The 143,040-nt window shown below is 43.5% G+C and overlaps 8 protein-coding genes and 4 long non-coding RNA genes across 22 annotated transcripts in view; 6 read left to right on the top strand and 6 right to left on the bottom strand.

Moving 5' to 3' along the window:
- znf385a (zinc finger protein 385A) overlaps positions 1-6,239 on the bottom strand; it is a 59,514-nt gene extending 53,275 nt beyond the window's left edge. Inside the window, 1 exon segment of the mRNA XM_030360320.1 lies at positions 5,832-6,239. Coding sequence (XP_030216180.1) covers positions 5,832-5,841 — 10 coding nt within the window. The 5' untranslated portion in view covers positions 5,842-6,239.
- A 24,332-nt stretch (positions 6,240-30,571) lies between these two features.
- Positions 30,572-32,235, top strand: LOC115550499 (uncharacterized). The gene is made up of 2 exons (XR_003977899.1): positions 30,572-31,357; positions 31,883-32,235. It is a non-coding gene; the product is annotated as an uncharacterized LOC115550499 (long non-coding RNA).
- LOC115550493 (uncharacterized) lies at positions 31,279-35,669 on the bottom strand. Its single transcript, XM_030365586.1, has 7 exons — positions 35,173-35,669; positions 34,523-34,579; positions 33,943-34,264; positions 33,575-33,864; positions 33,086-33,314; positions 32,683-32,829; positions 31,279-32,578 (listed from the first exon to the last, which is right to left on the bottom strand). The coding sequence occupies exons 1-7, from the start codon at positions 35,461-35,463 to the stop codon at positions 32,319-32,321; spliced, it is 1,596 nt and encodes a 531-aa protein (XP_030221446.1). The 5' UTR covers positions 35,464-35,669; the 3' UTR covers positions 31,279-32,318.
- Positions 35,670-36,653: 984 nt separating this feature from the next.
- On the bottom strand, positions 36,654-38,389 carry LOC115546506 (uncharacterized). Its single transcript, XR_003977231.1, has 3 exons — positions 37,952-38,389; positions 37,641-37,845; positions 36,654-37,472 (listed from the first exon to the last, which is right to left on the bottom strand). It is a non-coding gene; the product is annotated as an uncharacterized LOC115546506 (long non-coding RNA).
- An 820-nt stretch (positions 38,390-39,209) lies between these two features.
- Positions 39,210-46,514, bottom strand: LOC115552157 (uncharacterized). Its single transcript, XR_003978281.1, has 7 exons — positions 46,172-46,514; positions 45,642-46,077; positions 44,055-45,498; positions 43,744-43,948; positions 42,626-43,575; positions 40,026-40,106; positions 39,210-39,260 (listed from the first exon to the last, which is right to left on the bottom strand). It is a non-coding gene; the product is annotated as an uncharacterized LOC115552157 (long non-coding RNA).
- A 1,452-nt stretch (positions 46,515-47,966) lies between these two features.
- Positions 47,967-82,918, bottom strand: LOC115545225 (uncharacterized). Of its 7 annotated transcripts, none has more exons than XM_030358219.1 (15): positions 82,794-82,918; positions 82,541-82,644; positions 82,171-82,443; positions 81,980-82,073; positions 81,758-81,825; positions 81,419-81,652; positions 81,265-81,336; positions 80,986-81,132; positions 80,782-80,817; positions 80,523-80,639; positions 80,290-80,364; positions 79,921-80,067; positions 79,496-79,561; positions 79,224-79,286; positions 47,967-48,215 (listed from the first exon to the last, which is right to left on the bottom strand). In XM_030358219.1, exons 1-15 carry the CDS (start codon positions 82,885-82,887, stop codon positions 47,982-47,984), a joined length of 1,824 nt encoding a protein of 607 aa, XP_030214079.1. In that variant the 5' UTR covers positions 82,888-82,918; the 3' UTR covers positions 47,967-47,981. The 7 variants fall into 7 exon arrangements, with proteins under 7 accessions (XP_030214079.1, XP_030214088.1, XP_030214036.1 ...); XM_030358228.1 differs by having other exon boundaries at positions 79,224-79,283; XM_030358176.1 differs by lacking the exon at positions 47,967-48,215 and adding an exon at positions 77,565-78,799 and having other exon boundaries at positions 82,794-82,916.
- LOC115545261 (zinc finger BED domain-containing protein 4) lies at positions 53,353-57,382 on the top strand. Its single transcript, XM_030358241.1, has 3 exons — positions 53,353-53,899; positions 54,890-55,554; positions 55,656-57,382. The coding sequence occupies exons 2-3, from the start codon at positions 55,445-55,447 to the stop codon at positions 56,728-56,730; spliced, it is 1,185 nt and encodes a 394-aa protein (XP_030214101.1). The 5' UTR covers positions 53,353-53,899; positions 54,890-55,444; the 3' UTR covers positions 56,731-57,382.
- A 2,276-nt stretch (positions 82,919-85,194) lies between the features above and the next one.
- Positions 85,195-92,817, top strand: LOC115547316 (uncharacterized). Of its 5 annotated transcripts, none has more exons than XM_030361478.1 (16): positions 85,195-85,380; positions 86,853-86,946; positions 87,096-87,199; positions 87,297-87,569; positions 87,663-87,756; positions 87,911-87,978; positions 88,084-88,317; positions 88,400-88,471; positions 88,604-88,750; positions 88,919-88,954; positions 89,097-89,213; positions 89,372-89,437; positions 89,662-89,808; positions 90,162-90,227; positions 90,437-90,499; positions 90,924-92,817. In XM_030361478.1, exons 2-16 carry the CDS (start codon positions 86,853-86,855, stop codon positions 92,058-92,060), a joined length of 2,718 nt encoding a protein of 905 aa, XP_030217338.1. In that variant the 5' UTR covers positions 85,195-85,380; the 3' UTR covers positions 92,061-92,817. The 5 variants fall into 5 exon arrangements, with proteins under 5 accessions (XP_030217338.1, XP_030217331.1, XP_030217322.1 ...); XM_030361471.1 differs by having other exon boundaries at positions 89,372-89,446; positions 90,440-90,499; positions 90,924-92,816; XM_030361462.1 differs by having other exon boundaries at positions 89,372-89,446; positions 90,924-92,816.
- A 10,920-nt stretch (positions 92,818-103,737) lies between these two features.
- LOC115550482 (zinc finger BED domain-containing protein 4-like) lies at positions 103,738-107,771 on the bottom strand. The gene is made up of 3 exons (XM_030365558.1): positions 107,229-107,771; positions 105,574-106,238; positions 103,738-105,472 (listed from the first exon to the last, which is right to left on the bottom strand). The coding sequence occupies exons 1-3, from the start codon at positions 107,550-107,552 to the stop codon at positions 104,869-104,871; spliced, it is 1,593 nt and encodes a 530-aa protein (XP_030221418.1). The 5' UTR covers positions 107,553-107,771; the 3' UTR covers positions 103,738-104,868.
- Positions 107,772-114,540: 6,769 nt separating this feature from the next.
- LOC115552261 (putative nuclease HARBI1) lies at positions 114,541-116,461 on the top strand. The gene is made up of 3 exons (XM_030368185.1): positions 114,541-114,893; positions 115,161-115,213; positions 115,438-116,461. Exons 1-3 carry the CDS (start codon positions 114,649-114,651, stop codon positions 115,800-115,802), a joined length of 663 nt encoding a protein of 220 aa, XP_030224045.1. The 5' UTR covers positions 114,541-114,648; the 3' UTR covers positions 115,803-116,461.
- Positions 116,462-133,789: 17,328 nt separating this feature from the next.
- Positions 133,790-135,513, top strand: LOC115547204 (uncharacterized). The gene is made up of 3 exons (XR_003977338.1): positions 133,790-133,956; positions 135,207-135,275; positions 135,378-135,513. It is a non-coding gene; the product is annotated as an uncharacterized LOC115547204 (long non-coding RNA).
- Positions 135,514-141,843: 6,330 nt separating this feature from the next.
- Positions 141,844-143,040, top strand: part of LOC115537087 (putative nuclease HARBI1) — a 1,885-nt gene continuing 688 nt past the window's right edge. Inside the window, exons 1-4 of the mRNA XM_030349122.1 lie at positions 141,844-142,276; positions 142,482-142,597; positions 142,717-142,828; positions 142,907-143,040. The exon at positions 142,907-143,040 is cut by the window's right edge and continues 688 nt beyond it. Of these exons, the coding sequence (XP_030204982.1) occupies positions 141,844-142,276; positions 142,482-142,597; positions 142,717-142,828; positions 142,907-143,040 (795 nt within the window). The remainder of the gene's footprint in view (positions 142,277-142,481; positions 142,598-142,716; positions 142,829-142,906) is intronic.

Here is a 143,040-nt window from a genome sequence, read left to right as displayed (position 1 = left end):
AAGCTTTGCTCAACCTTTTAATGCTTGGCCGACGTTTAGGGAAATTGATATTCATGAACCCTTCAGTTGCGTTGAATTAAAAAATGTTGTTGTTCAGTGGAGCACTTAGCTCTTTTACATTTGATGGGGAGAAATTATAAGAGAAACTATCAAAATTGAATGCTTTATTTAAACCCAAAATGCCTATCAATGTTTAACGTTATCAATAATAATTTCATAATGTATACATTTTAATAATTTTCCATTCCATTAAAGATTGTGTCCGAAACACAGAATAATATGCATTCAGTGTACACAGCAGAATATAATTAGTCCACACATTTCATTCACAGTGTCAATATTAATTGTAATGAGTGCAAAATGAAGCAACCACATCCCAGGGTCAACACAGTACCAGGGAGGTATATTATAAGAATCTCTCTCTCTCTCTCTCTCTCTCTCTCTCTCTCTCTCTCTCTCTCTCTCTCTCTCTCATTTTATCCCTCTTAATATCTGTAAATATCTGCCTCATAAATTACGTACAATTGTGGAATACTCAATACAAAAACAATACAAAACTAAATGGGAAAATGTGCAATGAATCAATATCAGAATGGGGTTGAAGTGGGTCTCCATGCGCTTCCCCTCCCAGCTGTGGCCCCATGAGAGGAGCCATTAATGTGACACCAACGTTGCACCGTAACCAGGCACAGGTGCTGCCGCATTCCTCATGGAGCTGCGGCAGCAGGCTGCTGGTGGTGGTGTTGGATGCAGGTGTTTGTCTTAAAGGGAAAAAGCATTCTTCAGGTTCGGCGGGTTGCACTGATGACGAGTGCTACTTGATGCCGTTTCTATAAACTCAACGCTGATGGCAGCGCACATACACACAACCGGGGCACTTACACGCATACAGATATGTAGACAGTCACATGCACACATGCTCACACACACGTAGGCAAGTGCAAGTGTGTGCACACAGGCACACACACATACGCAGACGCACGCACACACACATATGTAGTAACATTAACACACACATGCATGCACATGTGACTCACACACCCTAACGTTGACACAGATACACACACCTACACACACACACTCCATACACAGATGACGTGTTGCCCTCCCACCAGTCCAGTAACAGGCCTATTCATTAGAGTCACTTACAGACAGTATTGACAACCTGCTGACACAAACACTCCAGCATAAACAAATGGAGCAATAGAACGAAAACAGCACCATTCAGATCCCTCTGATGTCCTCACTATAAATTATGGTAAGGGTCAGGGTAAGAATGAGAGAGTGTGATAGAGAGAGAGAGAGAGAGAGAGAGAGAGAGAGAGAGAGAGAGAGAGAGAGAGAGAGAGAGAGAGAGAGAGAGAGAGAGATGGAGAGAATCCAAATGAAAAGGTATCTGCTGCTGTCTTCCACACATACAAACACACACACACACACACACACACACACACACACACACACACACACAAACACAAACACACACACACACACACACACACACACACACACACACACACAGACTGAAAGACACACAGCAATGCACACTTGCAGCCTCTTTTGATATGAAGTCGTGACATCAAATCCCAGAGATATGTGGCCTGTTTGTCTTAACATTACAGGCTTATGTCTTCTCTGTTTGGAGCTAAGGCCTCACTGAGGAGGCCGTTCAGAGGAGCGGTTGATTGCACAACCTCACCCTCACCACGCTGCCTCCACACACCCTAACATACCATATATTTGCCAAGATCTGATATGGCCTTGTCGTGTTTGACACAACAACTGGTTTCACAATATCAAGGATATTGTGTGTCATATCTGTGAAGCACTGTCCAATAATCTTTGGATAAGGTTCCACAGATATTCCGAATATTCTGATATTTGGAAGCAGAAATGTGTGCATATGGAATGTCAAACTGAGTTAATAATCGCGGATATCATGTTGCGTCGCCGTCCATCTTAACGAACCCAAATGAATGAAATGTGTCGCAAACAAATCAATACTATTTTATGGTATGGTTCATATTCAATATTCAACTAAATAAATAAAATTGTTTTGTGTCAGCGAGAAAAGAAAGGACGCCATCAATTAAATACACATCTTCAAGAGGGAAGCCCGGTTGTAATGGAAATCCCAGCCGTGCTGGTCTGCCCAGCCAGGCCAAACCGGGCCGAACCGGGCTGTGGATTAAACGCCAGTAGTTTAGAAACCTTTTTGTGCTGCACTTGATTTTGTCCATCTATCATTTATTAACATTAGTTAATGCAGTAATAACCTTAGTTCACATGAAAACCATTTGTAAATTATAACTGGAACTTAAGTTAACTGTAAATGAACTGTTAGTGGATCAATAGTTAATACATATGTAATGGTCAATTATTGTACCCATTTTGTAAAGTGTAACCAGTTATTTTGATTGTTCTAAGCCTCCCTTGCAAAACGAGTGATTGTAAATAAAGTTGGGAAATCCAACCCAAAACACAATTGCATTGACAACTAGTTTATTGCCCAGTTCACTTCTCTGTGTTCGGCTGAACAGAGGAACTCCAGTTAGAGGTTGGAGTAGGAGGAGTTGAAGCCTTAGAGACTGCGTGGCGCATACCAAGTACAAGGAGCATAAAAGACGTTTGCTAATTACCGTGTCAGTCGGCCTCGGAGATGGAAGGGCACTCATGTAGAAAATCGCTGATCAGGCTCAAAGTAATACAGAAAGCTTTGGCTTTGAGCTGAATTCTGGCTGCAGGTGAAGGCGTTCGGGAGGGTAGGAGGGGTAGATAAGATGAAGGGGAAGGGGTAGGGTGAGTAGTCAATGCAAGGCAATGAACAGCAGCCATGTGGTCGTACTGACAGAAAAGGACGGATACTTCATGTCTACAGATGAGGCTGAGATAGACACACAAAGAGACAGGTGGACTGAAGGAGGCCCCTAGGCCCCGGGCAGGCGAGACATGACTCAGCAACCCAACAGGGGCTCAGCTGTACTATACTCAACAGTACCATAGACATCTTAAAGGCTGAGGAATTGGGATTCTGCAATCAGACATTTATTTAATCTAATGATCATGTTTTGTGCGGTTAAACGGCCCAAAAATTCAAGAGTCAGGAAAAGGAAAAGGAGTTCTGACCAAACAACTCCCAGGGGAATAGGGAGAAGCTGGTCCCCCGCCTGGAGATCATGTCTCTCTGCCTTGTTCTTTGTTCTCTGTCCTGCTGCATTGGTGCAGAGCCCATGGCAGAAGGCGGGGAGCTAAGCCGACTGCCTGCATCTGTCGATGGAGCACACAGACGATCACAACCGCTATCCACCGGCACCATCAACATCACAGGCCAGGGGGAGCTCTGCCAGGGCCCAGTACCCGCTCCAGAGCCACGTATACACCCCCCTGGAGCTGAACGCGGGGCGCATGGCAAAGAAGGTGGAAGGTTATTGGCTCAAGGTCATCTGGACCAAAGGGGGAGGAAATGGGCTCATAGCAACACAGGCTAACTGTTTGTGTTTCTGATTTAGACATGGGTGTCTACACCGTTCTTCAACGGATCTGGTGGTTTTATTTGGGAAAATATGACAAAAATCAGCCTTGCAACATGATGCGTTATCAGTGTCTTGCAGAATGATATCAGATCGCTGAATCAGGAAATCGGAAAGGAAGTCAATCTGTCTTTGCCTCAAAATGGTGAAGGTCGTTTGATTGACGTTCCCCCTTTGCGAGGGAAATGTCAAAACGCTCAGGAGCCAAATCATCACCCGACCAAGATAGAAGGTAGAAGTGGGGGGAGCAGGGGGGGGGGGGGGGGGGGCAGGGATCTGCATCTCTATTTGCATAAGAATGAATGAAGATACACACATACATACATCTTCAGATATACATGCATCTTTAGATATCAAATATATATCTTCAGATATATGTACACATATATCTGAAGATATGCATGCATATCTATCTTCAGTTGTTCATAAACCTATATCTTCACTTATACATACATCTATATCTTCGTATATATACATATATATATTGAGTTACATATACATACTGTATATCCGGTTATACATATAAACACATATATCTTCAGTTATCCATACAAATAAAAATATATATCTTCAGTTTTACATGTCTTCAGACATACAAACATAAATATATCTTCAGTTATACAAAGGCCTAGATGTACATCATCAGATATACATACATAAACATCTCCAGTCATATTTAGGCCGACTTATATGTCTTCAGTTATAAATACATTTAAATGTCCAGTTATACATACATATATATATATCTCCAGATATACATACATATATGGGGGGGGGGGGGGGGGGCAAGAAAAGATTTTGCTTCTTTCACAAATGACCACAATACCTAGATTCTCTCTCAGAAAGGGTTCCTCTGAGGATTAACACAACTCCTCTGTCACTGTTCCTCTTCTCTGTTCCTTCCTTTACAACTGTGTGTAGACAGACTATAATCCCAGGGAAGATGTGAAACGTTAAGAGGACCATATGTATTTGGACCTCCATGATGTGCTATGTAGGGGTTAATAGCACCATTCACATGCCACAAAAACATCATCTGCCTTCCAAACATATCTAGTGTGCTGGTTTGATCAAGTTGTCTATATATATATATATATGTATATATCCCTCTCACTCGCGTTCTTTCAGTGATATAAGCTTCAGTGATTGGCAGAGAGCCCCCTAAACACTACTTGGAGCCATCAAACAAGCACACCTCAGACTACACCGCTCCCTATAATCATTACGGCGGTCTCCTCTAAAGCATGCCTGCCGGGGGCGGGGGGGGGGGAACGCAGCGCAGCAATGTCTGAATCAGCTCAGGCATGCGTTAAAACAATGTGGCGGTCAGGGCACGCAGAAACGCACACACATCACCCAGACACACACACACACACACACAAACACACTCACTCACACACAAACATGCACGAGGCAGATCAATGTTCTTCGTCACCGGGTGAAAACACTTCCCACATGAAAACATGAAGAAATGAACGCATGGAGCCATTAACGCGTATGGGCTCCTGATCCTATGTTCCTTCTATTTAACATTAACACACACACACACACACACACACCCCATAGACAAACGAAACACAAACTAACATGTATGTTGTACACAAACACACACACTTGTAAAACAATTGTAGGATTGTGCTATCTATTTACACAGTGCACACACACACACACACACACACACACACAAAGGTTTCAGGGGACTTACAGAAGCGGTAAGGGAGAGCTCACATCTCTGCAGCGGTCACAGCACTCTGTACTGATCCCAGCGGTTCTTCTGTCAGACTGGACGCTATAGCAGCAGAATACTAAAGACCAAAGCCCCGCTGTCTCAGAACAGTGCAATCCACTGGCCTGAATGTCGCTGGCCAACTATTATACACACTGCCATTACGATTGGAACAAGCGTGTCTTTAATATATTCCATGTGTTAAGAATATAACGCATTGGATGTCAGAGAGTGGAGGAACAGAGGTTCAGGTTTATGAAAGTCAAGGTGGAATCTAGTGGTTCACCTTCTAAGCCCTTTGCTGGATGGGGAGATACATTGCTGGGCTGAGGTCATGTGACCACAGAGTGCCATAATCATATGGTCCAAACAATGTTGACCTTCCCTGTAATTGCTCGAATGCACGTCATATTAACGTCGCAGCGTTATCATTCTAACTGCATTCACCACGCGTGATGCATACATTCATACCCAAATTTGCCATCTCTGCTCGTGATGCAGGGACTCATACCCGGCATGATGGACGGTCGAATTGAGATAAACAACTAAAAAAGAAAGCATCTCACGCAACAACTCACCCAAAATCATGATGCGTGCTGCCTCCACTCTTCCACGGTCGGAAAGGCACAGGGTCCCTAGTTCTCCTCTGCTATGGTGAGGAGATTTGCCCTCCTTCTTCTTCTTCTTCTTCTCCTTCTGATGTCCGTCCTTCTTGCACGTGACAACGGCTCCGGGTTCTCTGTCTTCACCGGAGAGCAGCGGCGTCAGAGGCGAGGTAGAGTCGCCGAATGAGAGACGCTGGTGTTGTCCATGCCTGCCTCCCCAGGTGAAATACACAGCGTGGGAACAGTTTGTGTGTGAGTCTGTGAGTGAGTGTGCGTGTGGTTGAGGTGGAAGAGGAGGAGGAGGAGGAGTTGAGTTGTTTTGTCGGTCTCAGGTGAGCCTGAGGACAGAGTAAGGCGTGGGAGGGAGTACGGAGGCTGGGGGTGGGCGGGGGGGCTGAAGAGGGACAGAAGGAGAAGAGAGAGGGAAATGAGATGTGAGAGTGACAGCCAATCAGAGGAAGGGAAGCTGCCGAGCCCAGATCATCTCCACAGCAGCCAGGAGATCTTCAGCAAAACGCTGACAAGCCGCTTTCCCCAACAGGAATATTTAAAAGGGAAGGGTTTCTGTGAGGTCTCCTCTCTCTCCTTGACCGTGTGTGTGTGTGTGTGTGTGTGTGTGTGTGTGTGTGTGTGTGTGTGTGTGTGTGTGTGTGTGTGTGTGTGTGTGTGTGTGTGTGTGTGTGTGTGCTGTGCGGTCTCCTGTCTCTCCTTGACCGCGCGTCTGTGTGTGTGTGCTGTGGGGTCTCCTCTCTTTGCCTTGTCTGTGTGTGGGTGTGTGCTGTGGGGTCTTGCCTTGCCTGCGAGTGTGTGTGTGTGTGTCTCTCTCTCTCTCTCCTGCTTCTTTTTTTTTGGGGCTGGGTAGAACCTAAAGGCACCTTACATGCCTTTGCTGTGATTGGTTGTTGCCTTGGCCAATGAGAGTAGCAGCAGACACTTGTCATCATGCAGAGTTGAAGCCATGAAGGGGGCGACGGAGCAGGACCGCTCGCTCTCTCTCGTTCTTTTATCAGCCAGTCTCTTTCTCTCTCTCTTCTCCCTTGCAAGCCGGTCACATGGGTCATCTGTTGAACTGATTGGTGTATGGCGTGTGCTCGCTGCCCTCCCAGACCCTGTCCCAGTGCCCTCCCCTCCTCTCTGCTCCATGTGTATGTGGACTCGTCAAAGGATTAACCTCTCCCTCGGTTGGCTTCACTTGCTTTCTCCTATTCAACTCTAGACCTGCCTGGGCAGAGCTACACCTCTTACCAGCCATCTGGGATTCTGTCTCGAAACTGAACTATTCCAATCAGGAGAGGGAGAGAGAGCGTGAGAGAGAGAGAGAGAGCGAGAGAGAGAGTAAAAGAGAGAGATGGAGAGAGAGGCAAGCCAAAAGGAGAACGAGATTATATAGAGAGTGACAGAGCAGAGGAATGGGCAGAGGGGGGGTGCGAGATTAAGCTAAATTCAAACTGACAGTGCGATGAGGAGATGCGGTGACAAGTGTAGATGACCGGGAGGATAGAACAGAGAGAGAGAGAGAGCGAGAGCGAGAGCGAGAGAAAGAGAGGGAGGGAGAGAGAGATGGATAGAGCGTGGGTGATGAATGAAAGTGTGGTGCATAGCAATGTGGCCGACAATCCCCTCTAATTGAAGGATAGCGTCACAGCCAGCTTCGTATGGTTCACTTCCCTACGACCAGAAAGCCACACTGATTGCAGACTGTTACAGATTATTATCCACTCTGCCCAAGCACTGCTTCACTCTCTTTCACAGAGAGAGCGTGCTCACCCTCTAAAGCTCCGTCAAATACGATACAATTGAGTAGCTTGATGCTTGTGAGAAGGATTACCAAACTGTCATAAATTAATCCCCCTGAAGCAGGAATGCTTTGCTTGCAAAGGCACAGATACAAACATGTGAGCCTGGGGCCATTGGAAACGCTGTCTGGATGCTGTTCGCAGCGCCTCCACTGGTTCTGTCTTGTTCTTTCTATTGCTCTGTTTTCTTCTTTGCTGTACCTTCCCAATTCTCTCTCCCTCTCCCTCTCTCTCTCTCTCTCTCTCTCTCTCTCTCTCTCTCTCTCTCTCTCTCTCTCTCTCTCTCTAGAACTGTGAGTCACAGTGTGTTGGACTGAATACCAAAAAGGGCCTCCTGACACTTCTAATAGCTCAGCAGCACACCCACTACACACATGTATGCCATTGTGTGTGTGTGCCTGTGTGTGGGCGTCAAGTATGTGTTTGTGTGTGCGTTTATGTGCAAATGCTGACAAATTTAAAGTCAGAATCACGCTGTTTTACCTGGGGACCTTCTGTCCTCCAGAAGAAGGTTCCACTTAATCAGAATCTTTAGCGTGGTACATTTCACTACCAAAACAGTTGTTGTCACACACACATAGGCTATAACACACACACACACACACACACACACACACACACACACACACACACACACACACACACACACACACACACACACACACACACACACACACAATGTTGCTACAGAAACTAGACATACTTTGGCTTTTTAGATATTTAACATTGGCACATTCGACAATAGTGGCTGACAATATTTCCCCCCTGTGTGTGTGTGTGTGTGTGTGTGTGTGTGTGTGTGTGTGTGTGTGTGTGTGTGTGTGTGTGTGTGTGTGTGTGTGTGTGTCTGTGTGTGTGTCTGTGTGTGTGTGTGTGTGTGTGTGTGTGTGTGTGTGTGTGTGTGTCTACGTCTATGTGTGTGACAGTAAAGGATAAGGTTTCCTCATTAGTTGTGTTGGTATCAATAATTGAGGAGCGGTCCTTGTTGCCGCTCAACGGTCCGAGGGCTAATGTGCTGTCGGGGCCAGAGGGGCCCGGGGCCCGGGGCCAAGCAGCGCTTTAATGGATGTCATGATGAGAGGGGGAAATCCGAGCCCCCAGATCCTCTGTCTTTCAATGGTGTTGGGGGTATTCGAGATAGGGGTGGTATAGGTGAGGGGGGTGGAGGTGGTGGTGGTGTTCCAAGTGCGTGTGTTTGTTTGTATGTGTGTGTGTGTGAGTGCATTAGTGTGCCTATTTGTGTGTGTGTTTTTTTTTTTATTATTGTTTTGGACTACTTTACTAACTACTTTAGTATGTGAGTATTGCACAGCAATGGACAAAATAAACTTCTAATATATAAAAATGTATAGTTTCAATATTGTAAACCTAAGTCACTTAGATATTTATAGTGCCATATTCTTTCATTTATGTTTATTTGAGAGAGAGAGAGAGAGAGAGAGAGAGAGAGAGAGAGAGAGAGAGAGAGAGAGAGAGAGAGAGAGAGAGAGAGAGAGAGAGAGAGAGAGAAAAAACACATTAGAGAGACAGAGAGAAACAGAAAAATCGAAATAGAAACAGTGAGACAGAGAGAAAATAGAGCGAGACAGAGCAAGAGAGACAAATAAAATCAGAGATAAACATGGCGCAAGAGACAGACAGAGAAACAGAGAAACAGAGAGAGGAAGCTAGAATGGAATGTAAACCTCTAAAAATCTCAGAATGTTGGGGGGAGACTTTGAAAAAATGAGCCTTCTTATTCCACACATTCAACAGATATTGCCGGTACTTGTATGCATGGTCTCCATATTGGAAGAGGGATTAAATAATGTTTTAACTATCACACTATTAGATCACCGAAGATGAAAGACCTCTCGAAAAATTGGAAGTAGAAAGTGTTTTCAGTTACCGGTAAGCAATTTTAAACCGTCAAGCGCCAGTCTCCAATAAAAAATAAAAACAGCTCCAGCCATTTTAATCCATTTCTAAATCCTGTGGTACAAGGGTAAGTCTACTGATCCATAGTGATATAGAAAAAGCTTTTTAATGACTATACCACCTTGTCCAATGATATTATGAACCATTAAACATGCACACCCTTGTCCAGAACTTCATATTTCATATACTGTAGATAAAGCACAGTCTTTATTGGCAAGCGCTGCTAAATACTCAATACTGCTGAACAAATTGGCAGATGATTGTTATTAAATTACCACACAGACGACACAACTACAATAAGGGTGGTGTTAGTTATGGTAGTGTGTGTCTGTGTGTATGTTCTTTCACGAATGTGCATTTGTGTGTTTGTGCATTTGCACAATGTGTGAATGGCAGCTCAAGTACCTTATGATAATTTTTCAAGGAAATAGCCAATTGATGTGTCATCTACCAACTGGATGATATGCACAGACACACACACACACACACGCAGAAAATTCAACCACACATCGTCACACCACATCCGTCTAGATACATGAACCATAATGCAAATATGTGGCTCATGCAGTGGACAAAAGCCCAACTTCAAACTTGTAGATGCTATTCTTTGTGTATTCGCTCAGATCAGCACTTTAAGTTACCAGACACCGTGGTAACTTGAGTCTACACTGCCTCCTACTTGCTGGTCCTTGTAAATGCAGGAGGAGGATATGGATCAGGGACACAGGGATAAACAAAGGCATGTCTGGGTCAATATTTATGGTCTCTTAAATGCATACTGCATCATATAAATACATGATTAATAGAAGCACCTGACACAATTCTATTGATGGACGGTGAATTATCAGTAGTTGTGAATAGCAGGGACTATCGCCGATCAATTGAATTCCTTCCCTTACTGGTAATGGATGGCCGATTGGCCCATCGGTGCCAGTAAGGGAAAGATCACAGTTGATATTGAACACAGATGCTATTTGCCAGGCAAACTCCAACTCAGTTCCTGAAAACAATTGCAAAGTCAAAATTGTTTGTCCCCTGGAGCCGCTCCCCGATCATTATTACTGGCACTACAATAGTAGCATGTGCCCAGAGTTGAAAATAATTCATTCATTTATTAATAAATTGAACATCGAGCATCTACAATTCATTTTCATTCCTCTATCTGAGGGTTTTGGGTATGGGGGAGGTTTCGTCCGGTTGCTCTATTCTGAACTGAGGTTGTGATCATGCGTTGGGTTGGGTTTAGTTCTCCTAGCACTGTGGTGGTGAATTTAGAGCCAGCTTACAAAGAGTTCAACGGAGAGGAGGCCAGGCAACAGGCAACACGATGCTCACACATCCACTCCATATGTCACACAGCCCTGACCGGAACCACACAGTAACACGCATGGATTCCACCATGCTTTCTTAGACCCAATCTCGAAAACTGACAACGAGGACAATAGGCGATGTTTCTGGGGTTCCGGTGTATCCCGATTTCAGATAACTGATCAGGCCAGACCAGGTCTTGCGCTTCATTGCGTCATTTTGTTCATAATTCTTTTTTCGAGATTTCTCAGGTCCAGACAGCGTTTCCAATAATCTCTATAAACCGATATCAAAGCTAATAATGAGCAAAAACAATAAACAATGTTGTCATAGAAGCTTGTGGCTCTCCGGATGGGTTGTTTAGCTGCATAAAACCAAAGCCTCGGACTACAAACAGACTACACACAGGAACCAGAACGCTTCGGATGCCAACATCTTGTCCCGTTGGCTACAGACTCTGCATTCATATGCAGATATCTGTTTGTAGAGATTGCCTCAGACCTAACCTAACCCTAACATTTAGTGACCAAGGCTCACCATGACCCCAACCAGAAACTCAAGGGACGAAGAAGCAGAATCGTATTATTGTTTTTGCACAAGTAAAACAAAATGAGTTCTCTACATTTGACCCTTGCAGTAGAACTCAGTCAGTAGCGAAGGTCCTCTAAAGTCCCTTTAAGCCAGTGCTGCTCTGTCCGTTTAAATTCTGACCAATAAGCATATCGCTTTTCAGCTGGAGGGAAGTATTGATCAGGAATATGCAGGAGAAATGCAAGCTGTATGTACGTGTATGTGTGTCATACAAATGTAGAACTGAGCTTAAAGGAGCCAAGCAGATTATCTGTATTTGTTTATTTTAGATGTGTCCTGATCTGCAGTCGATGAGTGTGTGTGTGTGTGTGTGTGTGTGTTTGAGTGTGGTTCTTGATGACAAGTATGTGCATGCACTCAGGCCAGTGTGTATAAACAGGTGTGTGTGTGTGTGTGTGTGTGTGTGTGTGTGTGTGTGTGTGTGTGTGTGTGTGTGTGTGTGTTTGTGTGTGTGCGTGCGTGCGTGCGTGTGTGTGTGTGTTCGCTTGTGTGAGAGTGTGTGTGTGTGTGTGTGTGTGTGTGTGTGTGCTTGCACGTCTTTGTGTGTGTGTGTGTGTGTGTGCTGCCCATACCACTGCTCTGGGCCAGTAGAATGTGGATGTTGACCGTGACGCTGTGGCACAGCCCTGTCACTTTCACACCAGTTAACAGAGCGTTCTTCTCTCTATGCCACCACATAAGACGGCCAGGTTGGGCTGTCCTTAACAGAGCCCCTCTGCATCTTCAATAACAGACTCTTCTATCGATCTATCCTGTCAACCAAACCCTTCTGCAGTGTTGGGCAGTAGTAGCAACTAACTACAATTCTCAGTAGCTTAACTCTTTTATTGATCAAGTAGCGTGGTAACGACCACATAAGCTATTTTGTACATGGCTTAACACATGGAGAAGCAATTTGTAGTCTAGAAAATAGACTACAGATTTGATAAACAAAGAAATTGAAACTTTACAGAATTTAATCAAAAAGATAACATCTCCCCCTCACTGCTTTGGGAGACACTGAAGGCTGTGATCAGAGGTATGATTATATCATATTCACAATCAATAAGATGCGAAGACTTATTGAAAATCTCCTTCTACCATCTCAAAAACATCGCCAAGCTCCGCCCCACTTTAACCCTGCAAGATGCTGAGAAGCTCGTCCACGCCTTCATCTCCTCAAGACTGGACTACTGCAATTCACTGTTCACTGGGATCACTGGCAGGAACATCCAAAAGCTGCAGTACATCCAGAACAGCGCTGCCAGGATCCTGATGAGAGTCAGGAAATACAACCACATAACCCCCATTTTACACTCACTGCACTGGCTCCCTGTCTCATCCCGCGTCAACTACAAAGTCCTCCTACTCACCTACCAATGCAGAAACGGTCATCCCCCCCCTTACCTGCAAGAACTCATCACTCCCCAAACATCAACCCGCCCCCTCAGATCCAATAACAGTCTGTCCCTGCAGATCCCAAACACCAGGCTACGCACCATGGGCGACCGGGCCTTCGCCGCTGCAGCCCCTCGACTGTGGAACAGCCTCCCGGACCACTTAAGGGCAACACCAACACTAGCCTGTTTTAAGACTGGCCTAAAAACCTTTTTATTCATAAAGGCATTTCCTACTTTTTAAAAATTGTATACTAGCACTCTGAGATTCTGCTAGAATGAAGAGTGCTCAACAAATAAAACGAATTATTATTATTATTACTTGAACAAGACCAGCTTATTAAATCAATAAACACAGTAGATTTGCAGTACTCTACGTCTTCGTCCCCCGAACTCTATAAAAAAAAGCTTCACCTCCAAACTCAATAAAACTTGTCATCTGGTGAGACAGAAAAAATGCTGTTAAAATCACGTGGATATGCCCATGAACACGAAGAAAAGGCTGGCCGCCTTTAAGCACACCAACTTAAGTCTCAATCTGTTGCTCAACAAATTTCACAAATAGCGAAACCAAACGGCAAACAAACGCCAAACTACTGACCTGGGAGAAATTAATGAAACATTGTACTCATTTTATTCTGTCAGAAGTGACCAGTGATAAAACTGATATGGAACATTTCTTTTGCAATTTTGGGGCTCCTACCATAAATGAAACGCATTAGACAAAGGCCGAACTCCCATTACAGTTGCCTGAACTTATCAACGCGTTAATGGCAATGCAAAGTGGTAAGACACCTGGCCCCGACGGCTACCAAATAGAATTCTTTAAAACTTTTTCTAAGAAATTATCCCCAATTCCACTTGAAATGTTTATGGATTCACTCCCCTGCGTCCAGTGAGGTACCCGGGTGGTCATCTCGCTGGACGCATCGAAAGCTTTTGATAGGGTTGAGTGGGAATATCTATTCACGTGTTTAAAGAAATTTGGTTACGGTCCAAATTTTATTTCATGGATTCAATTCCCTTATAGCTCACCCAAGGCCTCTGTGGTTACAAACGGTAGGCCATCACAGTATTTCACTCTATCAATGGGACCCGTCAGGGATGTCCAATCAGTCCACTGTTATTTGCCCTGGCCATAGAGCCCTTATCCATCACACTCAAATCATTGCCATCAATAAGTGGACTTTTTAGAGGAGGAGAAGAACATAGACTAAGCCTATATGCTGATGATTTATTATTATTAGTTTCTGACCCTACTCTCAGTGTACCTCATATCACCCATGCTTTATTAAGATTTGGTACATTTTTTGGATATAAACTGAACTTTAGTAAAAGTGAATGCTACCCTGTTAATAATTCGGCTCTTCAAATCCAGGATAATGTTTTACTGTTTAAAATGTCTAGAAACGGCTTTAAATGTTTGGGCATCAACATCACAAGAGATATTAAAAACCTTTACCAGGAAATTTTTGCACCTCTACTAGTTAAAGTAAAATTTGATCTAAAGAAATGGAGATCACTTCCACTTGTCCTTGGAAGGAAAAGTGAATGTCATTATGATGGGTGTGCTCCCTAAATTCCTCTACCTGTTCCAATGTATCCCACTTTTCCTTCCTAGATCTTTCTTTAAATGTATTGATAGTGCTTTTATTTATTTTATATGGAATGGTAAGAATCCTAGGGTACGTATAGATCTCCTACAGAGACCTAAATTACAGGGAGGCTTAGCTCTTCCTAATCTTTTCTATTACTATGTGGCTGCAAATGTTCAGAAAATAATGTTTTGGCTTCATACACCAGATAAAGACTGGTGCCACTACGAAGCTACTTCGTACATCTCAACATCTCTCACGGCTCTGGTCACTTCCAGTCTCCCCGTATCTTTTTCCCAGTTCACAAACAACCCAATTGTCATTAATACCCTGAAGATCTGGTTTAAAATGAGACGGTACTTTGGTTTTAAACATTCTTAGCTTAATAATAATAATAATAATAATAATAATAATAATGAATTTTATTTGTAATGCACTTTATATTGAGCAAACAATCTCAAAGTGCTACATAAGAAAAAAAAAAAGAAAAGTAAAAGTTAAATTTGGAGATAGAACTTCTCTCCAAAGGAAACAACTACCGTAATGAAAGACTTTTTTAAAAAGTGTCCAGGGTCAGTGGTGCTCTCAGGTGGTCAGGGAGAGCATTCCAAAGACAGGGAGCGGCGTGACAGAAATCTCTGTCTCCCATGGTTGGAGTTTGGTCCTTGGGATCTGCAGGAGGTTTGCCTGACCGGAGCGGAGGTGTCGTGAAGTGGGCTGAGGGCTGATTAGCTCCTTCAGGTAAATAGGAGCATTACCATGGAGGCACTGGTGGGTCAGTAGGGAAACCTTGTATTAAATCCTGAATGGGACAGGGAGCCAGTGGAGGGATTTGAGAATTGGTGTGATGTGGTCAAATTTTCGTGTCCTTGTAAGGATCCGGGCAGCACAGTTTTGAATGTATTGGAGTTTTTGGATGTTTTTGTTGGAGATCCCGGCAAGAAGAGCATTACAGTAGCTCAGCTTAAGTCCTATATGCAATAACCACCTCTTCCTCACAGCTAAATTGGATACTACATTCTCACTTTGGCGTAGACTAGACATTTCTAAGTTTAAAGATATGTACATAAACCGTGTATTCGCAAGCTTTGACATCTTATCACACAAATTAGGCCTTTCCCGATCTAGCTTATTTAGATATTTTGAAGCACGCCATTTCCTTATGTGTCATGACCCCAACTTTCCAAATGACTCCTCAGTGCCAGGCTTAGATGAAATGCTAGAGTCTGCTTTTAATTCAAAAAGGCTCATTTCTAGAATACATGATTGTATAGCTTCTCTTGAAAACATATCCATCACGAAGATAAGGGCGGACTGGGCGGATGACTTGTTGGAAGACATGGATGACATGTGGAACTGTACTGTACAAAGAGTGAATGATGTGCAAAACTAAGTATAATACAATTTAAGGTTTTACACCGGGTTCACTATTCCAAAGCAAGATTAGCTCAAATATACCCTAATTCAGATGCCAGTTGTGCCAGGTGACACCAACAACTTAAAGTTTCCATGGCATGGCACCAGGTGTGGTGTGATTAGCCGGTACAAGCTGTTTTGGAAATTATTATCTGAGGCGCTCAATATTGATTTCCAATCCAATGCAGTAGCAGCCATATTTGAGTCAGAATCAGAATCAGAATCACTTTTATTACATCTTATTGTACAGTACACAAGAGTAAAAATCTTAGGCTTGGTTCCTCAACATTCACAACATTCACATAGCAGCAAAAGTACAAGATAAAATAAATAAAGATAAGAAACCATATGAAAAGAAACAAAGTAAAAAAATATAAAATAAGCATAAAAATATTTGGCATCACAGACCGAAAACATTCTATACTAAGGAAAACCTATAAAAACATACTGGCCTTTGTGACACTGCTTGCACACAGAAGAATATGATTACATTGGAAATCAAAAAACCCTCCCAAAGTGTCTTTGTGGCTGAGCGACCTGATGCAATTTATACAAATAGAGAAAATAAAATATTCACTTAGAGCAGGGGTCGGCAACTAAGTTTGGCCTCGGGCCAATTTTTTTTCCAGCCAGTAGGTGGCGGGCCAGAACATTATCAAAGGCTAGTTCAAGGAATGGATTGATGAAAGTGCATCTGGTCAGCTGGCTTAGTCATACGCCTACCAAGCACTGGATGACTCTTAAAAGACGTACTTATAAATCACGTAAATGTCATGCCTGATCACGTTGGGTAGAGGTGTTGCTGCACTGTCTCCACAGAGACAATGCAGCGATATCATCATGAGCAGTTCTAACTGGAGAGAAAGTGAAATCCGCGAGCTGCTGATCATGTTAGAGAAGGTGATGCAGTCGTATTAAACAAAGACGTTGAAAGATGGTGCGATCTACGAGAGAGACGCAGAGGAACTGTCCTTACGAGGCTTTCGTCTGGATAATAAACCCTAACCCGTCCCTAACCCAAAAGTGGTCAGCAAAATAAAGAATACGTTTTTGCACTTGTAAATAGTTAATTGCGTTTGTAGCCTACACTCAGACGTGAACTCATTCTTGCATGCGGGTCTCTTCATTAATAAAATCTCAAATGAAATTATATGCATGCGGGTCTCTTCATTCCCAAATCTCAAAATGAATCAAAATGAATCCCCTCGAACCATTGGCCAGGAATCCTGGCCAATGGTTCGAGGGGATCCATTTTGAGATTTTCTGGCTTTTTAGTGCAAACCATTGGCCAATAGGCTATTACGAAAGTAACTACTTGAGCGCTAGTTAAAGCCCAAACTACACAAAAATAACTTATTGAGTTGAAATCATTTGCTGACAGCTTGGTCCTCCCCAGTTCAAAAATCACGTCTGCGCCCCTGTGTGTGTGTGTGTGTGTGTGTGTGTGTAGGCGTTATTCGATAGCCTGGTAATGTGTATAGGCCTACGTACGGTAGGAATATTCATACTGGTTTAAATAATAAAAGTTATAGTATTTCCCATCTTTGCTGAGCAAGAGCTTGTTCGAAAATTCAGTGATTGAAACAAATAAAAGCCTGGGCTATCGAAGTTTTACAGTAATCCTACCACTGTCAAGCACCTATCCGATGTCAAGTGGACCAAGTTGAATTCACCGCGGGTCTCTCTTCTTATATCCATCTTACCAAATATATTTTATTACTGTCCTTCTCACCACTCTCTGATCTCACTAAAAGGCTAGCAGAACGAAATCAAGGGATATTAAGAATCGGAAAAAAATTGCGATTAATCGCAAGTTAACAAGGACATTAATTTGCTTAAATATTTTAATCACTTGACAGCACTAATATATATGCATATATATTTATTTATTTTTTACTTTTTATTATTGTATCTCTTTATTTTTGTTATTCTAGCTGTGTGTACTACATACTCAAGCGGGTGGGGCGGGTGGGATGAATTAGTTGTCTGTATGTATATGTGCAACAAAAAAAAATAAAAGATGGAAATGTTAGTTAAAATGTATGCTCAGTGCATTCTGTGCTCTTCAACATTTCCAAATAAAAAAATACTAATCAAGAAAATAAATTGCATTATCCACAATTTAAGCACTCAAGATTGTTTGGAACAGGGACACCCAACAATTCCTTTCTCCTCCATGTCGCAGTTCAATCTGGACTTCGGTGAATAAAAGCCAAAGTTTCTTTCCCCCCAATTCCTTCTCCACCATGGCTGAGATAACCCCCACTATGTCTTTATTTATTGTTGAAGTACCAGAGAGTCTGAGAACCAGACGCATTCTTTAAGATTCATAATATAAGAGAATATCTCGTCAGTTCAGTCCCAGCGCAATGAATGAATAAAGATTATAAACACAGAGGAAAAAACTATTATTTTGACAGATTTGCCCGAAGTTACTACTTCACAACCTCGTTGATGAGCAACATGTAGAAAAACATGTACTTTTAATTCAGCCTTGGGTGAAATTGAAGCGTAATGTGTACTTCAACCTGCACTGAATGCATGCTTGCTCCCGCAGACAATTATTATAGGGGGTATGCATTCTCTCTATCTCTCTAATCCCAAACATTGTAACTTTTGAGTGGTCCTTGGGAATTATGGAGCACATTGGCACATCTTCTCTCAGGGGATGGGTATGTTGATGAAACAGGGATATTTTTTAAAGTCAAACTACTGGATAGTTTGACTTCTGTCATTTTTTTTGTTAAGCCTATTACCCCAGGCATTATCCTTCACTGGCATGAAGATTCTAATACAGAGATGGAATCCTAGCAATCTTTGTTCTTTGATTTAATTAATTATGGTGACTGTGGCATGTATCTAGCCTGGCTCCGCCCGCCTAAGTACTTCCGCTCAATCTGAATTTCCCTTCAGTACTAGGTCTGGACCTGCTGTATGTAATTTGGTTTTCTGGGGCCGCCACAGCGGCGCCCAATCAGCAAACAGAGGGCGTGTCTGAGAACAATGACGATAAAGTCGTGCGCCACTTTGAGTTGTTGTTGTAGGTCGGTAGTTGATTTACAATGTGCAATTTTTCCCTGATAAATTAAATTCGACGAACCAAACCTGCAGCTGTCGTTGACGGACATTTTCGTGCAGACGCGCAAGGTGTTTGGTTTGTGTACAATCTGCGCGTGATTCCCGGCGCATGACATACGTCACAACCAAACGTTAGCGATTGGTTATGGCAGATCCAGAGTGGCACTGGGCAGATCCAATCATTTTAAACTTCAACAGACACCCGCCTTCAAGTGAGTTAACGTTTGTCAATTGATTAGGTCCAGACTCTCTGTACAAATGAAATGAAATGAAGTGAAGTACGAGAGTCTGGTAGAACCAGGCTAGCATGTATCCTGATTACCTAATGGAATTGACTTTGCATGAATTTCGTAATTTAAACATGTAGTTTCTCATGTTGATTGCCATGTTCAGTAGGCGCAATTTAAAGTAGCTTCACATGTAGTGAACTACTATTTGCAGTGTTTGTGTAACATAGCTTGATACATTTGACTGGGTGGTAGCTTCTGTGTAGTGAAGCTTCATTCATGGCAGAGTAAGTGGTAGCTTAGCTCACTACATTTTCAAAGTAGCTGGCCCAACACTGCCCTTCTGCAATGTCACACATTTAACTGGTAACGGTAATTATATTGCCTTGTTTGTTTTGGTCATCATCAAAATGTATCCTCGCGCTCTCTCTCTTTCTCTCTTACTCACACCCACACCTACACACAAACACACACACACAGCTTAGCTGACATACGGGTGTGAGGTGGTGCTCCGAACAGGTGTTGCTATCGGGAGGAGCGTTCAAAAATTAACATCTACAGCAAGATTGAATATTAACATCTATACCTTCATCCAGATAGGGTTAAGGTTAGACAGAGAAAACAGTTCATTGTTACAGACGGGGACAGACTCAAATGTCCTGCATTAGTTGCTTCGGGTCTCATAAAACAACTTCAATTCTACAAGAATGCCAAATGATGCCGCACACTAATCTATATTTGACAATGTTTTTGTCTTGAAGTCAATGCAATTTTAGTTACCTAAAAAAAGAAAAGACTCGAAGGACACACAAAGTTGAGAAAACCATGCCCATCCAATTTAAACTGAACAGAACCACCCTGAACCACACCTGTACAAAATACCAAACATTTAAATTATCCTCAAAAGAGTATTATTACAAAGCAGAGAGAAAGAGAGCAGAAGAAGCTTGGTTTCTACCTGAACTCCACATTGAGAGCCGCTGTGCCTGCTGCTGTAGTGACCGGGATCCCCAGCTGTGTCGACTCTGAACCCGAGCACTCACAACGCTGCTATTTTGTGGGTGAAAATCCCTTTACAGACTGAGAACTATTCAAGGATTTCTTGGAGGCGGACGTCGATAAAGAGGAAGATCCTGCTGGGAGAGGTTTAAAGAGGATAGGAGCTCATGAACCCCAGACACCGAGCACACTGCTTCCTTCATCTAACACACTCCTCTCCTCACACCCTCACTCCTCTCAACTCCTTCACCCCATTATCTTTCCATCTCTCTCCGGCTGTGTGTCTATTTTTCTATCCGTCTCTATCTGTGTTTCTTACTCTGTTGTTGTCTGTCATTCCCTATCCAACGGTAAACCCTTCAGCTTTTAGTGTCAATCTGCAATTTTTACTAATTAGAATATAATACATGTATAGTACATATAATAATATATATTGAGCGTTCTGGCGCCGATCGGCTGCCCTGCATCCCCCAAGTGGGTGCTACACATTGGTGATGGTTAGTGAGGTCCCCCCCTTCACTGTGAGCGCTTTGAGTTTCCTGAAGAAAAAAAAAGTGCTATATAAATTAAATGAATTATTAATAGTATAACAGTAAATATAATAGTAAAAACGTATTTTTACATTCTTGTTTTTACTTGCATTATTCCTAGTAATATTTTAAGTTACAGATATCTTGAACTGAGTAACTATGAAATTATGTCCTGTACAGGGACTGGGGTGATCCTCCCCCGGAAGATTTCTTTTTTAACAAGCTCTATCTCGATGCTAATTAATACCATGTATACCTGATCATTGAAAAAGGGAAATGTGTACATTTATCTTATTCTTTATTTTATTGGTTTGATTGATTTTGTTAATTATTATTTATTGATCCAGGTCAGTAGCATAAGCTTTCCCATTTTGAGCACTTTTCTTGCCTCTATTTCCGGTCTGTACGTGGTAGTAGTGTTTTTCCGGTGTGTGGATATCTTATGCTTTTGATACAATTATTTTATCCTATTTTGGGTTTAATCAGGGTTGGTATTATTTCCGGCAGCAAAATACATCAGTGTCAAAACATTAGTTTGAGTGTATACTCTTTTTTTAACCTAGTATAATATATCCCTGTGAAATACAACAAGGTTCCACTGGATGGTGCAACGGAGCACCCTTTGTAGCCCGGCCAAGCAGCCATCCCTTGGACACTTTGCTCGTTGTGAAGAAAAAAATATATATGCATTTTTATTAAAAGATTTTATCCAAAAATTGTGTAGCCGAGGGCCTGCTTCGACAAAATGGGGATGTAGAAAATGTCCAAACCTTACCACATAAACTCATTAAAATCCATATCCTCACTTAGTCTAAGAACCTTCATAAATGATGCTGTGGGCCACCTGTGTGTGTATGCAGTGGCGGACTCAGACTGTTTGAAGGGCAGGGGCGAAAAAATAAAAAGGGCACATGGGGACAACATGGGGCCCCACCAGCGAACACAGTGGCTTTTCTAACTTGATGGTGTTTAGTCCCCCAACGGAGCCTTAAAGGCAGCGCTGCCTGGAAGGTCCTATCCCCTAACCTTAGCAAGCGCTGCCTTGAAGGTCCCATTCGGGCCACTTGTTACATCTCCATGTGAACATTTTTTGCTTCAAAGACACTGTTTCCCCTTATTCTAGCGACTTTATCAACACCAAAATGAGTTGTTCACATCATTGTGCACTTTCACATTTTAGCCAAAGAAAGGAGGATGCCGTACTGCTTTCATTTTTACTCACATTTAAGTAAGAATTTGACTGGAGAAAATTCAATGTGCCGCTACCATACAGTCTTTGACCGCTGACAGCCAGCTACGGAAACATTTAAGGAAGTTTTCCTTCATGTTGAGGTGATAGCTGACCATTATCGTCTCTCTTGGATGAAATGACCTACACTTGAATGATCTTGAACGCTCAAAAAATGTATATACATTTAAACGGATTATGCAAACTTAAAATATAAAAATTTTCTAACTTGGCATCTAATTGCGCTTTTCCCGTTTGTCAGCTACCAAAGCGAGGAACGTCTGCACCTCAATAGCTAATCACAACATGTTTTTTTCGGTTTGCCATATTCTTGCACTTGTTAATTTTTGTTCACGTGTAAAGGGCAGCAAATAAGGCACTTTCTCTAATTTTCACCACCATAGAGGGCACTTTAGCACACTTATTCAACCATGGGGGCACCAGACGGGCAGAAGGGCACTAAAAGGGCACCAGATGGGCAGAAGAGCACTAGAAGGGCACTATAAGGACCAGTCGAGCAGAAGGGCACTATCAGGGCACTAGAAGGGCACTAGGAGGACCAGAAGGGCACTATCAGGGTACTAGAAGAGCACTAGAAGGACCAGAAGGGCACTATCAGGGTACTAGAAGGGCACTAGAAGGACCAGACGGGCAGAAGGGCACTATCAGGGTACTAGAAGGGCACCAGATGGGCAGAAGGAGACTTGAGGGACCAGACGGGCAGAAGGGGACTATCAGGGCACTAGAAGGACCAGACGGGCAGAAGGGGACTATAAGGGCACTCATTAAGGCACGTCATTGAATTTTCATGTTCTAGAGCAGCGGTCCCCAACCCCCGGTCCGCGGACCGGTACCGGTGCGTGGGTCATTTGGTACCGGTCCGCAGAGAAAGATTATCTATTTATTTTAATTTTTTAATTTCTTTTTTTTTTTTATTCACTTCGCAATACTGTCACTCTTTTACATGCCATAAGTCTATATGCAGTTGTTAGATTGCATATAACATGTTTGCATTTTTGGCACCCTAGAGGGCACCTAATCATGTTTTGCACGTGAAAAGGGCAGCCATTAAGGCATTTCCTCTCGTTTTCGACACTCTTGAAGGGCACTTTAGCGCGCTTTTTCAACCATTGAGCCATGAGGGGGGGCGGTCGCCCCTGCCCCCCCCCTGAGTCCGCCAGTGTGTGTGTGTGTGCGCGTGTGTGTGTGTCTTTATTACTATTTGGGGAACAAGACCTGACAGCACACTTAAGGTATGGGGAACAAAATCCTTGTGGGATAGGGGCGACGTTGCTGATATTTCTAGTATTGAAATTGTAAGAAAAAAATAAAACCCCACAATTCACAAAAACCTGCAAATGTGCGTTTGAGGCCCTCTACAGAATAAAAAAGGGTACTGCAGGTTCACTCTTTAGCTCGAATGCACACACTATCCATCAATCAAATGCTGAGCTACCTGGCACGAGACGATCACTCCTCCCACCAATCAAACACCGACCTGCCTGCCTTTCACGGGAGATAATAAACATTGGCGGGTAATGAGAAGCACCAAAGACCAACTGAAGATCAAATGAACACTAACTTCGACAAAAAGTCAAGACAAAGGTAACATGAAAATATGTAACTTGATTAAAATACATTTAAATTAAATGTTTTGAAGGTAGAACAAGCAAACATTTAACCCTTTTATCCCTAGTGTATTTCCTGGGAATTAATCCTAGGCACTTTGGTTCCTACCTACCTTTATTCACTCACTGAACAAAATGTCGGCTGAAGTATTAATCGCGGCTGTAACTGGGCACCCGCTACAACCCTTTTTCAGTTCAGAGATCGAAACGCCAAGGCTCTGGCCTGGGCGGAGGTGTCACGCGTGGTTGGTTGGTCTGGTGAGTGAGTTAATGAAACGTTTGAGATTATTGTAAAATAGGCGCCATACATGCCTGTTAACCGAGATCCTAGCATACTAATCTTCCTTGCTCTGAATAGGACGATATCGTTTTCAAATATCGAAAATACATACGTTGTGCAAAGGAATAATACGTTGTGCAAAGGAATAATGCACGCATAATAATGCAAATTAATAATGCACGGAACAAACGTGTCACCTCAATGCGGTTTAATTGAGGATAGACAGCTGACAAATGACCATTTAGCTTTTATCCAAAGCAACTTACAATAAGTCATTTGACATAAGAAGTGAAACAATATATTGCTGTAAGTGACATATATAATGATAATGACAGCTGTGTTTTCTGTTTTGTGTTCAATAGTTAATGAGTGCATCAAGAAGTGGAAGGGTCTCAGGGACACCTACAGGAAGAATAGGAAAAAGGAAAAGGAAAGGAGGAGGAGTGGTGCAGGGGCAGGTGGAGGGAAGCCATGGAAGTATGCCCGCATAATGGCCTTCATAGATCCAATCATGGAAGACCGCCATAGCCAGACCAACATGGCAGGGCCAGTGAGTGAGAGTGAGAGTGAGGAGGACACAGACCAGGCAGCACCAGGGAGAGAAACGGTCGAGGACCAGGAGGCACCGATAGATAATCAGGCAGCACCAGGGAGAGCACCATTCGAGGACCAGGAGGCACCAGGGAGAGCACAGGCCGCTGACCAGCTAGCACCACAGGCCGAGGAGCAGGCAGCAGGAAAGAGCAGGAGAAAGACAGGGCGAGGCAGAGACCAGACTTGTGATGCTCTTGATGCAGAGAGGCTCATCACAGCTATAGAGGCTGTTAGCAATCGAGTAGTGAGTCAGAGTCTTCCAGAGGACTCTGACTCACTATTCTTTCGAAGCCTCCAAGAGGATTTCAAAAAGCTGTCTCTTAAGACTAGAGAGGGTCTAAAGTTCGAAATGTACAGAATGGTGTACGAGGCCAAGTGAGATTGACATGTGGGATGAGGGGACCGGGTTGCAGCTCTACCTACCTTTATTCACTCACTGAACAAAATGTCGGCTGAAGTATTAATCGCGGCTGTAACTGGGCACCCGGTGTTGTACGACCCAACCCTTTTTCAGTTCAGAGATTGAAACGCCATATTGGTTTGGATACCAAGTGATGATAAGCGGGAGTATTTATACATCTAGAACGTTCGTATTTAAGCGGGAACCATTTTCATTTGCTCTCCATGCCACCAATCTAACCAACCAATCGCATGTAGCATGCTTTAAATAAAAACAAAAACGTTTTTGAAATCTTCACATAAACAAACGAATCGACAAGACGAGGGATAAATGACAAGGGATATATCTCTTGTCTTTTATCCCTCTATTCCCAACTATTCACGGAGCCTGAGGTGAATAATTGTTAATTAAATAGTCTAGATAGATATATAGCCTAGTCAAGTCTTTATTAATACCAAACTACACAAATCGTCGGGAATCCATTTAGGTGGTTCGGCCCACACAGGACAGTAGCCTACAAGACCACACAGAACAAGTCTGACTGGACATACACACAATACATCACATTAAAACTAGACACGCGTTGATAGATAGATAGACGGATAGCTGTGTTTCCCCTAGAATTTTTTTTAGGCCCGGTGGTCAGAGCTGATAGTGTGATTTGTTATACATTTTTCACGGGATGCTAGAGTATTTGTTGGTTATTTCCATATAAAACGCTTAGCCATCACAAGTTGATAATGATTCAATAAACGTTATTAACAATAAACTAATTTTATTTACAATACACTCATTTTATTTACAATACACTCATTTTATTTACAATACTCATTTTAATTACAATACACTTGCATATAACTTAATGCTGTCAGATTGTCCGTTATGATGGGGCATCATCTGCGCACGCGCGTTTTTTTTTTTTCTCGTTTTTTTTTTGGCCGGTTGTTGGCCTGGCGGGGGCGTTGTTGGCCTGGCGGCCCGCCAGGCCTGAACAATGGTAGGGGAAACACTGGGATAGGCCTAGATAGATAGATATGTTCCATTATTTGCCTTGCGGAGCCAACCAGTCCTGTGCACGTATGCAAATTAGCCATGTGCGCTAATGTCTATTTGTTTTGAGTGCGACGAATGAGTGCAGATCAAGATTTGCAGATGCAGATCACTGAAATATATTTTAAGGTTTTTTTGTTTTTTTGTTCTCGGTTTTAATTAGCCTACATTTTAGGAGTTTTTTTTATATTGGGGGGAATCACTGTCCTACTTGTTGTCGAAGCACTTTATCCAACAAGCAAAACCGTCTCGGCAATATGGCCAAAGTGTATGGGAGAGTTCACTCTTTGATATGGCTGTCTGTACTAAAAGCATACGGCTCCTTTAAATGCGTCTGGATAATTGAATTGTACATCATGAGCGACTTGAGCGACCAAAAGCGAACAGAAATATTTGCAGCGAAACTTTGTGAGTGACCTTTGGTCGCTCACAAAGGTACGTTCACAAAGGTACGTCCCAAAGGTACGTCCCAAAGGGACGTCGCTCAGATATGTACGTGTGGACGTACGGTTAGATCTAACCGTACGTGTGGACGTACGGTTAGATATGTGAATGAGAAAGGGAATGTGTGCGAACGATTCTTAGGATATGATGTACTACTTACTACCTACTCAATACTTGGCTTACTACTCGAATCCTTAAATAATGATCGAGTAATCCATTTGAGTAATCGACGTTCGGAAGACCGTTCTTAAGGTACGAACACACCAAACGCGTACCCGCGTAAGATGTACGCGCGTAACGCAGCTAAAATGTTGCTTGACCATTTTGTGTAAAAAATGGTCCTACGTACGCAGCTACGCGCCTGTGGCTGCGCTGGATTTAGGAGTCCGAGGAAGGAAACCCAAACGCCGCCGTGTTTGGGTGCATGATAGAGCTTGGATCGGGTTAGATTAAATAATCTCGGATATAAATAACAATAATCGGGTTAAATAACTTCACATGGTGTGTCTGGTGTGTTTCCAGCATACGTAGTGTTGATCAGCAGAGAAATAGTCCGCCAAGACGTTGAGGTTGCTTAGCAACCTGAGACTCTGTCCATGCAAGTGAACGGAGCGTTCACTCTTCGTCATAACTATCAAACATAACATCCTTCACATTCACCGAGCGAACATTATGAAAGTAAAATGCACATTTCTCGCTAAAAATGTTTCCATAAACGCATTTAATGGCGCAACTATGTTACTATTTCCACCCAGAATAAAGAAAGATGTCGGCCGTATGCTTCTGTGCAAGCGTCACTACTCTGCCAGTGACGTCGGGTCAAGCTCCACGCTGATTGGCTATCAGCGTGGAGCTGATAGCGGCTAAGCATCACGCGTATGAGCGTAAAAAGTTCAATTTTTTGAACTCCTCGCGTACGCGCGTATATATACGTGCGTGTATATATACGCAGCTCATACGCCCCTAACGCGGGTAAAATGTTGCTTTTTCGCATGGTACGCATGTACGCGGCTCATACGCGCGTAAACCAATGGTTCCCTATGGAAAAATTGCCAATTTTATACGCGTCTATACGCAGGGTACGCGTTTGGTGTGTTCGTACCTTTACTTAACCACCTCAGATGACGTGAATCAAATGACGTGTCAATAACCTACCGGCCGGGCGCCATTAATAAATATTATAAATAAATACATAAACGTCACATTTAACGTCACAGTACATCTTCAACCTAAGGATTTGTGGTGATATAAGTCATTTCGAACAGACCCATAGACCCTATGAAGCAGGACCAAACATATAAGCCGTAAATACTATACATAGCCACAAGGGGAGCAAGACCTTATTGAAGGCTGCTCCACCACAGAAGGCATCACCTTTAGTTAGGTGAAGAAGCCGAAGCCATTACGTCACCCCGGCCACTTCCACTACATAGGACACGCCCACTTGACGTGCTCTAGCGGGAGATTCGAAGGAAACAGCCCCAGAGATTTTCACCCACACCCGCGGAGAGTCATGGGCCTTTGCCCGTGGCTCGAAGTAGCTGAAGTTATATCTCTCACACGTGTTCAACACGCTTCCTCTCCTTTTGCTCCATAGTCATAGTTCCCATACCGCAACATGCATACTTTACCAAATAAAGTAACTGTTAAGAGCTATCCCGGATTTGAACCCTTTCCTTGAAGAACTCTGCAAAACGCACATCCGCAATGAAGATGATCTCCGTCCACACTATCGTTTTCAGTTTTGCATCCGAGTTCCACACTGAAATTATTTAGATAAACAATTGTTTTCATGGTTACGTTACTCCACCACGCGTCTGTTTAGATTACAGGCGCACGATCAGATGATATTTACAGTTTATCAGCTGGTTAATCCTTTTCAACCCGGTCTTGTCCAGAAACGCCACTCAAAGTAGGCTAAGGTTTGAACTGTCGTTTTTCGTTTTGTTTTAACATCACATGAACATTAAGTACAGCGCTCGCCTCCGGCGTTGGAGCAACGAATAGGTTGGACTCAATATGTCGAGATGTTTCTGGAGATAAACTAGTGCAATGTACAGAGAGATCCTCATTTGCATTTCACCAGCCATTCTTTTGATGAGCTACTCGGTCTATAGCGCAAGCTTGTGGCAGTGTCATGGCAATCGAACATCATCGTTTCTGAAAGCCTCCGTCTGTCCACACTACAACGCAAACCCAGCGTTTTCACATTTATCCACCTCAATGATCGTTTTCCAAAAGCATTGTTTTCAGCGTCGGAATTCTCTGTTTTAATTTGGACGGAAGAACTAAACGGATGGATATTGATGCATTTGTAGATTTACCCGGGTTAGTGTGGACGGGGCCTCAGTTTGCCGTGTTCTTTTTGAAAAAATCTGCCAAGTCAGGATCGCTTTAACTCACTTTATTTAGCAAAGGTTTGGACTAGCATACTATGAAGCAAAAGGAGGGGAATTGTACAAACCCGCGTGGAGATACACTTAGTAGGCCATTCAAAAGGATGCTTTACCTGGAGCGTTCTAGCCCTCTGGGCTATGGGTTGTAACTTTAAAACTGGGCAGGCGTGGACTTAGTTATGTGCTCTGATTGGCTAAGCATGGTGCTGAACTCCCGCCTCTCTGGATGTTGTATGTAGCTGTGTTCGAAATCGTTCCCTCTACACTCGTTCCCTATTCCCTATATAGTGTACATGATATAGTGCACTATATAGGGAATAGGGAACGATAATTCGGACACTACGCTGAACATTTCTAAACGTCATTTGCGTCAGTAAATGCGCCGGGTATTTGTGTGACGCAGACAGATGCGCCCACATCATGTAAACAAACCGGGCACTCGTGAGGAAAGCTGGAGGTTGTATTGATGTTGAATGTTACATTTCCTTGTTCAAGTTTTTTTTAACTAATTTTGAATGTTACATTTTCTATGTTAAATCCCAAATAAATTGTTGATATTTCTATACGAAAGCCGGAGACTCCATCATTAAATGTATTCGTTTTCGCGGTTATTCAGCTTCTTCTTCTCCTCCGGAAAAACACGACCGCATTGCATTGTGGTATACGGGAGTAACATGTAGGGTACATCGTATGTACCCTATTGTAAGTCCACTATATAGTGCCCTATACAGTGGACCACTGAGAATTCGAACACCCTACAAAATGGCGTGCATCCTATTTAGTGCACTACATCCATGATAGGGAACGATTTCGAACACAGCTTGTGTCTCTATGCTGCTCCCTTGTGGCTATGTGTTGGCATTACAACTTGCTTTGTGGTAGGTGCTGACCCCTAGTGGCTATGTGTTGGCATTGCAATTTGTTATGTGGCCCTGAACTTCTGAGTTCGCCGAACACCTGGGCTAGCCTGGCTCCGCCCGCCTAAGTACTTGGTTTTCTGGTGCCGCCACAGCGGCCCCCAATCAGCGAACAGAGGGCGTGTCTGAGAACAATGACGATAAAGTCGTATGCCAGTTTGAGTTGTTGTTGTAGGTCGGTAGTTGATTTACAATGGGCCATTTTTCCCTGATAAATTAAATTCAACGAACAAAACCTGCAGGTGTCGTTGACGGACATTTTCGTGCAGACGCGCAAGGTGTTTGGTTTGTGTACAACCTGCGCGTGATTCCCGGAGCATGACATACGTCACAACCAAACGTTAGCGATTGGTTATGGCAGATCCAGAGTGGCACTGGGCAGATCCAATCATTTTAAACTTCAACAGACACCCGCCTTCAAGTGAGTTAACGTTTGTCAATTGATTAGGTCCAGACTCTCTGTACAAATGAAATGAAATGAATTGAAGTACGAGAGTCTGGTAGAACCAGGCTACACCTGGGCCGCTCGTATCTGTAGAGTTGATACATGAATGAATGGCTTCTTGTATGGGCCGGACGCCTCCCTAGGAGCCGGATCCCTCCTTGGGATGGGAACGAGACCTCTCTAGTCGCCAAGGACATATGTGGCCTGTTGGTATGAATGTGTGAATTATGTAACAAGTTGGAAGCATATCAGGGCCCTGAATCGGCAGTTCAACCATTTAACACATTAAGGCCAAGTGAAAACTGCTCAGAAAAATCCAAATCTTTCACATGTAGCAACTTTTTTGCTACATGTGTACTGTGCCAACGCTGTTCCATGAAGTACAGGCTTCGCCTTTTAAGGCTATCGCTATTGGGTTTTCCCTGGGTGCGAGCCGCAGCACTGAAAAATGTGTAATCCCCGCCCACCAACAGCGCGGACCTCAATCACGTCCGCAGTCCGCAAATATATTCGAGCGCCGGCAGAAGTTCTGCTCGTTGATGACGTACCGTTATCGTATGTGCTACACTACGTCTGACGCATGATACTAGCGCGTATGTAGCTGTGTTAAAGGTACTGATCGGGACCAATGAGGCATAGACTACATCGTGCTTCACCCTTTAACCCAATAGCGATAGCCTTAAAAGGCGAAGCCTTTTAAGGCTATCTGTCGCTGTCAATGCTACAAACGCCGAGTACAGTGAACGAAGGAATTAGCGTATTCAATTAAAAAGATATGGCCACGTTTGGAGGGCTTAGCGATGCATCTGCTTTTGACGACGATAATGAGGAATTTGTTGTATCCAACGAACCGTACATGTACGAGCCGGAATACACGGATGAAGAACTGAGAGAGATGGATGCTCAAAGGGCAGAACGAGAAAGAGCGTCTTTAGAGACCGTCCCCGCTGGAGCTGCAGTAGAGAACCGGGACAGAACAACGGGAGACTGGTGGTGCCAGTGCAGAAATTGTATTCAAATGCCGACAGGGGACGAATGCTTTTGCTGCAGGGAGTGGGACTTAGTCATTCCACAGATGCAAGAGCTGGAGCTGGACACTAGCATTCAGGATCTCGATGTGTCTGGGCATAGCGCCCCCCGAGACAGGGCAATCTGCATTACGGAGCACCAGGACTTTCTACCCCTTCTAAATCGAGGAGTGCTGGAAACATTCTTCTCCTTTGATAAAATAAATTAGAAAAGAAGACCCAGACCTGCTGGACCCAACGGCCAGTTGTCAATGTTGTAAGTGTGCAATCCAAACAAAATGTAATTGTGTGTTGCCATGCATGAACATACCATATATAATAATTTAATTGATTTATTAAAGTGCAATCAATCAAATATTATACATGGTATGTTCATACATGGACTCCAAGTCTGCTTTATTATAGGCTAGGCTCTTTACCATTGATGCAGGCCTACAACCACAGCCTCCGTCTAAAGAGTGGCTGATGGAGAAAGCTTAGAATATCTAGCCAGCTATTATTTTTTATTAACTAAGAAGTTTCTTAATTACAATATTGCTCTGGTTAAAAAGGTCCTACCAGGACTAAAGGCAAAAATGAAATACACAAGCGTGACTTGCTTGGACAATTTTTTTACTATATAGACATAGGCCGTAGGCTTTTTAGCCTGATCAATTCAGCAAATCAGTCTACCACCATGAACAGCAGTAGGGCCATTGTCTTTGTGTGCCATTACCATAGTTTAGCTGTCTTTTGTAAGAGCCTGCTCCCAAAAGCTAACTTGTATTCCTTCTTGTTTTAGGCAGTACCGATTGGTGGCTTACAGAATCGTTCTTGAGTGGGGGTTGAAAGGAACACAGCTGGGAAGAGAAAACCGACGTGTTCTTCCATCCTGTGTAGTGACCAGCATCCGAAACAAATACCCTTCGGCCGCTGGACAATATGTTGGATTCAGGGAAGCACAAGATGCTCTGAGATTGTTTTGAACACAACACTACTGTAGTCTACTAGAAAACATTTGCTACTTCAACAAATCCTTTATATCAAACACAAAAAGAAGACATACATTTGGTTACAGATGACATTACGATTGTTTACGGTAACATTTTAACAACAATGTACGCGTATATGGTTCAATAAATGTTTTGCTGTTGACCTTTTTGTCTTTTTACTAATGTTTGCAGACAGTATTTAGCACCACACTAAACTCCAGTTAGACTTTCATTTTCCCCTTTTAATCATGTTTTAAAACGGGAGACGTGCTCTGCAATACTTTGATCTTTGTCCGGTCTTGGAGTGGTGGCTATGTTGTCGGGTATAGTAGCTGGTTGCTGGATATAAAAATGTGGATCTGCAAACTTCACAGTAGGATCCATGCGCCTTTCCAGGACCCGCTCCACCAAATCCTTCCTGAATGTCTGCCTGGTTGGCTCGTACCTCTTCCTGGCAACCCATCTTTTAGATTGTTTGGGAAAAACCAAATTGTATCTCGGAGTCCCTGAGGGAGACAAAATGCACAGCAACATAAACAAACCGAGACTCGGCAAGCACTTGTTAAAGAAGGCTTACAATTTTGCAGTTATCTATTATGTGTATGCTTACCATCACTGGTCGTTGCTTGTTGACGGCCAACATTCTCGTTGTTGTCCATCACAGAGAGTAGGGTGCGTGCCTTCATAGAGCTGTAGGCGAAGTGAAGCCTCTTTTCAGTGTACTTCAGCATTGCACTGTGGTACACCTCCAGGGCTCCTGCAGTTTATATTAGTTGGTTATTACCTTGTGAATGGTATCCAGAATGTTTATATTCAAAAATAGTTTGTATAACGATGTTGGACAGTCTATGCCTTTATTCATTCAATCGCAAACGGTTACACAGTAGAAACTCTCAATGGCAGATGTGCTAATATCTAAAGCACTCATGGCAGCATGTTATTTTAAGTAGAGCATTACAAAAATATATTTTAAGTTGTGTAAATGCTCAACTAATTGGTAGCAGCAGACATACCTGTATGTTGGAAGAGAGTCATGTGGTTGAGGTCTTTCAACAGGTTCTTGTTCAGTACGTGGTCCGACAGTGTCTGGAATGCAGCAGAGTCGGTTTGCAGCCATTTCTTCCTTCTCTGCTGCTCTTCAGTGAGGTCCCGGTGGTAGCAAGTCCTCTCCTGTCCGTCTTCCTCCCAGCGATGTATGCCACAAATGTGATGGAGAACGGACATCCAGCGGCGTTTCAACTCCTGCCAAAACACAGTTTTTCAGGGACACACACAAACATTATACCAAAAACCCCAAGTCCAGAAAACAAGAAAAAACATTGAATGAACTTTCCTCTGCATCACCCCCGCATGACTGGCAAGACCACCACAGGTGATTAGCAATAGCCTTTAGCCAAGGCTGCAGATCAATGTTTTTTTTGTTGTTTGCAGCCGCAGTCAACTCTTTTCTATACAACTGCAATGAGAGTAGACAAGCATTATAAACATTTCTGTCTATTTACCTGAACTAAATCCACCATGATGATTTCCTGTGTTGCATTACTCATGAAACTGTATGTAGTGTACTTGGCACTAAATCCAGGTGAATCAGAACGACCATCACCGCAGATTGAAATCCCTCCACCAACTGTCTGTAGTTGTAGATTGCTCATCATCTCTTCGTGATGGTCACGGTATGCATACTCAATCACTGGTATGAGGTAGGTGGATTGCAGGGAGTAAAATGTAGTCTTCTTTGGAATTTGGAGATTCAGTAGTTCAGCCCAATCAAAGATTTCCGTGAAAGTTGAACCTGTGAACAGGATGGATGAGGCAACCAGCAGGTTGTTTTCGGGCATTCCACGCAGTTGAGAACATGACTCCCATTCACCTGAGTGTCCTTTCATACAGCTCCACTTGATGTGTATGCGGGTCCCACTAGTGGTCACTTTCTTGTCTTCCTCTTCAATTAACACTCCACACTGTTGGCATGTTGTGAAGAGCTGCATTAGCTTGGACTCGTTTACTATCCATTTTTTTTCTGACCAGTTCTTGGTTCCTGCAGCCGAGAGTATGTCAGGTATGTCAGAGCTGGAGGAGCTTGATGTGCTGAATAGTGGAACAAAGCTACTGTCAACTGGACGACTTGGAGAGGCCTCAATTGAGCTCATACTCAGATCCAGTGGGTTGTCATCTTCAGCTACTGTTTTTTCCTTATTTAGAAACAACAAAATTCAAATGAATATGCAAATATATCTACTGTTTCAATTGTGGAGTGGACAACAGATGTCTATTGCTGGTGACCCTAAGAGCAGAGAGACCAGGTAAAACTGTGAACATGAATCAGACAAGTAATTGTTACATTTTTACACTGCATTGTCCTTTTATAAGAGCATATAATCATTGTCATCAGTGTATGAAGTCATAAATGTCAAACAGCTACCAGTATTTATTTGAGTTCAATCTCTTACTAGTGCTGATGGCATTTGGATTTCCTTCGGCTGGCCTGATGCTGCACTGTGGGTCACCTATACAAAAAACATGAATGCAATGAAAATACAGTTGTCACAGATCACAATATGAATGAAACAATCATAAATCACAAATCATATAAATCACATAAATCTCTTCTGTTGCCAATGCAATACTTTTAGCCCAAAAGTTATAGTACAAAACGTTAGCATAAACTCATGCTCTTGTTATGGAATATATCCTAAATGTTTCCAAGATTCTCTCTCTCCCCCTCTGACACACACACACACACACACACACACACACACACACACACACACACACACACACACACACACACACACACACACACACACACACACACACACACACACACACGTCCTGATGTGAACTCTCTGCCAGGGAAGTTTTACATGTACACATTAGGAGCAGACAAAACTTTTCTATCAGCAATTACCTAAAGTTAGCAATTAGCCACTCAGGTACCAAGTGTGTAGCTATACCATTAGCTAACGTTGTCACTGACTCGCCAAAATGCATTGAACTGTAACTAATGTCCGCTAACATTGTCATCATGAATCTATCAGTAGGCTAACATTATGAAAGGGGCAAGATTTATTAGCTAGAGTAGCCTACCAAAAGTTATTACCTGTTCACCAGTGGCTGTTGGTGCATCTGAAAAGACGGATGGCACCGCATTCGACTTCAGCGATGCCTTGCTCTTGAGGTTGCTTGGTTTCTCAAAGTCGTCCGGTCTGAAATGATCGCTACAAATCTTCCAATTGCGCGCAGTTTCCGCCGGTGTTTTTATGTCCAAGCCTCCAGCAACAAGCCACAGTTTTGTCCTTTCTGGGTCTCGGGTTGGAAATTGGTGGAAACTTTGCGTTGACCATCTGTTGGGTTTATTTGTACAATTTCTGAAAGCACACTGAACCACCATGTTGCCTACTCGTTCAATTGTGCTTCTGTCCCACGCTTCTCCGGTCGTGATTCGGTTACAAAACTAACTGGCGCAAAGTAAAATTCCGCTGCTGCTGAGAAAGTAGTCCCTCGATGATTCATGCGATGCAAGGTTCGTTTTATTTCTAACATTATTCTATCAACACAGACATTTAAATCTATAGTCTGGTGTTATTATTGATTGACCTCGGGTGTACTGCGGAGTGGGTAAGACTGTTTTTAATAGCAGGCTAGCTTTTCCCGTTCACTTGCGCTAGCCTAGCACGAGAGAACTCCGCAACTAGAAGGACTGAATAAAATGTGTTGAAAACTGTCTCCAGTGATATAGAATACCAATGCTCACTTGGGAATCAGGCCCTATGTCCAAAATTCCGAACTACCCCTTTAACCTGATCAGACAGCCCGCCCGCTCCCTGATGACAGCCCTCACTGCTGTCTACACACAGCAATTTGATAAATGCCAGATTATAAAACACTTACTTAAAAAATCGAGCCTGACTGTCAATAACAATTAGGGCTGGCCAGACTGCCATTTTTCAGGCTTCGATTACTCGTTGGTTTTTCCGAGCGAAAATTCGAATACTCATTCCAGAAAAACACACCATCAAAAACAACATTAATAATCCCTATATACTCCCTGGAACCAATTTTGACAGCATCTGCATATTTTGTTGAAGATTTAATAGCTTTTGAACATCAATTAGTAGGCCTAAGTAAGTTGGATTTACTTAGTTTTTCCCCGTGGAAGCGAACAGCTGTTGTTCCGTACAAAATCAGCTGTCCTCTGCCATCTCAGCCCTTAGGGGAGCTTTTCAATTCATTCTGGAACGTGCATCTTTTCAGGGAATTTGTACAATAATTCCATAGCAAATAACGAATATTGATTGTCTTATGTGTCCATATTATATCCATTATATTGACCGGGTATTTGCAAGACGCTCACACTCTGCAGCAAGCCAGTCACAGTTGATTTGCGCGGCGCTGTACGGCGAACGTAAACAAACAACTAAGCTTAGGTTAGCATTTCACTAAGCATGTATTTTCCTCCCGAGATCCCGCTAATGTTGTTATAAAGTAAAGGGAAACAAGATATCTATTCTTCCTCCACCTCTCTCGCTTCTCTGCTTAGTGTCGCTTATAGTTTGCCTCCCTCGCTCTGGTAACGTCACGTAGGCCCTACGTGAAACAACGAAGCTCCGAATACTCATTTAAGCTTTGAATACTAATTTTCCCAACGAGTATTTGAATATTCGAATAATTCGGGCCAGCCCTAATAACAATGCGGGACAACGTCTCAATTTGCGGGACGTGTACAAAGTAATGGAAATGCGGGATCCCTTGAAGCTTAAGGGATTCATGGACCTCCTCGTCAGATTCCAGGATCTCTATGAGGTCAATGGCTTTGTGACCGTAGATGAGTCCATGGTCAAGTTCAAGGGATGCCTGGCCTTCCGGCAGTACCTCCCCATGAAGCCGGTGAAGTGGGGAGGAAAGGTGTGGGTGATGGCGGAGAGCAAGACAGGCTATGTCAACAATTTCCGGGTGTACACGGGGGCCCTTCTGCAGACCTGCAAACTCCTCAGAGGAAAAAAGGTGGCAGTGTCACGGGGGGATTTTTTTTGGATTATAATATGCAAATGACACTAGTCTGAGCGTGACTTAACAAAACTCAGCATACTTTATTAACTTAAGGTCTTCTCTTTTGAAGATCTCCACTGCAGTCTGCTTCCGGGTCAGCAAGGTGTGTTCGACAGTTTGCATGGCACTCAGAGTGGAAATGTTCATGCTGCCACTTTTCGAGTCTATGATTTCAGACATAAGACTGAATGAGGACTCCACCGTTGGCCCATGGAACACCGACAATGCTGCCTTTACTGCCATGCTGAGCCCTGGGTACCTTCCCGTTTCAAAGACAGCTGCCCACCAGCTGACAGCATCATCTCCTTCTCTGAAAGTTTGCAGGCTCTGGTCTACGCCATACTGGAGAACCTAGGATAAGATAAGAACTATTTAATTATCCCAGGGACATTTAACCTCCACAGCAGCAAAATATATGGTTAAAAAATAAACAGCAACAATAAATATCAAAAGCATCCACACAAGACTCACAAAACAGCATTGCATACTGACATTAGGGAAGTGCATTTTCCAGCTAACCTCTTGCTGAACATCCCCATCAGCAGGGAGAAACTGGGTAAACATCTCCGCAAGTCGTCTCAGCAGACGTCCAGTCTTGGAGTGCCCCCTTGCAATAGGGTCAACAGCAGACGGGCACTGCAGGGTCATGCTCTCCTGTGGCAGCTTGCTCTGCAGGTATTCCCCACATGTGATGTATGCCTTGGTCCAGGAAGGGCTTCAGCAGCTGTATAAATATTAACAATAACACACTGGTATAGTTGTGCTCCTTTATCATTGGCAATAAAATGGCTTTGGTCCAAAAGTCCGGTAACTCATTTTAAACCACTCACATGGTGTTGAGGATGCTCCCGTCTGAATCTATCTGCCACTCGACACACATACAGGTCTCTTGCAGGCAGCAGTTTGTCTCCCTTGAGTTCGAGACCTGCTAGGATCCTGGGGATTGGTGGCAGGTTTTCTGGCTTCACAAAGCATGCAAGGAAGTTGGTGAAAACCTGCAGCTGCTTGTCATGCAACTTGTGCACAAGGGTGTCACGACTCTGAGGAAGTAGTAATATTGTGCAAGTGAGAGATGGATATGAATTTCCACCATACAAGCAGAGTAAGACACAGCCAGTTACACTGGTAACATACAATAAAACTATCCAAGCTTTACGATACAACATAGTTGTGAAACAGTATTTCAATATACCTGGAATGCCATGACGTATTCTTTCAGAATAGCCAGGACATAATTAATTTGAATACATTTGAATATATTCGACTCCCCCCCCCCCCCCCCGTTTTTATGTTGCTCTTTTTATTTCTCTTTTTAATCATGTATACCTACTGAATTCATAATAGCACAGGATGAAAACACATCTTTGATAACACATTTGTAAACACAACAAGAGGAAGCGCCGACACACAAGTGCGGCTGTCTTTTACACATTATCAATAACTGATCGGAGCGCGATATGCGGAGCGCGATATGCGGAGCGCATGTCGTCCATGGCACACACAGCCTATATAGGGGGGAGGGAAGGGAGGAGGGGGGAGAGAGGGGGGGAGAGAGGGGAGGAGATGGAGGAGAGAGAGAGGAGAGCGAGGGAGGGGGGAGTGAGTGAAGGAGGGAGAGAGGAAGGAGAGAAAGGGGGAGGGAGGGAGGGAGGAGAGAAAGGGGGAGGGAGGGAGGGAGGGAGGGAGAGGGGAAGGAGAGAAAGGGGGAGGGAGAGAGAGAGGGAGGGAGGAGAGAGAGATTGATTACTAAGAAAGGTACCGCATACCGAGCTGCTCAAACTGACCAGGTACCAGTGATTAAGAGAAGAACACCCAAGAAAAGCAGAGATGACCCCAACGTTGGACACACAAGGGGGGAGAGCCCCCCAAACTGGGACATGAACTGGACTGGGCCATGAACTGGGACGTGAGCTGGGAAGTGAACTGGGCCGTGAACAGAGTTGTGAACTGGGATGTGAACAGATCTGTGAACTGGGATGTGAACAGATCTGTGAACTGGGACCAGATCCGGGTGGTGTACAGTCGTGGAACAGTGTGTGACAGGGGGGTAGTGGGGGGGGGGGGGGGGGGGGTTGGGGGGGTCGTGGTCACCTTCCTCCTCCAGGGATGTCTCTCGTCCACCAGCAGGGATCTAGAGGCCTTCACAACAACCGGTGAAAGGACAGGAGGGTCGGAGAGGCAGCAGAACCCAGGGAAGAAAGAGGAGCAGTGAGATGGAGGATGAGGAACGTCCCGGGGGGGAGGGGGGGAGAGGGAGGGGGGGCAGGAAGCTGCGGGTGCGCCATGCACCCCCCCAGATCACAGCAGGGGTCTGCACGCTGCAGAAGCGAAGCTTGAGCTCAGCGCACAGACAGCGTGTTGTTCAACACAGAGCGCTTTGGCAGGCTGGGATCTGAATGTCTCTTACTACAGAACTTTAGAATAGCCTGGACTGTGCGTCAGGTGTGGGACCGACGGACAGGATGTGGTGGGAGTGTTGCGGGGGAGGATGGTTTGCTCACGGGTTAGGTAAGCGGCGACACGTACGAGATGAGCAATGTTTAAAAGAAGCAGCCTATAAATAAATGACTTTACTCCTAGCTCTGTATCACATCACAAAGTGCTAGAAAGAACAGACAGAAATCGAGTCTTTTCCATTTTAAAACGCTTGCGTGTGAGAACAGCAGAATGGGTACTGTCCAATCCTTGTCCTACTTCCTAACTTCCTATCCTACGCTTCCTACAGGCATGCGCATGGCATCTTCACCCTACAGTCTCTGATGGCACTGACCACATAGGGCCGAGGTGGTGGGTTATGAGATGCATCTCAGCCCATGGAGCAGGAGGCAGAGCATGCAGCAGACAGACAGTAGGCGGACAGACAGCGTGAAGCAGACAGCAGGGGGCCGTGAGGAGGGTTCCTACCTGGCTGCTGGGCTCGCTGGCGGGGTAGGTGTAGAGCGGGAGCTCAGAAGCAAGCGAGACCGTGGAGGAGAAGGTGGGCTCCTACCGAGAGACGGGCGCAGGTGATGGGGAAGAAGAGGAGAGCATGCAAATGACGCGCACACACACGACAAAAACACACACATACACACACAAACACCATGAATCTCGAAAGGAGGACAGAATCCCAGTAGTAACTGTAATGACTCTGAAGCTCTTTCTCCAAACTAGGCTGATGGAAGGAAAATGACCATTTCCTGTTGCTTTAATGATGGCTCTCATTACAGCAGCTCTACTTTATAGATAGACCTTGATCCCAGCGCACCGGAATACTAACGCCGGCCCACAAACCGAACCAGGACATGCAAAGAAACACCAGACCCCACCTTCAAAACACAACGCCTCTGGGGGTGAGGCCAGGGAGTGAACATCTTCAAACACACCGTTCAGTGATTGAGAGATGGGTGAGTGAGTGAGTGAGTGAGAGAGTGAGAGAACGTGCATGAGTGTTAGTTGTATTTAGTTAGTGTGAGGGACCGGCGTGGTCGCCCCACGTATCTGGGAAACGCGCAACTGGGTATCGCGAGTGTGGGCAAAAATGAGGGCAATGGACTGACGACTAAGAAAAGTGAAGTTTTAATCTCTCCAAACATTCACAAAAACAGAGCAACGTTCAAAAATGAAAAGGAAATGACTGCATCAGTCAGAAAACCAAAACTAAGATAACATAAAACAGCATACCATAACATACGTTTCTCGTACTGGCCTCACTCCAAGCCAGCACCACCTTCAGCCCCAAACACCAAATGAAAAGGCCCTTAAATAGGGAAATGGTAATTGGACCAATCACGGCCATATGGGCCAGACCATTAGCTGGGGGAACATTTACCTAAAGCTAACGTTACTATACTGCCCCCTACCGGGACGGAAGACTAACTTCCACCAGCCCAATCTAATACACACACACAATATAATAATAATAATAATAATAATAATAAAAGCTCTAATGCGAGACAGTGAGAAGGTGGAGGATTTCACCTTCTCACATTTCCCACCACCTCTGGAGTTTCACCAACAGGATGGCGAGACAAAAAGTCTGCCTCAGTATTCTGCCTTCCCGCTCGGTACTGCACCCTGAAACGCAATGGTTGCAGTGCCAAGAACCAGCGGGTGATGCGAGCATTCGAGTCCTTCATGCTACCCAGCCACTGTGAGGCGCGGTGATCCACAACGAAGGGGTCACGCCCCCTGTCTCCCCCTTAGCAGCCTCTGTTACACAATCACAGAAAGGCCGCTTTACCAAGGGGATCAGTGGCATGACCCATGTTCATCGCCACATAGGCGCTGCGTGCTTTGCCGGCGAGGTAGGGTACTATAAAGACGGCCCAATCCTCTCTTGGCCAGCCAAAGCCATTGCTAACCTCACAAATGTCCTGAGGTACTGCTCAAATGTCGTCATCCTCTTCCAGCCTGGGAATGGCCGCCCTGGGCCAGGTCACAGGCGCAGTTGCTGGTGCAGGTGCTGGTGCATGTGCCAATGCCGGAGCTGGTGCTGGATCTGGTGCAGACGAAGGCCTCCGATCAGCCTCAACGTCCTCCCTGAGCTGGTTCAGCTGCATCTGGACACTCCTCCAGCGCTGCTCCTGCTTGGACGCCTCCCGCTCGAAGAGCCTACGCACTGCGGCAAGGTCCGACTCCTCAGGCGGGCCTCCGCTGGATGCCTGGTCCTCTCCATGGCCGTCTTCCTCCTCGATCTGCAGTAGAACACCTCGGGACAGTGTCTGCTCCATTCGTCGCCAGATTCGGCCTCGTCCTCGCTGTCCACCGAGTCCTCGTCTTCCCCCTCGTCTCTCCAGTTCCTCAGAAGCGTCGAAAAAAAAGATCCCACCACTGCCACCAAATGTGAGGGACCGGCGTGGTCGCCCCACGTGTCTGGGATACGGGCAACTGGGTATCGCGAGTGTGGGCAAGAATGAGGGCAATGGACTGACGACTAAGAAAAGTGAAGTTTTAATCTCTCCAAACATTCACAAAAACAGAGCAACGTTCAAAAATGAAAAGGAAATGACTGCATCAGTCAGAAAACCAAACTAAGATAACATAAAACAGCATACCATAACATACGTTTCTCGTACTGGCCTCACTCCAAGCCAGCACCACCTTCAGCCCCAAACACCAAATGAAAAGGCCCTTAAATAGGGAAATGGTAATTGGACCAATCACGGCCATATGGGCCAGACCATTAGCTGGGGGAACATTTACCTAAAGCTAACGTTACTATACTGCCCCCTACCGGGACAGAAGACTAACTTCCACCAGCCCAATCTAATACACACACACAATATAATAATAATAATAATAATAAAAGCTCTAATGCGAGACAGTGAGAAGGGGGAGGATTTCACCTTCTCACAGTTAGATAGATCAGTCTGCAGCCAACCATGACGTGGCCCTGCTGAAACAGTTACGGTAAGTATTTTCCAGGGCTGAGTCTAAGCCTGGAGCAGGTGTTGGCCTGCGTGTGGTTGTGCACGTGGGTGTGCATGTGGGTGTACACGGGGGGCCGCGTGCATCGGCCTTACCCAGAGCTCTTCTGACACATCACACCCATCAATCACCATGGCTGCCTCGCCTTCCTACAGACGAGGGGGGGAGGGGGGAGGGACAGGGGGGAAGGTGTTGAGTGGGGGGAGGGGGGGGGGGAATGTCCCTCCCCCCCAACAAACAAGGTCACAGCCAGAATCACAACGAGACGGAACCAGGCGGGAATGGCCACGGCCGCGGCCCAGTCGCAGCTCCTTAACGGATTAGCGGCTGTTAAAGTGGAACGAGGCCAGCATGTGATCAGCTGGAATAAAGACGGTCCAATCGGTGTTTAGGGGCCTCACCCGAGAGAAACAGAAAACAGAAACACAGAGAGCCACTTCCCCTTGACCCCTAGCTGACCCCTATTTGACACCTAGTTGACCCCCGCCGGTGCCCTTAAAAGCGACTAACCGATTTATCAAAACCCGCTTTTTGCTACATATTAGATATTTAAGTACATTAAGAGAAACAAACTAACAGAATGAGTTTATTTTGTGAAATCTTACCAGGTAGTCTATTGTAAACCGTTTCCGTAACCGTTTATAAAAGCAATAAGCCACTTTCTGAAGTCTAACGATGCCCCTGGCTGCTTTACATCACAGTAAACCACTGTAGACCTTACTGCTTAGGTAGCCGAGCGGGAATTAGCCTCCGTAAGAAAGTACAGCGATGAAAGAAGAGATCAGCCATGCAGCAAGGTATGTTCGACAGTTTGCATGGCACTCAGAGTGGAAATGTTCATGCTGCCACTTTTCGAGTCTATGATTTCAGACATAAGACTGAATGAGGACTCCACCGTTGGCCCATGGAACACCGACAATGCTGCCTTTACTGCCATGCTGAGCCCTGGGTACCTTCCCGTTTCAAAGACAGCTGCCCACCAGCTGACAGCATCATCTCCTTCTCTGAAAGTTTGCAGGCTCTGGTCTACGCCATACTGGAGAACCTAGGATAAGATAAGAACTATTTAATTATCCCAGGGACATTTAACCTCCACAGCAGCAAAATATATGGTTAAAAAATAAACAGCAACAATAAATATCAAAAGCATCCACACAAGACTCACAAAACAGCATTGCATACTGACATTAGGGAAGTGCATTTTCCAGCTAACCTCTTGCTGAACATCCCCATCAGCAGGGAGAAACTGGGTAAACATCTCCGCAAGTCGTCTCAGCAGACGTCCAGTCTTGGAGTGCCCCCTTGCAATAGGGTCAACAGCAGACAGGCACTGCAGGGTCATGCTCTCCTGTGGCAGCTTGCTCTGCAGGTATTCCCCACATGTGATGTATGCCTTGGTCCAGGAAGGGCTTCAGCAGCTGTATAAATATTAACAATAACACACTGGTATAGTTGTGCTCCTTTATCATTGGCAATAAAATGGCTTTGGTCCAAAAGTCCGGTAACTCATTTTAAACCACTCACATGGTGTTGAGGATGCTCCCGTCTGAATCTATCTGCCACTCGACACACATACAGGTCTCTTGCAGGCAGCAGTTTGTCTCCCTTGAGTTCGAGACCTGCTAGGATCCTGGGGATTGGTGGCAGGTTTTCTGGCTTCACAAAGCATGCAAGGAAGTTGGTGAAAACCTGCAGCTGCTTGTCATGCAACTTGTGCACAAGGGTGTCACGACTCTGAGGAAGTAGTAATATTGTGCAAGTGAGAGATGGATATGAATTTCCACCATACAAGCAGAGTAAGACGCAGCCAGTTACACTGGTAACATACAATAAAACTATCCAAGCTTTACGATACAACATAGTTGTGAAACAGTTTCAAATATTCCAGGTATATTTCAATATACCTGGAATGCCATGACGTATTCTTTCAGAATAGCCAGGACATAATTAATTTGAATACATTTGAATATATTCGACTCCCCCCCCCCCCCGTTTTTATGTTGCTCTTTTTATTTCTCTTTTTAATCATGTATACCTACTGAATTCATAATAGCACAGGATGAAAACACATCTTTGATAACACATTTGTAAACACAACAAGAGGAAGCTCCGACACACAAGTGCGGCTGTCTTTTACACATTATCAATAACTGATCGGAGTGCGATATGCGGAGCGCGATATGCGGAGCGCATGTCGTCCATGGCACACACAGCCTATATAAACGATTTTACCGGTGATGGCCTTGTTACGGGCGTCAGGTAAGGGGCCTGCTGAGTGAGCCAAATATAATGCTGTCACGCGCGGCTGTACACTCTGTGCTGCTCCGCTCGGCAGTTGTTCCTCTGCTGCTACATTTCGGTGGTAAGCTAGCAGATGAGTGCGCAAATGTTGATGTTGTCGATAAGTACGACAGCTCTTTTACAAAGACGACAAACAGCCTTGTTTTTGTTTGTGACTTTTCCACCCACGGTATAAAAGCCAAAATGCTTCCATACGCTGCTTTTTAAATGTGATGGTGTCGTTATAGTCCGCTCAGCATTGTACTCCTCGCAATTCTCCATTTTTAATAGCAGTTTTTTAATAGCCGTATCTCGGTTCGCGTTCTCTTCAGTTACGTTTTGTTTCAAAGCCCTCTTGGCCTATGTATCGAATGTTGATTCAACATTCGATACAGATAGCCAGGCCAAGAGGGTCGGCAACAGGTAAAATGTTAGTGCGCCCTCTGCTGGATCGAAAGCAGACTACCTAAAATGGTCAGAAGTTCTTATGAGACGGCAATACACACAGTTCGAATGGAGAATTACACTTCGAATTCGAACTTTTCACCCCGCCTTCGAACGAATATTCAAACTTCGAATAAAAGGTGACAGCCCTAGTAGACACTGAGATGGAGCTCTGTTTTGGTGTCTTCATGCCACAGTTTCTTGACCAACCGCTGCTTTCGGTCTCTGCCCTGCTGTGTCATTCCTGGAAGAGAATATATCAAAGCTGTTGTTTGTTGATTTACCAAAGCATATGTCAGATAGTGAACATGCAGGCCAATGTTGACACACCATACATATTTCCATTAATTTATCCAGTCAATCTACAACCGCAATGGATTGATGTACCTTTCCCGCTGATGTCCTTGTGAAAAGACTGAATGCAACTCTGGGCCTTTTCACTCCCATGGTGAGCAGCATAAAGTTGTTCCCAAGGTTCTTTGTAGAGAGCCTTGTCTTCTTTATCCATGAACCCAAAGTACAGGACCTTGTGATTAGGAAGCATGGTCTGAGTGCTGAGTCCAACATCATAACATGACAGCCAACGATGCTCACCGAATCTCTATGGAGTTGATCCAGGAATGCTCATGTATTCACAGATCTCTTGGAGGTAAGCCCGCTGACAAACGGAACACATGTCTCAAGTTATGATTCAGTCCCATATGATATTCATGAATCAGAGGACAATAATAAGGCAATCTAATGGCCATCAAATTACCAAAGTGTCAGCGGTTCAAATCCTGTCTCCTTATTCCCTCATGTCAAAATGTCCTTGGGCAAGAGACTGAAACCCAAATTGTTCCTAATGAGCAGGCCATTGAATGCTGTCAAGGTGGAAAAGAGCTATACAAGTGCTATACACTCCTGTATGAATTTACCTGATCAGAAGCCCACTTGGGATCAACATGAAGGTCACTGAAGAGCTGTTCTAGATGACCGTTGAAAGGACTGGAAAATCTCTTTGACGCATTATGAATGTGATGGCACGAGTCCCCGTCGATATCTAGAAGCTCTGGGCAGTGGTTGTGTCGCACTCTGGTTTCCAGGCCCGTTTTGCTGCCCCGCATCACTGCACAGGAATCCATCATCATGCTCACCAAGTTGGACCACGGGATATCGTTGTCTGTGAAAAACTTGTCCAGGGCATTCTCCAGGATTGCTGCGGTGACCTTCACTATTTCAAACAACCAGTGTTGTATAGTAGCGAAGTAGAAATACTTTGTTACTGTACTTAAGTAGTTTTTTTGGATATTTGCACTTTACTTTACTACTTATATTTCTCTGTACTTTTACTTTTACTTCGCTACATTTTGCGAAGAAAATGGATACTTTTACTCCGCTACATTTCCCTTGAAACCTTCGTTACTCGTTACAAAATCAACTCATCTTTAGAAAAAAAAAAAGAATCATGAGAGATATGAGAATAACGTTGGGGACTGTGGTAGAACACAGACTGCGAGCCTGTTTGGCGAATCAGCTGTCCCAGCGCACGTTCGCAAAGCCCCCTTGCTTAGTTACTGTTGCTACGTCGATCAAAACTCCTACGACTTTCAACACACAAATGCATGGCTAGGGCGAGGGCAAGGGCTATCAAAATTCTACTATTTGTATCAGGCTGGTTTGTACACGCAGTATTACAACACTATCTTATACACTTCAATACGCTGTATATGTGCCATTTTTGCTACAAAGCTAATTTAAATACCCTTTTTGGGCAGGGACTTAAGTTTTCCGAAAATCCGCGATCCTGGATGACACCAAAATCAATATTAAGTAACGTGTACCAGCGCACACACACGCACGCACACACACGCACAGACACACACACACACTTTCGGTGCTGTTTTAATAATGATAAATAATTAATTTAATTTGTATAGCACACTTTAACACTGCAAGGAGGTTTGAGTGTCCTTGATTTAAAATGAGCGGTGAGGAGGTCCTGGAGGTAGGTTGGACCGGAAGTGTTTATGGCCTTGTGGAGTTTTGCCTATTGTGTTTGTGTTAGTTGAAATAAACTCCATTATTCTCAAAATTCTGACCTTTTGCTTTTTTATAACAGCAGTTACTTGTACTTTTACTTTCAGTACTTAAGTACATTTAATATCAGAAAAGTACTTTTGATACTTAAGTACAGTAAAGATCAGATACTTTAATACTTTTACTTAAGTACTATTCTAAAAGGTGACTTTTACTTTTACTTAAGTAATTTTCCAGTAAGGTATCTGTACTTTTACTTAAGTATGGCTTTTGAGTACTTTATACACCACTGCAAACAACCCAAGGTGCTCCACATCAACAGCCTTCCTCTCTGGGCTATAATAGCTCACCAAAATGGAAAGCACCTGTATAAATGAGAAGACCATTGTTAAAGGAGAACGTCTGCAGTTTTTAAGTCATATCCCTGTTGATCGAAGTTACAGAGTGCTGCTAGTAGCAAAAATAAAGAGACAACATCCTTAAGTTTCACTTTCAGTTATGTCTGTCCCCATAGGTTCGCTTTAGCTGCCGTTCTGATACTCTGTAAATATTGTGCCAAATGTTCTTGTTATTTTTCCTAATGACAGCACTCTGTAACCTCGATCTAGGGATATGGGTTAAAATGGCTGGCATTCTCGTTTAATTGCTTTAGGTGTAAAGCACTGTATAAATACTAGAAATTACTATTATTACCTTTTTATCACTCCTTCAGGTGGCCTCATCAAGATTGACAGAGAATGGTAACTTCCCAGTGTTGCTGAGGATGCGGTCCGAGAATGTCTTCCCCAGGCCGTGAACCATTTTATATTGTGCTGATGTTCGCGACAGCTTCATGCGACTTGGAGCCACTTTGTCCTCGGCCAGCATCCGAGCAAGGTTGACGATGACAGGGGCCATTATGAATGGCAGTGAGTGCCCCGCCAAAGTGCCCAGAACCATTGCCTGAAAGCAAAGCAAATTAAAATCATTAAAATGTAACCTTGCAAACTATCCTACATACTGTAGGTCTACTATGATGAAACAGTGTGTCTTCATATTGTATGGCTGATATGCAATGAATATAAAAATATGAAAATACATTTCAGTTCAATAATTATAATAATAACTAGAACTGCAAGCAGTTATTGAGGGGGCCAAGCCGCCGGCGCAACGCGAAACATGTATTCAAAACGCTACTGTGAACCTGTGGATATAAAGGTTTTGACTGGGAGGTTCGGTGTGGGAGTTATAGCCGCAAATGCGTTTTCCGCTACCGTTTCGTCGTCGATGGTCGGATCAAAATTGTTTTTACTGATTTGCAACGCGAAACATGTATTCAAAACGCTACCGTTTCGTCATCGATGGTCGGATCAATAGTTTTGCTGATTTCTTTTCGTGTGCGTCTGAAGATGTTGTGCGCAAAGTTTGGTGTTCAATTGGGCAAAAAATGTGGGAGGAGTAGCGAGAAGTTAGTTTAGCAGTTTTCGCGATAGGTTTGCTTTACCAGAGCCCCGTTGGCCAGCATGTTTCCAGGAACATTCAGACAGTGGCTTGGATGGACCTGGAATACAGACACACTGTTTCCGCCTCTCACGACGTGGACGAGGGGTTGGGTTTTGAGAGTTTAATTAGAGGATTAATACTTACATAATGTTATTAATGGTTTGTTAATGCGTATTTAACACTATTTAATGTTAAGTAATGATTGGTTAGGCATTAAGTATGCTTAGTTAACTATACTTACCTTAGCATTAACTAAGCATAACAGTTAGTTTTACTTGGTTAATGCTTATCTTAGCATTAACTAAGCATAACAGTTTTACTTAGTTAATGCTTAGATTAACATTAACTAAGGATAACAGTTAGTTTGACTTAGTTAATGCTTATTAAGCATTACGTAAGTATTTAGAAATGGTTAGTTAGCTATGAGTTATTAACTAAGCATTAACAAATAGTTTATCAATGTACCCCTATTGTATATTGTAAGTAATAGATGAATAGGGAAAAAAGCTGAAAAGGGACAACATATCTATGGCTTCGATTAGAGGGGCAAATCCATCAAAATAAAATGGGGAGAAAATTTAAAGTTCAAATCTAAAAAGTTAACAATGAATAATATTTATTTAGAAAAAATAGAAAAGGAGGAACATAAATGCAGTAAATGTAAGGACAGGTGTTCCTCTAACTTTCATTAATGGTTTAGAAGTGGGCAAAGGCCTGTAATCCAGATTTGCTTAGCTCAACCATTGGGTAGTGCTAAAAGAAAAACTTTTCAAGATGATACAGGTTAAACATTGAAAACCAGTTATAGAAGGGCTCTAGTTGGCATAGAGGAAATCTAAACAGACATTCATGATCGCTGTAGTATGTGGACAGAATTTGCACTTTGATATCTGTAGGGCTGGCCCGAATTATTCGAATATTCGAATACTCGTTCGGAAAATTAGTATTCGAAGCTTAAATCAGTATTTGGAGCTTCGTTTTTTTTTTTTTTCCACGTACGTGACGTTACCAGAGCGAGGGTTGCAAACTATAAGCGTCAGCGACACCAAGCAGAGAAGCGAGAGAGGTGGAGGAAGAATAGATATATTGTTTCCCTTTACTTTATAACACAACATTAGCGGGATCTCTGGAGGAAAATTAATACTTAAAACCTTAGCTTAGTTGTTTGTTTACGTTCGCTGTACAGCGCCGCGCCAATCAACTGTGACTGGCTTGCTGCAGAGCGTGATCGTCTTGGGAATACCCGGTCAATATAATGGATATAATATGGACACATAAGACAATCAATATTCGGTATTTGTTATGGATTTATTGTACAAATTCCCTGAAAAGATGCACGTTTCAGGATTAATTTAAAAGCCCCCGTAAGGGCTGAGATGGCTGAGAACAGCTGATTTGGAACGGAGCAACAGCTGTTCGCTTTCACGGGGAAAATTTAAGGACCTTCAACCTACTTAGGCCTACTAATTAACGTTCAAAAGCTATTAAATCTTCAACAACATATGCAGATACTGTCTAAATCGGTTCCAGGGAGTATATAGGGATTATTAATGTTGTTTTTGATGGTGTTTTTTTCTGGAACGAGTATTCGAATATTCGCTCGGAAAAACCAACGAGTATTCGAAGCATGAAAAATGGCATTCGGGCCAGCCCTAGATATCTGTGGGATTAATGTCACGAATGTATACGTGATCAATTGTTGTGTCATTTTCTGTTGTTGGCGAAGAGACAATATGGGTGTGACATTTTCTGCAGATTTAGAAACAAGGGCATTGTCATTGAAATCTCCCATAATTACCCTTCCTCCTGAAAGTTGGTTAAAGTGTTGTATTACCAAAGCGAGATTGTGTTTGAATAAGGCGAGTTTATATGATGGCGGTTTGTACAGCACAATGTAATTGTAATTCAAAGGCTGAACATCAAACATGATGGCTTCCAAGTCACTGCACGGCATGTGTATAATGTTACAAGTGATGTGGTCTTTGTGATAGGAGCCCACTCCACCATGCTGTTTCCAAGTCTTGGAATTGGGTCATGTTATGGTAGGATTGGGACCGGAGTTTGTGATTAAATATCCAACCTGGCATTTCAATGGAATTGACTGATGTGTTTTGTTCCAGCCATGTTTCTGTCACGCAAATGATGTCAGCACTCAAGATTCTCTGGTCATGTTTAAGGTCTTCCATGTGTTGACATAGGCCGTGAATGTTGTGTAGGCATATTTTGAGAGTTGAAGTTATTTCTGCTGGGGGAGTTGCAATGAATGGTTCCATTTTTTGCAGGGCAATGTCAATGTCTGGTTTTGAATAGATGGCAATGGCTTTAATGTCTTGAATGATAAGGTTTTCTACACATGTTACTCGGCTTAATGCTACATATGCTTGGCCAGCTGCAAATATATTTTTAAGGGACACTACAGCTCTTTCTAAAGTTAAACCTTGAACTTTGTGTATGGTACAGGCCAATGCTAGGCGTAATGGAAATTGGCATCTAGCTCCACCAGTCATTGTTTTGTCTTCCACAGCATCTATGGGTGTTGCTTGTTGAAATTGTGGCTCTGAGCATATAGACCTACTCCTCAGTTTCCTGCCAATTTTTTCATCATCAAAGTTAACCAAAATGGTTTTGGGAAACTGTTGTGCAATGTGCAAAATCACATTTGATGGAAACAAACAGTACCGAATACACCATTGACCAATCTGTCTGACAGATCTATATTTTTGATGAGCATAACGCGAGCTGATGGACCACCAATTAACGTTCTGCTTAAGCATGTTTGTTTATCAAATGTTTGGGGACTACTTTTTCTTGTTATATGTCCTGTGTCAGGGTTTCTCTGAGAATCTTGAGCTTGAATTTGCACTACATCCGTACATGTCTTGTGTAACATGGTGATGTTATGTACTGCCACTGCACTGTTTGTGGAGAAAATGTGAAGGTCCTGTGTCAGTTCCCCCATGCCTGTCTGCAGTGGCGGGCCGTACTATTAGGCAAACCAGGCATTTGCCTGGAGCCCCGGGCCCCATAGAAGGTTTGTGGGGCCCCCAAAATGCCCCAATGCATATATTTTGTCCCCATATTTATAATTTTTGTAAAAATCTCTTCACAATAGTAGCATCGGGATGTCTAATTACTCATGTTTTGACGATCTTTCCGTGTGCACCCCCCTTCAGTCTGCACTACATGGACTATTCCATGTAGTGCGCACAATGATGTCAAATTCAAAACAGTAAGCGGTAAGAGAGAGAGAGAAATCGAGTGAGACATAAAGCGATCGTACGAAAGCGGGTCACATAAAAAGAAGAAGAAAGACCAAATTCAGGACTTTCTTTCAAAGCTACCAAAGCTATCCAGCTTTTTTACAGCCACCGCAGTGTCAGCGGGACCGTCGGAGGATCAAGAGCAGCCGTCAACGTCGTTTGCTGTCACGTTACTGCTCCTTTCATTCCAAGTGGCTCTGGCTCAGCCAGCAGCGATGCTAATGACGTGTGTCAACAAACTGACGGAGATTATGCACAACTGGTAGTGAATATTTCTCACTCTCCTTCTTCCACTTCGGTTATTGAAATTGATGACAATAACGATAACAATGACTGCGAGACACATATTCTTGTGGATGACCCAGCACTCTGGCCCAAGGGCCGCAGATTCACAAAAAGCATACTATTACATAGTAATGAAAAATGGTGAGAGGGTGAACAGGTCTTGGTTAGTCTACAGTGAAAGTGCAGACCGTGTTTTTTGCTTTTGTTGTTGCCTTTTTGGAAAACAAAAACTGAGTGAGGAAGGATTTAAAGACTGGAATAACCTTGCAATGCATCTAATCAACCATGAAAGGTCTGAAGAGCACAGGAAAAATACTGATAGCTGGAAGCAGCTATCAGTAGGTTTCCAGTAGGTCACAGCAGAGAGCTGCTGTGACCTACTGGAAACCCTCAGGTAAATGATGACATAAGGTTAACAGTCAGTGTAATGTGTCAACATAACGAATCTTATTGTTTTGTATGTTATTCTCAATTTTTAAATAGATAATTAACATTTGCATGAAAGAAGGATAGTGACTTTTGTTCATCCCTTGTATGGAGTATCTCATTATGCTATATATTATGCGATATAAGGTACATTAGACCGGTAGATGCAGGGGCCCCCAAATGACTGTTCGCCTGGAGCCCCCAAAGGGCTAAGTTCGCCACTGCCTATCTGGCGTTGTTTTAGTAAGACTTCATCTCGCTCATAAAGTTCGTCTCCTTTTTCGTGTTTTCTAAGACGATTTAATGTTTTAGCAAACTCTTGGTTTTTTTGTCGCCTCAATGTAAGCGAAATGATGCGAAACGGGTCAGGGTTTTTGCCATTGACTTTGTCAAGGCAGCATGTGCGTATTTTGTCAAATATTAGAGTCTGTTGATCATTTAATGTGAGCATTATGGATAGACCTTCAGCTCTTTGTATTGTTTGTGTGGGAATTTCTTTAGACAGTGTTGTGTTTGTGTCCGACTGCAAGTCTGGTATGGTTTCTCTTTCATTTGGATTTGTGTCGTTGTTATTTGTCATCTCCTCCTGACATTCTAATCGCTCCAACTCTGATTCAGGACCAGTGTTGTTTTCGTCAGGCAAGACGAAAACGAAAATGACGTCGTCAGACCCCTTTTTTCCATGACGAAAATGAGACTAAGACGAACGTCACCAAAGCCATATAAAGACTAAAATGTGACGAAAAATTTAGACATTTTCGTCAGACGAGAACTAGACGAGACTAAATTGTTAGTGAGTGGACGAACAAAGTTTCAAAACATGCTTTTTTCCCGCCAACTATAATATGCGCGCAATGTCAATCAAGAGCTCAGACGTCACGAGGCACACACACACACACACACACCATGGCAGCAGCAGCAGTGGTGCCGGGTGCGGGTGGTCGTAAGAAGAGGGATGATTTATGGTCCCACTTCAGATACAGCCCACAGGCCAATGCCACAGAATGCCTTGTACGGGCAGTACGGGGACAGGGAGCCGAGTCGAACGACGGTCACGGAGACGAAGCCACGACCGTCACCACAACTTCATGCTGCGGCTTCAAACTCGCAGGAAAAAATACCACAAACCTCAAAAGGCACCTGAAGGCCAGCCATCCTGCTATTTTTGCGAAGGTAAGTTACCTGCAACAATAAAGCATATGCTAGCTTTAGTCAATGCTAGGCTGGCCTGTGATAAAGTTTTGTGGCGGTGGTGGTACTTACTGGTGGTTACACACCTCCCCCGTCGTGCAGATGAGACCGCTTCCTAGTGCTACATGCTAAAGCTAGAATGAATGGGGCTGTAGGGGCCCTGCTTAAACCAACCCTTCTATTAATTTAGCAAAAACCCCGTTCATTTGTGGACGGGCAGCAAGTGAAATGCTTTGATCCATGTTTGTGTAGTCTGCAGACCTGTTGCTGTTCCCTATCGTAAGCAACACACGTGGATGCTGTAACTAATAATAAAGTGTGCATGGACACTGGGGCAGCTTGGTTGTTTTATGTTCACGTTAAATTGCCATCTGCGTGTGTCATTCCTCCGACATCAGGTTTATGTACTTAAGCCGATTAATTTGCTGTTAGCCTTGTGTTTTAAAGCCACCAAAAAGGGTAGTTACTTCACGTCACACAGCCCAAACCATGAACTGTGCACCATCTCTTTCCGTAAAAAGCTGACGTCACATTCCAATCCTTTAGTTGACTGGGTTTGGCTCATAGGGTTGGCTATATTGCAGTGGTTCTCAAACATTTAAATTCCAAGGTCTTAACAATTTGATTACATTTGTACACTGTTACATACTTTAGGGTTAGACTCTCCTAATTAATAGTCCCTGGAATCCACTTTGTGAAACCCTGCAATATTGCATTAAAGCATCACAATAAGTACTGTAGTTGTATTGTACCTACCATATAATTTATATGGTAGGTACATCATTTATATAGAATAACAAACTGCAATATATTTATGTAACTGTTGCCACAATTATCTTTCATACTGCACCTTAAACTGCTACTGCTGTGAGCACAATTGTATTTTAAATTATACATAATCTGTCTTTATCTGTATGCATTTAAGGTCTGGTATTAAGTGTATTTCTTTTGTCGATTTGCCCCCTCATCTAGATCCCAGCGAGCATAACCCCAAAGAAGAAACCAAGTGGAGTGCAGCAGCAGACCTCCTTAGAAAAGTCATTTGCAGCGGCAACGAAATATGACGAGAACGATCGGGAACAACTGAGAAAAGAAATGGCAATTGCTTTATGGATCGGTCGGACAGGGCTTCCTGCTTCCATTGTGGAGGACGAAGAATTCATCCTCATGATTGAGAAGTTTGACAAGAGACTGACCATCCCAAAAAGAACTTAAGTGAACAATTTAATTGATAAAGTATACCTTGATGCCAAACTAAAATTCAGAGAGCAGCTTGCCACAGCACAAAGGATCACCATTGGCCTGGACATATGGTCCAAGAAAGGCCTCACAGCCTCATTTCTTGCCATCAGTGCCTGCTACTATTGCCCAGACGACAAAAAAGCATGTCACATATTATTATCTCTGATCCAGCTTACTCATCCACACACGGCAGAGAGCATAAAAACCTGTGTTGACCGGTGCACAGAAGACTGGGGTGTACCGCAAAACAAAATACTGACAGCCATAACGGACAACGGGAGCAACATGGTAGCTGCATTCAAACCTGTAGAGGAGGAGGAGAGTGAGAGCAGCATGGAGGACGACTCCCAGGAGAGCGACAGTGAAGACCCTGTGCTGGCTACAGACGAACAGAGGTAAATTATTTCAGTTTAGCACTCAGTCACATTAGATGTTTGTGTTTTCGTTTTAAGTGTTAATTGTTTCTTTTGTTGTGTTCTTGTATTTTTCTATAAAGGTATGGAGCGATGGTGAGGACCCCCTGCGTCGTCCACACGCTACAGCTGGTGGTTGGCATGATAAAAAAAGAAACAAGTGTTAATAAACTTCTAGATAAGGTCCGTTCACTGGTGAAGCTCTTCCGAAAATCTTCCGTAGCAACTGAGAGGCTATTGAAGGAGTGCAAATTAACTCTGGTGAAGGACTGCCCCACTAGGTGGTCGAGCACCTACATTATGATCAACCGGCTTCTTCAAGTAAAGGACTCGGTTGTGAAAGTTGCGGATGGCATGACGTGGGACTATCTCCTACCAAGTGAATGGCAAAAGCTGACCGCTGTGAAAGAATTGCTCTCCCCCTTTGCTGAGCATACACAGATGCTGCAAAGCGACACACAGAGTCTGTCCCTTGTCATTCCTGCCCTTCTTGACCTACAAGCTCACCTGTCTGACATACTTGATGAGCAGGGTCATACTTTCAAGGACCTAGGGTCCTTGGCAGTAAAGATGAGGGCCAACATAGAGCTGCGATTCGGCTGCTTTCTTGACAGCACGCACTCCAAATTCTCACCCCTTGCTGCTGCTGCTTGCTTCCTCGATCCAACAGAATCACTCCTCACGAATGATGATTTACAAATTCAGGACATTCTGAGAAAAGCGCAAGAGTACATTGTTCAGTTGGTTCCACCAGTAGTTCGTGAGGAGGAGGAGGAGGCTGAGGAATCGGAGAAGGGAGAAGGAGCAGCAGCCGAACCACTGAAAAAGCGGTCAAGATTTAAATATTTTTCCAAAACACACCGACCATCCAAGTCTAGCCGGCCAAAACCGTGCGTCAGGCATGAAATGGAGAAGTATAAGCAGGAACTGTCCCACTTAACTGAAGAAGAGTGCTCAAGTGCCCTTGAGTTTTGGATTGCACAGCCGGATCATGCATATCCTCTCCTGAAACCCATTGCCTTAGATATTATAGCCATGCCTGCCTCTCAAGCATTTGCCGAGAGAGTGTTCAGTGTTACAGGTGACCTCAGTCGTGGTCGTCGCAACAGAGCCAGAGTCATTTTAGAGAGAAGTGCTTTCCTCAAATTGAACCGGTAGGCTACTGAGGCTACCTCGGCCCAGTTTATACTGGCAGCTTAAATCTGGCCTGAATCAGATCTGTGTCAGATCTACAAGCTCCAATGTTGTGATGTGACCCATGTGGAGCTTGTATGTCTGATCTGATCTGCCGCAGATCTGATTCGGGCCAGATTCAGGCCGCCAGTGTGAACCTAGTAGTGGCAAGTTACTTGACTTAGTTGACTTGTATCATTGATTGTACAGATTGTATTGCGCTTCCATGTTGGTTCTGTTTGGTTGCCTTAAATATTTGTATTTGCAGAGCTGGTTGCCTTAAAATTTCTGTTTTTATGTATGCAGATCTTTGTTTTGTTTGATCTTTACATATTTGGAAATCCATTCATGGCCATGTTGGGATTTTAATGTCTCTATAACTTGACTTGTGGTTGTGAAACTTGTTTGTTAAGAGTAAGATTACTGTTCCCCAACCCCTCATATTTTAGTAGAATTGCACTAGGAGCCACATTGTGTTACCCTCCTACTTCAAGTTCATGTGAAGTCAAGTGAGCTTTATTTTTGTTTAATCATATTTTATTGTGATACAATACTCATTGTGTGCCATTGTGTTGTCTGCAACAAAATAATAAAAGAAAAGGTAGAGAAAAAAGTCGAGAAAAAAAAAAAACCTCACCTTTTGAAAGTTAGATTAGTCTCAGTGTGCTTCATTATGATAAATGTATTGGCCTATTAAATAAATACACGCATCTTATCTATATTTGATTTTTGACTAAAACCTTTTGAGTTTTCGTCGGACTAAAACTAGCCTAAAACCTTCGGAGTTTTCGTCGGACAAAAACTAGACTAAAACCTTTTGAGTTTTCGTCAGACTAAAACTAGACTAAAACTTTCAAAGATAGAAATGACTAAAATGGGACTAAAACTAAGAAGCATTTCGTCAAAAGACTAAGACTAAAACTAAATCTAAAATGCCTGCCAAAAACAACACTGTTCAGGACAAAGGTCTGCCCATGCCTCCTCGTGAGCCCCATGGTGCCCTGCAACCTCTTGGCATCTGTCAAGCTCATCTGCTTCTACTTCAAACATGGATCTGTTCAAATCTACAACTTCTTTAACACTTTGCGTTGTATTGCTGCTGTTAGTGATGGAACCGGTGCTGCAAAACTGCTCATAACTGCTGTACGTTGGAGGTTTTAACTGATCTGTTGAATAATGAGGCAAAAACAATTGTAGCAAGCTTTGGTAGTGTTTTTCTGGATATTTGGTTTTTGAGAAACGAGCGTATCTAACAACAGCATCAGATGTCCTAGTTCTTTTCTTAACAAAGCCAGTGTTATTTTCCAGTTTAACAGAGCCTTTGCTGTGCTGCTCTTTCCCGTACACAACTCTGTATTTTGAAACAAATGTGGCTAGACAAATATCATGGAAAATTGCGACCTGGGGGCGGTTTTTGTAGCGGCCAGTTATGCTCGTCATCCATATTTGGTCTGTTGATGTGTCACCTTGTTCTGCTTTGCGTTGAATGACACTGAGGGAGACTCATTCTGACAGTATTTTCTCCAGTAGGGATAAATGTGACCAGTCTTGAGCATTCGTTCAGATTCATGTTTGTAACTCGATAAAAACTTTCTTGAGCTGAAACCTCACGATTGTATAGAAAGACACTTTCATTTTGTGTATGTTGTAACAATAAGCCCATGTCTTGTTCTGCTTTTGAGATGTATGATATGTATACTACACAAGCAAAAGCATTGCAGACATATTGTATGTCCATGTTGGCATTCCAGCAACGCAAAAGGTCTTTGTTGTATTGATTAACCCAAACATCTGAGGCCTGTTTCAGGTAGCTGGTTTAACATACTCTGAGTTTAATCCTGCGCTCTGAGTTGGTTGACTCAGAGTTCAGGGTTGAAAAGCAACTCTGGGTTTTCGGTTTCAGAACAGGTGATCAGCGTTGGTTTAATCAACTCTGAGTATGTTCACTCTGGGTTGAGGGCGTGCCTGTTGACTATAAAGAGCCATCATCAATGGATCTCTGATAACATGATCAAACATGGACCAAAAGCGTAGATCCACTTACTTTTCCCCCACGGAATTGGAAATTCTAATGCGCGTATGCCGAACAGTTACCCATTTTAACAAAAAAAAGCAATTCTGCCGCGGCAGCGAGAGAGCGAGAGAGAGCTTGGCAGTAAATAGCTGAACAAGTCAATGCGTGGGTAAAATAAATTAGTAAAATAAAATAAGAGGAAAGTTTAATATCTTCCACTTATTCAATATGTAAATTGTGTGTGTGTGTGTGTGTCAATTTACGCAACCCCGAGTTGCCCCACGAGGATTTGACAGCAAATGAAGATGAAGTTCAAAAATATAGTTTAAACAGGTAAACTAATGTTCAATTGAAATCAAATCAATTGTGCTGTTTTGCCTGCTCTACCTAATTTAACAGCTATATTCAACATGTGATGGGCCTATATTTAAGCAGTAAATGTAAGTAGTACATTTCCCAGCCACCCCAACGCAGCCAATATTTAATAGGATTTAGATATATTAGAAGGCTACACCTAGGCAAAATGCATTATATCTATATATATATATATGTATGTATGTATGTATGTATGTATGTATGTATCGATATATATATATGTGTGTCTTCAAAATAGCGCTTTCTGAATATTAGGGTAACATTTTCCTCCATGTTAGCATATCGAAAAAAAGCAGAGGCCCGGCAGACTGGAGGGGGTCCACCTCTGCAGCCCTCACAGAGGCTGAGGAGATGGCCCTCAGCCAACAGGGTATGGGTCCTGTGGATGAGGGCATCACTGGGGGGAGCTCCTCTGATCCCCCCACCCCCCAGGATAGAAGTGCCTTTATAAGAGGTTGGTTATTCAAAATAATTAGTTAGAAATTAAATTAGATGGGGCAATATTCTGGCTCAAGTAATAATTGCACTGTCTAATCATCTTCTTCCAGTTACTGATGGCGTCATCGCCCTACTTGAACCAGATGCCCTCACCAACTTCCATGCAATTGTAACAATTCAAAAGATGCAAAAGGATGCTTTGGAGATCCAAATTTTGGAACATAAGTTAAAGGTGGGGGAGGTGCAAACTGGAAATGTGCCTTCAGGAAATAAAGGAATCCTCATAATAAGTAGATTGTCTTTATTAGAACACGGGCTGTGGTGGGACAAGTTATTTTGTTGAACAGTTTACTCAAAGGGTTTTATTTCAGTGAACAATGCAGACGATTATGCTGAGCATGTGCATGTAGAGAAGAACAGCACCTGGTTAAAAGCAGTACCAGGGTCTTTTCTGCCTTGCATTCTTAAAATGAGTTTCTTGACTTGCAGCAGTTATAGGTCCGTGGTTAGTCAGCTACTCTGATCATGGGAAAGCCACAACGTTGAAGTGACTCTAGTACAGAGCGGGTGGGATGAGCGGGGCGGATCATTCTGCACATGCGTTAATTGCGATAAAAAAACAAAACTTAAACTTAAAGCATGCCCCCGGTGCGTTTGACAGTTAACATGGGGGCTGAGAAGGTGGTCTAAATAAATGATAGATTGCGCTGAAAAACGATAGCGCTCGGGAAGAAAATTATCAGGAAAATAAATTATATCCAACCGGGGTCTTAATAATCGTTCCTCACAGAGATTCCTTCTGAGGATCGCAGCCTCTACGTCCACAGGCTCTCGTAGAAAAGGACATGCCATTTCTAACACTTCCTTCTGTCGGAGAGCTGCCTTCAGCCTTATAGACAACAAACTCAGAGTAGGTCTAACCACCTCCCGAGCAGGTTAGACCCACGGCGTATGTTGCCGCAGCAACTAACTCTCGGTTGCGCTGAACCTGCTACCTGAAACGGAAAACCCAGAGTTTCCACTAACTCAGAGCGAACAAACTCGGGGTTGCCTCAAAACCAGAGGCCTGTTTCAGGTAGCTGGTTTAACATACTCTGAGTTTAATCCTGCGCTCTGAGTTGGTTGACTCAGAGTTCAGGGTTGAAAAGCAACTCTTGGTTTTCGGTTTCAGAACAGAGGCCTGTTTCAGGTAGCTGGTTTAACATACTCTGAGTTTAATCCTGCGCTCTGAGTTGGTTGACTCAGAGTTCAGGGTTGAAAAGCAACTCTGGGTTTTCGGTTTCAGAACAGGTGATCAGCGTTGGGTTAATCAACTCTGAGTATGTTCACTCTGGGTTGAGGGCGTGCCTGTTGACTATGAAGAGCCATCATCAATGGATCTCTGATAACATGATCAAACATGGACCAAAAGCGTAGATCCGATCCACTTACTTTTCCCCCACGGAATTGGAAATTCTAATGAACGTGTATGCCGAGCAGTTACCCATTTTAACAAAAAAAAGCAATACCGCCGCGGCAGCGAGAGCGCGAGAGAGAGCTTGGCAGGAAATAGCTGAACAAGTCAATGCGTGAGTCAAATAAATTAGTAAAATAAAATAAAATAAGACGAAAGTTTAATATCTTCCACTTATTCAATATGTAAATTGTGTGTGTGTGTGTGTGTGTGTGTGTGTGTGTGTGTGTGTGTGTGTGTGTGTGTGTGTGTGTGTGTGTGTGTGTGTGTGTGTGTGTGTGTGTGTGTGTGTGTGTGTGTGTGTGTGTGAGTCAATTTACGCAACCCCGAGTTGCCCCACGAGGACTTAACAGCAAATGAAGTACAAAAATATAGTTTAAACAGGTAAACTAATGTTTAATTGAAATCAAATCAATTGTGCTGTTTTGCCTGCTCTACCTAATTTAACAGCTATGTTCAACATGTATTATATATTTGTATACTATATTTAAGCAGTAAATGTAAGTAGTACATTTCCCAGCCACCCCAACAATGCCAAAATTTAATAGGATTTAGATATATTAGAAGGCTACACCTAGGCAAAATGCATTATAAATATATATGTGTCTTCAAAATAGCGCTTACTGAATATTAGGGTAACATTTTCCTCCATGTTAGCAAATCGAAAAAATGCAGAGGCCCGGCAGACTGGAGGGGGTCCACCACCTGCAGCCCTCACAGAGGCTGAGGAGATGGCCCTCAGCCAACAGAGTATGCGTCCTGTGGCTGAGAGCATCCCTGGGGGGAGCTCCTCTGATCCCCCCCACCCCCCAGGATAGAAGTGCCTTTACAGTATAAGAGGTTGGTTATTCAAAATAATTAAATATGTACACGCAACCCAGCGCGTTGCAAATTAGATGGGGCAATATTCTGGCTCAAGTAATAATTGCACTGTCTAATCATCTTCTTCCAGTTACTGATGGCGTCATCGCCCTACTTGAACCAGATGCCCTCAACCTCCATGCAATTGTAACAATTCAAAAGATGCAAAAGGATGCTTTGGAGATCCAAATTTTGGAACATAAGTTATAGGTGGGTGAGGTGCAAACTGGGATAGGCTACTGTTCCCTGCTCTAAAAACATACCCAATATAAATGACTTTTTTTTTTTGTGCTTTCAGGAAATAAAAAAATCCTCATAATAAGTAGATTGTCTTTATTAGAACACGGGCTGTGGTGGGACAAGTTATTTTGTTGAACAGTTTACTCAAAGGGTTTTACTTCAGTGAACAATGCAGACGATTATGCTGAGCATGTGCATGTAGAGAGGAACAGCATCTGGTTAAAAGCAGTAGCCTACCAGGGTCTTTTTCTTCTTAAAATTAGTTTCTTGACTTGCAGCAGTTATAGGTCCGTGGTTAGTCAGCTACTCTGATCATGGGAAAGCCACAACGTTGAAGTGACTGTAGTACAGAGCGGGTGGGATGCACGGGGCGGATCATTCTGCACATGCGTTAATTGCGATAAAAAAAATAAATAAATAAACTTAAAATATGCCCCCGGTGCGTTTGACAGTTAACATGGGGGCTGAGAAGGTGGTCTAAATAAATGATGGATTGCGCTGAAAAACGATAGCGCTTGTGAAGAAAATTATCCGGAAAATAAAGTATATCCAACCGGGGTCTTAATAATCGTTCCTCACGGAGATTCCTTCTGAGGATCGCAGCCTCTACGTCCACAGGCTCTCGTAGAAAAGGACATGCCATTTCTAACACTTCCTTCTGTCGGAGAGCTGCCTTCAGCCTTATAGACAACAAACTCAGAGTAGGTCTAACCACCTCCCGAGCAGGTTAGACCCACGGCGTATGTTGCCGCAGCAACTAACTCTCGGTTGCGCTGAACCTGCTACCTGAAACGGAAAACCCAGAGTTTCCACTAACTCAGAGCGAACAAACTCGGGGTTGCCTCAAAACCAGCTACCTGAAACAGGGCTCAGGTGATCAGCGTTGGGTTAATCAACTCTGAGTATGTTCATTCTGGGTTGAGGGCGTGCCTGTTGACTATGAAGAGCCATCATCAATGGATCTCTGATAACATGATCAAACATGGACCAAAAGCGTAGATCCACTTACTTTTCCCCCACGGAATTGGAAATTCTAATGAACGTGTATGCCGAGCAGTTACCCATTTTAACAAAAAAAAGCAATACCGCCGCGGCAGCGAGAGCGCGAGAGAGAGCTTGGCAGGAAATAGCTGAACAAGTCAATGCGTGAGTCAAATAAATTAGTAAAATAAAATAAAATAAGAGGAAAGTTTAATATCTTCCACTTATTCAATGTGTAAAGTGTGTGTGTGTGTGTGTGTGTGTGTGTGTGTGTGTGTGTGTGTGTGTGTGTGTGTGTGTGTGTGTGTGTGTGTGTGTGTGTGTGTGTGTGTGTGTGTGTGTGTGTCAATTTACGCAACCCCGAGTTGCCCCACGAGGACTTGGCAGCAAATGAAGTACAAAAATATAGTTTAAACAGGTAAACTAATGTTTAATTGAAATCCAATCAATTGTGCTATTTTGCCTGCTCTACCTAATTTAACAGCTATGTTCAACATGTATTATATATTTGTATACTATATTTAAGTAGTACATTTCACAGCCACCCCAACACTGCCAATATTTAATAGGATTTAGATATATTAGAAGGCTACACCTAGGCAAAATGCATTATATATATATATATATATACAGGTGCTGGTCATATTATTAGAATATCATGAAAAAGTTGATTTATTTCATTAATTCCATTTAGAAAGTCAAACCTGTAGAATGTATACATTCATTCCAAACAGACTGATACATTATAAGTGTTTTTTGCCAAAAAGAAGATGATTATAGCTGACAACCAATGAAAACCCTAAATTCAACATCTCAGAAAATTAGAATATGGTGAAAAGGTCAGATATTGAAGACACCTGGTGCCACACTCTAATTAGCTAACTAACTCAAAACACCTGGAAAAGCCTTTAAATGGTCACTCGTTTTGATTCTGTATGACACACAATCATGGGGAAGACTGCTGACTTGACAACTGTCCAAAAGATGACCATTGATACTTTAAAGAAGGAGGGCAAGACACAAAAGGTCATTGCCAAAGAGGTTGGATGTTCCCAGAGCTCTGTGTCCAAGCACATTAATAGAGAGGCGAAGGGAAGAAAAAGATGTGGTAGAAAAGAGTGTACAAGCAAGAGGGATAAACGCGCCCTGGAGAGGATTGTCAAACAAAACCGATTCAAAAATGTGGGGGAGATCCACAAAGAGTGGACTGTAGCTGGAGTCAGTGCTTCAAGAAGCACCACACACCGACGTATGCAAGATATGGGCTTCAGCTGTCGCATTCCTCGTGTAAAGCCACTCTTGAATAAGAGACAACGTCAAAAGCGTCTCGCCTGGGCTCAAGACAAAAAGGACTGGACTGCTGCTGAGTGGTCCAAAGTTATGTTTTCAGATGAAAGTAAATTTTGTATCTCCTTTGGAAATCAAGGTCCCAGAGTCTGGAGGAAGACAGGAGAGGCACAGAATCCATGTTGCCTGAAGTCCAGTGTAAAATTTCCACAGTCAGTAATGGTCTGGGGTGCCATGTCATCTGCTGCTGTTGGTCCACTGTGTTTCCTGAGGTCCAGGGTCAATGCAGCAGTCTACCAGGAAGTTTTAGAACACTTTATGCTGCCTGCCGCGGACCAACTTTATGGAGGTGACGATTTCATTTTCCAACATGACTTGGCACCTGCACACAGTGCCAAATCTACCAGTACCTGGTTTAAGGACCATGGTATCCCTCTTCTTGATTGGCCTGCAAACTCACCTGACCTTAACCCCATAGAAAACCTATGGGGTATTGTGAAGCGGAAGATGCGAGATGCCAGACCCAACAATGCTGAAGAGCTGAAGGCCACTATTAAAGCAACCTGAGGCCTGTTTCAGGTAGCTGGTTTTGAGGCAACCCCGAGTTTGTTCGCTCTGAGTTAGTGGAAACTCTGGATTTTCCGTTTCAGGTAGCAGGTTCAGCGCAACCGAGAGTTAGTTGCTGCGGCAACATACGCCGTGGACCTAACCTGCTCGGGAGGTGGTTAGACCTACTCTGAGTTTGTTATCTAAGGCAGAGGGCAGCTCTCCGACAGAAGGAAGTGTTAGAAATGGCATGTCCTTTTCTACGAGAGCCTGTGTACGTAGTAGAGGCTTCGATCCTCAGAAGGAATCTCCGTGAGGAACGATTATTAAGACCCCGGTTGGATATACTTCATTTTCCTGATAATTTTCTTCACGAGCGCTATCGTTTTTAAGCGCAATCCATCATTTATTTAGACCACCTTCTCAGCCCCCATGTTAACTGTCAAACGCACCGGGGGCATGCTTGAAGTTTAAGTTTAAGTTTTTTGACGCAATTAACGCATGAGTAGAATGATCTGCCCCGTGCATCCCACCCGCTCTGTAGGCTACTACAGTCACTTTAACGTTGTGGCTTTCCCATGATCAGAGTAGCTGACTAACCACGGACCTATAACTGCTGCAAGTCAAGAAATTCATTTTAAGAATGCAAGGCAGAAAAGTCCCTGGTACTGCTTTTAACCAGATGCTGTTCTTCTCTACACGCACATGCTCAGCATAATCGTCTGCAATGTTCACTGAAGTAAAACCCTTTGAGTAAACTGTTCAACAAAATAACTTGTCCCACCACAGCCCGTGTTCTAATAAAGACAATCTACTTTTTATGAGGATTTCTTTATTTCCTGAAAGCACAAAGTCATTCATATTGGGTATGTTTTTAGAGCAGGGAACAGTATCCCAGTTTCCACCTCACCCACCTTTAACTTATGTTGCAAAATTTGGATCTCCAAAGCATCCTTTTGCATCTTTTGAATTGTTACAATTGCATGAAGGTTGGTGTGGGCATCTGGTTCAAGTAGCCTAGGGCGATGACGCCATCAGTAACTGGAAGAAGATGATTAGACAGTGAAATTATTACTTGAGCCAGAATCCCCATCTAATTTGTAACGTGCTGTGTTGCGTGTACATATTTAATTATTTTGAATAACCAACCTCTTATAAAGGCATTTCTATCCTGGAGGGTGGGGGGGTCAGAGGAGCTCCCCCCAGGGATGCCCTCAGCCACAGGACGCATACTCTTACATTTACTGCTTAAATATAGGCCCATCACATGTTGAAAAGCAGGCAAAACAGCACAATTGATTTGATTTCAATTAAACATTAGTTTACATTTTTTAACTATATTTTTGTACTTCATCTTCATTTGCTGCCAAATCCTCTTGGGGCAACTTGGGGTTGCGTAAATTGACACACACACACACACACACACACACACACACACACACACACACACACACACACACACACACACACACACACACACACACACACACACACACACACACACACACACACAATTTAGCCTACATATTGAATGAGTGGAAGATATTAAACTATCCTCTTATTTTATTTAACTAATTTATTTTACACAGGCATTGACTTGTTCAGCTATTTCCTGCCAAGCAATCTCTCGCGCTCTCGCTGCCGCGGCGGTATTGTTTTTTTTTGTTTAAAGGGGTAACTGCTCGGCATACGCGTTCATTAGAATTTCCAATTCCGTGGGGAAAAGTAAGTGGATCTCCGCTTTTGGTCCATGTTTGATCATGTTATCAGAGATCCATTGATGATGGCTCTTTATAGTCAACAGGCACGCCCCCAACCCAGCGTGAACACACTCCGAGTTGATTAAGCCAACGCTGATCGCCTGTTCTGAAACCGAAAACCCAGAGTTGCTTTTCAACCCTGAACTCTGAATCAACCAACTCAGAGCGCAGGATTAAACTCAGAGTATGTTAAACCAGCTACCTGAAACAGGCCTCTGGGCTCTCATAACACCTGAGGAGTGCAACAGACTGGTCGACTCCATGCCACGCCGTATTGCTGCAGCAATTCAGGCAAAAGGAGCTGCAACTAAGTATTGATTGCCATACATGCTGAAACTTTCCATGTTAATACTTTTCAGTTGGCCCACATTTCTAAAAAATCATTTTTGGTAATAGTCGTAACTAATATTCTAATTTTCTGAGATACTGAATTTGGGATTTTCAGTAATTGTCAGTACTAATCATCCAAATTAAAAGAAATAAACATTTCAAATATATCACTCTGTGTGTAATGAATTGATATAATATGTAAGTTTCACGTTCTGAATATAATTACTGAAATAAATCAACTTTTTCATGATATTCTAATAATTTGACCAGCACCTGTATATGTCTTCAAAATAGCACTTACTGAATATTAGGGTAACATTTTCCTCCATGTTAGCAAATCGAAAAAATGCAGAGGCCCGGCAGACTGGAGGGGGTCCACCACCTGCAGCCCTCACAGAGGCTGAGGAGATGGCCCTCAGCCAACAGAGTATGCGTCCTGGGGCTGAGGGCATCCCTGGGGGGAGCTCCTCTGATCCCCCCCACCCCCCAGGATAGAAGTGCCTTTACAGTATAAGAGGTTGGTTATTCAAAATAATTAAATATGTACACGCAACCCAGCGCGTTGCAAATAAGATGGGGCAATATTCTGGCTCAAGTAATAATTGCGCTGTCTAATCATCTTCTTCCAGTTACTGATGGCATCATCGCCCTACTTGAACCAGATGCCCTCACCAACCTCCATGCAATTGTAACAATTCAAAAGATGCAAAAGGATGCTTTGGAGATCCAAATTTTGGAACATAAGTTATAGGTGGGTGAGGTGCAAACTGGGATAGGCTACTGTTCCCTGCTCTAAAAACATATATAAATGACTTCTTTTTTTTTGTGCTTTCAGGAAATAAAAAAAATCCTCATAAGTAGATTGTCTTTATTAGAACACGGGCTGTGGTGGGACAAGTTACTTTGTTGAACAGTTTACTCAAAGGGTTTTACTTCAGTGAACAATGCAGACGATTATGCTGAGCATGTGCATGTAGAGAAGAACAGCATCTGGTTAAAAGCAGTACCAGGGTCTTTTCTGCCTTGCATTCTTAAAATGAGTTTCTTGACTTGCAGCAGTTATAGGTCCGTGGTTAGTCAGCTACTCTGATCATGGGAAAGCCACAACGTTGAAGTGACAGTAGTACAGAGCGGGTGGGATGCATCATGCACGGGGCGGATCATTCTGCACATGCGTTAATTGCGATAAAAAATAAAAAAATTAACTTAAAGCATGCCAAAATAGATGTCTATCGGATCAACGTCTGTTACCTCCTGGTTTTCGTCTGTTTTACTTTTACAAAGAAAGGTGTGGTTGCTTGGAGGACGTGGAAAGTTAAATCTGCATGTTGTGCCTTTTTTCCTACAAGTCTTTGAGTGTTTGGAGCTGTGTTTTTGAATGCTAGAAACAACTTAATGTAATGCGTCGGTTCCAGGGGGGAGTTCACAACTGATGTATTTATCAATAAATTCTATGACTTCTTCGTCTTTGTTCTTTCCTATTTTTGGTGCATTTTCCACCCAGAACAGACAATGTGTATGGGGTTACTCTCTTGTTCTACCGTGTAAATATTTGCATCAGTTATGTTTCACCTCAGCACACTGTTAACCTTTGTTTTAATTTTTTTTTAATGTGTGTAAATTCGAGGTAGTGTTGCAACAACATGTCCGCATGTTTCTGCTGTATTCATCTCCCGTCTGCTGTACCCATCTGTCCTACATTCTCTAATATGTGTGCGTGCGTGTCTTACGTCCCCTGTAATCCGTGCTCACTCATGTCATACACATCCATCAAGGATAATGCTATCGTTTTCAGCTATGTGATGACAGATTCTCTGGTTCGATTGTCTATGATCGGACTATCAATTCCTCATCAATAGAGAAATACTATCTATCAATTCAGGAACAAATCATTTGTTAAAGAAAATCCAATATAGACAGCATAGCAACACGATGATAGCGGATGCACTTCGATCGTCCAAAGATATGGATATACTCGGAACTGTCGCTTGGGTATCGAACAACGGTGCCATTTGGCACCGACCGAATTATGTCGGTCCTACCGAGTATCGAATTGTTTTGGAGAAAAAGGTGCCAAATTTCGATACTTTACGGTAGACGACGTGAAAGCTTTTATTTTATTATCTATCGCAGCCAGCCAATCACTACCGTTGTTGTTGTGTACAGGCGACTTGACTGACAAATCAGCATGAAGCTATTGGGTGACGTCACGTGAGGCTCGTGACTGCCTTCGATTTGATTTGAAAGCGGGACAAATTGACTGAATTTAGTGCTATGCGTTCAAAAACTTGGTTATATTTCGTCAAAATTGACAGCAATACTGTAAAATGCAACCGTTGCTTGATGATTATAAAATGCAAGTCCGGGCACACCTCAAAATGATGGAACATTTGATCATCCATGTCATCAATTTAAGACTGGACAACTGCACCGTCTTCAACACTCCATCTGCTGGGATAGCAACGATGACATAACAGGTACGTTTCCTGCTAGAAGTTAGCTAGCTAATAGCAGGTTAGCTGTGAGCCAGCTAATATTACGGTAGCTAACGTAATTGACTAGATCGTTAGTTGAGCAAAGATTTTTTTTTTTTTTCAAAGTCACCAACATGGCGTGTGATTGTAGTATAATGTAAATAAAACACTACCGTTAGTTGGCTTTGCATTTGCCTTTGACTATCTCCTATTTCATTTCGTACTAAGGTCCATCTGTCCAAGCCAGCACTTGTGACATACTGACTTGTATGTCTTATAATTTGCTCTAACAGGAGCCGAAGATCCGGGCGTTCCTGGAAGAGGCCACCGCTATGGGTCCGCGGTTTAAGGCTAAAGTCCAGGATGTTGCCATGTGGGCAAGGCTTGAGGAAGAGGCTTGCTTGCGGTTGCAGAGACAGGCGCGTTCAGAGGGGTTTATATTAAGCCGACAGATATCTATCTGATGATGGCCAGGCGGAGGAGGAAGAAGAAGCATCACTGGAAGGGAATGAAGATGATGGCGTGGATTAGGTAAGAGCTAAGGAAAAATTATGTATATGATAATATCAATGCCATGCCACTGTCCCCTGTCTTGAGTGTCATTCTGAGCCATGTTGCATTCATCTGCTTTTTTTTCAGATTCCACCACAAAAGAGGTCGACCCCCCTGACTACACTCGGTGAACTCTTTGTGGGGGAAGAGAGGGCCCTAACCATCAGCGCCAGCGGTAATGTAGATGGTGCCAACACGCGGACTGATGCAGAGAGGACAAGAAAGGAGTTGGAGCTGTATAGAAGCCTATCTGATGTGTTGACCTCAACAAATACAGTAATCTGGTGGTTGGAGAGAAAGGAGACTTTGCGATTTTGTTTGATCTTAGTGCTAGGTACTTGTGTCCTCAATCCAGCTGAGCACACTTTCTCAACAGCTGGGGACAAAATTAGTCTGGAAAGGGCCTGTCTCCTCCCAGAAAAGGCAGATATGATTATCTTCCTCCATAAGAATTCTAACTGAGAATGGATCGATACAAGTTACTGCAACTTTAACATTAGTAACCACGTAGATGGCAAATATTAAAAAATATGTTATGTTGTATATATGATTATTTGAAATATATAAAAAATTCCCTCACAATAAAACTGCCAGTTTGCCCATTGACCTCATTGTCATTGTATCCTTTTAATCTCAAAGTGCTAGAGTTATTAACGAATTATGGTGCTCAATGTATAATCATTGTTGGCCAATAATCCTATAAGGTTTTCATAATATAAAGTATCGGAAAAAGTACCGTGAAGGTATCGTATCGAATTAAAGGTATCGGTTTCGGTATCGGTATCGAAATTTTTCAAACGATACCCTGGGGTGAGCCGCGTTGTTGGAATTCAACTCTAAAAAATGTCTCGATAACTTTACCAATGGGGTTAGCTGGTGACTTGATGACTTCATTTAGGAAAGTGTGAAATCTGTGTTGGAACATTCTTGCTGCAGTAACCGGATTAGTTTTGAGTAAATTGCACCTCTGTGACCAATCCATGTCGTTGACATTTCCCTGTATGGTTTGTATTTTCATGAAAACATCTATGAGTTCCATCCAGCGTAAATCAGCACATGAAAATGAACAGAACCAAGTAGGGACACCAAGCTGACGAACGATAGAAAATAGATATTTCTGTACACCTTGCCAAAAAACTGGAGTCCCTCTGATTGGTTTAAGGAACTTGTAACCAAGATCACATTTTAAGACATTTTGTACACAGTTTTTGTTTGAAAGCATGGCGGAAGTTATAGCCAATGTTTCCCCTGCATGGTAATGCTGCTATCCATTTGGATGGTACGCTGGTACGAACGACCAGCTTCAGCGAGAACGTGACCTATTTCCCTTGCTCCAGCCTTCCAGTTTGCCATTTGTGTTTCTGTCGAGCCACGAGGGGGAGTAGTAGCAGGCTAGTCATCATTAGCAACATAGCCTCTTTAGCAAACCAGCTTCAAAACAAAACTTTACATTGAATTGCACGCAAAGCAAGACCGTGCAATGCATATATTGGTGACCGGATTAAAGCAGCAATGAAATCAAGTGTGCAAGAGGTTTTAAAAACGACATTAAAACCACCAACGTGGTACAAATAGAAAGAAAATACATCTCATCCCCCATTAACTATGGGCGCAGCCATCTTCTTTGCGAGTTGTACAGCTCTGCTCGCTCTACTTTGAAAGCGACGAGATACTACGACCAAAAGGGGGCGTGCCTCAGTGAAATGCCGCAAGAAAGCTGGGAGATTTGCGACTTTACCACTTCGTAAATCCAAATGGATAGCAGCATAACCTTTTCTCAATGCTATGGACACATTGGAAACAACCTGATTGACCTCAGATAAATATTGGGAATAGAAAATGTAGTCCAAATTGCTGCTAAACCTCCCATCAGCATTTAGGATTCGTGTGTTGATGTATCTACTGAGAGTGAGCCTGTGGGGCCGTGTATCATGGAATGTACCTGTCCCTTTAGGGATAAGAGTTTGAAGACATTTTGCTTCATTGCCAACATCTGTCAGCAGCCTAACAGGACTGTTTCCTTCAGCTGGAGCTATTGATGAAACACTTTCGAAATGCTTATCAAATATTTCTTGTGCAATATCAATTGGTTGCAGTGTTTCCCCGAGAATTTTTTTTAGGCCTGGTGCTAAGAGCTGATAGTGTGATTTGTTATACATTTTTCACGGGATGCTAGAGTATTTGTTGGTTATTTCCATATAAAACATTTGCTTAGCCATCACAAGTTGATAATGATTCAATAAACACGTTATTAACAATAAACTAATTTTATTTACAATACAATTTTTGGTGGTGCCATGCTAATGATGATATAACTTAATGCTGTCAGATTGTCCGTTATGATGGGGCTGCGGTGTCGCAAACTGCGACAGCGCAGTTTTTTTTTTTTTTTGGACGGTTGTTGGCCTGGCGGGGGCGCTCGTTGGCCTGGCGGCCCGCCAGGCCTGAACAATGGTAGGGGAAACACTGGGTTGTAAATAGGGATGCAAATTATCGAGTAATTCATTAATCGATAGTTGTTTCATCTTATCGATCGATGATCGATTACTTGATAAGCGGCAATTCTTTTGAGAAGCTGAATTTCCTTCTGAATAGGTTCTATCTACAGTATACGTAACATAAAATGCTATCTTCCTTATAAAAAAGAAAAAATGCATATCATATTCCTTAATCAAAGATTTATTCATTTTGGTAGCATAACAAACCAAATCAACCAAAATCAAAATATTACATTGGAACATTTAACATGAAAATAAATTAGTGCACTGTCTCTTAGCAGCATAATAAAATAAATTCTGAAAAGTAAATAAGGTGTCACATGTGGACTATTGGGAGCATTTCTAATCCCCCTTAAACTGGGAAATGGGACAATATCACAATAACATTAGTAAAAAAAAAAAGGACTGAACTGTCGTAGCTCTAGTCAACCTAAAATATAGGCTGCCTGAGGATAGAGGTGTGTCTTCGTAAAACAAAACAAAAACATCCCTATTTTGAACTCAGCCTTCTTCCTCGCGTAGCTTGCTTCCACGCGGGTGGTTATGGTTCTTCTAGAGGGGATATTGTGCCCTGGCTCGATGAACTTTATTACCTCTCGAAATCCCTGTCCGTCAACAACATTTATCGGCAGCAGGTCTGTAGTAATCATGTTACAGATCCACTGGGTAATGCCCTCTGCTTTTGTGGAGTCACATACCCTTCGTCCCAACGCTGTGGTGATTATAGGCTGAGATTGAGAACCACTCGCTGCTTGTAGCACGGCTGAATGTGACACATTTAGGTGGTAATTCAACGAAGTCGTGGAGTTGTTGTACTTTAAAATACTTTCACATATTGTGCATTTGGCGTCTTTGTCGTCATTAACCAACTTAAAGTGGCTCCATACTGCACTCCGGTTTGCCCTCTTCATCGTGTCAGTGTCCCGCTTTTCGTTTGTCTTGTCCTGCTTCGCTTGTGTTACCGCGGGTGCGTCAAGTACGTCTGGCGTCAAGCGCGCCCTCACGTGGACTGGTGGGGAATTACGGGATAATCGATTAATTGTTTGCTTCCCTAGTTGTAAACATGGGTCCAAATGTATCCCGTGTGTTTGACTTTCATATATGTGGTCATGTTCTTCATCATCTGTCACCTGGGGGGTATACCACGAACCTCGCTGAACATACCCAGGCTTTCTTGGGAAAACCTGGCTCGACAGAGCCGCAACTCGCAATCAGAGTTAAATGGTACCACGAAGCTCACTTTAGATTCAATTAGTTGAACCAGGTTTTCAGCTTTAGGTTCAGTGCGCGTTCACTTGAAAGGGGCGTTTTTTGCGTCATTTTTCTCACCTTTACGATAGATCAAGCAGTCTATATGTGTATAAGGGAAAAGATTCTGCATATTGTCTATAAAATAACAGCTAAATGCAGAATTGTTCGCCATTAATCCAAATAGAATGATGATGATTTAAAAATGCATAAGCAACGTCCATCCTGCCTTATTCTATCATTTAGGGAATTCACTTTAAATACACCCAATGTAAGAAATGTATCGCATGTTATCAACCTCTGAGAGGTAGCGGCTGTAGCGTAGTGGATTAGTATAAGACCCGAACACCAGCGACCGGGGTTCAAATTCGCCGGTCTATCATCATGCATTTCACCCCCATAGATGTGGTGCCAGCACGGCCTTGAAAATATGGGTTCAAGTTTGAAATAAGCACAAAAATATAATTCCATAAGCTTTAGTGTATAGGCATTCCATATGCATGAGCATTGGGACTTTTTAAGCTTCACATGAATTCGCGTCACTTGGGAGTCGAACCCCCCGCGCAGAAATTGAAGACTGACGCGCTACCTCCACTCTAGCACTCTGTCACGGAGACACAATGCGCAACAGTAAGCATTGTCTACATAAGGTCCAAAAGGAGTCTGAAATCTGAATATCGTCAGACAATGCCAAGGGATCGGTTCTGTCCCGTAAAACCCTCTGTCACCGGAGAGACGCCTGTACGAGAAGTGCGCCGAGGTCCACGGGAACACCCACAAACGGTGACGCCATTGTCAGAGGAGGGGCTAGGAAGCTGCGCACGCCGATTTAAGTAGCCGATCTCCGGATAGACTAAGCCGAAAAACTGCTCCCGACCAGGTTTGGTTGCCAGCATAAGTCACCATGGTGATACAGCAACGCCAAAAGAGATCGACTTTCGTGGTACAACTAACCCAGGCTTTGAGCTCAACATACCTCGCTAACCCTCTAAGCGAGCTTCGTGGTACAGGCCCCTGGTCTGATTGAGTTGTAATGTCAATAGTGTTACTGCTTTCAGGTGCAGATGTAGTGTCATTAACTGGGTTGCATTCTTTCAAAACAGAACATGTATCTTTTTGCAAGGGATTTTCCCATTCAGTGTTAAAGTCTATGTTCTTATACCATTTATTGATGTCCTTTAAACATTCTATTGCATTTTGGATTTTTTGAGTGTGCACATATTGATACTGATAATTGCCCTTATAACTAAGTTTTCTTTTCAGTTTTATTCGTATCATTAAATCTTGATTTTCTAGCCTTGGGAGAACCGAAGTGACTACATAGTTGTTTGATGGAACGCACGTCACCGGGCCATGGACAGAATTCTGAGAACCTTGTGGCAATGCCACAAGTCGCATAAAGGGAATATTCAATGTGCACAGGTGTTGTTCTAATGAGTTCAGTGTGCGTAGTTCATCAGGAATTGGATCTAATTCCATATTGTTCACAGCACCCTCCTGGGGAACCTTACCACTGAGTATCTTGGTGTTGCAATTGAAACATATCCACAATTTCCCAGCAACTGTCTGATTTAGTGTGCATGGCGATAAACATGGATTATCACATTGATGGAGATATGTTGTAGTAATGCATTGTTTTGCAATTGCTGACACAGTTGAAGCCTTGGATTCATATGAAGTTATGTCACATAATTTTACTTGCTTTCGGAACAATAATCTGTGACATGTACAACAAACATGTTCTGGTCCATGTTTGACCTCATCTTGGGAAAAGCTAAATTACAAAGTCAATATTGTGTTTTAAGAGGGTTAGATTAAGTCTCTTTTGACAGTTTCTTTCAATTAAAGAGGGCTTATAAGCCGGATCTGTTACAGTTAGCGGTGCAGGCAGGCAGGTAGGACCCAGATGCAGACGGTTTAGGGAGAACAGCACTTTATTTCTGCCAAAAGGCTAAGGCAAGGGGCAAAGGGCAAGGAGCAAGGGAACACAGGTGACAACAGAGAACACGCAGGACGAACTAACCACAATGACAGCAAGAGGAACAAAGGAAAGACAAGGGCTTAAGTAGCAAACGCAACGAGGAACAGCTGAGACACATTAGGGGAGGGAGCAGTTATCAACACAGGAGGGAAACACACCAAAACACGACACAGACCATGACAGTACCCCCCCCCCCCTTAAGGGTAGACTCCTAGGCGACCCACGACAAGCGCAAAAAAAAACAACAACGAAGAAAGTCAAACCCAAAACGGGTGGGTGGAGGGGAGCCAGGAGGAGGGAATCAAAAAAAATAAATGGACTGGGGCAGAGCGGAGGGGTGTCAGGCGGGCGGCCAGAAAACTGCCCCAGGGCATGGCAGGAAGCCTCAGGCGGACGGCCTGGGGGGCAAGCAGAGGCAGAGTGAAGGGGGAACCCTTCAGGAGGCCGGCGGCAAGGATGATGAGGGCTCAGTCCCTCAGGAGGCCTGCAACGGCAAAGAAACCCCTCTGAAGGCGGAACCCTTCAGGAGGCCGGCGAAGACGAGGTAGAGGGCGGGGCCCCTCAGGAGGAAGGCCAGGTAGAGGGCGGGTCCCCTCTGGAGGAAGGCCAGGTAGAGGGCGGGTCCCCTCTGGAGGAAGGCCAGGTAGAGGGCAGACCCCCTCTGGAACGCGAGGTAGAGGGTGGACCCCCTCTGGAAGGCGGGACCCCTCAGGAAGGCAAGGTAGAGGGCGGGTCCCCTCTGGAGGAAGGCGAGGTAGAGGGCAGACCCCCTCTGGAAGGCCAGGTAGAGGGCGGACCCCCTCTGGAAGGCCAGGTAGAGGGCGGGTCCCCTCTGGAGGAAGGCCAAGTAGAGGGCGGACCCCCTCTGGAAGCCAGGACCCCACGGGCAGGAGCGGAGGGCGTGCCTCCCCTGGACGGTCTGGAGGGCGGGCCCCCTCCGGCAGGAGCAGAGGCCGGACCTCCTCTGGAAGGAGCAGGGGGTGGACCTCCTCAGGCAGGAGAGGAGTGGTCTCAGGAACCGGACAGGGCTCGGGGACCGGAGTCAGTGCGGGAGCTGGAGTGCCAGGAGGAACCGGGTAGTACCCCAAACTCACCACCCCCACTCTGATTGTCCGTAAAGGAGGAGGCTGGTAGCTGAGGACCAGGGACAGAGGCTGGTAGCTGGGGACCAGGGGCAGAGGTTGGTAGCGGGGAACCGGGGGCAGAGGCTGGTAGCTGGGGACCGGGGCAGTGGCTGGTAGCGGGAGCGTGGAGGCTTAGGCCGGTGGCAGTGGCATGTAGCTCTCCGGCCAAAAGGTTGTGGGGTTGAGCAGCTCGACTGCCCACTCGGGTAAGACGTCCCCCAATACGGGCCTTGACGCAGCAGCCCTGCACGTATGCCCCATCAGAGCCTCCTGCTCCTTCCTGCTGTGAATGTTCTCCCAGCCATCCATAGCTTTGATTATTGAAACTAACAAATCCTCCAATTCACGGAAAAATTTAGCGTCCGCTGGGTCCAATGGTGGTGCTGTCATTCTGTTACGGTTAGCGGTGCAGGCAGGCAGGTAGGACCCAGATGCAGACGGTTTCTGCCAAAAGGCTAAGGCAAGGGGCAAGTGGCAAGGGGCAAGGGAACACAGGTGACAACAGAGAACACGCAGGACGAACTAACCACAATGACAGCACGAGGAACAAAGGAAAGACAAGGGCTTAAGTAGCAAACGCAACGAGGAACAGCTGAGACACATTAGGGGAGGGAGCAGTAATCAACACAGGAAGGAAACACACCACAACACGACACGGACCATGACAGGGTCTTCTCTGTATTTGATTACAATTCTTTGTTTCACCTGGTTACAATGGGCAGGATTATTTACATATTTTTCGATACTGCTGTTTATTACTTGTTCTTTGAACGCTTCATTTTAGCATATTTTTCAATACTGCTCTTTTTTACTTGTTCTCTGAACGCTTCATTATTAGCATATTTTTCGATACTGCTAGCTTTCTGTTTTGCTTGATACTGTTCATCCCAATAATATCTTAGTTGTGCTTTTAGCTTTTTAAATTGCCTATATTCTGTGTCTTCAGCATATCTTTTCCTTTTTCTTAGATTTTTTACTTTATCACTACATTTTTTGCGTGGTGAAACAAGGTCTGCATTGGACATTTTGTGTGACATTTCACAGAAGCTAGTTAAACTAAAGCATGTAAGAGAGGTTTTTTCTTTGACACATGCAATTGGTTCATAATGGCGTTCATTGAAGTGTTTCAGATATATAGCTTTTCTTAAAATCGGCTCAATGTTTGACGTAAACGTAATCCATTTCTGTTGACTGTATGTGCAAATATCAACACAGAGCAAATCTGCAGAAGCTTGTATTTCCAACACCGTTGCCCAAGATCCAACATATTTCATTTTTGAGTCCCTGAGATATTGCTCCACAGAAGCAAATTCAGTAATGTAATGAAGTGGATTATTTGAGATGTGATTCACTACAGCCTTTCTAAAGGCCTTGTGATGTGACTCGCAACCACTAATAACAGACGAAAGAGAACGAAAGAAACAATTACCGTCACCTTCAATGGGTGTTGTTTTGCATGGTTCAGGCTGTCCCATATCGAAGGTTTGTGCAACAATATTTTGATCTAAACTTGGTACGATATTCAGTTTGTTGCAGATCCTGTTTTTTTCCCTTAATGTCAATCCATTAAATATTATATTGGGGCTATCTGTTACAGAAATTAAACAGACATCTGATGCACCATCTGTGTGAATTGGAAGATCACTGTCAATGTTTACAGTTGTGTCACATTTGGAAGTGTTTGCTACAGGCTGCTCAGTTTCAAGGGAAAAAGACGTGTTTACTGCAAGGGAATTTCTATCTGTTACAGAAAGTACACAGAGATCCGAGTCACTGTCAGTGTCCCCAAATATGTGGCTGCTCTGATCAAACGATCCTTTAAGACACCCAGGGTTCTCATAAGTCACATGACTTGATGTAGCAGCTCTGGCAGGTGCAACATCACAGGGTGCCTAAAAACACAACAGTAGTTCAATCAAAAAGGGATGTAACCAATAGTTTACATTTGAATGAACAAGGAATTCATAAGAAGGGCCCTTAGAATATAAACAAATTGAATATTAATGTAGGGGGAGCTGTCACTTCGGCTCCAGGCAAAAATAAAATCCATGCAGTTGACGATACATAGTAAATGTATGCAGGCTAAAAATATTGGTGCTACATTTGAAGAAAGACCCAGTTTAAACAGGAAGGACGTTTGCAAGGAGTTGAGACCAATAAAAAAGGCTAGGAATCAATCAGCTGTAGTTCATGGCTGTGTATAATGGTAAAACGGAATTGTACATGATATTAACATTACTTTAACTAATTTCCAAGATCTAATAAACGGCAGGAAAGCACACAAGGAACAGGGAATAACATGTTAAAAATAAGTACCTTCTGATTGCCACGTGTTGCATGAGGATCTTCAAGCTGGCAATTGACCTCAGGCGGGCTCTGCTGAAATGACAATTAATATGAGTGTTTTTAAAAGCATGTTGGTTCCTAGTAAGTAATTTGAAAATGTACATAGTTTAGGCAAATTAGTCAGAACTGCACACTTACACCATATCAATGTTTTAAAAGAATAAACAAACCAAAACAAAATGGGTCTCTTAAGCTGTGGTTTTTCCTGATGGTTTATAAATTTTCCACTAGTAATTGCATACCTGCTGACTGTTCGCAGTGACCTCAGGTGCTGGTTCATCCTGCTCATGGTCCTCAATGTGTGTCATCTGCAATCACAAGCATTAAGAATTAAAAATTAAGAATTAAGAATATTTCCCCCTACATGCAAACTTATAAGCCATAAAAAAGGTGACATTTGGTGTATTGTGGTGAAGAGAATTAAGGACAAAGAAAAATTTTATTTCAGTTCAGCTTAAATAGTTAAAATGAGCAAAACAAGTTCATCAGCCACCCTTCTTGACATTTCCAATTCAAAGTGTGTAGATATTACCAAGAACATGTTAAAAACAGTTAAACTATGTAGATTGTAATTAAAGTAAGTAAAAATGTAAATGTTTCTAGATACTGATCCTGCAACAGATTGATCGATTATTTGCAAATCATTTGTTTATATTGTTTTCATTACCTTGGTTGAACATCCCAAGAAGCTGGTCTCATTGGCTGTTGGTTTATCAGCCTGGGCCTTCACAACTTTTGGCCCCCAAGCTGCTGGCTCCTCTTGTTGCCTCTGTCTAGAGACAACCTGAGCAGTTGGCTGGTTCACCTTCAGCTTCTACAATGAGGTAAGGGAGCAAAATTATCATGACAGATACAATTTTATGAAAATTGAAAAGTGGGCAGTTCAAAGAACTTACTGCTAATGTAGTTTATTTAAAACAGTAACAAACAAAGTGTTGTGCACGCCTGTATTTTGTGGCTCTACACACAAATTTAACAACAAAACCCAAACATTAAATTATTACAAGATGCTCTCTTTTTCCCCCCATTCCTTTACCTCACAAACCTCTGTTTGAAGAAACGGCCACTCATCAACACACAGAGACTTGTCATCCCCCTCCAGTTGAGAAAACTGTAATGACATAGTAAGAATTATATGTACATTACAATTGAGAAATGGCAACACAAAACTACACTTTCTTAAAGGCAACTTAAAATATACAAAAGAATACAGTACTGCACTCTATTCAGTGAATGTGTGTAATCATCACATGTTTGTATGTAAATTACGTTGCTTGAATGCACAAAAACTCTGCCCTCGAGAGTGGCTGGTACAGCAGCTTCTAGAACAGGTCGAGGAGGTAGCAGCTTTGAAGGTTCCGCAATCGTTGCTGGAGTTTTAAATGCCTAGATAATAATTTTAAATCATTGGCAAAACAATACCTAGTACACAGAGAATGTTGGACTATCTCTTGTATTAAAGGTGAAAATAGTTGTTCCTGTGTTTCAACCAAAAAACAAATACATATTTCACAGAGAAATTACAAACCTCAACAGCTGTGGTTCCATGTGCCACCTTCCGTTTCTATCATAAAGGAAGAGAACAGAAATTATAACAGTTAATGAAATATAACACATTTGTTATCAATGCAACTATCTGTACTATACAATGTAAAGCTTGTCATACAGGATTACAGGCGGTATTAATATGTATGCACTCACAAACAGTTCATATTAAAATCACACAAATTACCTTTGTGTGATTCGCCATGGTAGCATACATAGGGCTGTCAAGGTTGGAAGGAACAATGCGATCTATTGCAGCCAACGTGTCAGTGCTAAACAGGATAGGGTTTAGCACGACAGGGTATTCCTGCAGGACCACGGGTGGTACACAAACCTAGGAAATAAAAAACAGAAATGAGCCATTGACCATTTACCTTGTCTTATAGGGATAGCATTTGAATGAAACAACAAATGCACGCATCATTACTGTTTAATTTCCTTTCAGCTATCATACAAATGTACAAACCTCATGAGAAAGGATCCTCATGCAAGACTGATCCCAGTCCTCAGGCGCATCCCAGTTCTCAGGTTGGCTGCGCTATAAACACATAGGGAGAATTAGTATTCAATAAATGTGGCCTAACTAAAACTAAAGCTCTTCAAAAATGTCTAACTTTTACCTTGCCGTGACGTCCGACAACAGTTTCCTTGAAGGGGTCAAGAGGACGTGGACGTGAAACTTCTCCCTTCACAACCACGGTGGTAGTCAATGATCTCACTGTTGGGGGTGACCTGGGAGGAACCACAGGCGGAGGTGTAACAGGCAGAGGTGAAGCTGCCTCTAGCTGCCGATAAGAGAAATGCCACAGCAACTTCGCGAGAACCTGCATCCCCAGATCATCACTCAGGTGGATCTATTATAATGAGAAACACAGGTTATTTTTGAAATAAACTGCTTTTGTCATATAAAAATGACATTACATGAATTTCTCACGTGCCAAGTTATAAACACAACTTACCCCATCATGACTCCACAAGGCACGTGAATCCAGCGGAAAGCGGTCAGCTGTGAGGCAGTAATTTACACCTGCAGAAGAAAACAAATATTAAAACCATACACTATATACATATTTTACATGTGGTACCAAAGGTTACACATAAGGTGGTGTAGATACACTTAAAGCTTTCCTTCAAAGATATTCTATACTGACATAGTCTCTTAATAATTTTTACATAGGTACCATTCTTTGCTGCAACGCGACGAAATTCCTCTCTAAGGAATTGTTGCGGCGCCAATTCACTGGCCAGCCGGGGTGGGAAATCGAGCACAAACACCTGATCCGCACAAAAGTTTTGGATTACACACTATACAATTCTGTTAAATAGTCTTAAAGCCTTAAAAATACACTTTATTTTGTAACACAAAAACTACCTTAGGCCATCGACTGCAGGGAGCTCTCAGAAGTCCGTTGAAGGCAACTCCAGCGGTTTCTATGCTGGGCGTCGCCGTAAGATTGTTGCTTGGGGCCAACAAGCATACAATGTCTGGGGTTCTACCGATGTCTGCGTTCAACAACTCAGTGCGAAGCTCAGCGGCAGACGCCCCAGGCGTAGACAGAAACCCAAAAGAAAGGCAACCGTCTGGCATCTTCACGTAACCGTCAGCCAACGCACGCAGATGCGAGTCGCCCACAAACAGCACAAACTATAAATAAGGACAAATAAAAAGTTGTCATTCCACTCCAAACATATTCCACAGCTACATTAAATATTATTTTCTAAAAGGTCTTCAACATGTTTACCTGCTTATCTGGACATTCAAGAGGGAGAACCAATCGATTGAACTTCTCAGTGTGGGGAGAGACAGGCCAAGGCTTGACACAATGACGTGCTCCAGTGCCATGCACTAATAAAAAGACAAATTCAACACAAAACTAAAATGAATAACTTATCTCGAGCTGTTGATCTAAAAGTCAAACATCACACATTCATGCAATAGAATTCTGAGGAATATAAATGAGTTGAAAACATGCATCATTGTATCTAACTACATACCAGGCTCAAAGCCTTTTGCCAGAGTCGTTGCCATTGGAAGAATCTTCTTCATTCTCATCTTGCCTGCAGACGAAGCGCGCGAGGGACGGGGCATCTAATGATTTCACAATAAAACTGTTATTATACATGTTGAGGCCCGAATTACACAACATTAATACACTATTACCAAATAAATGGAAGGGATTATATACAGTCCCCTCCATAAGTATCGGAACAGTGAGGCCAATTCCTTTATTTTTGCTGTAGACTGGAAACATTTGGGTTTGACACCAAAAGATGAATATGAGACAATAGCACGTTGATTTATAACAATGAGTTGTAGTTGTGCATTACAATGCAAATACGACAATAATTGGCACCAATATGGCGCACTTAGAAGAGCAATCAACTGAATAAATGCCAGGAATAGCCTATAGGGACATGCAATCAGCGCATTTGCAAATGAGTGCCTGCCCTTATGTCACACTCAACTTATGCAAAACAATCCGTTTTACCATCAACATTCAGTCACTGCCAAGATTTAAAGAATGTACTCTTACCATAAGTTAGAATGGACCCAAAGTGTGTGAGTGATACACTCTGATTTAGCTGGCTCCGCTTGGCAAAGAATATAACATATTTATCGATCTATCCGTTTATCTAGCTATATCAACGCATTTGTCTAGTTTTAATGTGATGTATTTTGTGTATGGCCAGTCAGACTTGTTGTCTCCCTTGTTCTGTGTGGTCTTGTAGACTACTGTCCTGTGTGAGCCAAATCACCTAAATGAATTCCCGACGATTTGTGTCGCTTAGCATTAATAAAGACTTGACTAGGCTATCTATCTAGGCTATTAATTAACAATTACTCGCCGAAGGCTCCGTGAATAGTGTCTCCCTTCGGTCTCGGGGGCTATTCCCCACTATTCACGGAGCCTGAGGTGAATGGTTTTACTATATACTCTACTACAACACTCCAAATTGGATTTCGTTTTTTATTAGCGATTTGTTTTTATTAGCGGACATTTTGCGATGAAAACAATATCCCGAGTTTGAGATGTCAATATGGGATATTGCCCTATATCCACCGGCATTAAGTTAGTTTAATATTCAACATTCATTTAACATTAAAAATACAAACCTATTATGCACTTCAACCAATTGAGTGAATGATGTCTAACCAACTGTGCAACATACAGATTAAAGTGTAATTCCGGCGCAAATTGAACCCAGGATCTTTGTTTTGGCATTAAAACCCATCAAATAAGCCTTCCAGATACCTGTTTCATTGAAAATCGAGTATTATAGTTTGCCGGGCGCAATGTTTGGCGTCCATGTTGTTGACTTGGGGCATAGTGTATCGCTTGAGCACTGCAGTTGTTTGTGCTTCGTTTTATGTGTAGGGACCCTAGTCATGCTACTGCAGAGGTTTGGTGCTATTTAGTGGTTCAAAAATGATTTAGAAGCGAAACACTACGCAACGATGTTGTGTGCACAATGTTATTTTGGAAAAACGGAGGGGGGGGGATATTCGTTTCTATAAATACCCTACTACGTATAAACGTGGCCTCAGTGTTTGTTAAACCTCCGTTCGTGGAACACCCCTCTGTTGTCAGTGTCTCTCGCTGTGTGTGTATTCGCTGGAAACAAAGGGGCGTCTTCGCGGGCTTCCGCGAGAGGCGGGAGTGAAATTACCGTAATGACACCATGTTGGCACTAAAGTGCAAACTCTCAGCTTTCAGAAACCATTGAAATCTTTCCGATAGTGCAAAAACAAACTGACGTCATTACGGTAATCCAAAGAGCGCATGCGCAAACGTGTCGTCGACGCTACATTCGGACTGCCCCAGTAACATTTCTTCATCATAAACTACAAGTTACGCAAAATGACATACAAACATCCAGTTCAATATGAAAGAAAAAACCTAGCTTCATTAAGGAATCGAACCCCATATGCCCGCGTTAATGAGTTGTTCTCTGACCACTAACCCATCAGGTCTTAGTACATGCGATTCAAGAGTTAACCACTTGACAATCTTTAAACTTCGGTTGCCTAGCAATTGTAAAGACAGTGATGTGTGTACATTGTGCGAGTATCCGTCACTCGCGATGTGTGTGCAGTCCAAAATGAAAGAAAAAACCTTGCATCACTAGGGAATCGAACCCCCAATCATCAGTTGGTCGTTGGTAACTGTAAACAAAGAGGTCGCATTTTGTTTAACTGCTAACTAACAAACGGGTTTATGCGTTCACTGAACAAAGATTATGGAAATAAAAGACCACTTTTCCATCAGAAAAATCATCAGAACCGTTATTACCAACAGACACTAAAAGCCAAAACCTTTCTCACATGCACAGTTTGCACACCCATCGCGAGTGACGTAGGACGTCCCGGAAGTCCCGCCCAGGTCGAAGTGGCGTCGAATTAGAGAGTCCCAAATACTATAGAGCAAGAGACTCACTCTGCGAGTTTTTTTCTGTGCTGAGACATCAACTTTGAGACAGACCTTTTTACCCTGCCTTCCAAGGATTAAATTAATACTGTGAGAGGATTCATTTGAGCACGTTCTGTTTTTCAACGGTGAGGTTCCCCGAAAGGAAGTTCAAGGTAAGTCCTTATGAAATGGATAATTATGTTTATTGTATTAAGTTAGCATGGTTGCTTTGGAGGTTTGCTTTTGATGCAGTTATTGCAAGCAAATGATTTGCGACAAAATATTAAAGCCTGTGGCACATGGGGGACATTAAATTGTAAATAGCACCAAACCTCTGCAGTAGCATGACTATGGTCCCTACACATAAAACGAAGCACAAACAACTGCAGTGCTCAAGCGAAACACTACGCCCCAAGTCAACAACATGGACGCCAAACATTGCGCCCGGCAAACTATAATACTAGATTTTCAATGAAACAGGTATCTGGAAGGCTTATTTGATGGGTTTTAATGCCAAAACAAAGATCCTGGGTTCAATTTGCGCCGGAATTACACTTTAATCTGTATGTTGCACAGTTGGTTAGACATCATTCACTCAATTGGTTGAAGTGCATAATAGGTTTGTATTTTTAATGTTAAATGAATGTTGAATATTAAACTAACTTAATGCCGGTGGATATAGGGCAATATCCCATATTGACATCTCAAACTCGGGATATTGTTTTCATCGCAAAATGTCCGCTAATAAAAACAAATCGCTAATAAAAAACGAAATCCAATTTGGAGTGTTGTAGTAGAGTATATAGTAAAACCATTCACCTCAGGCTCCGTGAATAGTGGGGAATAGCCCCCGAGACCGAAGGGAGACACTATTCACGGAGCCTTCGGCGAGTAATTGTTAATTAATAGCCTAGATAGATAGCCTAGTCAAGTCTTTATTAATGCTAAGCGACACAAATCGTCGGGAATTCATTTAGGTGATTTGGCTCACACAGGACAGTAGTCTACAAGACCACACAGAACAAGGGAGACAACAAGTCTGACTGGCCATACACAAAATACATCACATTAAAACTAGACAAATGCGTTGATATAGCTAGATAAACGGATAGATCGATAAATATGTTATATTCTTTGCCAAGCGGAGCCAGCTAAATCAGAGTGTATCACTCACACACTTTGGGTCCATTCTAACTTATGGTAAGAGTACATTCTTTAAATCTTGGCAGTGACTGAATGTTGATGGTAAAACGGATTGTTTTGCATAAGTTGAGTGTGACATAAGGGCAGGCACTCATTTGCAAATGCGCTGATTGCATGTCCCTATAGGCTATTCCTGGCATTTATTCAGTTGATTGCTCTTCTAAGTTCGCCATATTGGTGCCAATTATTGTCGTATTTGCATTGTAATACACAACTACAACTCATTGTTATAAATCAACGTGCTATTGTCTCATATTCATCTTTTGGTGTCAAACCCAAATGTTTCCAGTCTACAGCAAAAATAAAGGAATTGGCCTCACTGTTCCGATACTTATGGAGGGGACTGTATATAATCCCTTCCATTTATTTGGTAATAGTGTATTAATGTTGTGTAATTCGGGCCTCAACATGTATAATAACAGTTTTATTGTGAAATCATTAGATGCCCCGTCCCTCGCGCGCTTCGTCTGCAGGCAAGATGAGAATGAAGAAGATTCTTCCAATGGCAACGACTCTGGCAAAAGGCTTTGAGCCTGGTATGTAGTTAGATACAATGATGCATGTTTTCAACTCATTTATATTCCTCAGAATTCTATTGCATGAATGTGTGATGTTTGACTTTTAGATCAACAGCTCGAGATAAGTTATTCATTTTAGTTTTGTGTTGAATTTGTCTTTTTATTAGTGCATGGCACTGGAGCACGTCATTGTGTCAAGCCTTGGCCTGTCTCTCCCCACACTGAGAAGTTCAATCGATTGGTTCTCCCTCTTGAATGTCCAGATAAGCAGGTAAACATGTTGAAGAACTTTTAGAAAATAATATTTAATGTAGCTGTGGAATATGTTTGGAGTGGAATGACAACTTTTTATTTGTCCTTATTTATAGTTTGTGCTGTTTGTGGGCGACTCGCATCTGCGTGCGTTGGCTGACGGTTACGTGAAGATGCCAGACGGTTGCCTTTCTTTTGGGTTTCTGTCTACGCCTGGGGCGTCTGCCGCTGAGCTTCGCACTGAGTTGTTGAACGCAGACATCGGTAGAACCCCAGACATTGTATGCTTGTTGGCCCCAAGCAACAATCTTACGGCGACGCCCAGCATAGAAACCGCTGGAGTTGCCTTCAACGGACTTCTGAGAGCTGCCTGCAGTCGATGGCCTAAGGTAGTTTTTGTGTTACAAAATAAAGTGTATTTTTAAGGCAGACTATTTAACAGAATTGTATAGTGTGTAATCCAAAACTTTTGTGCGGATCAGGTGTTTGTGCTCGATTTCCCACCCCGGCTGGCCAGTGAATTGGCGCCGCAACAATTCCTTAGAGAGGAATTTCGTCGCGTTGCAGCAAAGAATGGTACCTATGTAAAAATTATTAAGAGACTATGTCAGTATAGAATATCTTTGAAGGAAAGCTTTAAGTGTATCTACACCACCTTATGTGTAACCTTTGGTACCACATGTAAAATATGTATATAGTGTATGGTTTTAATATTTGTTTTCTTCTGCAGGTGTAAATTACTGCCTCACAGCTGACCGCTTTCCGCTGGATTCACGTGCCTTGTGGAGTCATGATGGGGTAAGTTGTGTTTATAACTTGGCACGTGAGAAATTCATGTAATGTCATTTTTATATGACAAAAGCAGTTTATTTCAAAAATAACCTGTGTTTCTCATTATAATAGATCCACCTGAGTGATGATCTGGGGATGCAGGTTCTCGCGAAGTTGCTGTGGCATTTCTCTTATCGGCAGCTAGAGGCAGCTTCACCTCTGCCTGTTACACCTCCGCCTGTGGTTCCTCCCAGGTCACCCCCAACAGTGAGATCATTGACTACCACCGTGGTTGTGAAGGGAGAAGTTTCACGTCCACGTCCTCTTGACCCCTTCAAGGAAACTGTTGTCGGACGTCACGGCAAGGTAAAAGTTAGACATTTTTGAAGAGCTTTAGTTTTAGTTAGGCCACATTTATTGAATACTAATTCTCCCTATGTGTTTATAGCGCAGCCAACCTGAGAACTGGGATGCGCCTGAGGACTGGGATCAGTCTTGCATGAGGATCCTTTCTCATGAGGTTTGTACATTTGTATGATAGCTGAAAGGAAATTAAACAGTAATGATGCGTGCATTTGTTGTTTCATTCAAATGCTATCCCTATAAGACAAGGTAAATGGTCAATGGCTCATTTCTGTTTTTTATTTCCTAGGTTTGTGTACCACCCGTGGTCCTGCAGGAATACCCTGTCGTGCTAAACCCTATCCTGTTTAGCACTGACACGTTGGCTGCAATAGATCGCATTGTTCCTTCCAACCTTGACAGCCCTATGTATGCTACCATGGCGAATCACACAAAGGTAATTTGTGTGATTTTAATATGAACTGTTTGTGAGTGCATACATATTAATACCGCCTGTAATCCTGTATGACAAGCTTTACATTGTATAGTACAGATAGTTGCATTGATAACAAATGTGTTATATTTCATTAACTGTTATAATTTCTGTTCTCTTCCTTTATGATAGAAACGGAAGGTGGCACATGGAACCACAGCTGTTGAGGTTTGTAATTTCTCTGTGAAATATGTACTTGTTTTTTGGTTGAAACACAGGAACAACTATTTTCACCTTTAATACAAGAGATAGTCCAACATTCTCTGTGTACTAGGTATTGTTTTGCCAATGATTTAAAATTATTATCTAGGCATTTAAAACTCCAGCAACGATTGCGGAACCTTCAAAGCTGCTACCTCCTCGACCTGTTCTAGAAGCTGCTGTACCAGCCACTCTCGAGGGCAGAGTTTTTGTGCATTCAAGCAACGTAATTTACATACAAACATGTGATGATTACACACATTCACTGAATAGAGTGCAGTACTGTATTCTTTTGTATATTTTAAGTTGCCTTTAAGAAAGTGTAGTTTTGTGTTACCATTTCTCAATTGTAATGTACATATAATTCTTACTATGTCATTACAGTTTTCTCAACTGGAGGGGGATGACAAGTCTCTGTGTGTTGATGAGTGGCCGTTTCTTCAAACAGAGGTTTGTGAGGTAAAGGAATGGGGGGGAAAAGAGAGCATCTTGTAATAATTTAATGTTTGGGTTTTGTTGTTAAATTTGTGTGTAGAGCCACAAAATACAGGCGTGCACAACACTTTGTTTGTTACTGTTTTAAATAAACTACATTAGCAGTAAGAACTGCCCACTTTTCAATTTTCATAAAATTGTATCTGTCATGATAATTTTGCTCCCTTACCTCATTGTAGAAGCTGAAGGTGAACCAGCCAACTGCTCAGGTTGTCTCTAGACAGAGGCAACAAGAGGAGCCAGCAGCTTGGGGGCCAAAAGTTGTGAAGGCCCAGGCTGATAAACCAACAGCCAATGAGACCAGCTTCTTGGGATGTTCAACCAGGGTAATGAAAACAATATAAACAAATGATTTGCAAATAATCAATCAATCTGTTGCAGGATCAGTATCTAGAAACATTTACATTTTTACTTACTTTAATTACAATCTACATAGTTTAACTGTTTTTAACATGTTCTTGGTAATATCTACACACTTTGAATTGGAAATGTCAAGAAGGGTGGCTGATGAACTTGTTTTGCTCATTTTAACTATTTAAGCTGAACTGAAATAAAAGTTTTCTTTGTCCTTAATTCTCTTCACCACAATACACCAAATGTCACCTTTTTTATGGCTTATGAGTTTGCATGTAGGGGGAAACCTCAATTTTTTTTAAATTCTTAATGCTTGTGATTGCAGATGACACACATTGAGGACCATGAGCAGGATGAACCAGCACCTGAGGTCACTGCGAACAGTCAGCAGGTATGCAATTACTAGTGGAAAATTTATAAACCATCAGGAAAAACCACAGCTTAAGAGACCCATTTTGTTTTGGTTTGTTTATTCTTTTAAAACATTGATATGGTGTAAGTGTGCAGTTCTGACTAATTTGCCTAAACTATGTACATTTTCAAATTACTTACTGGGAACCAACATGCTTTTAAAAACACTCATATTAATTGTCATTTCAGCAGAGCCCGCCTGAGGTCAATTGCCAGCTTGAAGATCCTCATGCAACACGTGGCAATCAGAAGGTACTTATTTTTAACATGTTATTCCCTGTTCCTTGTGTGCTTTCCTGCCGTTTATTAGATCTTGGAAATTAGTTAAAGTAATGTTAATATCATGTACAATTCCGTTTTACCATTATACACAGCCATGAACTACAGCTGATTGATTCCTAGCCTTTTTTATTGGTCTCAACTCCTTGCAAACGTCCTTCCTGTTTAAACTGGGTCTTTCTTCAAATGTAGCACCAATATTTTTAGCCTGCATACATTTACTATGTATCGTCAACTGCATGGATTTTATTTTTGCCTGGAGCCGAAGTGACAGCTCCCCCTACATTAATATTCAATTTGTTTCTATTCTAAGGGCCCTTCTTATGAATTCCTTGTTCATTCAAATGTAAACTATTGGTTACATCCCTTTTTGATTGAACTACTGTTGTGTTTTTAGGCACCCTGTGATGTTGCTCCTGCCAGAGCTGCTACATCAAGTCATGTGACTTATGAGAACCCTGGGTGTCTTAAAGGATCGTTTGATCAGAGCAGCCACATATTTGGGGACACTGACAGTGACTCGGATCTCTGTGTACTTTCTGTAACAGATAGAAATTCCCTTGCAGTAAACACGTCTTTTTCCCTTGAAACTGAGCAGCCTGTAGCAAACACTTCCAAATGTGACACAACTGTAAACATTGACAGTGATCTTCCAATTCACACAGATGGTGCATCAGATGTCTGTTTAATTTCTGTAACAGATAGCCCCAATATAATATTTAATGGATTGACATTAAGGGAAAAAAACAGGATCTGCAACAAACTGAATATCGTACCAAGTTTAGATCAAAATATTGTTGCACAAACCTTCGATATGGGACAGCCTGAACCATGCAAAACAACACCCATTGAAGGTGACGGTAATTGTTTCTTTCGTTCTCTTTCGTCTGTTATTAGTGGTTGCGAGTCACATCACAAGGCCTTTAGAAAGGCTGTAGTGAATCACATCTCAAATAATCCACTTCATTACATTACTGAATTTGCTTCTGTGGAGCAATATCTCAGGGACTCAAAAATGAAATATGTTGGATCTTGGGCAACGGTGTTGGAAATACAAGCTTCTGCAGATTTGCTCTGTGTTGATATTTGCACATACAGTCAACAGAAATGGATTACGTTTACGTCAAACATTGAGCCGATTTTAAGAAAAGCTATATATCTGAAACACTTCAATGAACGCCATTATGAACCAATTGCATGTGTCAAAGAAAAAACCTCTCTTACATGCTTTAGTTTAACTAGCTTCTGTGAAATGTCACACAAAATGTCCAATGCAGACCTTGTTTCACCACGCAAAAAATGTAGTGATAAAGTAAAAAATCTAAGAAAAAGGAAAAGATATGCTGAAGACACAGAATATAGGCAATTTAAAAAGCTAAAAGCACAACTAAGATATTATTGGGATGAACAGTATCAAGCAAAACAGAAAGCTAGCAGTATCGAAAAATATGCTAATAATGAAGCGTTCAGAGAACAAGTAAAAAAGAGCAGTATTGAAAAATATGCTAAAATGAAGCGTTCAAAGAACAAGTAATAAACAGCAGTATCGAAAAATATGTAAATAATCCTGCCCATCGTAACCAGGTGAAACAAAGAATTGTAATCAAATACAGAGAAGACCCTGTCATGGTCCGTGTCGTGTTGTGGTGTGTTTCCTTCCTGTGTTGATTACTGCTCCCTCCCCTAATGTGTCTCAGCTGTTCCTCGTTGCGTTTGCTACTTAAGCCCTTGTCTTTCCTTTGTTCCTCGTGCTGTCATTGTGGTTAGTTCGTCCTGCGTGTTCTCTGTTGTCACCTGTGTTCCCTTGCCCCTTGCCACTTGCCCCTTGCCTTAGCCTTTTGGCAGAAACCGTCTGCATCTGGGTCCTACCTGCCTGCCTGCACCGCTAACCGTAACAGAATGACAGCACCACCATTGGACCCAGCGGACGCTAAATTTTTCCGTGAATTGGAGGATTTGTTAGTTTCAATAATCAAAGCTATGGATGGCTGGGAGAACATTCACAGCAGGAAGGAGCAGGAGGCTCTGATGGGGCGTACGTGCAGGGCTGCTGCGTCAAGGCCCGTATTGGGGGACGTCTTACCCGAGTGGGCAGTCGAGCTGCTCAACCCCACAACCTTTTGGCCGGAGAGCTACATGCCACTGCCACCGGCCTAAGCCTCCACGCTCCCGCTACCAGCCACTGCCCCGGTCCCCAGCTACCAGCCTCTGCCCCCGGTTCCCCGCTACCAACCTCTGCCCCTGGTCCCCAGCTACCAGCCTCTGTCCCTGGTCCTCAGCTACCAGCCTCCTCCTTTACGGACAATCAGAGTGGGGGTGGTGAGTTTGGGGTACTACCCGGTTCCTCCTGGCACTCCAGCTCCCGCACTGACTCCGGTCCCCGAGCCCTGTCCGGTTCCTGAGACCACTCCTCTCCTGCCTGAGGAGGTCCGCCCCCTGCTCCTTCCAGAGGAGGTCCGGCCTCTGCTCCTGCCGGAGGGGGCCCGCCCTCCAGACCGTCCAGGGGAGGCACGCCCTCCGCTCCTGCCTCTGGGGTCCTGGCTTCCAGAGGGGGTCCGCCCTCTACTTGGCCTTCCTCCAGAGGGGACCCGCCCTCTACCTGGCCTTCCAGAGGGGGTCCGCCCTCTACCTGGCCTTCCAGAGGGGGTCTGCCCTCTACCTCGCCTTCCTCCAGAGGGGACCCGCCCTCTACCTTGCCTTCCTGAGGGGTCCCGCCTTCCAGAGGGGGTCCACCCTCTACCTCGCGTTCCAGAGGGGGTCTGCCCTCTACCTGGCCTTCCTCCAGAGGGGACCCCCCCTCTACCTGGCCTTCCTCCAGAGGGGACCCGCCCTCTACCTGGCCTTCCTTCAGAGGGGACCCGCCCTCTACCTGGCCTTCCTCCTGAGGGGCCCCGCCCTCTACCTCGTCTTCGCCGGCCTCCTGAAGGGTTCCGCCTTCGCCGCTGCCGGCCTTCAGAGGGGTTTCTTTGCCGTTGCAGGCCTCCTGAGGGACTGAGCCCTCATCATCCTTGCCGCCGGCCTCCTGAAGGGTTCCCCCTTCACTCTGCCTCTGCTTGCCCCCCAGGCCGTCCGCCTGAGGCTTCCTGCCATGCCCTGGGGCAGTTTTCTGGCCGCCCGCCTGACACCCCTCCGCTCTGCCCCAGTCCATTTATTTTTTTTGATTCCCTCCTCCTGGCTCCCCTCCACCCACCCGTTTTGGGTTTGACTTTCTTCGTTGTTGTTTTTTTTGCGCTTGTCGTGGGTCGCCTAGGAGTCTACCCTTAAGGGGGGGGGGGGGTACTGTCATGGTCTGTGTCGTGTTTTGGTGTGTTTCCCTCCTGTGTTGATAACTGCTCCCTCCCCTAATGTGTCTCAGCTGTTCCTCGTTGCGTTTGCTACTTAAGCCCTTGTCTTTCCTTTGTTCCTCTTGCTGTCATTGTGGTTAGTTCGTCCTGCGTGTCACCTGTGTTCCCTTGCTCCTTGCCCTTTGCCCCTTGCCTTAGCCTTTTGGCAGAAATAAAGTGCTGTTCTCCCTAAACCGTCTGCATCTGGGTCCTACCTGCCTGCCTGCACCGCTAACTGTAACAGATCCGGCTTATAAGCCCTCTTTAATTGAAAGAAACTGTCAAAAGAGACTTAATCTAACCCTCTTAAAACACAATATTGACTTTGTAATTTAGCTTTTCCAAGATGAGGTCAAACATGGACCAGAACATGTTTGTTGTACATGTCACAGATTATTGTTCCGAAAGCAAGTAAAATTATGTGACATAACTTCATATGAATCCAAGGCTTCAACTGTGTCAGCAATTGCAAAACCATGCATTGCTACAACATATCTCCATCAATGTGATAATCCATGTTTATCGCCATGCACACTAAATCAGACAGTTGCTGGGAAATTGTGGATATGTTTCAATTGCAACACCAAGATACTCAGTGGTAAGGTTCCCCAGGAGAGTGCTGTGAACAATATGGAATTAGATCCAATTCCTGATGAACTACGCACACTGAACTCATTAGAACAACACCAGTGCACATTGAATATTCCCTTTATGCGACTTGTGGCATTGCCACAAGGTTCTCAGAATTCTGTCCATGGCCCGGTGACGTGCGTTCCATCAAACAACAATGTAGTCACTTTGGTTCTCCCAAGGCTAGAAAATCAAGATTTAATGATACGAATAAAACTGAAAAGAAAACTTAGTTATAAGGGCAATTATCAGTATCAATATGTGCACACTCAAAAAATCCAAAATGCAATAGCATGTTTAAAGGACATCAATAAATGGTATAAGAACATAGACTTTAACACTGAATGGGAAAATCCCTTGCAAAAAGATACATGTTCTGTTTTGAAAGAATGCAACCCAGTTAATGACACTACATCTGCACCTGAAAGCAGTAACACTATTGACATTACAACTCAATCAGACCAGGGGCCTGTACCACGAAGCTCGCTTAGAGGGTTAGCGAGGTATGTTGAGCTCAAAGCCTGGGTTAGGTGTTCCACGAAAGTCGATCTCTTTTGGCGTTGCTGTATCACCATGGTGACTTATGCTGGCAACCAAACCTGGTCGGGAGCAGTTTTTCGGCTTAGTCTATCCGGAGATCGGCTACTTAAATCGGCGTGCGCAGCTTCCTAGCCCCTCCTCTGACAATGGCGTCACCGTTTGTGGGTGTTCCCGTGGACCTCGGCGCACTTCTCGTACAGGCGTCTCTCCGGTGACAGAGGGTTTTACGGGACAGAACCGATCCCTTGGCATTGTCTGACGATATTCAGATTTCAGACTCCTTTTGGACCTTATGTAGACAATGCTTACTGTTGCGCATTGTGTCTCCGTGACAGAGTGCTAGAGTGGAGGTAGCGCGTCAGTCCTCAATTTCTGCGCGGGGGGTTCGACTCCCAAGTGACGCGAATTCATGTGAAGCTTAAAAAGTCCCAATGCTCATGCATATGGAATGCCTATACACTAAAGCTTATGGAATTATATTTTTGTGCTTATTTCGAACTTGAACCCATATTTTCAAGGCCGTGCTGGCACCACATCTATGGGGGTGAAATGCATGATGATAGACCGGCGAATTTGAACCCCGGTCGCTGGTGTTCGGGTCTTATACTAATCCACTACGCTACAGCCGCTACCTCTCAGAGGTTGATAACATGCGATACATTTCTTACATTGGGTGTATTTAAAGTGAATTCCCTAAATGATAGAATAAGGCAGGATGGACGTTGCTTATGCATTTTTAAATCATCATCATTCTATTTGGATTAATGGCGAACAATTCTGCATTTAGCTGTTATTTTATAGACAATATGCAGAATCTTTTCCCTTATACACATATAGACTGCTTGATCTATCGTAAAGGTGAGAAAAATGACGCAAAAAACGCCCCTTTCAAGTGAACGCGCACTGAACCTAAAGCTGAAAACCTGGTTCAACTAATTGAATCTAAAGTGAGCTTCGTGGTACCATTTAACTCTGATTGCGAGTTGCGGCTCTGTCGAGCCAGGTTTTCCCAAGAAAGCCTGGGGGTTCGTGGTATACCCCCCAGGTGACAGATGATGAAGAACATGACCACATATATGAAAGTCAAACACACGGGATACATTTGGACCCATGTTTACAACTAGGGAAGCAAACAATTAATCGATTATCCCGTAATTCCCCACCAGTCCACGTGAGGGCGCGCTTGACGCCAGACGTACTTGACGCACCCGCGGTAACACAAGCGAAGCAGGACAAGACAAACGAAAAGCGGGACACTGACACGATGAAGAGGGCAAACCGGAGTGCAGTATGGAGCCACTTTAAGTTGGTTAATGACGACAAAGACGCCAAATGCACAATATGTGAAAGTATTTTAAAGTACAACAACTCCACGACTTCGTTGAATTACCACCTAAATGTGTCACATTCAGCCGTGCTACAAGCAGCGAGTGGTTCTCAATCTCAGCCTATAATCACCACAGCGTTGGGACGAAGGGTATGTGACTCCACAAAAGCAGAGGGCATTACCCAGTGGATCTGTAACATGATTACTACAGACCTGCTGCCGATAAATGTTGTTGACGGACAGGGATTTCGAGAGGTAATAAAGTTCATCGAGCCAGGGCACAATATCCCCTCTAGAAGAACCATAACCACCCGCGTGGAAGCAAGCTACGCGAGGAAGAAGGCTGAGTTCAAAATAGGGATGTTTTTGTTTTGTTTTACGAAGACACACCTCTATCCTCAGGCAGCCTATATTTTAGGTTGACTAGAGCTACGACAGTTCAGTCCTTTTTTTTTTTACTAATGTTATTGTGATATTGTCCCATTTCCCAGTTTAAGGGGGATTAGAAATGCTGCCAATAGTCCACATGTGACACCTTATTTACTTTTCAGAATTTATTTTATTATGCTGCTAAGAGACAGTGCACTAATTTATTTTCATGTTAAATGTTCCAATGTAATATTTTGATTTTGGTTGATTTGGTTTGTTATGCTACCAAAATGAATAAATCTTTGATTAAGGAATATGATATGCATTTTTTCTTTTTTATAAGGAAGATAGCATTTTATGTTACGTATACTGTAGATAGAACCTATTCAGAAGGAAATTCAGCTTCTCAAAAGAATTGCCGCTTATCAAGTAATCGATCATCGATCGATAAGATGAAACAACTATCGATTAATGAATTACTCGATAATTTGCATCCCTATTTACAACCCAGTGTTTCCCCTACCATTGTTCAGGCCTGGCGGGCCGCCAGGCCAACGAGCGCCCCCGCCAGGCCAACAACCGTCCAAAAAAAAACAACAACTGCGCTGTCGCAGTTTGCGACACCGCAGCCCCATCATAACGGACAATCTGACAGCATTAAGTTATATCATCATTAGCATGGCACCACCAAAAATTGTATTGTAAATAAAATTAGTTTATTGTTAATAACGTGTTTATTGAATCATTATCAACTTGTGATGGCTAAGCAAATGTTTTATATGGAAATAACCAACAAATACTCTAGCATCCCGTGAAAAATGTATAACAAATAACACTATCAGCTCTTAGCACCAGGCCTAAAAAAAATTCTAGGGGAAACACTGCAACCAATTGATATTGCACAAGAAATATTTGATCAGCATTTCGAAAGTGTTTCATCAATAGCTCCAGCTGAAGGAAACAGTCCTGTTAGGCTGCTGACAGATGTTGGCAATGAAGCAAAATGTCTTCCAACTCTTTTCCCTAAAGGGACAGAAGCTGGTCGTTCGTACCAGCGTACCATCCAAATGGATAGCAGCATTACCATGCAGGGGAAACATTGGCTATAACTTCCGCCATGCTTTCAAACAAAAACTGTGTACAAAATGTCTTAAAATGTGATCTTGGTTACAAGTTCCTTAAACCAATCAGAGGGACTCCAGTTTTTTGGCAAGGTGTACAGAAATATCTATTTTCTATCGTTCGTCAGCTTGGTGTCCCTACTTGGTTCTGTTCATTTTCATGTGCTGATTTACGCTGGATGGAACTCATAGATGTTTTCATGAAAATACAAACCATACAGGGAAATGTCAACGACATGGATTGGTCACAGAGGTGCAATTTACTCAAAACTAATCTGGTTACTGCAGCAAGAATGTTCCAACACAGATTTCACACTTTCCTAAATGAAGACATCAAGTCACCAGCTAACCCCATTGGTAAAGTTATCGAGACATTTTTTAGAGTTGAATTCCAACAACGCGGCTCACCCCAGGGTATCGTTTGAAAATTTTCGATACCGAAACCGATACCTTTAATTCGATACGATACCTTCACGGTACTTTTTCCGATACTTTATATTATGAAAACCTTATAGGATTATCGGCCAACAATGATTATACATTGAGCACCATAATTCGTTAATAACTCTAGCACTTTGAGATTAAAAGGATACAATGACAATGAGGTCAATGGGCAAACTGGCAGTTTTATTGTGAGGGAATTTTTTATATATTTCAAATAATCATATATACAACATAACATATTTTTTAATATTTGCCATCTACGTGGTTACTAATGTTAAAGTTGCAGTAACTTGTATCGATCCATTCTCAGTTAGAATTCTTATGGAGGAAGATAATCATATCTGCCTTTTCTGGGAGGAGACGGGCCCTTTCCAGACTAATTTTGTCCCCAGCTGTTGAGAAAGTGTGCTCAGCTGGATTGAGGACACAAGTACCTAGCACTTAGATCAAACAAAATCGGTAAAGTCTCCTTTCTCTCCAACCACCAGATTACTGTATTTGTTGAGGTCAACACATCAGATAGGCTTCTATACAGCTCCAACTCCTTTCTTGTCCTCTCTGCATCAGTCCGCGTGTTGGCACCGTCTACATTACCGCTGGCGCTGATGGTTAGGGCCCTCTCTTCCCCCACAAAGAGTTCACCGAGTGTAGTCAGGGGGGTCGACCTCTTTTGTGGTGGAATCTGAAAAAAAAGCAGATGAATGCAACATGGCTCAGAATGACACTCAAGACAGGGGACAGTGGCATGGCATTGATATTATCATATACATAATTTTTCCTTAGCTCTTACCTAATCCACGCCATCATCTTCATTCCCTTCCAGTGATGCTTCTTCTTCCTCCTCCGCCTGGCCATCATCAGATAGATATCTGTCGGCTTAATATAAACCCCTCTGAACGCGCAAGCAAGCCTCTTCCTCAAGCCTTGCCCACATGGCAACATCCTGGACTTTAGCCTTAAACCGCGGACCCATAGCGGTGGCCTCTTCCAGGAACGCCCGGATCTTCGGCTCCTGTTAGAGCAAATTATAAGACATACAAGTCAGTATGTCACAAGTGCTGGCTTGGACAGATGGACCTTAGTACGAAATGAAATGGGAGATAGTCAAAGGCAAATGCAAAGCCAACTAACGGTAGTGTTTTATTTACATTATACTACAATCACACGCCATGTTGGTGACTTTGAAAAAAAAAAAATCTTTGCTCAACTAACGATCTAGTCAATTACGTTAGCTACCGTAATATTAGCTGGCTCACAGCTAACCTGCTATTAGCTAGCTAACTTCTAGCAGGAAACGTACCTGTTATGTCATCGTTGCTATCCCAGCAGATGGAGTGTTGAAGACGGTGCAGTTGTCCAGTCTTAAATTGATGACATGGATGATCAAATGTTCCATCATTTTGAGGTGTGCCCGGACTTGCATTTTATAATCACCAAGCAACGGTTGCATTTTACAGTATTGCTGTCAATTTTGACGAAATATAACCAAGTTTTTGAACGCATAGCACTAAATTCAGTCAATTTGTCCCGCTTTCAAATCAAATCGAAGGCAGTCACGAGCCTCACGTGACGTCACCCAATAGCTTCATGCTGACTTGTCAGTCAAGTCGCCTGTACACAACAACAACAACGGTAGTGATTGGCTGGCTACGATAGATAATAAAATAAAAGCTTTCACGTCGTCTACCGTAAAGTATCGAAATTTGGCACCTTTTTCTCCAAAACAATTCGATACTCGGTAGGACCGACATAATTCGGTCGGTGCCAAATGGCACCGTTGTTCGATACCCAAGCGACAGTTCCGAGTATATCCATATCTTTGGACGATCAAAGTGCATCCGCTATCATCGTGTTGCTATGCTGTCTATATTGGATTTTCTTTAACAAATGATTTGTTCCTGAATTGATAGATAGTATTTCTCGATTGATGAGGAATTGATAGTCCGATCATAGACGATCGAACCAGAGAATCTGTCATCACATAGCTGAAAACGATAGCATTATCCTTGATGGATGTGTATGACATGAGTGAGCACGGATTACAGGGGACGTAAGACACGCACGCACACATATTAGAGAATGTAGGACAGATGGGTACAGCAGACGGGAGATGAATACAGCAGAAACATGCGGACATGTTGTTGCAACACTACCTCGAATTTACACACATTAAAAAAAAATTAAAACAAAGGTTAACAGTGTGCTGAGGTGAAACATAACTGATGCAAATATTTACACGGTAGAACAAGAGAGTAACCCCATACACATTGTCTGTTCTGGGTGGAAAATGCACCAAAAATAGGAAAGAACAAAGACGAAGAAGTCATAGAATTTATTGATAAATACATCAGTTGTGAACTCCCCCCTGGAACCGACGCATTACTTTAAGTTGTTTCTAGCATTCAAAAACACAGCTCCAAACACTCAAAGACTTGTAGGAAAAAAGGCACAACATGCAGATTTAACTTTCCACGTCCTCCAAGCAACCACACCTTTCTTTGTAAAAGTAAAACAGACGAAAACCAGGAGGTAACAGACGTTGATCCGATAGACATCTATTTTGGCATGCTTTAAGTTAATTTTTTTATTTTTTATCGCAATTAACGCATGTGCAGAATGATCCGCCCCGTGCATGATGCATCCCACCCGCTCTGTACTACTGTCACTTCAACGTTGTGGCTTTCCCATGATCAGAGTAGCTGACTAACCACGGACCTATAACTGCTGCAAGTCAAGAAACTCATTTTAAGAATGCAAGGCAGAAAAGACCCTGGTACTGCTTTTAACCAGATGATGTTCTTCTCTACATGCACATGCTCAGCATAATCGTCTGCATTGTTCACTGAAGTAAAACCCTTTGAGTAAACTGTTCAACAAAGTAACTTGTCCCACCACAGCCCGTGTTCTAATAAAGACAATCTACTTATTATGAGGATTTTTTTATTTCCTGAAAGCACAAAAAAAAAGAAGTCATTTATATATGTTTTTAGAGCAGGGAACAGTAGCCTATCCCAGTTTGCACCTCACCCACCTATAACTTATGTTCCAAAATTTGGATCTCCAAAGCATCCTTTTGCATCTTTTGAATTGTTACAATTGCATGGAGGTTGGTGAGGGCATCTGGTTCAAGTAGGGCGATGACGCCATCAGTAACTGGAAGAAGATGATTAGACAGTGCAATTATTACTTGAGCCAGAATATTGCCCCATCTTATTTGCAACGCGCTGGGTTGCGTGTACATATTTAATTATTTTGAATAACCAACCTCTTATACTGTAAAGGCACTTCTATCCTGGGGGGTGGGGGGGATCAGAGGAGCTCCCCCCAGGGATGCCCTCAGCCACAGGACGCATACTCTGTTGGCTGAGGGCCATCTCCTCAGCCTCTGTGAGGGCTGCAGGTGGTGGACCCCCTCCAGTCTGCCGGGCCTCTGCATTTTTTCGATTTGCTAACATGGAGGAAAATGTTACCCTAATATTCAGTAAGTGCTATTTTGAAGACATATATATATATATATATATATATATATATATATATATATATATATATAAATAATGCATTTTGCCTAGGTGTAGCCTTCTAATATATCTAAATCCTATTAAATATTGGCAGTGTTGGGGTGGCTGTGAAATGTACTACTTAAATATAGTATACAAATATATAATACATGTTGAACATAGCTGTTAAATTAGGTAGAGCAGGCAAAATAGCACAATTGATTGGATTTCAATTAAACATTAGTTTACCTGTTTAAACTATATTTTTGTACTTCATTTGCTGCCAAGTCCTCGTGGGGCAACTCGGGGTTGCGTAAATTGACACACACACACACACACACACAATTTACATATTGAATAAGTGGAAGATATTAAACTTTCCTCTTATTTTATTTTATTTTACTAATTTATTTTACCCACGCATTGACTTGTTCAGCTATTTACTGCCAAGCTCTCTCTCGCTCTCTCGCTGCCGCGGCAGAATTGCTTTTTTTTGTTAAAATGGGTAACTGTTCGGCATACGCGCATTAGAATTTCCAATTCCGTGGGGGAAAAGTAAGTGGATCTACGCTTTTGGTCCATGTTTGATCATGTTATCAGAGATCCATTGATGATGGCTCTTTATAGTCAACAGGCACGCCCTCAACCCAGAGTGAACATACTCAGAGTTGATTAAACCAACGCTGATCACCTGTTCTGAAACCGAAAACCCAGAGTTGCTTTTCAACCCTGAACTCTGAGTCAACCAACTCAGAGCGCAGGATTAAACTCAGAGTATGTTAAACCAGCTACCTGAAACAGGCCTCAGATGTTTGGGTTAATCAATACAACAAAGACCTTTTGCGTTGCTGGAATGCCAACATGGACATACAATATGTCTGCAATGCTTTTGCTTGTGTAGTATACATATCATACATCTCAAAAGCAGAACAAGACATGGGCTTATTGTTACAACATACACAAAATGAAAGTGTCTTTCTATACAATCGTGAGGTTTCAGCTCAAGAAAGTTTTTATCGAGTTACAAACATGAATCTGAACGAATGCTCAAGACACATTTATCGGGTTAGACATTTATCCCTACTGGAGAAAATACTGTCAGAATGAGTCTCCCTCAGTGTCATTCAACGCAAAGCAGAACAAGGTGACACATCAACAGACCAAATATGGATGACGAGCATAACTGGCCGCTACAAAAACCGCCCCCAGGTCGCAATTTTCCATGATATTTGTCTAGCCACATTTGTTTCAAAATACAGAGTTGTGTACGGGAAAGAGCAGCACAGCAAAGGCTCTGTTAAACTGGAAAATAACACTGGCTTTGTTAAGAAAAGAACTAGGACATCTGATGCTGTTGTTAGATACGCTCGTTTCTCAAAAACCAAATATCCAGAAAAACACTACCAAAGCTTGCTACAATTGTTTTTGCCTCATTATTCAACAGATCAGTTAAAACCTCCAACGTACAGCAGTTATGAGCAGTTTTGCAGCACCGGTTCCATCACTAACAGCAGCAATACAACGCAAAGTGTTAAAGAAGTTGTAGATTTGAACAGATCCATGTTTGAAGTAGAAGCAGATGAGCTTGACAGATGCCAAGAGGTTGCAGGGCACCATGGGGCTCACGAGGAGGCATGGGCAGACCTTTGTCCTGAACAGTGTTGTTTTTGGCAGGCATTTTAGATTTAGTTTTAGTCTTAGTCTTTTGACGAAATGCTTCTTAGTTTTAGTCCCATTTTAGTCATTTCTATCTTTGAAAGTTTTAGTCTAGTTTTAGTCTGACGAAAACTCAAAAGGTTTTAGTCTAGTTTTTGTCCGACGAAAACTCCAAAGGTTTTAGTCTAGTTTTAGTCCGACGAATACTCAAAAGGTTTTAGTCAAAAATCAAACATAGATAAGATGCGTGTATTTATTTAATAGGCCAATACATTTATCATAATGAAGCACACTGAGACTGATCTAACTTTCAAAAGGTGAGTTTTTGTTTTTTTTCTCGACTTTTTTCTCTCTACCTTTTCTTTTATTATTTTGTTGCAGACAACACAATGGCACACAATGAGTATTGTATCACAATAAAATATGATTAAACAAAAATAAAGCTCACTTGACTTCACATGAACTTGAAGTAGGAGGGTAACACAATGTGGCTCCTAGTGCAATTCTACTAAAATATGAGGGGTTGGGGAACAGTAATCTTACTCTTAACAAACAAGTTTCACAACCACAAGTCAAGTTATAGAGACATTAAAATCCCAACATGGCCATGAATGGATTTCCAAATATGTAAAGATCAAACAAAACAAAGATCTGCATACATAAAAACAGAAATTTTAAGGCAACCAGCTCTGCAAATACAAATATTTAAGGCAACCAAACAGAATCAACATGGAAGCGCAATACAATCTGTACAATCAATGATACAAGTCAACTAAGTCAAGTAACTTGCCACTACTAGGTTCACACTGGCGGCCTGAATCTGGCCCGAATCAGATCTGCGGCAGATCAGATCAGACATACAAGCTCCACATGGGTCACATCACAACATTGGAGCTTGTAGATCTGACACAGATCTGATTCAGGCCAGATTTAAGCTGCCAGTATAAACTGGGCCTAGGTAGCCTCAGTAGCCTACCGGTTCAATTTGAGGAAAGCACTTCTCTCTAAAATGACTCTGGCTCTGTTGCGACGACCACGACTGAGGTCACCTGTAACACTGAACACTCTCTCGGCAAATGCTTGAGAGGCAGGCATGGCTATAATATCTAAGGCAATGGGTTTCAGGAGAGGATATGCATGATCCGGCTGTGCAATCCAAAACTCAAGGGCACTTGAGCACTCTTCTTCAGTTAAGTGGGACAGTTCCTGCTTATACTTCTCCATTTCATGCCTGACGCACGGTTTTGGCCGGCTAGACTTGGATGGTCGGTGTGTTTTGGAAAAATATTTAAATCTTGACCGTTTTTTCAGTGGTTCGGCTGCTGCTCCTTCTCCCTTCTCCGATTCCTCAGCCTCCTCCTCACGAACTACTGGTGGAACCAACTGAACAATGTACTCTTGCGCTTTTCTCAGAATGTCCTGAATTTGTAAATCATCATTCGTGAGGAGTGATTCTGTTGGATCGAGGAAGCAAGCAGCAGCAGCAAGGGGTGAGAATTGAGTGCGTGCTGTCAAGAAAGCAGCCGAATCGCAGCTCTATGTTGGCCCTCATCTTTACTGCCAAGGACCCTAGGTCCTTGAAAGTATGACCCTGCTCATCAAGTATGTCAGACAGGTGAGCTTGTAGGTCAAGAAGGGCAGGAATGACAAGGGACAGACTCTGTGTGTCGCTTTGCAGCATCTGTGTATGCTCAGCAAAGGGGGAGAGCAATTCTTTCACAGCGGTCAGCTTTTGCCATTCACTTGGTAGGAGATAGTCCCACGTCATGCCATCCGCAACTTTCACAACCGAGTCCTTTACTTGAAGAAGCCGGTTGATCATAATGTAGGTGCTCGACCACCTAGTGGGGCAGTCCTTCACCAGAGTTAATTTGCACTCCTTCAATAGCCTCTCAGTTGCTACGGAAGATTTTCGGAAGAGCTTCACCAGTGAACGGACCTTATCTAGAAGTTTGTTAACACTTGTTTCTTTTTTTATCATGCCAACCACCAGCTGTAGCGTGTGGACGACGCAGGGGGTCCTCACCATCGCTCCATACCTTTATAGAAAAATACAAGAACACAACAAAAGAAACAATTAACACTTAAAACAAAAACACAAACATCTAATGTGACTGAGTGCTAAACTGAAATAATTTACCTCTGTTCGTCTGTAGCCAGCACAGGGTCTTCACTGTCGCTCTCCAGGGAGTCGTCCTCCATGCTGCTCTCACTCTCCTCCTCCTCTACAGGTTTGAATGCAGCTACCATGTTGCTCCCGTTGTCCGTTATGGCTGTCAGTATTTTGTTTTGCGGTACACCCCAGTCTTCTGTGCACCGGTCAACACAGGTTTTTATGCTCTCTGCCGTGTGTGGATGAGTAAGCTGGATCAGAGATAATAATATGTGACATGCTTTTTTGTCGTCTGGGCAATAGTAGCAGGCACTGATGGCAAGAAATGAGGCTGTGAGGCCTTTCTTGGACCATATGTCCAGGCCAATGGTGATCCTTTGTGCTGTGGCAAGCTGCTCTCTGAATTTTAGTTTGGCATCAAGGTATACTTTATCAATTAAATTGTTCACTTTAGTTCTTTTTGGGATGGTCAGTCTCTTGTCAAACTTCTCAATCATGAGGATGAATTCTTCGTCCTCCACAATGGAAGCAGGAAGCCCTGTCCGACCGATCCATAAAGCAATTGCCATTTCTTTTCTCAGTTGTTCCCGATCGTTCTCGTCATATTTCGTTGCCGCTGCAAATGACTTTTCTAAGGAGGTCTGCTGCTGCACTCCACTTGGTTTCTTCTTTGGGGTTATGCTCGCTGGGATCTAGATGAGGGGGCAAATCGACAAAAGAAATACACTTAATACCAGACCTTAAATGCATACAGATAAAGACAGATTATGTATAATTTAAAATACAATTGTGCTCACAGCAGTAGCAGTTTAAGGTGCAGTATGAAAGATAATTGTGGCAACAGTTACATAAATATATTGCAGTTTGTTATTCTATATAAATGATGTACCTACCATATAAATTATATGGTAGGTACAATACAACTACAGTACTTATTGTGATGCTTTAATGCAATATTGCAGGGTTTCACAAAGTGGATTCCAGGGACTATTAATTAGGAGAGTCTAACCCTAAAGTATGTAACAGTGTACAAATGTAATCAAATTGTTAAGACCTTGGAATTAAAATGTTTGAGAACCACTGCAATATAGCCAACCCTATGAGCCAAACCCAGTCAACTAAAGGATTGGAATGTGACGTCAGCTTTTTACGGAAAGAGATGGTGCACAGTTCATGGTTTGGGCTGTGTGACGTGAAGTAACTACCCTTTTTGGTGGCTTTAAAACACAAGGCTAACAGCAAATTAATCGGCTTAAGTACATAAACCTGATGTCGGAGGAATGACACACGCAGATGGCAATTTAACGTGAACATAAAACAACCAAGCTGCCCCAGTGTCCATGCACACTTTATTATTAGTTACAGCATCCACGTGTGTTGCTTACGATAGGGAACAGCAACAGGTCTGCAGACTACACAAACATGGATCAAAGCATTTCACTTGCTGCCCGTCCACAAATGAACGGGGTTTTTGCTAAATTAATAGAAGGGCTGGTTTAAGCAGGGCCCCTGCAGCCCCATTCATTCTAGCTTTAGCATGTAGCACTAGGAAGCGGTCTCATCTGCACGACGGGGGAGGTGTGTAACCACCAGTAAGTACCACCACCGCCACAAAACTTTATCACAGGCCAGCCTAGCATTGACTAAAGCTAGCATATGCTTTATTGTTGCAGGTAACTTACCTTCGCAAAAATAGCAGGATGGCTGGCCTTCAGGTGCCTTTTGAGGTTTGTGGTATTTTTTCCTGCGAGTTTGAAGCCGCAGCATGAAGTTGTGGTGACGGTCGTGGCTTCGTCTCCGTGACCGTCGTTCGACTCGGCTCCCTGTCCCCGTACTGCCCGTACAAGGCATTCTGTGGCATTGGCCTGTGGGCTGTATCTGAAGTGGGACCATAAATCATCCCTCTTCTTACGACCACCCGCACCCGGCACCACTGCTGCTGCTGCCATGGTGTGTGTGTGTGTGTGCCTCGTGACGTCTGAGCTCTTGATTGACATTGCGCGCATATTATAGTTGGCGGGAAAAAAGCATGTTTTGAAACTTTGTTCGTCCACTCACTAACAATTTAGTCTCGTCTAGTTCTCGTCTGACGAAAATGTCTACATTTTTCGTCACATTTTAGTCTTTATATGGCTTTGGTGACGTTCGTCTTAGTCTCATTTTCGTCATGGAAAAAAGGGGTCTGACGACGTCATTTTCGTTTTCGTCTTGCCTGACGAAAACAACACTGGTCCTGAATCAGAGTTGGAGCGATTAGAATGTCAGGAGGAGATGACAAATAACAACGACACAAATCCAAATGAAAGAGAAACCATACCAGACTTGCAGTCGGACACAAACACAACACTGTCTAAAGAATTTCCCACACAAACAATACAAAGAGCTGAAGGTCTATCCATAATGCTCACATTAAATGATCAACAGACTCTAATATTTGACAAAATACGCACATGCTGCCTTGACAAAGTCAATGGCAAAAACCCTGACCCGTTTCGCATCATTTCGCTTACATTGAGGCGACAAAAAAACCAAGAGTTTGCTAAAACATTAAATCGTCTTAGAAAACACGAAAAAGGAGACGAACTTTATGAGCGAGATGAAGTCTTACTAAAACAACGCCAGATAGGCAGTGGCGAACTTAGCCCTTTGGGGGCTCCAGGCGAACAGTCATTTGGGGGCCCCTGCATCTACCGGTCTAATGTACCTTATATCGCATAATATATAGCATAATGAGATACTCCATACAAGGGATGAACAAAAGTCACTATCCTTCTTTCATGCAAATGTTAATTATCTATTTAAAAATTGAGAATAACATACAAAACAATAAGATTCGTTATGTTGACACATTACACTGACTGTTAACCTTATGTCATCATTTACCTGAGGGTTTCCAGTAGGTCACAGCAGCTCTCTGCTGTGACCTACTGGAAACCTACTGATAGCTGCTTCCAGCTATCAGTATTTTTCCTGTGCTCTTCAGACCTTTCATGGTTGATTAGATGCATTGCAAGGTTATTCCAGTCTTTAAATCCTTCCTCACTCAGTTTTTGTTTTCCAAAAAGGCAACAACAAAAGCAAGAAACACGGTCTGCACTTTCACTGTAGACTAACCAAGACCTGTTCACCCTCTCACCATTTTTCATTACTATGTAATAGTATGCTTTTTGTGAATCTGCGGCCCTTGGGCCAGAGTGCTGGGTCATCCACAAGAATATGTGTCTCGCAGTCATTGTTATCGTTATTGTCATCAATTTCAATAACCGAAGTGGAAGAAGGAGAGTGAGAAATATTCACTACCAGTTGTGCATAATCTCCGTCAGTTTGTTGACACACGTCATTAGCATCGCTGCTGGCTGAGCCAGAGCCACTTGGAATGAAAGGAGCAGTAACGTGACAGCAAACGACGTTGACGGCTGCTCTTGATCCTCCGACGGTCCCGCTGACACTGCGGTGGCTGTAAAAAAGCTGGATAGCTTTGGTAGCTTTGAAAGAAAGTCCTGAATTTGGTCTTTCTTCTTCTTTTTATGTGACCCGCTTTCGTACGATCGCTTTATGTCTCACTCGATTTCTCTCTCTCTCTCTTACCGCTTACTGTTTTTAATTGGACATCATTGTGCGCACTACATGGAATAGTCCATGTAGTGCAGACTGAAGGGGGGTGCACACGGAAAGATCGTCAAAACATGAGTAATTAGACATCCCGATGCTACTATTGTGAAGAGATTTTTATAAAAATTATAAATATGGGGACAAAATATATGCATTGGGGCATTTTGGGGGCCCCACAAACCTTCTATGGGGCCCGGGGCTCCAGGCAAATGCCTGGTTTGCCTAATAGTACGGCCCGCCACTGCACCAGACAGGGCATTTTTTGTAAGTATTTTAAAACCTGAGCATATATCCTGCCCTGAAATAGCAGTAAATAGCAGTAATAAAAAAGAGCATGAGAACAGCATAAATAATGAAACACATTCAACATTTCAGTCCCACAGAGACTTTACAAGGAACATGCTTAGAGCCTATTAATGTTTTGGTTAGGACCAAACAACAAAGTCTTAATAGACAAAATATACAGCCAAACAAGGGCTGGAGTTTGTGTGGCTCGGATTGTAACCAAGCCCCCAGGAACACTGCATACTTCCGCAATCCACCAGTGCTCAGCGGCCAAGCCTGGTATTGCAGCTGTTTAAGCGGGCTGTGGACGGGTCCCTCAAATCATGGGACCCAGAAGTAGATATCTCCGTTCACTCCAATACAAGTGGGGAACAGGAATGTGTCTCCGCAAAAAATGTCTGGATATCAATCAAAGGCTCATAATTACCTTAAATGCCATGTCCTCAAAACGCCACCTCAAGCGTTTTATTAGCCGTTATCTCGCTGGGGAAGAGGGGTGTGCAGCTGAAAGGAGTCGTAGTGAAACAAATGGCATCCGAGAGGGCCTAGTTCAGTGCTCCGTTAACGTGTCCGATATTTGGACTGGTTCATCTGCTGCTCAATAACTCTCACGGTCCTCTGCTTGCGATCATTGTGATTCATCATGTATTGGTCCATTTATTCAAAAGATCCAAAGACAAAGAACAGGTGCATTACGGTATCATTTTATATTGTTGTTGGACCGGAGTGGGGGGATGGGCACGCATGCGTTCTATATTTCTGCATCCGGTATGTCACGGACTAGGCCACGTGTCTTGGCCCCATAACGCGGAAGCAAATCGCTCCTGTATGTTACCCTGCGCAACTGAGCAGTTTGTATATGAATGAATGGGCGGCCACTTTCCAGTCCGTGGTCCATCCTTTATTATGTCCATGATGTAACGCGTTACCGGACTCAGTAACTGTAATAATATTACCGAAATATAGTTAGTAACACGTTATATTACTCTGTTACTGCCTAAATGTAATATATTACGGTAATGCGTTACGCCCAACACTGCTCCTGTGTGATAAATTAATGTGGCTCTCAGGCCCTGGTATATGCATGTGTATCTTCTTGTGTTCCTCCTAACGGGGGAGAGCCCCTCGAAGTGTCTCCTGTGTGATAAATTAATGTGGCTCTCCCGTTCTTGAGGCTGACTGGTGCATTGTCTGAGTGTCTACCATTTGCCTGGATGGGGAAATGGGGCCTTCGGCTCCGGCCTTGACCTGACTATATTATCATGTTTGTGTTATGTGTTCGTTGGGTTAGAGCAAGAGTTGACTATATTCAGGGATTAAAGTGAAAAAAAATCTTCTGACTGAAATTTTATTCGCGCTACAGCCAAGTCACGTGCAGTGTGTGAAACATGTTCCAGGTTAGGTTAATTGACACCTGCTTAAGAAATACAAATGTATAAGACGTCAGCACCAAATGCAGCCATCACGTTTAAATGCTCGACCAATACTGTTTTACAGGAGGAGGATTTTAAACAGCTGTTCTTTTGCATCTATTGCAATTTTTTTGTTGTCTTTTCAATTAGACTCTAAGATTTTTTTTTTGCAAAGCTTGTCTCATATTTTACTCTCTAAAAAAGGCTTGCCATCGTTCCCCGTTTCCGTCAGCCATGCCCATCTCCATTTATTTTTTTGTGTTTTATCAATATCCGATACATCAGAGCCGTCAATCATTATAAGGGAGTTCATACTAGCTTAACTTTCGCTCTGACACTCAACACTAACACAACAAAGAGACGTAAGATGTGGCGCGAAAATGGTGTGTATATATATACATTTGTATATAATATATTTAATATATATTTAATATATAATCGGGATGTACATTAAAATGCTTGTGATTTCAGTCAATTTTAACGGTAGACCTTTTAAATACTCACTATATAATTTGACAATTTTACCGGCGTTGACGTATGACGACATAATACACGCGTGTATTATGTCCATGTTCGAAACTGCATACTACCGTACTGCCGACTACATACTGCGCGGTATGTACTGTATACTGCATACTGAATGTGGGATTCAGTATGCAGCATACAGCAGCCCGACTGCACCGCAGTATACAGTATGCAAGTTTCCCAGAATGCATTTCGCGGCAGCGGTAGCGGTAAAGCTGCTAAAAGCTGTTTTAATTCTCGCTTCAGTGCTGTTAATACATCACTTTCTTAAGTTTTAATATTTTTTTATGCGAGAAAGTACCTATTTAGATCCTTAATATGCGATTAGTTTATCCAAATGACGCCTGTTTGTAAATTTGTCCCGACGTTATCGGAGATGTGAAGTGGCCTCTGTGAACTCCAAATGACGGAAATCCGTCGTAGCGACGGAGAACTTTAATCCATGCTATATTGTAATGTGTCTGCCATGTGATGTGCTCATCAGGCTAGGGTAGGAGTTAGCTATATTTGTAATGTACATGTGATGTACTCAGCAGGTTATTTTGCCCAACATTGGTGAAAGCGCTGTAGTCCGCGTAGAATCGTATTGTCTTCCCCGTCTTGGATGGGCGCCTTTTTCCTCGCCTCACGAGCTCCTTGTAAAATGGAATTGCGGTCTCGGCATCGAAGCACCTTGAAGATCATGGTGGTCTGGCCGTCGTTCTTTGCGTTGTACATCCTGTGAGCTCGCTCTGTATTTTTGAGGTGCCAATTGATGGAATCCACTTAGGCAGCATATCATGTAAGAAGGCAATGGCATCGCTTCCTTCTCTATTGGTCGCAATCCCCGTAATCCTCGCGTTGTTTCTCCGATCTTGATCCTCCAGTGCAGCTATTTTAAAGCGCATTTTCTCCAAGTCAGAGCTGTCCCTTGACTGCTTCCATATGTGCCTCCATATTTTGCCGCAGATTATCCACAGAGCTTTTCATCTCTTCCATAGCGCCTTGTACTGCCCGCTTTACAACTGCCTCCAGACCATCTTGTTGTTTAGCTAACGCTAGCTCGATGGCTTCGCTGTCGGCGTTAGCTTCTGCGGACATGCTCTCCGTTTGGCAGGCGGCGTACAACCTTGCTTTTTGTTCCACGACATCTCTGCTAATTTCACTGACTTGCAAAGTGCTAGTGCTGGGTATAAAACCTGACTTATTTGGTAAAATGAGGGATAGTTCGTGAGAGCCTTAGAGTCCTCCGACCATTGCGCTTGTAGGTCACTTCCGATCCCCTACAAAGTACATGATTAAAAACTATGGACAAAGGCCCGTTGGGACATCTCGATTAATCCAACTCCTGGTAGAGTTCCCTCTTGTTTAAATGTAGCTCACCACACACACACACAAACCTCTCTCTCTCTCTCAGGGTGCATGATGGGAGTTTAGTGGTTTTGTCTTTGACTGTTTCGTAGTGATTATATGGTTGTTGTTGTTAGTGTAGTTAGGTGAGTATTTAGCGGGTGTTTTGGTGGACGGGGAGCCGTGTTGCACGGCGGGGATGGTGTTTTCGGAGACGTCTATCCGATATGGAGTGAGGGTTCAGCCCGATCCGTCTATCCCGTTAGAGGCAGTTCTCCTGGCTGTGGGAGACTGTGTGGGATACGCCAACCTGTCCCATGCCTCCAGAATGAATAAAGAAGGGGTTGTTGTTTCTGAAAGAGGAACCGGGGCCCAGCAGGCCGGCAGAGGAGCGCACTCACGCCTCGTGCCCACTGCATCCGTCCGTTGACTGATCACCATTGACTTTGAATGGGGACGGACGCGCAATGCATTGTGGATCCGTGCGCTCCGTCAAAAAGTAGAACATTTTTCAACTTTTTCGGCAACAACCAATCCATCATCCAATCAGATCGCGTATGCAAATTTAAGCACTGTGACACTACTCGGGTTCTGACGACTCTGGAAAGCTCCCCCATCCGTCAGCCACGCTTCCGACGTCCTTTGACGGACAGTGCAGTGGGCACGAGGCGTCACACTGGCACTCCGCCCGACGAGGAGTCGGCGTAGGCCCCGCCGACTGAGCCCGAGGCAGGAGAGGGACACAGCGGAAAGTCAGGCCGAGGAACAGCGAGTTGAGTTAGGCACTGAGGAACTGGCAGCAGGAGTAGAAAAAGTTTGAAAGTCCGAAAGCTCATTGGTATAACCGACCCACAAATAGCTATTTATAAGACCATTTCCGCTGAAATTGATTTAAGAAATTATCGATAATCGATAACCATTGCATAATGCACTTCTCTTTTTGCAGAAACAAGTACCTCATTTCTCTGATAATCTCTACGATACAAGTGATGACAGTGCTCCAGACTCCACTTTTAAGGCTGCGCAGAGGCCAAGAAGGAAGAATACTTGGTTTTGGTTAGTGGCACAAAACACAATGTTCAGAGTTGGACTTGGAGTGCTAGATATTCTGATGATACAGGAATACATCGGTGGAACTTATTGTCATATTGATTTTAAGGCTACCTTCAAAGGCATAAAGCCAAATATTTTTACGTTGAATTTCGAAATTATTATAGCCAGTAAAACCCAGTATTGTGGGTAACTAATTTGTTTTTATAATTGTTTTCGTTTAAGATTCAAAAGAGTCTTCTAGAATCAGATGACTAGTGGAGAAGAGCATCTTCCAAATCCCAAAGATGAAGGAACAGATAGTGACAGAAGCTCAGAGATATCTTTGGAAAGGAAAGAAATTAACAAAACTACTAAGGGCAGCTCCAGGTCTCCCAGCAAGGGCTGCTCCAAATCAAGCCAGAGCAGCTTCAAGTCTTCAAGCAAGAATGGCCCAAAATCATCAAGACAGAGCAGCTCCAGGGGCCTCATGTACTAAGGTTGCGTACGCACAAAAACGTTGTACGTCCTTTTCCACGCTCACGTTCAGATGTAAAAAACGTGAAATGACCGTAAAAATGTGCGGTCCCCACGCCAGCTCCAGAGCTGTCGTACGCACGTTTCTACAGCTATTGTTCCTTTGGCGACACTTAGAGGTGACGCTGGGAAACTGGGAAAAAAGGTGAAAACAATGACTCATCAGAGTGATTTGCACATCAGAGACACACTAATGAACAATTAACACACCTTGCAATTATATGGGTGGCTATAAAAGCATGCGCAATGGATGAAGAAAATTGTTTTAAAAATGGCTGCGTAAGCGTTGTTAGAGGACATCGCAAATGGTCAAATCCGAAGGGAACGTATTAGGGAACGCGAGGACTTAGTCGCAAATGATGATGATTGGCTCATGAGCCGATTTCGTATCCCCAGGCCAGTATTACTGGAGCTGTGCGCAGAGCTGCAGCCGGCCCTAGAGCGCCACACAGCCAGGAGCCACTGGTTGTCCGTGCCCACACAGGTGCTGACCACGCTGGGGTTCCTGGCAACAGGGGCCTTCCAGCGGGAGCTGGCCGATCGGTCAGGAGTGTGCCAGTCCACCCTGAGCCGAGCCATGCCAGCTGTGTGGGACGGAATCATCCGAATGTCATCCAGGTACATCAAATTCCCATACAATGCTGTTGAACAGGCCAACATTAAAGCGCAATTTGCAGCAACAGCCGGTTTCCCTAATGTAATCGGAGCTGTTGACTGCACACATATTGCCATAAAAGCGCCATCACAGGATGAATTTGTTTACGTCAACAGGAAACACTTTCATTCTATCAATGTCCAAGTCATATGTGATGCGCAAATGCAGCTTCTTAACATCGTGGCAAGGTGGCCTGGTTCAACGCACGATTCATTCATTCTGACCAACAGCATGGTTGGGAACAGGCTGGAGGCTGGCACTGTGCGCGATGGGTGGCTTCTGGGTGAGTAAATGCTTTATTAGTGTAATTGTCCCGTATGTATAAACCAGCGTAATGCACATCTGGGGCTTGTGCACATCCAAATATCATGTTTCTCTGACGTGTTCAGTATTCACGTCAGTAAAAGCGGGCGTAAAGTTAGAAATGTCGCCCGCGGTGCACTTCTGCATTCATTCATTGTGTGGTTTTTACGTTGTGTATTGTATTCTGCCTTCATCTGACCCCAGGGGACCGTGGCTACCCCCTAAGAACGTGGCTGATGACCCCTCTTACAAACCCCAACACCGACCAAGAGAGGAGGTATAATGACCTCCATTCCCGGACGAGAATAATTGTGGAGAGGGCAATCGGCCTGCTGAAGGGACGGTGGCGATGCCTGGACAGGTCGGGGGGGATGCTACTGTACAGACCTGAGAAGGTGTGCCACATTGTGATGGCCAGTGGCGTCCTCCACAATGTGGCACACCGCCATGGCATACCACTGCCAGAGCAGCACAACCCCCTACTGGAGGAACCGGATGCCGGACCCGTCAACTGCAACCCACCCCGAGGAGCCATACGGGCCCGGCAGAATGTGATTTCAAGCATGTAAAGAGGCAAGGACAGAATTTAATTTGACACAAGTGTATTTATTGACGCGCTTATGTCACTGAGTACATTAATAAGCCGATCAAGGCGATCATTAATGCCACCGATGGCTCTGACGATTTCTGCCTGTGATTCCAGCACAGCTCGGGTGAGGACACGGCCGGTCGGGTGGTCAGCAGATGAATTCGAGGCGCCGCGTGCAGCGGAGCCGGTGGAGAAACCGGAGTCAGCGGTGACGCTGGAGACGCCGGGGCCAACGGAGGAGACGCCGGGGCTGGAGACGCCGGGGCCGACGGAGGAGACGCCGGGGCCGACGGAGGAGACGCCGGGGCCGACGGAGCAATCCGTGCCCTCTCCTTGCTTGTCTATTCAAAAATAAGAAATTTAAGTTAAAAAACACGAGTCAAACTCTTTAATATCCTGGCATCTTTACGCACGACCTATGTGTATTGTAAGCAGCCAATTGTATGACCAGTATAATTACAGCATTTATGACTTCAGCATATTTACCTTAGGGATGATTGGTGTCCCCTTCATGTGCTCCCACCACTCCGGTGAGAGCTGTGTCACCGATCAAAGCGGCCACTCTCAAATCGAAGGGGGAGAGTTCCCCCACTCCCGTCCCCCCACCTGTTGCGGTCACGCTTCGGCGGTGGGCAGAAACCCTCCGCTTCACCTCCACCTTGAGGTCTGACCACTTTTTTTTAATTTCAGAGTGTGTGCGCTGCTGAGACCCCGCTGCTGAGACCCCACTGCATTGACGGCCTCGCAAACACGCTCCCACTCACTTCTCTTTTGTTTTGCATTTATCCCTGTTGACAGGGTTCCAAATAGCATATGCTTGCGCATTTCTACCTCGTGGAGCAAAATCTCGAGCTCGGACTCCGTGAAGTTTCGTTTTTTGCCTCTGTTCATGGTGCCAGGTGATCGGATTAAGAGGTGAATCTCAGGTCCAGAGGCCTATTTAAATAAAATTGCATATTTAAATGAGGGCGTGGACAGGGAGGAGTTTGGCACCTCGGCATGTGCGCTCAATTCCACGTTGATTGAGATGTACAAAAGAAACGTGCTTGGATCCATGCGTTCGCACACTTTGATACATCTGAATTTATTTGTGCGTAAGACAGTTTCTGGGTTTTGGCGTACGCCAAGTTTCAGTATGAAATCCACGCAAGTCTTAGTACATGAGGCCCCAGGTCTTCCTTTCAGAGCAGCTTACAGACATCTAAGCACAGCAAAGTGAAGTTGTCCAAGCAGAACAGGGTCATGTTTTCCAGTCAGTAGTTTTGCGTCTTCCAGTAAAAACATCTTCAGGTCTTCTAGTAATAGTCAGTCTGAGGCCAGTCAAAGCCAATTTGAGTCCAGACACACCCAGTTCAGGTCCACTGAGAACAACAGAGGCTTTTAAACCAGTCATGAGTCCTCTCAAAGTGTTGATGATGACAACGTTGATGTAAATGAAGTGGTTCATACTAACAAGAAACATCACTGCTTGTTTTGTGGGCAAGAAGTTCAGAAAATGTCAAGGCACTTGCTGCGTAAACAAAAGGATAATGTTGAAGTGCCCAAACCATTCATCTTCCCAAAAAATTCCAAAGAGAGGCGACTACATCTTGATCATATCCGAAATAAGGGGAACTATGAACATAACATGGAAGTTATAGAGAGCCAGAAAGGAAAACTCATCCCATCAAAGCAACCAACGGAAAAAACAGAAGGAGCCAATTTCATGCATTGTGTACACTGCTATGGTTTGTTTAAACGAAAAGCAATGTGGCGACATTTTAAGGTCTGCAAATTCCAACCTCAAACATTAAAACCTGGACGAAAAAGAGTCCAAGCTCTATGTGCATTCGCTGAAACTATTAAAACAAGATTTCCCAGTGGATATTGGACGCTTCTAAAAGGGATGAATCAAGATACAATTGCAATGGTTGTTAAGCAGTATTATTTCATTCTTGAGTTTGGTTACAGACTCTTCAATAAGAATGGTAAAGTAAAGAGCCAACACCAGTACATTCGACAAAGACTGAGAGAGCAGACAGACTGAAAAAAAAAAAAAGTGCACCAGCGAAGACTATTAAAGATCTCATTAAACCTGAAATGTATGATAATTTGGTCACGGCTGCAAAATGCATTACCGGATTTAGTGATGACACTGGAGATTATCAATGTGCATCTCTTGCTCGGAAACTTGGCCACAACAGTTAAATCTCAAGGATTGAAGATGAAGGAAGAAATGAATGTCAAAAATGCTGAGGAATTCATACAGCTACACAAAGATAGCTGGAAATATGACATGGGAAGCTGTAACATAATTCACACATTCATACCAACAGGCCACATATGCACTTGCCAATTAAAGAGGCTTCTTTCTCACGCTAAGGAGGGATACTGAGCCTAGGGAGGCGTCCAGCTCATACAGGAGGCCATTCATCATGTGTCAATTCTAGAGATACGAGCGGTCAAGATGTTCGAGAGACCCAAAAGCTCAAGGCCACAAAAACAAGTGTAATTCCCGCACATAGCCACAAACCAAGTTGCAATGCCAACACATAGCCACAAGAGAGCAGCATGAAGACACATACGGGTATTCAGGAGGCGGGAGTTCAGCACCATGCTTAGCCAATCAACACATAACTGAGTCCACGCCTGCCCAGTATTAAAGTCCCAACACATAGCCCAGGGGGCCAGAACGCTCCAGGTAACGCATCCTTCAGATGCCCTACTTAAGGGTATCTCAACGCGTGCCTATACAATTCCCCTCCTTTTGCTTCATAGAGACTCGACTAAACCTTTACCAAATAAAGTGAGTTAAAAGCGATCCTGATTCGAGTACCTTTTCCAAGGAACACGACATGTCTAGAAAGGGTGGCTCCCAGAATGTAGGTTCCTGTCAGGTTGTCCCACAACGTGACAAAAACAAGTGTGTGTGTGTGTGTTCACCGGCTCCCGAATAGGTCCAAAGCAGCGAAAGAATTTCCCCCAAAAAGGGAAAATAAAGGATAACTTAACTACCATAACATATTCTGCCGAAATTGCAATTCCATTTTAAATCAAATAGGCTTGTGAAAAAGATCTTTCTTCTTCTTCTATTTGGTTTTATTGGCGGTTGGCAAACAAACATGTGCATTACCGCCACCTACTGGTTTCTTTATGCATCTTTATTTACTATTGTAACCCTGAGTTACCCGGATTTCATATTTTCTTTATCAAATTTGTTTCTTTTAAATATCCAAATACGTGCCTATAGCATCTATCTCCTGACATTTTCCTTAATATATTCTCTAACTCATATCTTTCTTTAATTTCTGCCAAATGATCCTGCATTTGTTGTCTCTCTACTTCATACTTTCTACAAATGTTCATTACATGATCTACAGTTTCCTGCTCCTCACAATGATCACACCTCCCTGTGTCATGTTTTCCAACCATAAACAACGATGCATTTAGCCCTGTATGTCCAAATCTTAACCGTGATATTACGGTTTCTTCCCTTCTGCTCCTTCCTGTTCCCCTGGCCTCTCCTACTTTCCTCTGAATTTTATAAAACCACCTTCCCTTCCTCTCCTCCTCCCACCTCTTCTGCCATTTCTCCTTCATTTTCCTTGTAATTATGTTTTTACCCTCCATCTTGCTGATATTTATGTGTAATTCAATTTCTTCACATTTTGTTGCCTCTTTTGCCACCTTATCTACCACCTCATTCCCTCTCACTCCAATATGTGCCAGTACCCACACAAACACCACTGTTATACCCATCATCTCTATTCTATATAAAATCTGTTTTATCTCTATTAGAATGTCCGGCCTGCTATCTGACTTACTGCTCTGTAGAATGGTTAGAACTGAACTTGAGTATGAACATATTGTTACTCTTACTGGCCTAGTTTCCTCTACCCAATGTATTGCCAATAATATTGCAATCATTTCTGAAAGATCTTTCTTGACGCACGTCGTTGCTAAAAAGCATATATTTCCTTAAAACACTGCACAACCGTCGAGTCACTTGCACAACTCAAGCCTCTCCAGTCTAAGGCCCCGTTTACACGAAGGGAAAACGCAGATATTTTCACATGGTTTGGCCTCTCATTTACACGAAAACGCTGTTTTTGTCACAGAAAACGATCATTTCTAAAAACTCCGGCCAAAGTGGAGATTTCTGAAAACGCCGGTTACGTGTTGTCGTGTCAACGGGTAGAAACAGGGTTTTAGGTTCAGAAACGTCACATTATGCGCCAGGAAATGCTTAACGTCATATGAGCGCCCTATGTTTACAGTTTGTTTGTTACAGGAAGACGCTCGTGTTATTCGTTGTTGTTGATTCTGAGGATTCTGATTGGCTTGCATGGCTTTATCCTTCTCCCTACACTATTTATCCGTTTTGATGTAAACGACAACTTTTATGAAAACTATGTTGCGTGCACAATGTTATTTTTGAAAACGGAGGGGGGAAAAATTTGTTTCTATAAATACCCTGCTACGTATAAACGTGGCCTAAAACTCTGGCCCTCTTAAGGAGCACCAGAATGGCTATGGCTCAATTAGCCTATGAGCCACAGCTGCACTGTCACGGCTAACCAGCCAGACAGGAGCACGCGAATCTTTTAAAACATGTTGAAAACAGTGAAAATGCCATTCACATCTTCACAAGGCTACAGACTCGCATGATTATCGCCTCTCAGCTAACAATAGCCCGTTGCAAAAAATGATAACTGAAAAATGATTTAGCTCTATTGCTAGTATCAAACAACGTAATTACAATCATACATAAATGATGATTAAAAAAACACAAATGCCAATGTTTACTGTGAATGTCGCAATATATCAATAAATAATGTTATGTATTTTAAGCACATAAGCTGCCCCCACACATAGCCACTAGGAAGCAGGATCGAACACACAATCTGCATTACCCCCACATAGCCACTTGTCGGCCACTTTGTAACGTTCAGACTTTGAAACGACTTGGTAGTGTGGAAGCGCTTCCGCTTTTTAATACTGCGTGTCCGCTTGTAAACACATGTGCGCTTATGAATAAAACATGGCAGCAATCAAGCTGAACGATATTTATTTGACTTTTGTCTGTTATGAATGTGGTCATGTCTCCTTCGCATGGAGCCTCTTTGGGGAAGTCACAAAAGCTTTGTTGTGGTTGATCGAATCGTCTTTATTAAAAGGAAAATCCATTACATTTTTATAAAACTAAGTGAAATGTTCTGAGAACTTAATTCATGCAACACATTTACAGTACGGTTGATTACTATTATGCAGGGGGACAAAGAAAGAGATGATAAACATGTATTTATTTGGATATATTATTTAACTGATCTGATTCATTCATTCATATATGCCTACAATCTACCAGTGCTTTGAACACATAAATATATCATATAAAATACAATTATATACGTTCATTGCAATGATCGGTTGTGCATTAATTTTACAACATTGGATAGTGGTGGCACTATCCCTTCCACCGGTAAACAAATGTTTGCGCGCCACCCTAAGGCGCACAAAAGCCTCCGTTTGCTGGGCTGACCCTAAAAAAAACGATTCAACACAAACATAAATAGGTATACATAAATAATGTAATCTTGTGAGCGAGTAAATTGACATTGGTGACAGTGGTGTTTAACACCAGCTATGTCCATGCAAAATATAGCAACGTATCATTAAGTCGCAAAAACGTTTGAAAAGTGGCACAGGTCTTTAGGCTTGATTATTTGCATTAACATGATGAATCTATAAAAAGCAATACGGCACAAAATATTTCTGAAAACTAATATAACTTCACTTCATTTGAACGTGTACTGCTCTGCCATTTTCAAGAACCCGCCCAGTGAACGCAGAGGATTGTGGATAGTTTTGGCTCGTCAAGGATGCAGCGATGCATCCTTGAAAAATCTCGGAATTCTCAAAAACAAAGGACGCAAAAATGGCGCGGCTTTCGAGTGTCCTCAACATTGGAACAGTGCTTGTCGGCGTTCTATGACGTAGCGTCCTTAAAAGGGTGGCCGTTGAGCATGCTTCCTTGACATTGGGAAACAGCCATAGGCAGACCCGCAGACAGCCTCGGGCCTAAGCCCCGGGGATCGAAGTAGCTCAACGGTATTTTTCTCCACGCGTGTCGGATACAATTCCCTCCCTTTTGCTTCATAGTTACCATACCGAAATAGTTTAACAAATAAAGTGAGTTAAAAGTGACCCGTTTCGAACTACTTTCTTCAAGAATGCGACAATAATCACATAAATAAATCAAAATCAATAACAAAACATACTTACGCAACCGTGTTCCAGCAAAGAAAATCTCAACTCGTATGATCGTCTCCGCTCTTGGTGTACCGTTATGGCGCGCCCGCGTTCGGGGATCAGACACGGGTCCGCTCAGGATCCGCTGTTTGACCGTAGAATTTTCAGAAGCGGACCTGATCCTCTGGGCAGCACCAAAACGGATGTAACAGTAACGCTGGTTTGGTGAATCCAATGTGGATCCGCCTAGGAGTCTCCTGCTGTGTGGGTAGGGAAGCATTGGTTTAGGTGCGTAGATGCGTTACACGTGCTAAAGCAGCGTGTTAGGCGTATTTTTACGCCCCTAACGCGCCCAACACACCTATGCGCAGAGTTCAAAATTGTTTAACTTTTTACGCTCTTACGCGTGACGCTTAGCCGCGATAGCCAATCAAGCATTGAGCTTGACCCGACGTCACTGACAGAGAGACGGAGGACGCACAGAAGTAGATAGAACATGGACGACCAAGTCGCTTCAGTGTGTTTCCTGCAATCCTAGGACTCCCACAACAAATATACAGCGCAGCGATGGTGGTGATCTCAGCCATGTTTATGGAGCAAAAGAAAAAATAGTGGGGGAAAATACGTTTTGGGCGGGCTCAGCTAGCTGCGTAGGCGCATAAAAGTGCGTTCACACTAAAATACACATTTGTCGCCCATTCACACTGTCGCCAAAGTTTTGTCCCGCGACATATGATAAACTGTCGTCACGCAAGTTTCCGCCGCGGAGGTATAGGCTACTTGCACAAGCGCTTCCGGTCAAAGATGGCGACGTTCTACACCCGGTGTGTACAAGAGCTGCCGAGCTACCGACAATAAACATCACTGATGTACATCGATTAGGTAGTGAAACGAAAACTCCGACCAGCAAATTGGAGAAGGGGTTTAGGCTGTATGCTGCGACCTACATTCACAGTTACGAAGGTATGAAAACTACGTCTAACGGACGCTAGCTACTGTCAAAGTCTAGTCTCTGAGTTAACTGTCACTTTCTAACGTGTATTACGATGCAGAACTGAACTTGAAACACATCTCTAAGTCTTTACACAAATCTGTTTTATAAATGTTGTTTGTTTCTGTACTATTGGTGCGTGCACATTCATATAAATTCTGATAAGACATGGACATCCCCAACTCCAATTACACCATCTCTCAACATGCACTTGTGTGCTATTTATCATTCACATAGACCTATTATAATAAAAGTTAATCTGTAACGTAAAGCTATTTTCTAACCAACATTGTCTGATAACCTGACACATATCCCCTTCACGTAGGGAATAGGCTAATAGCATAGGCTAATACAAAAAAAAGTGACAGAAAAAGTAACTTCCCTTGTGTAAATTCGGATGTCTGCGTCGGCGCCATTAGAGCGCTGGAGTCCAAACTCTCGCTGGAGACATAACTCCTGTAGCTCCTTTCTCAGCTCCTGTACTGTATTTGAGACGCTTTCAGCAGCGGATGCGGACATATCCATGGCAGCCGGTTCAGGGACAGAGCAGTATTGTTACGTATTTTAAGTACATAAGCTGCTCCCACATAGCCACTAGGAAGCAGGATCGAACACTTAAGCTGCAATAACTACTCCAGCCACAGATGGCAGCACCTTTAGACAGGGGCGGAGCCATTACGTCACCCCGGCCACGCCCACTTCACATAGGCCACGCCCACTTGACGGGAAAAAGCGCGTGTTTGAGTTGGAGAAGGCAGTGATCAATAGGTAGACGGCGGAGAGAACCAGGCTTAAGCCCCGGGGTTGAAGCTCCCGATATTATTCTCACACGCGTTAGATACAATTCCCTCCCTTAAGCTTCATAGCTACCATACCGAAACATGCCTACTTTAACAAACAAAGTGAGTTAAAATCGACCAAGGATTGGACCACTTTATTCAAGAAATAACGCAATATAGTCTTGATCGTTGAAAAGAAGATCAACTTCATCTTCCGGAGGGGCAGTTTCGACTAACCGATCCACTCTCTCCCATAAACCGCGCCTTGGGGTTTCGACTGTATGCTGGTTCCACTCGAAAAGGGTCGCTATGGCACCTTTTGTGAGTCTCCTTCGACCCTGAAGAATAGTTGGCTCAATTATCTTATCAGAACTAAAGTGTCTGCTACAGATCTTAGAGTAAGTAGCGATGACATATTTATCCCGGCGTATGATTACAATCCATTGACTCCTCACGTCGGTTTGGCTCGGAAAGCCATGGAAACGTAATACCCCTTTGGATTTGGCTGACGCTGTACAGTGGGGGACACAGCAGTGCTTGGCGTAGGTTTCTCCTGCCTGTAAAAATGAACCGTTTTTAAATGTTTGCGGTCTTGATTCATGTATAAAGTGTATCAACGTCAGCTGGCTAGCGCGATAAACACACAGACCGGAACCGGCCGGGCTGTATTATTTGAAAAAGGAAGTACGTCACACAGCTTAGTGCATACAGCCTATTGCGGCTTCCGGAACGGACCCATGAACCGGACCCATATCGGGGTACACTTGCACGCCGCGTTGGATCCGCTACAGAGGTGGATCGCAGACCCGCCGTGGCCTCCTCCGCTCCGCATCCAGGACTATAACCTTACCTCCGCGATGTTACGTATTTTAAGCACATAAGCTGCCCCCACATAGCGACTAGGAAGCAGGATCGAACACATAAGCTGTAATTACTATACATAGCCACAAGGGGAGCAGGGCCCGACACACAAGCTGCAATAACTACTCCAGCCACAGATGGCAGCACCTTTAGACAGGTGAGGAGGGCGGAGCCAATACGAAACATAGACCACTCCTACATCTCATAGGCCACGCCTACTTGATAGAAATCAGAGAGGGAGTCCGATTTGAGGTCAGAAACATATGGCAGCCCCGCTGAGAGCCCGGGGCTGGATGATAGCGCTACGGTATTTTTCTCCACGCGTGTTGAATACAACTCCCCCCCTTTTGCTTCATAGTTACCATACCGTAATACTTGAACAAATAAAGTGAGTTAAAAGCGACCCGGATTGAACTACTTTCTTCAAGAACACGACAGCGACGGGTACGTTTGGGACTCGTAAATTGATACATACATCTGTCTCGGACCCACAACGCCCTCATATAAATTGTGGCTTATCCGGCCCAGATCCGTTTTCCGGCCCAGATCCCATCTGTTCTTGTTATAGGATAAACTAAACAATTTGATAAAACTAAAAACTATCACAAGAACTAGGCCTACTGCAGTAATATAGGCCTAAAGCTTAAATCTGCATTTCATATTTTCAACCTTACAATACAATAGGCCTAACAGAAAAGGTTCAATTCAAAACATCATTTTACTGTACAAAAGTAATCACTACTCAATGGAAAATTAGCATTTATGGAAAGTTACCGGTTATAGCCTATTCTGTTTTTGATAAGTAGCCTTTTGGCTATATTCATTTTATAGTCAAAACCTAATTTAGTGCTTTACAGGCCTAGGCCAGTGCAGACATTTAATCTATCTGGCTATGTTGCGCAATGCACCGCTAAAATATCAGAAATTTAAAAACTGTTACAGTTTTGTTACTTGTACAAACTGTTACAGTTTGTACAAGAAGTACAATAAAAATGTTTTCTATTGATTATTGTCTCCCCTGTTTGGTTCGATTAACGCCTCGTGCCCACTGCACCGTCAGTCAACGGACGTGGGAAGGCGTGGCTGACGGATGGGGGAGTAGTCTTTGCAGAGGCATCCTTCAGCCAATCAAATCGCTTCCCGCTAACAACAACAAAGCCGGGTTCTTCCCGCTTCTTCCTGCTTGTTGTGTTGTCATTGCAAGATGGATACCGTTGTAGCAAGGAGGGTGTTCGTTGCTGGTGCTTTGGTCCACCGACGTGGAAAGCATTATCATCGGCGTTGGTGGGTTCACCCCATTCTCCGGACACGCAACCAGAGAGGGGAGTATCACGCACTTGTGCAGGAGTTGCGTCTGGATGCTCTCCTATTCCATCAATATTTTCGGATGCCTCCGGACCACTTCGACGAGTTGCTTGGCAAGGTGGGTCATCTCATTACCATGGCAGACACACGGTTTCGTTCTGCAATTGGCCCTGCCGAGCGACTCGCCATTTGCCTACGGTAAGGATACTTTTTTTTTTAATGAACACACAACTAGCGTTTCCATACAGCTCATTGGTGTGCACATACTGCTAGGGTATAGAAAAGGTGCCCATTTCCATCCAAGGTGTTGTTTGCATAAAATTTCCTAATTAGGGAAGACATCTACCCATCTATAGCCATAGTAGTGTGCAGAGTGTTCCTGGTAAATCTCAGGTTTTGTGGTAGAGCTATCTGTAAACAATCTAGTCATATTAATTGTGGATGTCACATGGGATTATTTATGTATCAATGAAGAGTGTTTCAGATAAACGTGTTCCATCATAAAGCCTTTCTATGAACATGGTATGCATGCAACCATGTATGAATAATAAATATAACTAAACTGTCAAAACTCATGCCCTGTATATTTTAAAGTATATTCTTTAATGCTTTCTTTGTTAGGTATCTTGCCACTGGCGATTCCTTTCACACGATTGGCTTCAGCTATCGTGTGGGAAGCTCTTCGCGATGGCACCCTTGACCTCCCTCCCGCCCGTGTCATCTCCGGCGCAGAGCAGCGGGGGCCACTTCCTCACGTGTTTGTGGGGGATGAGGCGTTCCCACTCATGACCCACCTGCTGCGGCCATTCCCTGGACAACATCACACTCTGGAGAAGCGAGTGTTCAACTACCGCCTCAGCCGGGCTCGTCTGGTAGTGGAATGTGCCTTCGGGATCTTGGCATCTAGGTTGCGCATGTACCGGCGCGTGATTGGCACCAGTCCTGAGGTAGCTGAGGTGTGTGTGAGGGCCACCTGTGTGCTGCACAACTTTCTTGAGAGGAAGAAGTTGCAGGGGAGAAGACGCGGTGTCACCGCCATCACCGAGACCGGGGATGGGTTCCGATGCTGGAGGTGGTCCCTCTGTCTTGGAGGAATGGCGCTAGGAAGCCCATCACCCCCATGTACCTCCATACAGGCTGCTTGTCACTGGCCCCTGCCCCACTCCTATGGGCTTCCTTCTCCTTCACCCTCTCCCTCCGATATCTGTCCCTGAGGGATCTCCACCTCTTCACACATTCAGGCACTGTAAATAAATATATGAAATAAAATTATTGATCACATTATAATCTACTTCATTCTGTTCATTATTATTTTCTGTAAAGACTTGAACATTTATGTCTATGTACTCTTTATAATCTATGTAGCAGTAGCTATGCTGTGGCTGCTATGTTACGTTTTTGGATTCTGCATGCACGGTCCAAATCAAATTAATAAATACAGGGATATTGTTTCCAAAACACATATGTATACAGAAAGTGCATGTTTAAACATGTGTCAGCAATTGCAACTATACATTCTAGGTAGCAGTTAATTAGATATTTTGGACGATGCTAATGCTGCTGGACCATGCATGCTGTATTGCTAGCAGTCATTCAACACTGATTCATTTGAAAAGTAGTACATACATCGAAATAATCAGAAAATAAATACATATTACCTGTTTCCCCCACCTCCAATGACACATCTTGCCATGCCCGATCTTTGAGTGTGGTGTCCCTGTAGGTGTACATGGACTGGTCGTATAAAATGGGGCGAGAACCAACAGCGATTATGAGTTTGTCCTCCATTTTTTAATTAACTTCCCCGCCGCTTTCCCGCTTTCCAGTATCGTCAGAGCCCGAGTCGCGTCACAGTGCTTAAATTTGCATACGCGATCTGATTGGATGACGGATCCGTCGCTGCCGAAAAACATTTTTCAACTTTTTGAGTACATCACATGTACATTACAAATATAGCTAACTCCTACCCTAGCCTGATGAGCACATCACATGGTAGGCACATTACAATATAGTCAACTCTTGCTCTAACCCAACGAACACATAACACAAACATGATAATATAGTCAGGTCAAGGCCGGAGCCGAAGGCCCCATTTCCCAACCAGGCAAATGGTGGACACTCAGACAATGCACCAGTCATCCTCAAGAACGGGAGAGCCACATTAATTTATCACACAGGAGCAGTGGCGGATCTTCCATTAGGCAAACCTAGGCAAGTGCCTAGGGCCCCAACCAAATTTGTCTTTATTAGGGGCCCCCAAATCTGACCCCCCCAGCCATTACTTATGTAAAGTAAAAAAAAAAAAAACATTTCTAGTAGAAAAAAATAACAAATGTCAACATAACGCCGAACTAATGCCTAAATAATAATTTTCCAGCACACATGCCCCCCTCCATTGTGCATTGGACTAGTCCAGAATATGATTACGTAGTAACGCGCACAGCGCGAAATAACATACTTCAAACATAAGCAGAGGGATGCGACTCGGTAAAAATGAAGCGGCGGAATTATGATAGTGGTTGTGCTAAACGAAAACAAAAAGCTGAGAAGAAAAGAATTGCAGATACACTGCCGAAATTGACCTCATTTTTTACACCTGCTGCTGCCACAGCAGCCGCTGCTGAACTTGCGACAGGCTCTGCTGTTGGGGAAAATGATGAAGTGGAGGTGGAGGTGGAGGAGGAAGGAGGAGAAGTGGGTGCCGAAGGAGAAGAGGTGGCTATGGAAGCCGAAGGAGAGGAAGATGAAGACGAACAGGCACGTGCACAGATAGACCCCAAGTGGTGCTCAAGCACCAGCCCTTGTGCCCTGGTTGAGAAAAAGTGCCCTTTTTTTCTTGAGCCCAATTTTTTTTTTCATTCATCAATATTTTTAGAATACAAATTAGTTTCTCTGTCATCATATCTGAGGGGTTATTTATTTGAGTTCTTGTGAGAATTTCGCCCCGACATGCTCCGCGGCATAGACGTGGAATACGTATTCTATGCTAGGCTATGCTCCCGGGTGCTCACAAGCCCCCGCCGCGCCTCTCTCTCCTCATCCCCCACATCAGTGCTGAGCGCAAGGCCACACCGGTGCAGACTACGTCTTCACTGACCTGCAGCATCAGACTAACAGGTAATGACAGTGTTTGTGCAATCCCCCAACGTTGTTTTTTATAAATTAACAACATTAGTGCCGCTGAAAACATTACGTCTGAAAACATACATCCGACGTTTCCTAAAAAAATAAACAAACAACTAACTTGATTTCAAAGCATTGCCCAGCTGTTTACTGACGTTTGTCATGTTAAATGACATTATTTGTCTGAAAGTGCATATTTTGTGTTGTATAAATGCCGTTTAGACAATTTCGAAAGTATGTTGAATTTATGTTTATAAATGTCACGAAAATTCACAGCTAGAAAATAGCAGGTAAACTATGCTAGCTCTCGGTGTCATGCTATCCTTGTCCCACAATTGTTTAACGTGATATTTATGTATCTCTTCATTTTGCCTGTTTTACAACGATCAAACTTGTATGAGTAATTGCAGAGGGTGAGAAAGAGTAAAATAAGGGAAATGTAAGCTAGCTGTCTAATCCTGCCAAGAGGAAACACAGGTTGAGAAGAGCATAATTAGTGTAATGCTGCTTATGCTTTAACCTTCAGAAAACAGTACAATTATTATCCATAACATTCATTTATCTCTTTTACAAAATTTGCAGCATAATGCCAAAAAAAGACAGAGTCAAAAAGCAGAAGGACAGGGAACTGCAGCAAGCAGCTCAGAGTAGCCGCTCCCTTTTGACTTGGATCAGGCCATCAACAAGCCAATTAAATGAGGGAGAATCAGTTACCCTACCTGGTCCAGGGGAGCCCATCACAGATGAGGAAGGACAGACCCAGTTATGTTCAGGGGCAGCAACAGAAACAGTGATGCCTGAGGAGATGAGTGAAGGAGAGGGTGAAGTGACAGCAGCCCCCTCTACATCACAGCTAGGGCATGTGGAGGAAAGAGCTGAAAATGAGGATGCAATTTCCAAAATAGCCACCATGCCATACCCTGCTGATCCGTCCCATGTTGACGCATTTAATATCAGGTGCAATGAGAGCTACAAAGCTATGTGCTGCAGTGTAGGGCCCTGTCAACCAGAATTTTTTTTCCCCAAAAATGATGAAGGGCGGTCATTCCAAAGGCAATGGTTTTCTGGAAATGGGTGGCTGGAGTATTCCCCAAGTTCAGATTCAATGCACTGTTTCAGTTGCCGGCTTTTTCTACCTGAAGATAAGTATAAAAGCAGAAAGGAGTGGAGAAATAGTATCAGAAAGTGGAATACTGCTCTTGAAAAAATCCAGCAGCACTCTGTCACAGAGGTCCACATGACAAGCATGGTGAGGTGGACCAATTATAGAAAAAAGGCACTCCAGACATCATTTGATGTATCAGACGTTAAGGGAGTGGAAGCTAGAGAGCGAGAGAGGCAGACAAACAGAGAGATACTGACCAGGTTAGTAGATCTCACAGTGTATCTCGCAAGGCAGGGACTAGCATTCAGAGGTGATAATGAGAGTCACTCGAGTAACAACCGTGGGAACTTTCTGGAACTTGTTAATCTGTTTTCCCGCTATGACAGTGTGCTGAAGATGAATACAGAAAACATTGCAAAAGTGAAAGTCACCAAGAAAAGGCCCCAGGTGTCACTGCTGTCAAACAGAAGCCAAAATGACCTGATCACAGCACTGGGTACTTACATCAGGAGGGAGATCCAAAGAGAAATACAAGAAGCTCAAATGTACTCCATTCTCTTGGATGAAACCACAGATGTTTCACACAAAGAACAGGTGTCATTTGTAGTGCGATACCTACATCAAAAGCAGATTAAAGAGAGATTCATTGAAGTTTGCAACATTGACACGACAACAGGGCAGGAGCTGGAGAAAACTGTAGTCTCCCTTCTACAGAAGAATGGTCTGGAGGTGAAAAATATGTATGGCCAGGGCTATGATGGAGCAGCCAACATGAGTGGCATGTACAATGGCCTTCAAGCCAGAATACGCACACTGAATGAGAAGGCCCTCTATGTGCACTGCAAAGCACACTGCCTGAACTTGGTCCTGGTGGAAGCCTCAAAGTCAAACAAGCACTTTGTGACCTTCTTCAACCTGGTTGAGAAGCTGTATGCCTTTTGCAGTGGCTCCTCAAAGCGCCATGCTGCTTTAGTCAGATTGCAGCAGTCCCTGCATCCAAAGGGACATATTGTGGAGCTCAAGAGGATTTCAGATACCCGTTGGGCTTGCAGGGAACAAGCACTGAAGGCCCTTCAGAAAAATCTGGAGGCTATTATGATGCTCCTCAATGAGATCTGTGAAAGAATTCCACCTGACCTGGCCCTAGGGGATGCAAAAATGTACAGTAATGCGATTAACTTCGCATTCATCCTCTGCATGGAAATCACCACCCCAGCATTTGAAGTCACTGCCCTTGCATCAAACTCTCTGCAAGAAGAAGGACTGGACCACTCCACAGCCTACAAGCTAATTGATGGTGTTATTCACACAATACAAGCATTGAGGTCTGAGGAGAAGTTTGCCGAGATATTTCAAGGTGCGTCAGAGAAGGCAGAGGCTCTCAACATTCCTTTACCTACCGTTGTGCCTGGCCAGGAGAGGAAACGGAAAGTGCCAGTGCGTTTCAACCAAAGCACAACTGCATCACAAGTGAGTGATGAGATTGACTCTTTGGAGTCATACTACAGGAAGAATGTGTACTACACATTTATTGATACCTTGACTGCAGAGCTCAACAGCAGACTCCATAGGAGCATCACTGGAAGTCCAACTGGCTCAATCATACGGTCCTTCCACTCTCTAACAGTGTGTGCCAACTGGACAAGCACCCCAAACCCAGAGGCAGAGGAAACTGTCCATGTTCTTTGTGACTTCTATGAGGAAAATGAGGACCAGCTGAAGACAGAGGTAAAGGTGTTCCACTCCAGCTTTCCCTCGAAGAACCTGCAAGAAATCCTTGCCATTGTGGAGGAGAACTCTGGCCAGCTCATCTTTCCAATATTTGTGAAGATGGTAAGGATCTATGCAACACTGCCAGTGACAACAGCTTCAGTGGAAAGATCCTTTTCAAAACTGAAGATTATAAAGAACAGGCTCAGGAGTCTCTGTGGGAAAGAAAGACTCTCTGACCTTCTCCTGCTTGCCATTGAGCAAGACATTGAAATAAATCACAGTGAAGTGATACAAATCTTCCAAGACATGGCACCAAGGAGGATGCTCCTGTGAAGATCCTTTTATTTATCCAGAGCAGAGTTTTGATAAGTTTTAAGTTAGAATATTGTTCGATTATTTAACATACTATTTGCTTATACAATATGGCCTTGTTTTGTCTGTTTATGCCTGTTATTTATTTATTCACTTTGATCATTTGATCTAGTTTGTTAACACAAATAAATATATAAGTTGAAAACCTCCTTCTGTGTTTTTTTTATTTATTATTATTATTTTTAATTTCATAAATAATTTTGGCGATGGGTGCCCTTTTTTTTTTTTGAGCACCTGCCCCCCAAAATGTCTGTGCACGTGCCTGAAGACGAAGATGATTTGGCGGTGAGTAGTGCTATGCCATTTACCACTAGCAGCAGTGGAAACAGTTTCCTAATTGGCGACGACCCTGCACATTGGCCAGAAAAGTTGACAGACTCCGAGCGTTGCTCAATTGTACAGAAAGGACCAGTGCAATTACGAGGAGATTTCCCCCAGAACACACAGGGCAGACGCTTTACAAGCACGCACTACTATTTAAATATGAAAAATGGCGAAAAAATCCAGAGGTCCTGGCTTGTGTACAGTAAAACGAAAGACCGCGCTGTTTGTTTCTGTTGTCGGCTGTTTGGCGATTGTAATAAGCAGCGGTTCTGCACTGACGGCACGAACGACTGGAAAAATGTATCAGCCTTCCTAAAAGAACACGAGAAGTCTGCTGATCACCTCGCAAATATGGCTGTTTGGCGAACGCTTCAGCAACGGCTCCAAACAGGTAAAGCCATAGATCATGTAAATCAATGCCATTATTACACACTTGGCCGAGCGCAACTTAGCTTTTCGAGGCCATTCAGAGAAGCTGTATGAGCATGGCAATGGGAATTTCTTAGGCCAAGTTCAGCTGATGGCTCAGTTTGACCCTGTGATGAGGGATCATGTGAAGAGGGTAGCTGAGAAACCACATTCTGAGAGTTATTTCAGCAAAATGATCCAAAATGAAATAATCTGCTTGGTGGGAAGCTGTGTGACAAACACAATTGTACAGAGGGTGAAAAAGTCCAAGTACTTCAGCGTCATCATTGACTGCACCCCGGATGTCAGCCATGATGAGCAGCTGTCCGTGGTGCTGAGGATAGTTGACTGCAAGCCTGGCGAAGGAGTGTCCATCCACGAGCACTTTGTTGGCTTTCTGGTGGCAGAGGACACAACAGGGAAAGGCCTACCCAACTTGTTTTTGGGACACCTGCAGACACTAGATTTAGACCTTGCTGATTGTCGTGGGCAATCCTACGACAACGGCAGTAATATGCAGGGGAAGAAACAGGGGGTCCAGAGCAGAGTCCTGGAGCTGAACAGCAAAGCACTCTGTGTCCGATGTGCCAGCCACACGTTGAATCTGGTGGTTGGTGATGCTGCCAAGTCCTCTGTGACAGCCTTGAGTTTTTTTGGACTGTTACAGCGACTGTATGCTCTATTCAGTGCTTCTGTTCACCGCTGGACAATCCTTCAACAACATGTGACATATTTTACCATTAAACCACTCAGTGCAACAAGATGGGAGGCTAGGGTGGAGTCCGTGAAAGCCGTCCGATACCAGTTGCCTGAAATTTTGGATGCCCTGACCGCTCTGAGGGAGTATGCTGAGGAGAAGCAAGACTCTGAATGCGCCTCCAATGCCAACGGCATTCACAAAGAGATGAAGAAATGGCCTTTTCTGGTGAGTACAGTCGTCTGGTACAATGTCCTATTTCACATAAACAAAGTCAGCAAGCTATTGCAGAGCCCCTAAGTGTCAGTGGAAGTCATGAGGAGAGAGGTCCTTGCAGTGATGGCATTTCTGAAAGATTATCGAGAGGACGGATTCAATTCTGCTAAAACAGATGCCAGGGAGATAGCAGAGAAGATTGATTTGGAGATGGCCTGGCCAGAGGTGTGCCAGAGAAAGAAAAAAAGGCAGTTTGAGTATGGGAGAGAGGAGACAGTGTGCACTGCAGAAGAGCATTTCAGGAGGGAGTTTTTCCTACATATGGTGGACACAACCCTGGTCACAGTCAGGGAGAGATTTTCAAACATGGAGGGTGTTTTTGAGCTATACGGCTTTCTCTACTCCACTGACCAGATGCAAAATGTCATGCAGGGAAAGGAATTACATGAATGTTGCCACAGGCTTGAGAAGAAAATTAATGATATTGATGCAGAGGACCTCAAGCAGGAAATAATTCATGCCGTCAAAGCATTCCCCCCACACGTCTCTTCGCCTTTCCAGATGCTGGATTATGTGTACAGGGAAAACATCCTTGACACATACCCAAATTTGAGTATAGCTCTGAGACTACTGCTCAGTCTCCCTGTGACTGTGGCATCAGGGGAAAGAAGTTTCTCATCACTAAAACGACTCAAGACTTACCTGAGGTCCACTATGTCTCAAGACCGCCTGTCTGCCCTGGCTGTCATCTCTATTGAACATGAAATAACAAAAACACTGGACATGGCCTCAGTTATCACAAAATTTGCAGAGGCCAAAGCTCGCAGGGTCAGACTATAGAATGAAAACAAGGCCTCTCAGCTACACAGCTGATGTCAGATGATTCAACGTGAAATGATGAGGATGAGAATGTTTAAAAGAAAGTTCAGAAAGTTCAAAGCGTTCAAAGTTCAGAAAGATCAAAAACAATGGAAACCTGGCAATGACCAGGACATGAAGCAGAGACAAGTAAGACTGGCACAAAGGAGAGAATGAAACCTGATAAAGGGCAGGAAAGGCACATGAGGATATGAGTGAGACAGGCGCAAAGCAGAGGAGCTTGAAGGCAAAACAGGGACACAGATGAAGAGTAACAGGGATACAGACAGAGAAAAAGAAGATAGGGAGAAAGAGAAGGTTATTATTAAAAAAAACATTGATACTTGACTTGGATATTTATTTATAATGCTACATGATTGACCTGGTGTTGATTTTTGTCGTAGTGAGAAAACAACAGGGGAAAAGACAGATGAACAACATCACCTTCTATCAGTGAGCCCTGGCTGAACAAGGTATTTGAGTTGACAAAGTACATTCTTGTTGTATAAAGATCATTGCCAAATGAAACATGGTGTAGTGAGTATGTTCTAATGCTGTGTTTGTCTGTTTTTCAGGTTGGGTTCTATACTGCTGCTCACCACTTTTCTCTGATATGAAGACTTTTGAGAAGACGACAACAGTAGGACTTTGTGTTTACAAATGCTTTCTGTCTCACACACACACACACACACACACACACACACACACACAGTTTTACTCACATGAAATGGTGAAGGCAACAGGGAAAATGGACATTTGAAGATGGAGAACTTAACCACTTGCACACCTAAACACGCCCCCCCCCCCCCCCCCCCCCCCTCTCTGTCTCTCTCTCTGTCTCTCTCTCTCTCTCTCTCCTGTCACTCACTCACCCGCTCACTCACACTGAACCACTGCTTTGCCTGTCTCTCACTCACACACACAGCCACTGTTATTCCTGTCCACACACAAAATCTTTTCATTGGTCCTGTTTAAATGTAAATGGTGGTTTTCATAGACTCATATCCATTTTGTATTTTAGTTCTGTTAAGTGCAAGATCATTTTGTATCTCTGGCAGAGAATGGAAATTCTAATCTCTCTCTCTCTCTCTCTCTCTCTCTCTCTCTCTCTCTCTCTCTCTCTCTCTCTCTCTCTCTCTCTCTCTCTCTCTCTCTCTCTCTCTCTCGTTTGAGTAATAAAATGCACTATGGGTTTATTGCGATTCTAAGAGTATTGGGATGGTTATTTGTTTTGTGTACGTGTTTCAAAAATGAGGGCCCCATGTCTATATTTTGCCTAGGGCCCCAAAATGGCTAGATCCGCCCCTGCACAGGAGACACTTCGAGGGGCTCTCCCCCGTTAGGAGGAACACAAGAGATACCCATGCATATACCAGGGCCTGAGAGCCACATTAATTTATCACACAGGAGACACTTCGAGGGGCTCTCCCCCGTTAGGAGGAACACAAGAGATACACATGCATATATACCAGGGCCTGAGAGCCAAGGTCAAGCAAAAACACACAGAACCACACACACCTCAAACGCACACACCTCATCGAGAGGAGGATACAGCATAAGACTGTATCACACAGGGACTTTTCATCTTCTTCTGAAGCAGACCTTCCACGGAGGCGAAGCTCTGGACGAACCATCAGCGCTGATTAGGGACTTAGACATATTCGATCTCTCACGCTTTATGACTCTGTATAACCGTTGCCACTTTACTTAATAAATCCAAGGTCCTCGTGCCGACAGACTTTATTACCTCTCCGTCTCATTTCATCTGGTCCAGTAACTAGACAGACCGTTTTTCCCCTCACCAACGGAATGGACGGATCCACAATGCATTGCGCGTCCGTCCCCATTCAAAGTCAATGGGGATCAGTCAACGGACGGAGGTAGTGGGCACGAGGCGTAAGACTCCGGCTGTGAGGGACTGGATGAGGGACAGACACCTCCTTGTCTCTTTGTCGCCCGATCCGTGGCCAGGTTAAACCACCTGATTGTGTGCTTGGTGACTTCCGCATCGGTGACAGACTTTAAAATGGAATTTTTCCTCACAGCACCTGAAATCAGACAAATATGTTTGTTTATGGTATGTAGCATTCACAGCCAAGTAGGCTTACACAATACAATATGAGATAGGTAGTAAGGAGATTAAATAATAATAATTTAAAAAAAAAAACATGACTTGCAAAGTTATGAAGGTTGTGGTGATTAAAATAAGAGGTGGGTAAACTAAGAATTTGTGATCAGGGCAAGGTGTGCCATGATTAAAAGGACACCCAAAATGTTCAAACTATATCAGTTGTATTAAACTTTTCCCAGATCAGAGCACATATATTGTACGTGGATAAATCGGGCTGCTTTTGTAATGTTTTAAGTTTGGTAGGGTCCAACATACTATATTCTACAAGTCTAAATCCAAAACACACCGCCGCCGAACGGCGCGCGCCTTAACAGCCTCCCCTATTATTTCTATGTACACCCCCACACCGGCAGCGATGCGCCACCCCGCTACACTTCACGCCACTGTCCTATTTCACAGCGTTTCGTCAAGTGCCCCCTTCAACTCTCGAGACGACTATATTCCTGTTGACGCGCCACAGCGCGACGCTTCCTATGTGTGCTAGCGGCGGCACATGACGCGCGCAATAGACGTGCAGTGGCTGCACTGCACTCTTGGGGCCTGCCCATAATTCCGACACCTCATTGTTCCGACGTCTCAATGGTCCGAAATATTTCCCATTAGATCGACATGCCACTATGATAATAAATATAACTAAGCTGTCATGACTCATGCCCTGTATATTTTAAAGTATATTTGAAGTATATTCTTTAATGCTTTCTTTGTTAGGTATCTTGCCACTGGCGATTCCTTTCACACGATTGGCTTCAGCTATCGTGTGGGCACTTCGTCAGTGTGTAGGATAGTGCGGGAGGTAGCCAGTGCCATCAGGACTGCTTTGGTGGAGGAGGAGATGTCTGCTCCCACGAGGGCGGAATGGAGCACCATGGCCGAGCAGTTTGAGTGGCGCTGGAACTTCCCCAACTGCATCGGAGCGATTGATGGGAAGCATGTTGTGATACCAGCTCCAGTTAACTCTGGCTCCTTGTATCACAATTACAAGGGCACCTTCTCCCTGGTCCTCCTCGCCGTGACCGTTCAAGCCCACAGCAACAGTCTGGCTTGGTGAAGATCACTGCTGGAACTTAGCCTATCGTCTTTTATTTTTGGTTTCATAATCACACATGTGGAATTGCGCCTTTGCCTATTCGGCGTATTGAACCGTCGGCCTTATGCGCCTCCTTTTTGAAAATTCGGACAAACGGACCTTCGGACCAATGGGTTCCGTTTTCGGAACATTGAACCGTCGGCATAGTGGCATGTCGATCTAATGGGAAATATTTCGGACCATTGAGACGTCGGAACAATGAGGCGTCGGAATTACGGCATGGCACGCTTTATACACGTCATATATTTTAAACAGCAGACCTCTTACACATTTTACTCACATTTCAATGAGGTCTGCTGTTTAAAGTTACATGAAATGTAATCCAGTTCAAAGGTTAACTGAAAAATGTGTGCTCCTGTGTCATCAAAACTAAAACTGCGCATGACAGCATCACATCAATTAAAGAGAACATCCGGCCTAATAATGTACAGCATACGATACAGTTTAGATCAAATGGTAATAATTTATAGACAAAAATATAAATCAATTATTTATTATACATATGTTATTACAGTTTAAATAATCAAAAAGTTTCGGTAAAATAGAAAAGCAAAACAAATACAAAAATAAAATATACACATAAAAATATAAATAAAATGAATAAATATATAGCCTATATCAAAGATATACAAAAAATCTATAAAACCTTGATGAAAATGAGGCGAAGGTAAGAGAAGGGGCTATTCAAATTTGCAATAACCGATTAAATATCTAAAAATGAAAATAGAGATTAATACAAAATGGCCGAAATCAAAGTGACTGATATGTTTGGGGGCAATAAGGGTAAGGGTAGGTGTAAAGGTACGGCCACACCAACCGCGTTGCTCGCGTTAGGGGCGTTGAAAATCGGCATTTTTGCATAGGGAACCATTGGTCTAGGCGCGGTACACGCGTTGAAGCGTTGAAGCGTTGCGTTGGGGGCGTTAGGCGCGGCAGTTGCACGTAATTACGCACGTAAACGCAGTAACGCGCCCAACGCACCAACGCCCGGAGTTCAGAAAATTGAACTTTCAACGCTCCAACGCGTGACGCTTAGCCGCGGTAGCCAATCAGCGTGGAGCTTGACCCGACGTCACTGGCAGAGAGTAGTGAGCTTGCACAGAAGCATACGGCCGACATCTTTCTTTATTCTGGGTGGAAATAGTAACATAGTTACGCCATTAAATGCGTTTATGGAAACATTTCTAGCGAGAAATGTGCATTTTACTTTCATAATGTTCGCTCGGTGAATGTGAAGGATGTTTGGTTTGATAGTTATGACGAAGAGGGAACGCTCTGTTCACTTGCATGGACAGAGTCTCTGGTTGCTAAGCAACCTCAACGTCTTGGCGGACTGCTTCTCTGCTGATCAACACTGCGAATGCTGGAAACACACCAGACACACCATGTGAAGTTATTTAACCCGATTATTGTTATTTATATCCGAGATTATTTAATCTAACCCGATCTAAACTCTATCACCCAAACACGGCGGCGTTTGGGTTTCCTACCTCGGACGACATTTTTCTTTATTCTGGGTGGAAATAGTTACATAGTTACGCCATTAAATGCGTTTATGGAAACATTTTTAGCGAGAAATGTGCATTTTACTTTCATAATGTTCACTCAGTGAATGTGAAGGATGTTTGGTTTGATAGTTATGACGAAGAGGGAACGCTCCGTTCACTTGCATGGACATGGAATCATCTAGCTGCGTTGGCGCGTTGGAAGCGTTGGACCACCACACACTGGTCAAGCGTCAGGTTAGGCGCGTTACTCGCGTTGTCCAACGCGAGTAACGCGGTTGGTGTGGCCGCACCATGAGAGGCTGGGGGGGGGGGGGGGGGGCTTGGTTAGCTCTATCTTTAAGTGAAGCCTGGTAGCAGGCTTTCTCCAGCGGGTGCTCTAAATCTAATAATATATTTGGGTCCTTGATTTGCCTCATTTTCATCTCGAGGTTCTTACAAAAGACTGACATTGTGTCCTCCCTCTGTTCAGTCCTGCTTCTTAAAAAGTTGCCTACTGCACTTAGGACCTCATCTTGCTTTTTTCTGTTTTCCGCCTCTTTCTTTTTCCACCAGTGACATTCTGAACCTGAGGGAAGAGGCAGGTGCTGCCTGGTCCCTCAGGTTCACTGCTCTCCTCCACCTCCACGTCCCCTTCCTCGTCCAGTCCCTCCACATTATCTCTCTCCTTCATCAATCTGAAAAAGAAAAAGAATATATCAATACAAATTACACATTATTAAAAAAAATATCTTTGTTTTTCAGTGCCCCAACACCACAGAGGAGTGGAAGAAGGTGGCAAAGGGATTCCAGGACCAGTGGCAATAGCCTAACTGCCTTGGTGCCTTGGATGGGAAACACATGGCAATTATCCCTCCACCATCCTCAGGGTCTACCTTTTATAATTATGAACACAGCTTCTCTGTTGTGTTGATGGCCCTGGTGGACAGCAACTACCGTTATGTGGTCGTGGGGTGCAACGGCAGGGTGTCTGATGGTGGGGTTTTCAGGGGCTGCTCACTCCAGCAGTCCCTTGAGCAGAAGACAGCTAACATCCCCGAGCTGCTCTCACCCTACACCATAGTGGCCGATGAGACTTTCCCGCTCAAGGAGTATATCCTGCAGCCCTACCCTGAAAGCCTCACCCAGGAGCAGAGGATTTTCAATTACCGGTAGGGGATATAACAATTTACGGTTTCATTGACAATAGTGGTCGAATTTTTTATCCTTCTAAATCATAAAAACAGGCCTATTTAGTTGCTTCAGTACCTTTTTAACAATTCAGCACATTGTATCAAAACAACGTTTTAAATGTTTGTAATGACTATCGTACTAGGAAGAAATAATTATATCTCTAATCACAGGCTATCAAGAGCGCGGAGGGTGGTGGAAAATGCCTTTGGCATACTGGCAAACGTGTCTTCACAACAAAAATCCACCTGCAGCCAGAGACTGTGGACAAGATTGTCCTGGCCTGCACCGTGCTGCACTATGTCCTACGTGACCAGTGTGTTGATGCCTACACCCAACTTCCCAGTGAGCAGGAAGGCCCTGGTGAACATGGTCCAACACTTGCCCAGGCTGCACTACCACGCAGCACAAGCACCACTCTGCAGGCTAAGAGGAACAGAGACATCCTCTGCGATTACATGTGCTCAGATGCTGGTGCTGTAGCATGGCAGTGGGACAACATTTAATCATGTGTGTGGGTGTAATTAACAATCAAGCTGTATTATATTCAATCGTTTTATATTTCATATTCCAGCACAGATCAATTGTATATAGTTGTATGTAGCCTATTCTATTATCCATCTCCAAGTAGTAGTTGAGCCGGTCGTAAACAAAGACAGATCAAACAGAAATGTAACTAACAGGAAATGCAATGTATCCAACAACGGGTAATCTAAACAAACTGTAAGCTCCAGCTATTTACTCCAATGCAGAAGTAGTGGAGAATGACAAGACACAGTAACTCTAGCCTTGTCTTGATACCTAGGCCCATATATGTGTTGTATAAGTTTTACTTAAAATAAATACCTTTTCATCCACGTTGGACAGAGAAGCTCTCTTCCTTATATATGGCTCCAGGAAAGAGAGCCTCCTTAGAACCCAGTCCTGGGCCCTGTACCACGAAGCTCGCTTAGAGGGTTAGCGAGGTATGTTGAGCTCCAAGCCTGGGTTAGTTGTACCACGAAAGTCGATCTCTTTTAGCGTCGCTGTATCACCATGGTGACTTATGCTCGCAACCAAACCTGGTCGGGACCAGTTTTTCGGCTTAGTCTAGCCGGAGATCGGCTACTTAAATCGGCGTGCGCAGCTTCCTAGCCCCTCCTCCGACAATGGCGTCACCATTTTTGGGTGTTACCGTGGACCTCGGCGCACGTATCGTACAGGCGTCTCTCCGGAGACAGAGGGTTTTTCAGGACAGAACTGATCCCCTGGCATTTTCTGACCAAATTCTTTATGAGAGATACAGATTCTCAGCAGAGGGTATTCGTTATCTGATCGACCTTGTTGGACCGTATGTAGGCAATGTGACACAAAGAAGCCGTGCACTTACTGTTGCGCAGTGTGTCTGTGTTTCCCTGCGATTCTTTGCCACGGGCACATATTTACATGCAGTTGGTGATGCGGAACGTATTGGCAAAAATACGGTGTGCCGTGCCATACACAAGGTTGTAGCTGCGCTCAATATTTTGCTCCATAGGTTTGTGGCGTTTCCCAGCTTCTTGCCAAGTCAAATTGTCAAGGAAGGATTTTACACACTTTCAGGTAAAATAAAAGCTCCTGAGTGGAGGTAGCGCGTCAGTCTTGAATTTCTGCGTGCGGGATATTCGGCTCCCAAGTGATGTGCATTTATGTGTAGCTTAAAATGTCCCAATTCTTATGCCATATGGAATAGGACTTATTCACAAGGTTACGGAATAATGCCCTGTGTACCCGTTTGCATTTGTAACATTCTACATAATCCCTTTAGGATTCCCCAAACTGATTGGAGCTATTGACTGTACCCATGTCCCCATCACTGGACCTTTAGGGGAACATGAGGCTGACTTTGTGAACAGAAAGTCAACCCATAGCCTCAATGTGCAGGTAAAGTAGGCCTATTGGGCTATTGACCTATCATATGGGTAGTGAAATTGCAGGTAGCCTACTAAAACTGTTATATGCTTCATAATGGCCAACTATTGTAACAGAAATGCCGTTTTCAGATGACTTGTGACCATCAACTCATGGTTACCAGTGTGGATGCCAAATGGCCTGGCTCGCTCCATGACTCCCGTATTTTTCGGGAGTCAAGTCTTTGCCGACAGTTTCAGGAAGGTGTGGCGCAATAGCCTACACAAGATCACTAACTGTAAATGTCGATTAAGGCACTGATCACATTTTTCTTTCTGATAGGCCGTTATGATGGAATTCTTGTTGGGGACAGAGGGTATGCCTGCATGCCATTCTTAATGACACCATACGGCGACCCACAGAGTGAATCGGAGGCACGGTTCAACAGGGCCTTAAGCACAGGCCGGGTGAGGATC

This window comes from Gadus morhua, chromosome 1 (genome assembly GCF_902167405.1).
Source record: "Gadus morhua chromosome 1, gadMor3.0, whole genome shotgun sequence".
NCBI classification, from domain to species: domain Eukaryota; kingdom Metazoa; phylum Chordata; class Actinopteri; order Gadiformes; family Gadidae; genus Gadus; species Gadus morhua.
The sequence above is the reverse complement of the archived record's forward strand: the minus strand, read 5'-3'. Positions and strand labels throughout refer to the sequence as shown.

What these genes read in the sequence shown, in the direction of transcription:
- LOC115550493 (XM_030365586.1), bottom strand. Translation starts at nt 35,463, where the DNA reads ATGGTGGTTCAGTGTGCTTTCAGAAATTGTACAAATAAACCCAACAGA. An exon ending in TCATGGTGGATTTAGTTCAG is followed by an intron (nt 33,315 to 33,574) that starts GTAAATAGACAG and finishes GTGTTTTGGCAG; the next exon opens with GAGTTGAAACGCCGCTGGAT. An exon ending in ACAAGCAACGACCAGTGATG is followed by an intron (nt 32,579 to 32,682) that starts GTAAGCATACAC and finishes TGTCTCCCTCAG; the next exon opens with GGACTCCGAGATACAATTTG.
- LOC115545261 (XM_030358241.1), top strand. Translation starts at nt 55,445, where the DNA reads ATGGTAGCTGCATTCAAACCTGTAGAGGAGGAGGAGAGTGAGAGCAGC. An exon ending in CTGGCTACAGACGAACAGAG is followed by an intron (nt 55,555 to 55,655) that starts GTAAATTATTTC and finishes TTTTCTATAAAG; the next exon opens with GTATGGAGCGATGGTGAGGA.
- LOC115545225 (XM_030358176.1), bottom strand. Translation starts at nt 82,887, where the DNA reads ATGCCCCGTCCCTCGCGCGCTTCGTCTGCAGGCAAGATGAGAATGAAG. An exon ending in CCTGCAGTCGATGGCCTAAG is followed by an intron (nt 82,074 to 82,170) that starts GTAGTTTTTGTG and finishes TGTGCGGATCAG; the next exon opens with GTGTTTGTGCTCGATTTCCC. An exon ending in TTTTTGTGCATTCAAGCAAC is followed by an intron (nt 80,365 to 80,522) that starts GTAATTTACATA and finishes ATGTCATTACAG; the next exon opens with TTTTCTCAACTGGAGGGGGA.
- LOC115547316 (XM_030361462.1), top strand. Translation starts at nt 86,853, where the DNA reads ATGCCCCGTCCCTCGCGCGCTTCGTCTGCAGGCAAGATGAGAATGAAG. An exon ending in TCGCGTTGCAGCAAAGAATG is followed by an intron (nt 87,757 to 87,910) that starts GTACCTATGTAA and finishes TTTCTTCTGCAG; the next exon opens with GTGTAAATTACTGCCTCACA. An exon ending in TTCAAACAGAGGTTTGTGAG is followed by an intron (nt 89,447 to 89,661) that starts GTAAAGGAATGG and finishes ACCTCATTGTAG; the next exon opens with AAGCTGAAGGTGAACCAGCC.
- LOC115550482 (XM_030365558.1), bottom strand. Translation starts at nt 107,552, where the DNA reads ATGCGCGCAATGTCAATCAAGAGCTCAGACGTCACGAGGCACACACAC. An exon ending in ATCCTGCTATTTTTGCGAAG is followed by an intron (nt 106,239 to 107,228) that starts GTAAGTTACCTG and finishes CCCCTCATCTAG; the next exon opens with ATCCCAGCGAGCATAACCCC. An exon ending in CTGGCTACAGACGAACAGAG is followed by an intron (nt 105,473 to 105,573) that starts GTAAATTATTTC and finishes TTTTCTATAAAG; the next exon opens with GTATGGAGCGATGGTGAGGA.
- LOC115552261 (XM_030368185.1), top strand. Translation starts at nt 114,649, where the DNA reads ATGAGCCGATTTCGTATCCCCAGGCCAGTATTACTGGAGCTGTGCGCA. An exon ending in ATCATCCGAATGTCATCCAG is followed by an intron (nt 114,894 to 115,160) that starts GTACATCAAATT and finishes TCTGACCAACAG; the next exon opens with CATGGTTGGGAACAGGCTGG. An exon ending in GCGCGATGGGTGGCTTCTGG is followed by an intron (nt 115,214 to 115,437) that starts GTGAGTAAATGC and finishes ATCTGACCCCAG; the next exon opens with GGGACCGTGGCTACCCCCTA.